Below are 144,179 nucleotides of genomic sequence, written 5' to 3'. Positions count from 1 at the left end.
TTTGAGGCATACAGACACATGGGAGCTGTTGCTAATTTTTGGTCTAGAGCAAGCATGTCAAACTCAAAGGCTAACACGGGCCAAATAAGCAAGGTTTAAGTTTCTGTGGGCTGCAAAAAAACAAAAGCTTCAATTTTCATAGAAATGTAGGTTTATTTCAATAGAGACATGCTGAATACAAAGGCTGAAATAAATGAGTAATTGTTAACATAATAGAACATTTTTTAATATTTTATTGATTTTTTTACAGAGAGGAAGGGAGAGGGATAGAGAGTTAGAAACATCCATGAGAGAGAAACATCGATCAGCTGCCTTCTGCACACTCCCTACTAGGGATGTGCCCGCAACCAAGGTACATGTCCTTGACCGGAATTGAACCTGGGACCCTTCAGTCCACAGGCCGACACTCTATCCACTGAGCCAAACCGGTTAGGACAATAAAAACATTTTAATAAAAATGAATATTTTTTCTTGAACATTAACTAACCAGACACTGAATAACTCTGCATAAATTAATAAGTGTAATGCAAATAAACCTATTTTTCTTGTTCTCAGAAAGTGAAATATTTCCTGTTGCGCACACCAAATAAGTCAGTACAAGACTAATGATATGACAATCGGCTGCTAAAATATTTGCTGCTAGTATTAGTGGAGAGAAATGGTGCACCTGCACATAAAGTAGGTAAGGGAAATAGATGCAACACGATTAAGTAATCAGTCATTAGCGAACGTTATAGTTCATTATTAATAATTATATATAACAGGATATTGTAAAAATTAAGTTATGAAATTTTTATGAAAATGTTTCTTACATACCGTTATATTGGCTGGACCACAAAAATATTTGTTGTGAGCCGCATGTGGCCCGTGGGCTACAAGTTTGACATGCTTGGTCTAGAGTAGCAGTTCTCATCCTGTGGGTCGTGACCCCTTTGGGGGTCGAATGACCCTTTCACAAGGGTCGCCTAAGACCATTGGAAAACACATATATAATTACATATTGTTTTTGTGATTAATCACTATGCTTTAATTATGTTCAATTTGTAACAATGAAATTGGGGGTCACCACAACATGAGGAACTGTATTAAAGGGTCGCGGCATTAGGAAGGTTGAGAACCGCTGGTCTAGAGCATTCTGAGGGAGGAAGTTCTGGTGAAGTACTCTGCACCAGTAAGTCTTGAACCATGGGTGCTGCCTAGGAAGAAGTGGAGTACAGCCCCTCCCCAACCAACTTCTCTATGCTTCATAAGAGAAGGAAAAAGTGTCCTTGCTATTCCCATGCTCCACTTGAAGGAGTATGGAACCTAGAGGAAGGGTAGGGGCTGGGGGGCTTTCTAAGAGGCCACCGAGCCAAATGATGGGGTGCTCCATCCCGAGAAAGTGTCAGAACTGTGGGCTGCTGCAGAGGCTAAAGGGAGGTTAGACTATTGTTCTGAGGGGCCTTCACTGATCAAGAGGCCCGAAAGGGCGTAAACCACCCATGTGGCATCTACACCATTAGTCTAAGCCAGTGATTTTCAACCTTTCAGCTCATGGAACACATAAACTATAATCATGGACTGATTCCACATACCAAAATATATCTTTTGCCGATCTGACAAAAAAATAGGTATAATTTTGATTCATTCACACCACAGCTATTGTGTAGGCTGCTGTGATTTTTGCCACTTGAAAGTCTAAGGAAAAAGTGGTCGATATCCCTGACTAATAGTTGGGCATTGCATGTTTTAAACATTCTGTGCCACACCAGTTGAAAATCGCTGGTCTAGGTGACCAGTTTTAGACCAAACAAAGGCTGATCAGAGAGCTGTCATTCTGAGTTCTGTACCACATGCCAAAGTCATCTGGCCACTTGCACTTGAAGATCCAGCTATTTATAGCGTTATTGCAAAGTCTTCAAACATCAGCTCCTGAAAAAACATTTCATTATCATAACTGCTGCTTATCAAGTGCTGTGAGCACAGTGCTGCAATGGTACTTCCCTATCCTCCCTCCACCAGCCCACTGACAGCAGCCAGACCCAGGAGTGGGGCCAGCAGCCCTTCCACCCCCCAGCCACATCCAACGTGCTATGGTGGGAGAAAGAATGAACAAGAAAACCAGCCCCCAGTCCCCAGCCTCCAAGCCTTTGGCCCCAAAACCTAGCCTGAAATGGGGAGAGAAGGAGCTTTAAATTTATCCAACTATGTTCTTATAACTAAAGTAACCAGAAATTATGGTTTCTGCCTCAGATATCATTAGGAGAAGGGGAAAAATCATGTGACACAACACCTCTGAAAGTTGTGGTTGAGGGGAAAATAATATCTTTATATCCTCAAATAATTGACATTCTTGGTAAATAATTTACATATATAATTCATTTTAGAAAGATTGCCATCCAAGGTGGTGTATTTCTTTCTAAGTTTGAGATTTTAAAGAAGCAAGGTTATTCTATCTAGAAAATTAATTTATGAGATATCAACATTTTTTCAGACATATGAAGTATTGCCATACTTTCTTTTTAAAAAATATATATTTTACTGAATCCAGAGATGAAGGGAGAGAGAGAAAGAGAGAGAGAGAGAGAAATGTCAATGATGGGCTGCACACCCTCCACTGGGGATCAAGCCTGCAACCTGGGCATATGCCCTGACCAGGAATTGAACTGTGACTTCCTCGTTCACAGGTCGACACTCAACCACTGAGCCACACTGGTCAGGCCATACTTTCTATTTAATCTCTTGTCTTCAAAAATAGAAGGAAATTAGTGGAATTTGGGATGGATATTGTCATACGTAAAAGAAATGTCTTACATAGAAGACATCTTGTCTCTTTAAGCATGAAGAAAGTGCCACTTCTATTCACCTATGTTCAGCGCCTTGGAATAGCATGCTGTTCCAACTGCTGACCTCATGGATAAAATGCATTCATGTATCTTACAAATTCATCTGCAGAACCTGTCCCCAATATGGCATGAGAAGAGGAAGTAGAACTAATGGAAAATTACAGAACAAGAAGTGGATAGCCCAATTCTTTTTTCTTGCATGAATTCCTTTGTTTTAGTAAAGAAATTCAATCATCTTAAGTCACCACCACCAAGACCAACATCCAATGATATTAGCATATTAGTTACAAGTCTGAGTCTATTTTTGATGGTCATTTGATGACATTTTCACCTTGGTTTTGTAACTTTTTTTTCATAAATTGCATTTTTAAAAATTTGTCTTTATTGTTGAAAATAGTACAGATGTCCCTCCTTTATCCCCCCATTGAGCCCCCTCCTCCCCCTCCCCATTTCTGTCCTCTCCCCAAGCCTTCACTCCACCATTGTCTGTGTCCATGGGTTATGCATATATGCACACAAGTTCTTTGGTTGATCTCTCCCCCTTACCCTCTCTTCCCTCAGTCTGTCTCTGAATTTATTTTGTCAGTTTATTTTGTTCATTAGATTCCACATATAGGTAAGATCATGTAATCCTTGCCTTTCTCTGATTGACTTATTTCACTTAGCATAATACCCTCCATGCTGTCTCAAAGGGTAAGAAATACTTCTTTATTAAAGCTGCATATCTTTGGTATTTGGGGATTTAAAATTAAAAACTGTCTTTCCTTATATTGAACCTTTTAAAGTAAGCAATGGACATCATCTTTATGTGGCTTTAGGGACAAATGAATACAATTCTATTTTTTGTATAAATAAGTACAATTTATTTTATTTTAAAATGAGTTCACAAACTAAAATTGTATTTATTGTCACTGCTCTGCTTCGGACTTTGCCGTGTGTGCAGAGCCTTTTGAGATGTGTTTCAGGCTACACCATGAAGGATAGATGGTGAGAAAGGACAGATATAGTGAGCTGGGCAAAAAAAGTAGAAATTGTGACAAATGAACACATAATGGGTTCCTCAGATTAATCTCCGACTTGCTGATCGAGAATGAACTTGAGAAGGACTGTAATAAATCAGGGACTGCTCACACTTACTGATGACTGAGCACAAGCCCCCAGAGTGAATCAGCTCTCTAGGGTGTAGGCTGGTTTTGAGTCCAGAGATGGAGAGTGTGTGTGTGTGGACTGCTGAGACCCAGGAGAATGTGCAAGAGGCCAGACATGACTTTTATGGCAAGGAAGGTTAAAAGCAAGGTTAAAACCAAGAAAACAATTTTAAATTGCCTTACCTTCAGACAGCACTTTGCAATCTTCACTTACCTCATAGTCATTCTCATGCCAGCTGTGGAGTCTATCTTACTATTTTAAAGGAGGCAAGTGACTGACTCAAGGTCATCTAACTGGAACCACCAGCCAAACCCAGGCCTTCTGGCTCCAACTCCAGCATTCTTTCCTTGATGGGCTACTAGGATGAGGTTAACCCAACATGGCCAGGGCATCTCCCACAGGAATGTGCATGCAGGAAAGTTCTTTCAACCAAGGATTAGCAGATGAATTGTATGTTTTGTTCTTGAGAACAATATAAATTTTGCATTTCTCCTGTTTTTCTTTGATTGCTGAAAAACCCAGGGCCCAATTCCTGGCTTAGTCTCCAATTTGGGAAATTGCATAAGATCTTCTGGTCATATCATCTCATTCCACCTATATTATCACTCACCTTGACTTTCAATTCACATTTTTCTTATTTTAACGTGGCATGCATGTTACAAGCCTCTTAAAATTATTTGTGGAACAAGGTAGAATATCCTATCTAATAAAAGAGAAACATGGTAATTGGCATACGGCCGCTACCCTTCCCATTGGCTAATCAGGGCGATATGCAAATTAACTGTCAGCCAAGATGGCGGCCGGCAGCCAGGCAGCTTGAAACTAACATGAGGCTTGCTTGCTTCAGTGACGAAGGGCTCCAACGTTCCCCGCCTGCCGCTCCGGGCCTCTGAGCCTGCAGTTTCAAACATTGTAACAAATATAGAAGCTAAACAAAACCCCAGAAACCAGCTTTCAGCCGGCTGGGATCTCAGAGCTGGAGTCAGAGCTGGAGTTATACATTGTTTCGAACCGAAACAAACCAGATACCTACTTTCAGCAGCGGAGGCCTAAGAGCTGGAGCCTCAGAGCTAAAGCTGGCCCAGAATTAAAAAAGAAAAAAGAAAAAAAGGAGCGGTTGGGAGCTTCTGTCACCCGCCAGGCTGAAAATAGCCCTCAGCCCCTCACCCAGACTGGCCAGGAACCCCAGTGGGGACCCCCACCCTGAAGGGTGTATGACCAGCTGCAAACAGCTCTCAGCCCCTCACCCAGGCTGGCCAGGCACCCCAGTGGGGACCCCCACCCTGAATGGTGTGTGACCAGCTGCAAACAGCCATCATCCCCTCACCCAAGCTGGCCAAGCACCCCAGTGGGGACCCCCACCCTGAAGGGTGTATGACCAGCTGCAAACAGCCATCAATCATCCCCTCACCCAGGCTGGCCAGGCACCCCAGTAGGGACCCCCACCCTGATCCAGGACACCCTTCAGGGCAAAGCAGCCAGCCCCACCCATGCACCAGGCCTCTACCCTATATAGTAAAAGGGTAATATGCCTCCCAGCACCAGGATCAGCGGAGCCGAGAGGCCTCCCGGCACTGGGATCAGCGTGATAGGGGGCAGAGCCCAAACCCCCTGATCGCCCTGCAGCTCTTTGTGTGGCAGGGGGCGGGGCCACAACCTCCCTATCCGCCCTGCTCTGTTTGTGACAGGGGAAGGCGCCCCAACCTCCTGATCAGCCCTGCTCTGTGCCTGATACGGGGAGCTCCCCAACCTCTGATCACCCTGTGGCTCTGTATGTGACACAGTGGGGCGCCCCAAACCCTGATGGGCCTGCTCTGTGTGTGACAGGGTGCGGTGCCCCAACCCCCCCCCCCCCCACGGGCCCTGCTCTGTGTGTGACAGGGTAGAGCCATAACCTCCCCATCTGCCCTGCCCTGAGTGTGACAGTGGCAGCGTCCCAACCCCCTGATCCGCCCTGCTCTGTGTGTGACAGGGGGCGGCGCCCCAACTCCCCTATTGGCCCTACTCTCTGAGTGACAGGGGGAGCTCCTCAACCCCCCGATGGGCCCTGCTCTGTGCGTGACAGGGGGGAGCTCCCCAACCCCCTGATGGGCCCTGCTCCGTGCGTGACAGGGTAAGGAGCCCCAACCCCCCTGATTGGCCCTGCTCTGTGTGTGATAGGGGGTGGCACCGCAACCTCCCCATCGACCCTGCCTTGAGTGTGACAGGGGACGGTGCCTCAACCCCCCAATCGGCCCTACCCTGAGCGTGACTGAGGGTGGCATCGCAACCTCCCGATCTGCCCTGCTCTGTGCATGACAGGGGGCGGCTCCTCAACTCCCCAATCGGCCCTGCTCTGAGCCCGACCAGGGGCTGCACTTAGGGATTGGGCCTGCCCTCTGCCACCCGGGAGCAGGCCTAAGCCAGCAGGGCGTTATCTCCCGAGGCGTCCTAGACTGCTAGAGGGCACAGGCCAGGCTGAGGTACCCCCCCTCCCCCCCGAGTGCACAATTTTTTGTGCATCAGGCCTCTAGTAAATATATAAACAGAAAAGGGAAATATGTGACATTTGACAGCTTTAGGTTTCTGGAGACAGAGGTATGATTCTGAGTCCTACAAACAACATCTAACTATCCATCTTCTACCTGCACTTGGATGGATAACCAGCTATAACTAGTGCTATTGTGAGCCATTCAAGCGTCGGTGTCTGACAAACATTTCATTATAACAACTGCTTTTTGTCGAGTGCTGTGAGCACAGTGCTCCAACTCCAGCATTCTTTCCTTGATGGGCTGCAAGGATGAGGTTAACCCAACATGGCCAGGGCATTTCGACAACTGCTTTTTGTCGAGTGCTGTGAGCACAGTGCTGCTGCAGCTGAAGATGGGCTCATGTTCTTTGGGTTCAGACCGAGGAAATCCCCACTGGGAAGAGGTATAAGTCTGGACTTTCCAAATAATCACCCCATGGGAGAACGGGGCACTCATTGAACAGAGTCATTTCATCTGTAGATTCTTATGCCCCTCTCCCCCATACTTCTGCCCCCAGTTCCTGCCCAGCTCAGAGCTCAGAGCTCCGTTCATTCCTTCTTGAATCCTGAGATTTCTTCTTTTCCCGTCCTCCTCTCAGTCCTGAAGCACTTGGACCCCATGCTTCATAATCTCATTAGACCATCCAATCTCACCATAACATATAAAGCACAGCACATGATATATGTTAAATGTGTTGAACAACATAAAGTTTAACTGTGAAATAACGTGGCAGGATTTTTAACACATACCAGAACTTACGCCCACAATTGAGTTTGGATATGTTCATTCTGTCATTTAAAAAAACAACCAAATAATCCAGTCACTGCGTCCCACCTAGGCTGTTGTAGAGGTGGCCCTTGGTATATTGTTGCCATCGTTAACTATGACCACGAAAAGTAATCATTGAATGAATATGGATTTGGTCTAAGTTCTTTGCTTAGGGTGTCAAATCTTCAAGACCCTGGCTGCAGAACTCATGGTTAAGGGCATCTTCCTGAGACAAAAGACTCAGCTAAAGCTGTACCCTGAGCATGTCCTATATAATAAAAGCCCAGCGACCAAAACGGTGGAATGACCAGAATGACCAGAGACCAGAACAACTGTGGCCCCTCACCCTGGCTGGCCCCGCCCCCCAGCAAGGACCCCCAACCCAATCCTGGGCCCCCATCAGGGCAGGCCAGCCAGCCCCCACCCATGCACTGGGCCTCTATCCTATATAATAAAAGGGTAATATGCAAATTGACCCTAACGGTGGAAAAACTAGAATGACCCCTCAACCATTCACTATGAGGTGCACTGACCACCTCTCAGTGCCTTTCCCTGGCCGGCAGGCTCCAATCACCCGATGGCAAACGGGGACCTGAGGGTGGGTGGCGGGGGATGCAGGTGGTGCAGGCCAAGGCCCCTGCCCCACTGGTTGCCCCACCAGCGGGTGGGGGCAGGACCGGTGAGAGGGAACCGGGGATGGGTGGCAGTGGGGGACGGGCTGGCTGTGGGCAGCTGGGGAAGATGGTCCTGATCACAGGCCAGGCCTAGGGACTGTACCCGCGCATGAATTTCGTGCACCAGGCCTCTAGTAATTACATAGTAATCACACATTAATTATGCATATGATTACATGTTAGCCCACCTGTATCATCAGTCTACAAATCTGGGGTCCCATGAGTGAATGGAGAGTCATTTTGATACAGATATAGGTAAAATTTTCTCTCTTTTTCAACTTAAATGTCCTGTGCTAAAATGGACAATTTAGTATAATAAAGCTACCACATGCTTCTGAATCTCTGTACTTGCTTTTGAATTGTTGCATTTAGATCATAACTCTTTACTTTCATTCTTTGTCCCAGACATCTCAGAGATTCTGCTGACTTGGCATATAATTTAGTGCACAGAATAAGAAAAAATAGTTGATTATACCTTTCTTTGGCTCAAATGCCCTCAGTGTGGTGGGAACTGCCATTGGAATATGACCTATTTCTGAATTTAGTGTTTTCCTGGTTCTAGTGACAATCCTTCCAGGGCATGAAGGAAGCTAACATGGATATTCCATAGGTTATTAATGAAGGAACTTTAATTCAGAAATTCTCAAAAAGGCATGTTTTCCTAATTTGTAAGTCAAGATGGTAGCTAACTTCTCAGGAGTGACTGGTATCTGCTGCGTGTCTTGCTACACAAATGAAGGGAAAGAAAGAGTCCAGCTAGATTAGGTGGGCAATTTCTGATTACCCTGCCATACCCAGGGGCACATCACAGGCAAACAACCAGATCCTGTAGGGCACATTCTTTCTTAAATGCAGTAAACTCAACACATCCAATCCCTGTCTCCTCTCTGTCATGTGCTTTAAACACAGCCTCCATGGCCCTCGTTTTAAATATGTCTGTGTCTGAATTTTACAGTGGTTCCTGTAAAATTGTGACAAGAACTTTATGTAAGTGCTGGCATCAACACTTATCCTCCAGGAATAGCCACAATAGTGAGTATACCCAACCTGCCAGGAAGAGCTTTCCCCTTCTTGAGCTTCCTTCTACTAACAAGATGTGCAACTGACAAAAAAAAAAAAAAAAAGTTGGTGCCAGGATTGCAGCCCTTCCGCCCTGCCCTCAGTTTCCCCGGGTGCCTGGAGCAGCCGCCACCACCCTGCCCCAACGATGGCCTGTTCTTCCTCTGGGACATGTGTGGGAACTGCTGCTCTTTCATGGGAAATGTCACCATTCCTTTAAAAAAAATTATTGATTTCAGAGAGGAAGGGAGAGAGAGAAACACCAATGATGAGAGAGAATCATTGATCGGCTGCTTCCTGCACACCCCCTAATGGGGATCATGCCCACAACCCAGGCATGTACCCTTGACTGGAATCGAACCCTGGACCCTTCAGTCTGCAGGCTGACGCCTTATCCACTCAGCCAAACCAGCTAGGGCACCATTCTTCTTAATTTCTCTGTTGTCACTTTGAGACTTGGAGACCTCGAATCAAATCAATTTGAACATGGTAGAAATGAGCATGTATCAAATCAGACCCAAGAATAATTACTGCCTGTGTGAATCCATTAAAAACAGTCACACTGGTCACGTTATTATGTCCTGCCATTGGTCAGGAATTTGTAAGCCTCTACTAATGTTACCTTAAAATGTCTAAATGGAAATACTATCCCCAACCCACCCTGAACTTGAGCCTGTAGCTGCAGCAAGGCCTCCCAGTCTCCCAGAACAAGCAGACAGTTATTAATGGAGATGCCCCACCAGCTCTTGTATGCACTAACATCTGTTAGAATAGCATCTGTACAGGATTGCATGCCTGATTGATACAGGAACATATCACTTTGGCCATATACAAGCGTTTAAGATTTCACGATGATGTTTCCCAGAGTTCTAGGTTATGACTATCTGACTTTCAATGTTACAACTTGAAGCAATCTGCTTCCATCCCAGGGGACTGTGCAGGAGAGGTTTTCATTTGGAACAATCTGCTATTTAAAGAGAATGGGGTCTTCACCAGTGGAGGGAGCCAGAATCTGTGGCTGGTACTCCTTCAGAGTCTCTGAAAGCAGTGGTGTAGCCTGATACTCTGAAGGTCTTCAGAAAGAAGGTGTTATGCTCAGAATAGAGAAATTTTCTTTCCAAGTTTATGGTTTGTAGCTCTACTTCCTGGGGAGGGGGAGTGTAGGGAAGCAGTGTATAAAGCCAATAATGACTGTTTTTGCTTGCATATTCCGCCGACGAGCATTCTTAATGCTCTTGAACTTGCACTCACTGCTTTCAAACTTTCATGTATTTGGACTTACATTCTAGTATAAACTAGCAAGCTCACAGGCAATGTGCAGAGGCTCTTCGCTTAACAAATTCCTTTATTCTCTAATTTCTTGGAAAAATATTTTTGGAAGTGAAGGAACAGGAAAATTCTCTATGGTTTTATGTATTATTAGAACGGGACCATTATTTTGTCAACCTTTTTGTTCCTAACTAAAGTCATCTATCTACTCCTGTGGATATGATTATTGTGTCTGTGGGATTTGGCATAAATCACCACTAGGGGGCGCGAGGCACCTCAGAATAGTTCACCGCTGAGCAGAGCGAGGCAGGCTGCCAGCTCTGGTGTTGGGAGGCCTCTAACTGGGGGAGGCTCTGGAACTGTTCCTGGAAGGCCTTCATCTGTCTATTAATTGGTTTGACAGAGAAGAGCCCTTCCAGCCCCCAGATGGGAGGGTGAGAAGGGGGATCAAGGAAGAGGTAAGGGACTGAGTAAACTGGTGAAAGGAGGGAGGAAAGGAGAAGAGGAGGACTGGAGGAGGGGAAAAAAGATTAAAGGGAAGGAAAGGGAAGTTGCTTTTTGTAGAGGGGAGGGGGCTCCAGAAATATGGGGATATGGTATTTTTGTGGACCATATGGCCTGGCAGGGGGACATGGAAGGAGCCAGGTTTGCACTTAATTAGGAGACAAGGATGTCTCTTAGGTCTAGAAGGTCTTAGCCATCCTATGGGCCTGGTTCTTCCCAGAATCCTCCCAGGCACCCTTGTCAACCTCCAACCTCCATAATTTATCTCTTCCCTGAAGGGAAAGTGAGTGACTCTTCACCACATATTTTCTATGGGTTAGAATCAAGGCCCTACCATTAATTATTCTATGACCCTGGGCTTGGCAAGTTATCTAACTTTCCAGCCACAGGTTTCATCTCTAAAGGGGAGATAATAATAGTACCCTCAAAGGATTATAGAGATAATTAAGTGAATAATGTATGTTAATGCTTAGAACATTACCTGGAATGTAAGTATTCAAAATGTTAGTATATTGCCCAGCTGGTGTGGCTCAGTGGTTGAGCATTGACCCATGAACCAGGAGGTTACAGTTCGATTCCTGGTCAGGGCACATGCCCAGGTTGCAGTCTCGATCCCCAGTAGGGGTGTGTGCAGGAGGCAGCCGATCAATGTTTATCTCTCATCATTAATGTTTCTATCTCTCTCTCCCTCTCCATTCCCCTCTCTGAAATCAATAAAAACATATTTTTAAAAAATGTTAGTATTATTGCCATTTAAAATGATTCTTGGCATCCTTTATATTCACTATAAATCATATGCTCCCTTTGGCTTTAATATCTATAGTATGTTGGTATGTTTAATCTTTTTAAATAATTTTTTATTTTTCAATTATGGTTGACACACATTATTTTATTAGTTTCAGCTGTACACCTCAGTGATTAGACATTACATAACTTAGTAAGTGATCATCCTGATAAATCTCATACCCATCTGACACCCCACATAATTATTAGAATATTATTGACTATATTTTCTGCATTGTACTTTATATCCCCATAACTATTCTGTAACAACCAATTTGTACTTCTTTATCTCTTCACCTTTTTCACATATCCCCCCAACCCCCCTCCCTTCTGGAAACCATCAACATTTTATCTAACTATGAATCTATTTCTGTTCTGCTTGTTCATTTATTTTGTTTTTTAGGTTCAATTGTTGATAGATATGTGCTTATTGCCATTTTATTGTTCATATGTTTGACTTTTTCTTCTTCTTAAAGAAGAAAAAACATTTTCAAAAACTTAAACACTTCATATAATACTGGTTTGGTGATAATGAACTCCTTTAATCTTTTCTTATCTGGGAAGCTCTTTATATTTCTTTTGATTCTAAATTGTAGCTTTGCTGGGTAGAGTAATCTTGGTTATTGGTCCTTGCTTTTCATCACTTAGAATATTTCTTGCCAATTCCTTCTGTCCTGCAAAGTTTCTGTTGAGAAATCAGCTGACAGTCTTTTGGGATCTCCCTTATAGGTAACTAACTGCTTTTCTCTTGCTAGTTTTAAGATTCTCTCTTTGTCTTTAACCTTTTGCATTCTAATTATGATGTGTCCTGGTGTTGGCTTCTTTGGGTTCCTCCTGTTTGGGACTCTCTGTACTTCCTGGACTTATATGTCGACTTTCTTCACCAGGTAGGGGAAGTTTTCTGTCATTGTTTCAAATAGGTTTTCAATTTTTTTGTGCTCTCTCTTCTCCTCTGGTACCCCCATAACGTCAATGTTGGTACACTTGAAGTTGTCCCAGAGGCTCCTTACACTATCTTCACTATCTTCATTCTTTTGGATTCTTTTGTTGTTGTTGTTCTGATTGGATGGTTTTTGCTTCCTTATATTGGAAATCACTGATTTGATTCTAGGCTTCATCTACTCTACTGTTGACCCCATGTAAATTATTCTTCATTTCAGTTAGTGTAGCCTTCATTTCTGACTGGGTCTTTTTTATGTTGTCAAAGTTCTCACTAAGTTAACTGAGCATCCTTAAAACCAGTGTTTTGAACTCTGCATCTAGTAGACTGCTTGTTTCCACTTGTTTAGTTCTTTTTCTGGAGTTTTGCTCAGTTATTTCATTTGGGACATGTTTCTGGCAGTCTCTCTGTGTTTGTTTCTATGTATTAGGTACAGCTGCTATACCTTCCTGTCTTGGTAGAGTGGCCTAATGTATTAGGTGTAGGGTTCAATGGTACAGCCACCCCAATCACCCAAGCTGGGCAATCAAGGTGAGCCCCCCATGTGGGCTGTGTAAACCCTCTTCTTGTAGTTGAGCCTTGATTGCTGCTGGCACATCAATGGGATTTACCCCCAAGGCCAATCAGCTTCAAGGACTGGCTGCGACCACTGATCACTGACCTCTGAGCACAGTGGAGGATCAGCTGTACAGGGACCCACCCCACCGAGCAGGCCTTACTTTGGCTGGCCTCTGATATCCGCTGAATCAAGGGACCTCCAGTGAGGCACCTTGAGTGTGTCACTTGTGAAGGTGGTTGGGTGGTGCACCAACATGGTCTGAAGCTGTCCACTGGGTGTGCTGGTTCTGAGGCCTGACAGGGGGTGCAGTCCAAGGTCAGCTGTCACCTGTGTTTTGCCTGGGGTTACCTGGCAAAGTGATCTGGAGATGGCTGCAACTTGTGCTAGCCTTAGAGGTGCCCAGATGAGGCCAACCTGCGAACCAAGGCTGGCTGCTGCTAGTGCCGGGTCTGAGGCCATTTAGTAAGATTTACAGGGCAGGCTGAAGCCAGATGCTGCTTGTTTGAGAGATTTTAGAAAAATCTGAAGCATAGGCCTAGATAGGCAATTCATATGGAAATGCCATAGCTTGGTGTAGGCCTGCAAGTTGAATGGGGCTAGGTCTCAGGGAATCACCAGTGGGGAGAGGGGATGGTGAACAGTGTGAGCCAGGTTGATCAAGATTCAGATATGGTGCCTGCCTTCTGGCTCTGTGTGGGGGAGGACATATCAAAGGAATAATAGCCTCTTCCAGCACTTCTGTTTGGGAGAAAGCTTCCCCCACAGCTCTCATTCTGATGCTGGACAATTCAGTTCCTTCCATATGTCTCTGTTGCTTTTTGAGCTGCTACCCTATCACTGGAGCTCAAAATGAGTGAGTCTGCATAAATCCATGTATAGGCCTCTTAAGAGGAACTGCCTGGGACTCCAGCAGCCCTTTGTCTCATTCAGCCTCAATCCCTGCTGGTTTTCACAGCCAGAATTTATGGGGACTTCTCTTCCTGGCATTGAAACCCTATGTTTGGGGGCCTGGTGATGGGCTGGGACCCCTCGTTCCTCAAGGACGACCTCTGCAGCCAAAGTATGCATCCCTATTTTTATGTCACAAAGGGGTGTGGGACCAACCTGTGCCATGTCTCTGCCTTTCCTACCAGTCTTGGTGTGGCTTCTCCTTAATTCCCTAGTCGTAGGACTTCCATTCAGCCAGATTTCAGATGGTTCCGAATCATGGTTGTTCTTGGTTTAGTTATAATTTTAATGTGATAGTGGCAGGAGGTGAGTACTGCATTTACCTATGCTGCCATCTTGACTGGAAGTCAGTATGTTTTATCTTAAATAACCAGGCAATTCTGGAAACAGAGATAACACCCTGCCTGATACAGTGTTCTATCCCAGAAGACCATGATGCCTGTTCTGAGTATTATCATTTGCATTTGTGTTTCCATACAAAGAGTTTCTGATACAGGGGTCAGTGGACTGACTAACTGGGGTTAGAACAGAGAACACATGGAATTTGTGGCCAGAGACAAATGGCTGGGGCTATGGTGCCAGCATAATATTTCCTCGCTCCTTAAAAAAACAAACAAACAAACAAACAAACAAACAAACAAAAAAAAGGCCAGATACCCGAGGTTCTCCATCAGTGGTCTTCTCACAGGGCCATGGGTCTCTGCAGATCAGTGACCACCCAGATGTCATCTTGGGGAGATGTGGGGTGAGAGACAATGTGAGGAAGAAATCTGCTACATCCAACATTGCCGGAAAGAAGCTGTGTCATTCCAAAAGAAATATCAAATGACAAGTGGCACATGCAACTTTTGTCCTTGCTGCCTTACTCTGGTTATCATGGTGCATGCTCTTAAGAAGTTTAAACCAGCTCCTGGGTCTGGTTTGTTCTTTCTTAGAACCGCCTTTTGTGTAACATTGTTTCTCTGTTTTCTCCAAGTGGTAACAAATATCCGGTTCTGGTTTGCAAAGAGAGACTAACATTCCATAACCCATCTAAGACTTCAGCGCACATCTGCTCACCACTACCAGTGAGAGCGTCTTTCTTCAGCTGTTGGCTGTCAGCAGCTCTATGCAGGCTGGTTTCAGTTGTACAGGAAGGACTGTAAGGGAGGGCCATGTGGTATCACCCATATGCTATGTAACCAAAATTGTATTTTCACGGCAGAGAGAACAGAAGCAGGGCTCCAAGTGGATTTCGGATCAGTTCCTGATTCTCAGGCCGATGTCCCATATCTGGTTTCCTCGTCCTCGTTTTACATTTCAACAAAAGGCAGCGCCTTACAATCTAAGAGTTTATTTGGCCACCGTCATCGGAGAATGCCACAGGGTGATTTGTGGTGGGAGAGACGTGTTAACTGGGCCTAAACTGCTATCCAATACCCCAAGTGAAAACTGCTTCCTGCAGGGTTGGGAAAGGAGCTGAGCCTTCGGAAAGTTTACCTTTCATTTTCTGAGGCCTTCCAATTTCTTGGTTGCAGCTGGACATGCTTTCAGAGAAGAGGAGATACCCTGGGAAAGCAAAGAGATGCCCCGTCGTCCAGCCCAGCCGGGGGCAGTGGGAGTGGGAGCCTCTTGGGTCAGTGTGGCTCTGCCTGGCTCCCAGTTCTGGGGGCAGCTCTCCAAGCCCAGAGATGGAAGAACGCTGCGTTGATTGGATTCTCCAGGGAGAACCTCCTCAAATAAAATTACCTTTCAGCTTCTCTGCATGTCCTCTTCCCAGCCAAGCACTCTTTCCCAAGTGTTTATTAAGCACCTCCCAGGCGGCAGGCACCGTGCTGGGTACTCAGGACCCATTTGCCATTATTTACTTGGAGGTTGTTTACCAGGCAAAATGAAATGTGGATGATGAGCAACCCTTGCTTTTCTGTTCAGTGCTCCTTGTTGAAAATGCCTGTGACTTTCCCACACGTGCCCAGGGCGTAAGTGTGATGGACAGAGTTCTTGCGATTTGTTCCACATAAAGTTGAGGGCTGAAGGGAGCTATGAGAAAAGTAGTTTCTACTTTTGAGGTTTCCCCTCAGTAATCGGAAGGAGTTCTGATTGGCAAGGAGGAGTCTCCCCAAATGGGAAAGAAGTTAATGGGGGTGGAGGAGGCCTAGGCTTACAGCAGGGAGACCGAGCAGCCAGGGCATGCCTGCAGATTTATCTCCCTGAACTACCAACTCCCATCTGTTCTAGCCCCTATTCACAAATGCGAAAAATAGCTAATTTGCAATGGCATCATTAAGAGGGAAAATATAAGTGATTTAAGAGCTGCTCTATGCTAAATGGTTCATGTTGTACACACTCACCCAGGCAGAGAAATTGCTCTCTCTCTGAGTTAAGAGAGTTCCCTCACATCAGCCAGTTTCTGATTTGGCGGGACTGCAGGACAATTCCCATGAGGATGCAAAGGAGGAGCGAGCCCCAGGACACTCCCCAGGCGACTCTGCCCAGGCGAAGGGGCAGCCTCAAGGCCAGTGGTTTCAGAATTATCCTAAACTCTTCTGGGATCTACATGTGTACACAGTACTGTGAGTCTAACTATAATTACTATAAATTATTTTTTCCAACTGTGCCAGTGATGAAATAAGGGAGAGGGTATCATGAATCATCTTGGTAAGAAGAGGTAGAAAGGTGTGTACGCACACAAAGCCATAGATTTGAATTCCTTTTTTTTTTTTTTTGGCTCCTCCTCCTTCCCCTGTCCCTTGCCCTCCTCTATCTTCTGTCTCTCTCCGTGGAAGACCTTCGGAATCACCTGGAGTGGCAGCAGCTTGGGATTGAGGAAAGAGCAAAAGGTTTGGAGTCAGGGGCTGCCTCTAGATTCCTGCCATGCTGGCACCCAGTAATGATGTGAAAATGGGGCAGGTGACAACCTCTCTGAGCCTCACTTCTCTTAGCTGTGGGTAGAGATGAGAGGTACCTGCTCTGTCTCCAAGGTCTTCGTACCCATCCCGTGGATCCCGATGGGACCGTGCTTAGGAAACCAGAAAGCGCTTGTGGGAGTGTGTGCTCTCTGACCCAGCCCTTCCATTCATAAGTGAGGCAGCAAGGCCCCTGCAGTGCTCAGATGAGAGCCTTCCCCTTCCCCTTGTCCCAGCACTCACCTGCTCACCCAGGATGAATTAGACACTTTCATAGCCCCTGACTGAGCTGGTTCTGGGGGAAGGGGTCGGTGGGAGGCACAAGGTCTGGTGGAGGACATAAAATAGAAGATACTTTCTTTGCTTTTGAGGAACTAGTGGGTCGGGTTTCACGCCTCCCTAAGGAGTGAAAAGACTACTTCCCTGAGAGTTCAGAGACCTGTACCCAGAATCAGCATTGCCAGGAACTTTGGGCATATCACTCACTCTGCTTCCCTGGGCCTCAATTGTTCCCTGCCGTAAAATTAAGAAGTTTACACAAGATGTCTCTAGGAAGTCTTTAACCTCTAAAACTGTACTATTATGATACTATTCAATCTAATTGGGCACCAATTTTTGTTTTATTAACTGTAGATTTGAAACACTCATTTGCTCTGGGATCGTTTGGTTGCTTTAAACATACTATAACTTGTTATTTCCATCTCTAATGATCTTATATGTGTAATAAGGACAACAATACATAAAGTTGGTTCTGAAAAAGTAAACACAAAATGCCAATGGATAATTCATACAGGTAGGCTCTACATAAGCTTTAAGTAGGAGCTTACTTGGAAGGTGCTAGGAAAACATTATTCTGACATTTGTTAAAATGGGAAGGAAGACTTCATTCAGGACCACTGCAATAGGGAAGAGAGATTGAGCGTAACTCCAACTACAGAAAAGGCATCTGGGAATTTGTAGCAGAGGAGCAGAATGCGGGGGTCACTGGTTGGAAAAATCACTGAGAGGAGACACATCCAAAGTAGGGGGATTCTTGCTAAACCCATTTAACAGGATTCTTGCTGGAAGGAGGCCAGAGTGAACAGGGACAGGGATCGGAATTTGATCTGATTTTGAGGGGATCAGATAGCTGGGAAGGGGTCTCAGTAAACTGACTTCCTACAACTGGACGAGGCCCAAGGATGAGTCCTGTTGAAAAGAAGACTGTCTAATGCTTGGTCAATGAAAGAATTCTTGTCAGTGAGGGGAACTCATCTATTTTCTAAGACGATGTAATAAATTTGTGGGTGAATTTTAAGTAATTATTGGATAATTAGTTCTTGATAATTGTTTTCCAAATGAACGATGGAGTTGGGGGGGGGGGGGAGGATGTAGAGCATCGGTTCTCAACCTGTGGGTAGCGACCCCTTTGGGGGTCGAACGACCCTTTCACAGGGGTCTCCTAAGACCATCGGGAAACATATATAATTACATATTGTTTTTGTGATTAATCACTATGCTTTAATTATGTTCAATTTGTGACAATGAAATTGGGGTCACCACAACATGAGGAACTGTATTAAAGGGTCGCGGCATTAGGAAGGTTGAGAACCACTGCAAAACCATCTCAGTTCCCATTCTTCCACTTGGTAAGCAAAGCACCAGGCTCCCAGGATTCGTGCCTTGTGTTTCTGTCACACTTCCTGGGCTGGGAGAAGTTTCTAGGTAATTAGCATGCAAATGTGCATTTCATTGCGGGGAGGGGGGCTCGTGCGCGCGCGCGCGCGCGCGCGCGCGAACACACACGCACGCACACACACACACACACACACACACAAACAGGCGAGCTCCACTCCCCTGCTGAGGCGTTGATTTTGTTAGAGGGCTCAGGAAGGTGTGTTTTTCCTGGAGACATGCTTGTGTGACTGCGCACAGAGGCTAAATTCCACCTAGGCAGTCATTGATAAGGAGCCTTTTGAGAAATGAGATCCATCCCCACAGCAAGGCAGCCAAACTGTGCCCCGTGCGATCGCCGGTAGATGCGAGCGGCTGGAGGAGTGTCCATTGTGAGCGATTCCGGCTTTTTACGTACTTAAAATGCTGTTGTAAAGGAATTGTTTAAAAAGCTTCAGTGATCATTCGCAGAATAACTAGCAGAGCACTGTATTAAGTCACACGATCTCAGTTCATTTATTATTTCTAAGTGTGACTCTGTTCAGTCTTTTCTCCCTCCCAGGAAGGAGGCTCGCTGGAATGGGGCCTGCGCAGGCTTTTCTCTGGTGATACTCAGAAGGCGCTTCCTTCTCGCTTGTAAACAGTGCTGCTTGGAGCACCTACTAGTAAAATGCGCATTTTTAAGACGGCGTTTCCTGGGATTTCAGTCTGTTGGTACTTCGTGGCTGGGATGACATATATAGTATTCCAGATGTCTCCCATTTCCCCCTGGGATGACACATCTCACAGCACCTGAATAAACTGAGCAGGGAGAATTGAGCATTTTGGGCACCAAGGCAGTTGGAAGCTTCTGGGGTCATTTTTGGCCAGACACCCATTGCCCGAAATGTGAGCTCTCTGCCTTTGGAGCTGAATTGGCCCCATGGTGAGGGGGGGAGAGAGGAGCGTTGTCCTTGAATGGGTGGTGATGGGGGTAGAGGATGAAAACGGGAAACTTCTTAGCATCCAGGATTATGGGCACCTTAGCTTTTAGTCTAGAAGGGGACAAAATGGCTACAGTGTTAGTTATCTCTGTCATGGGACTGTGTGTGACATCTGCTTCTTTACATATTTGTCCTCATGTTTAAAACCGTCTACAATGAGACTGTTACTTGTAGAATTCAATTAGTTCTAAAGCTCCCCATCCTGAAGGAGGTCAGGGGGTATCATGGAGCTGGGAACCACGGGAAGGCACTGAGGCGGAACACAGCCCCATTTGGGCTGAAACCCCACTCAAGGCTCCCCAAACCCTGACACTGGCAAGCAGCCTGCCTTCTGCTGGGGTGCTCCAGCTGCAATATGACCAGGGCGGGGTGTCTGCTCCCCAAGAAGGAAATCTCCCATTCTCTGCAAGGTGCTCAGAAGGCCACCTCTGCTCCCCATCCCCACCTCGGAGGACAGGACGTGGGGCCTGCGTTCCCTTAGCGCTGCCCTTGACTGTGGTACCAGCTTCTAGCACATTGATTTATGGAGCTATTTGGTGTCAAGTAATTGCCCATCAATATCCTATTTATCACCCAGCTTGTCAGGGATTGTGGCTGCTATTCCATAAAGCCAAGGCTTTTGAGAAAGAGCCAGTGACTCAAGACAGAAAAAGAACATAAGAAATGCAATGTGTCCAAGCTCTTGTCTGCTTCTTACCGCTGGGCCTTCCCATGAGCAGGGCCAGGCCTGTCCCAGGGGAGGAGCTTTAGCAGGACTCCTGGAAGACAGGAGGCACCTTCTCGCCCCAGCCCTTCTCCCCAGCATCCTTCCTAAATAAATGTGCTCTATGTTGGGAAAAACAACAAAAATCTGTATATGCAGTAGGTGATTATGTTTTTAAAAATTCCAAGTTAATAGACTGGAAAGAAATATATCAAAACATGAATACTCTGTGGCTGATAGAAAACTTCTTTCTTCTTTGCTATGTTTCCCATATTGTCTCTAATGAGCGCATATCTCTTAAAAGGAGAGAATGCGTTTTGCCTATGTTTACTGGCTCTTGATATTCCACTATTAAAGAGTCATTTATTCAGCTTCAAGTTTTTTTGTGCTTTTAAAATGCAGAATCTTTGCAAAGGTGTTTTTAGCCTCCAGCTGAGAAGAACATCGGGCTAGAAAAGAGGCTTTGGAATTGGCCCCCAGAGATCAGGCTCTGAGGATCCCCCGGTGAGTGGGGCAAGGGGAGGGGCGGGGCTGAAAGACAGGCCGAAGTGGGCTGGGACACCAGCTTTGCCCGCCGCAGGACTTGCCTGGGGTGCTCCTGGTGACCTGGCACACTGGGGTCTCAGTGCAGAAGTGAGGCTCCTCCCCACTTTGAGTGCTGAATTCCTGGAAAGCCACCAGGAGCCCTAGAGATGAGGAATCAGATGGTCGGTATTAAGAACTCTCCAGGCCCTTCCCCTGCCCTTCAGCTTCCAGGGCTCAGTCCAGAGGCCTGGCTCTGTGGGGGAGAAAAAGGAAGCCTGAGTAGCTGTGTGTTTCACAACGGAAAGTCCCAGCTGCTGAAGCTGAGTGATTCAAAGTGATTTTTCTTTTAAGAAAATAAAACCACAAAGCCTTTTGTCATACTCCTCGGGCCCTCAGAAACTATTTGGGTAGATTTTCCTGGTCTTGTTTTCACATGCAAAGGTGGGGGAACATACCTGTCCTCACCCTGATGAGAGAGAGAGAGAGAGAGAGAGAGAGAGAGAGAGAGAGAGAGAAAGATTTCTGGTTCTGTTCCTTCCAGCTCCACCCTCATTTGTGGAAGGGGCTGTGCATGGTATCTGTCCGAAGATTCCTCCTTCTGCTGATTTTGTCTAAAATCTGGGTCCCAGAGCACAGGTGTGGCATGAATGAGGTGAGGAGAGCTCACATTCATTGGGTGCTTTCTCTGTGCCAGGCAGTATTTTGACTACTTTCTCCATCCATTTAAATCTTACAATCCTAGGAGAAGGGAGCAGCTATTCTCATTGCCATTGTCTGGGCAAAGAAACGGAGGGCCAGAGAGTCACTCTCCTGAGACCACTCACTCAGTGAGGAGCAGAGCCAGGGAATGAGCATGCCTTCACCTGAAAACCATGACCCAAGTTATCTATTTGCAGGTGCTTATTTCAAATTTGCCTACATCTGTGCATAGAGGTTTTAAACAATAATTATAGTGAAATACCTTTCCAGGCATTATGCTAATTATAATGTGCTAACAATTCATATCTGTAATTAGGAGCCTGGGGACTGCCTAGGAGCCTGTGTTTCTGTTGCTTGAAAAGGGAGGGCACTAATATCTCTCCTTGTGGAAACACATACTCACGGTCCAAGAACAGAAATAGCATGCCAACAGGTACTGATGCCCAGTGGGAGCCCATCATCTAAATATTCTCAAGACCCAAAGACTGCAGTGATTAAATATCCCCATGGCATGAGTCTATAAAGACACGAAGGTGGGCCAAACAACTCAAGTCTGCCCCACTTCAGTGAAAGAGAGAAAGAAATATTTCTTACTATCCCTCCTACGTTCTCTGGCTGGGGCCCTGTAAATTGGACTGACAAAATTCAGATTAGCAAAAGAAACGCATACAGATTTATTTAATATAAGTTTTATGTGACTCAGAAGTCATCATAAGGAATACGCAGACCCCAAGAAAGGTGAAAGCTGAGGGTTTTTATCCTGGGCTCGATGATGTGTGGAAAGCTGTAGAAAATCACGATGGACAAAAGGCCATGAGCTCATGGTAGTGAGCTGGGGAGATCTAGCAAGGCCTGTTCATTCGAATTCCTCTCCTGGTGCCTCTGTCTTCAGAGATAAGGATGCTCCTTTTTTCTGGGTGTAGGGAGGGCACCTCTCATGTGAGAACCCCAGGATCTGCTTCAGGGGAGATGGAGGAGGTAAGGGAGACCTTTCTGCATATACCATTCCTCAAATTCCTTCAGCTAAACATAGTTAATGTGGCAAGTGGCCATATTTGAAGTAGCGTGTTCTAAACCCTGTCATTAGCAAACGACCAAACGTTTAAGCTATTCGCATCTTACAATCAAGCTATTCAGTACAACACAGGCCTCAAATTTCTGAGACAATATCTATATATATAAAAGCCTAAGTGACCATCCGACTGCAGACCATCCAACCGGTAGCTATCACGCACACTGACCACCACACTCAACTCAGGAGCTACCGAGCTGCAGTGACTTGGCAGCTGCATTTCTTGGGTGACGCACCAAGAACCAGAGAGGAGAGAGCTCGCAATCTGGGACCCCTCAGGGGATTTCGGAGAGCTAGTTTCTGCCCGATCCCTACAGGCCAGGCAGAGGGACCCCACTGGTGCACAGGCCTCTAGTATTTAATATAATTGTCTTTTATAGAAATGAATACACTCACTAAAAAATATTTGGTTCCAAATTTTTTTAAAACTTTAAAGAACAATAACTTGCAAGCCTCTATATGGATTAATGCCTTAATATGTGGCCTTAACCTTGGACATGGAAACCTGAGCTGAGGGAACACTTCGGATCCACTCTGGCCTTCTCTCTGGAAATTTCTAATTCATCGCTGTACTCTGTGGGGTTTTGCATTCTTTCTACATAGTATCTTTGACAGAGATGACAACTGTACATGAAAAATGGTAACAGAATGTGTCCTTGGGGGAGCCACTCTCAGGCGTCCCCTCCCAGACCTCTGACAGCAAGGGCTCTGAAGCTTGGCCAGGGGCGCCAGGCTGAACGCAGACCTGGCTCCTGTCCTGGAATGATTTACATTAAGGCTCTGGGCCAGGTTCCCAGCCTGATGCCACTCCCCTCCCCCTGCCTAGCCCAGGCCTTCTAAACCATGCCAATAACACGGTTTTAGGTAGCCCTAAAACTAAGGCTAAAAGGAATCAGACAGTCAGTATTAAGAGATTTACCAAGGCCTTCCTCATTTTTTCATTTCCTTTCTGTGGGATTTCACATTCATGGGCATAGTCTCTGATTGTGATGGTGTAGCCATCTTAGACATGGCCATCCTGATTCTCACGGCACTCATTTTATAAAGAGCATGTGCAAGAGAAAGCATTAGAGGTATCCTGTAAATGTTTTCAACTCACGAATAATGTTTATGCAGCTAGTGAACATGGCTCCGGGCATGGAGAGGGCTTTCCTGTTGCTAAATGTGGTGCTACTCCTAAAGCCAGCCCAGATGGGCTCCATATTATCACTTCTGAATGGGGCTCTAAAGTCCATTTCTGACCATTCTAAGCTGTCTTTTTAATTTATTATTGTCTTATTAGCAAAGGAAAATAACAACTGTATAAGGGAAATCTCATATCACTCAGTAATGAACTTTCCCCTTTCATCCTAATTCTCAAAGGAGTAAATAATTGCATAGAAAAGATGAAAGTCAAGCTTTCTATTCTGTAAGAGGTTAAGGAGTCAGCATATTTATTTCTCTTTCTCTCCCCCTCTCTTATTTGTATTAATAAAATTAGATCAAAATGTTTTCCCGGAAAGCTGAATAAATGAAATCACACGGCTAGAAAGCTGTGCATACAGGATAATGACTATCAGTGATTTCGCAAGATAAATGATTTGATAATACAGACATGAATGCATTCATCTTTTTTTCAGAGTTTTCCTAAAGACCATAGAATCAAGAGAAAATGTAGACACTAACTCAGATTTTTCAAAGAAAGGAACCTATAAATAAACTAATTGGACTATCACTTGATTTGTATGTCAGATATGTAAGTACTTAGAGAGAACACTGTTTGCTTCAGCTGTTCTCATCAGGATGATTGATGACTACTTAAAAGTGCTTGATTCCATTTGTATGCCAGCTGTTCTTGTGTAGAACGAATGGGGACTTTCTCAAGACAATCAGAGTTGGACTGTGGGCAGGATTTGGAGCTGATACCTAGGAGCTGGAAAAGGTTACCAATGGCTCTTAGCTCACTGCTCTGAGATCAGACCACACTCGTGATGAAATGCAGTTGACCTTGAACAACATGGATTTGAACTGTGTGGGTTCATTTTTACACAGATATTTTTAAATAAATACTGTAAATGTATTTTCTCTTCTTTATGACTTTCTTACCATTTTTCTATTCTCTAGCTAACGTTACTGTAAGAATACAGTATAGAATACATATAACATACAAAATATGTGTTTATACTATTGGCAAAGCTCCCAGTCAACAGTAGACTATCAGTATTAATTTTGGGGAGAGTCAGAAGTTGTATGCAGATTTCTAACTACACAAGAGGTCAGTGCCCCTGACCCCTGTGTTGTTCAAGGGTCAACTATATATCTAAAGTAGATGCTGATTACTGGGACTTGTGAACACAGGATCCTGCTTCTTTGCAGGTTTGGTTGGTGGAAAGATCTTAGCCAATGTTGAGCCTTTGTTAGCAAGTTAACAAGAACCTAAGTAGTCTTAACTACACGCACTAATAGTCCTTTTAAAGGTAAAATTGCAAGATGAGTCATTCAAGTCACAGACAAGTTGGGCCAAGCAGCAATACGAAAATCATCAAACTATGGAAGTGATGCTATGTCCTTTCATAGGGAAGCAGCTGCCACAGGTTACACCTCTGGGTAGCAAGGTGCTGGCGGTGGGAAAATGAACACACGCACATGGGGGATGGTTTCAAACATAAGCTCCAAGATAGTGGCAGGTCTGCATTTTCACTTCCTGTTGCACATGTTCCAAAGCAGCTGCCAATAGATGAGAGTGATTTTCTTTACCACAAAAGTATTTTCAAAGGTATCCAAATGCAAATAAACACTAAGAACAATCTCATTGTCGTTTTTAAGGTCAGTTAATTTCAGGCGTAAAGACAGTCAGCAAATGCTGCTCAAGCTACTCTGTGCTAGCGACTGAACCAGTAGGGTATACACCAGACCGGAAATAGCTCTCCGTCTTATTGGGGGATCAAAGCATAATTGCTAATGGTTGTCAACTGCTTACTATGGTTAGTTAGCACTGTGCTGAGCATGTTAGATGCACTATCTCTTTTATTCCTCAGACCAACCTTATGAAGCGGCTACTATTATTATCACCCCATTTTAGAGGCAAGAAAACCAAGACGTTTTCTCAACATCCCATAGGTAAGAATGGAGGGAGCAAGACTCAAACCCAAGTTTCTCTGATGCCAAAGAACACCATGCTCTTTACCCCACATGCTATATGTGTGCTTTAGGAAAATGGCAATGCCAGGCAGTCAGCTATGGGAAAATGCCAAACTGACTGACAAAAAGTGTCACAGAAGGTCATCAGAAGAGCAAAAGTCATCTGGAGAAGCTTAGGAAGAAGGTGAGGCTTAATCTGAATTTAGATTTGAACTTGTAGACAAAATATTACTAGGATAATACTGAGGGTAACTACCATATCTTCTCACAAATATTCCTTTGGTGCTATCAGAGAAAAAAAAATTGGCCTCATGAATCATTAAACTGATGTACTGTGACCTTTCTTGTATAATTATATGTATACATATAATTTTATATGCATGTAAAGTATATATAAAATTATAGAAGTACTGGTGAAGGCAAGTTCACATAGCCAGGTGTCAATCATCTCTTTTATAGATGAGAAATTGCATACAGTCTTGTGTACTGTATGAATTGCATAAGGTATTGGGAGGCAATTCTCCAGGTTTTCTTTTTTTTTTTTTTATAGAAAGCAGGAAAATAATTTATTCCAAAAGATGGCAGAAGTAAGAAATTCATCCTGAAAATAGACTTGGTATAATTCTGTCGGGACAGATCTCCCCTCGAATATGCTCTCCTATGGCTGCCGCGCTGGAGTCTTATTGTCTCCTGACAGCTTTTGAACACATCACTGGGCCCCTGTCATGAGCAGGCAGGAGCCACCTTCAGGTCCACAGTCCCGAGGAGAGTGCCGTGTTTCCCAGAGCACCTTCTGTCTCAGAGGAGCACATTACATTTGGTGGCGTCGGCAGCGTTTAGATTGAGGAGGCACGTAATTCATCAAAGTGCAAAAAGGCTAATGGGAGAAACACTGCACTGGAGAATCAGGTAGTCACCTGTGCCGGGCATGTGTAAGGCAGGATGGCCAGAGCAGGCGAGCCAAGGGAGGTGGCCCGTGTGGAGGTGACTGCACATCTAGAGGGATTCTCGTCATGACCTCGATGACTGGGCAGCGGGTCTTCCTCCTCAAGGCCAGTGATACTTGAAATCCAGGTGGTTTCATTTTTCAACTGTGGTCCAAAGAGAAGTCTGAGTTGGGCCAGAACTGCAATCAGCCAAAAGAGATAGCAGCAAACTGAACAGGTCACCAGCATGGTGATGATAACTCCCCGGTTGGGACCCTTAGAAATGAACCGGGGCAGCAGGAGGCCGATGATGTCCAGAACACGCTCATCACCATCAGAGGCACCGGGAGGCCGCTGTACACCCTGGTGGCCGCGGAGCTGCCAGCCCCTGCCCCACGCCGCCTCTGCATGTCTTATAAACATGGGCTTCCTGACAGCCCCTTGCTCAGGACTGCCTTTTCAAGGTTGTTAGCAAACAGCCTCAGAGGATATGTCTCCTCTGGTGAAAAGGGCAGGCATGCTTACTCTCCATTATAAAAGACTGCGTTCTCTTAGCTCCGGGTTCCTATCCTGTAACACAACCCGCTGCGCTTGTAGGCATCTGTCTGGGTCCATTCACATTGCCTCCAGGAGACTTGAGAGCCCGGAGAACTGACACATAAGCTGTCTCATGCCACTTGCTGTGCCATGAGTGATACCAGCCGTGGGCAAACTACGGCCCTCGGGCCGGATCCAGCCCGTTTGAAATGAATAAAACTAAAAAAAAAAAGACTGTACCCTTCTATGTAATGATGTTTACTTTGAATTTATATTAGTTCACACAAACACTCCATCCATGCTTTTGTTCCGGCCCTCCGGTCTAGTTTAAGAACCCATTGTGGCCCTCGAGTCAAAAAGCTTGCCCACCCCTGGATAAAGCTCTTTGTCTCTGACCCAGAAATCTTCTGGCTTCTGGCAGCAACCTTGAAACTGAGGCAGTTAACTCACGAGTAAGGTAAAGCCTCAGGACACTTCACAGTTTAGAAAACAGGAAAATTTATTTTCTTTTTTCGATAGGCCATGTCTGTCCTCATGAAAAATAAGGCACCTGCATTGGTATTCATTAGATGGATGTCAAGTAGATCCACCATGGGGCCTGGAGAAACCAGGGAAGATAAAATGCCCGTGGGAGAGTCTGCCCTGCATGCTTAGACAAGGCGCCCAGGGAGAAGTTTCAGGAAAGTACAGCCCTTCCGTGTTCACACCCTCAAAGTGCTCAACATCCCAAGAAGCGCTGACAAAGGGGCCCCCGAGCCAAATCGGGTTGACCTTTGTTTCAACACATAAAGTGTATTATCTAGGTATTATCTGTGGCTGCTTTTGTGCAACAATAGCAGAGTGGAGTGGTTACAGTAGAGACTGTATGGCTGGCAAAGCTTAAAATATTGACTATCTGGCCCTTTAAGGAAAATATTTGCTGACTTCAGATCTAAAAGAAGAGACAGATACATGAAGAATAAAATATTCCCTCAAAACATGCTAATAGCAGAGGCATGAACAGAACATTATATGAGCATCAAATGGAAAGCTGTAAACACACACACACACACACACACACACACACACACACGGATATATACACATGTACACCCACATGCACACTTGCATCTAGCATTGATTTGCATGGTCTTATTTTTTCCTCACAGTACTGTTTTTTTTATTTTTTTAAATATATATATATATTTTATTGACTTTTTTTACAGAGAGGAAGAGAGAGGGATAGAGAGTTAGAAACACCAACCAACTTCCTCCTGCACTCTCCCTACTGGGGATGTGCCCACAACCAAGGTACATGCCCTTGACTGGAATCGAACCTGGGGCCCTTCAGTCCGCAGGCCAATGCTCTATCCACTGAGCCAAACCGGTCAGGGCCTCACAGTACCTTTATTAAGCATATAGATTGGTTCAAATTTAAAGCTTTGCCACTACTAGCTGAGTGATTTTTGGTAAGTTACTTAATTTCTCTGTGCCTCACCTGCTAAACATGAGAAATGCTACTTATACATCATAGGGTCACCAGAAGGATTAAGCGAGGGCATCACTAGCCTCTGACACATAGTAAGCAATCTGTAAATAGTCCTTTTTATTTACCCCGCTTTCCAGAAGAGTAAACTGAATGTCAGAGAGGTTGAGTAATTTTGTCAAGATCACACAGGTAGAAAAAGATAGGTGCAGAAATTAATCTCAGCGCTAACTCCAAACCTGGGCTTTTTACCTCTGTGATGATACTGCGTCTCAATTCTAAAGGCTTAGTGACTTAAATCAAATCACCACAATACAATCTTTTTACCTTTTCCAACAATTATTTTTATTTTTAAATTATGATTTGGGGCAGATCCTACAGGTCTCTGGTACCGTGTGAGTTCTGGAAGAGCCTTATTTAAATTCACTGTATTAATACATTCACACCGAACACTCAGATGGGTATTGACCAGTTTTATATTAAAATTTTTATATTCATAATTTTAAAAGCAAAGCTTTTGTTAGTAACCTATATAACAATATTCAAGTAATTTTAAATACAGAATAGTACTTTTAAATACTAAGTTCTAGATAAGTGATTTGATACCACTGTCTTCCTCTAAGAAATACCAAAGTGATGTCTTCCATATAGTTTTCATAGAGTCTGTTTATCCTACTCGTAGTATTTAGCTGAGTTAAAACAAACAAGCACCATCCGTGTGTGGACTACAGCCTTCCTGTGCATGGCTCTAAGGGAAAAGGGGCCACCCCCTGACACACCCGCATCTTATCTCCCGATTACTGCCTTTGGCAGAGGACTGCTATTGACATATCTTGCTGGGGAGAAAAGAAAAAAAGGTTACTATTTAAAGAATTGTATGCCAATAAAGAAAAAAGGCCAGTATCCATGTGATTGTCTTTTGAGCTTCAACAAAAGTATTTTTCATGGATGACAATGCGGTTTCTTTGACCAGGGAATAATACTTTTGAAATCTGCTATGTACTCACTAAAAGTGCAGCGCAAAACTGGAATCCTCATTTATGATACCTGCTCAAAGGCTGAAAGCCTGTGAAAAGGATTCTATTTAAATGTTCATTTCTCCATTTAATTAATAGCTATTTTTTGAAAGTTAGATATTAACTTTAATGAGATAGTTTGATTTCCAGAAGAGAAACTGTAGCTTTTGAGTCTAACAAGAAGCTTTATATAAATTGTTTTGAAATCTCAAACTATAATAATTGCCACAGCTTCCACAGTTTTTAAGTGACAGGATTCTAACTCAGCTCTCTGTAGTTCTAGACATTGCCCCATATTTCCTAGATCCAGTGATGACTAAATTCACTTGTTATTCCAGCCCGAAGCTTGTAATTCCTGAAGGAGATCCCTAGCACTTCGTCATCCCACTGTAGTGACCAAGGTCAGGTGTTCCAGCTACAAATGGAGGGGCTGCTCTCAGCTGGGTCCTTGACTGACTGTGTGGAGCAGAACCTCCCCTATGGGCCTGTGTTTGACATGTGATGTGATAAATGACTTCTATGTTAAGCGACTGATATCCAAGGATTGTTTATTACCATTGAAATAGATGTTCTATTCAAATACAATTTTCTTTGCTTCTTCTCCAAGTGGATCATCTTCTCCGTTGGACCATCTCATTGGTTTATAGAAGCTCTTTGTTTGTTAAAGATATGAACATTTTATTTGTTCTGCAATTTTTCTCCCTATAATTTTGCTTACAATTTATTTGCTGAACAGAAATAATTTTGTTTATTCTGTATTTTTCTGAACAAGAATTTAACAGTTTTATGTAGCCAAACTTGTCAACTATGTTCTATGGCTTCTTTTTTTTTTTAAAAAATCTTATATAGAAAAGATCTTCACTTGCCCAGATCATAATTTTCTGATTGTCATTTCCCTGAGCAGAAAGCTATGTCTGGACTTAATATTTTCTATTTTTATGTCTGTTTTATACTAATTTATTTATTACTGTGTTTTAAATATATGTTCTGATATATTATGGGGCTAATTCCTCTATATTGTTGTATTTCAAAATATTATTGGCATTCATATGCACTCACTCTTCCAGATAAAATTTAGAATTTGTTAAGTTCTAGAAAAGAAAATGTCTTGGGATTCTATATGAAATTATAGTAGTTAAAAAAAAAAGAAATTATACTAACTGTATATGTTGCTGAATCTTCTATCAAGAAAATGGTGTGTATCTTCATTTAGTCAGTTCTCTTTAAAATTTTATGTTTTTTCTTATATATATTTTGTTAAATCTATTTTTAGGTATTTTATAATTTTTGTTGCTATTGTGAATGTTTTCTTTTTATAGTGGATTGTATTATTATTAATAATAAATTTTATGACTGTGTACTTAACTGGTAAAACAGAATAGATAAACTTTAAAGACTTGAGCATTTAAACTCATTCTTGTTCAATAATCACCTAGAACCTAGTTAAGACAGGCAGCATAATGTCTCAAAATGGAAATGAAATGTCTCTGGCCTGTGCCAGACTGAGAAATGTGGTGTCCACCTGGGCTGTGTCACAGGGGCTCTGCCTGGAGCCTCTCTCATCCCATTGTGATCTTAGGCCATTGCCCTGTGAAAACTGTTCCCACAACTTACTAGGAGGTTGTTTTTCAAAGATGCTATTTTCTGTATTACATTTGTTATCTGTATGAAGCTCCAAAGAGGAATTCCCTGGTCTTTGCTCCTCCTGAGAAACTACTTTGTGCTTTTATCTAGTGGCCCCGATTATAAATCATGTAACTTATAGCATTTCCTTCTGCATTGGCTGCTGGAGGGCATAGAATCAAATTTTCACTCAGCTCCAACAAATGCATAAGCTTTTCATGGATGCACTTGAATTCTAAGCTTATTCCTGGCCTTGTTGAGCTTTCTTTACTACTCTTACGCCTTTTTTTTCTTCTTTCATTTTTATTTTGTTACGTCTTTTATAACTTTGTAATCCATTTTAAATATTTTCTGGGTCCAAACAGACTTGAAAATGCTTAGACGAGTATGTATCCTTGGACCCATGCTCTAGTTCATGAAATTGCATGATAATATAATGACACCATTTGACATACAGAACTTTATTTTGAAATAAAGAATTATACATTCTTTGAATTTACAGATTGGTTCACATAGAATAATCTTGGCCTTAATTTCTAAAATACAATTCACTTTTAAAAACCTTGTAGTAAAATGATTACACAAGAAAACTTTAGTCTTAAAGCCTGACCAAGAAATAAGCACTTCCTGAGACTCATCATATTACTTATCTTTATCTCTCTTACCACTTAAAACATGTGTTTGCTTCATTTTGTGTTTAATACTGAAAACACAACTCAGCAAAGATTTATTATATTTCCATATTTCAAACTTTCACAGAAAAGAAGGTTTTTTTAACTGAAGGAATATTTCCAAGTCAACATAGATAGGACAAATACAATTTATGGAAATAGTTTTTAGAAACATTTATATTTCAGTGAAGTATATTAAACAGTGCTCTTAATAAGTTTCAAAAAATGTGAACAAAGTCATTTTAGAAAGTAATTTGTAATACTAGAATAGGTCTATAAATAGTCAAACTCTAAACAATCTTACTTTAAGCAAGTGAGAAAGGTGACTGAAGACATTAAAAATCATTGAATTTGCGTAACCAAGTGTTCCTGAGGCCTCCGGGCCTGAAGAATGCCAGGGATGAGGCCACAGAATTGCCTGGGGTCAGCAGCTGTTTTACACAAGAATCCCAAGGGGCAGGGATGCTCCTGGGGAACAGTGGGCTGGGATAATTTTGACAATAATAAGCTTTTCATGAGGGACTTTTCACAAGCATAAGATGATCTAAACAGACTACACTTTTGCCAAAAGCCTGAAGTCAGAAGCACAACCATGTCAATCCAAGTACCCCATTCTCAGACAGAGAGGAGCTTTCTAATACTTTTATTTAAATAAATAAAATTAACGGGGAAATTTCATAGAAAATGTGTAGATTAAATGTCTTGTTTGAGCCACTTCTGTATTTGCTACTCTAGAGAAATCTGTAACGATCTGCTTCTTTAGTTTTTAGCTTCATCAGTACTCCTGGATGGAACATGAGGTCAACGATGTATTCTTCAGGAGGAGGAAGACCCCCAATCACTCCCTTTTGAGATTCATTCATCAGCTTAACTTCATTCCAAGCTCTGCCGTACTCCCCTCGAACCAGAGAGCAGCCGATGCCAATTCTATCAGCCAGAGCCTGTGGGAGAAAACACAAGATCAACCAAGAGTGAGGAGGGAGACGAGGTGGAAAAAAATTCTCAGTTGTAAGACCCACCTTGGTTGAAGGTGAAATATACAACTCTTGCAAAGAAGTGCTTAGAAAGGAGGCTGAAAAATGTGGAATAATGTGATAGGAGCCAAGAAAATGTGATATGTTCCCTTGTTCCTCAAGATCCTGTAGATTTAAAATCTCTGTGTAGGTCCTGCTGGGAAGTGACATTTTTCAGGCAGTTACACCGCATTGTATCAGGACAAGATTGATAACGCCATTGGAGAAAAGCTATTCCACAGGCTTTCAGCACTAGTGCATCTATCAATCTTTCCAAGCTCCTAAGGCTGCTCTCTGGGTGTGAATCACAGTGGGACTGAAGGAGGGACCAAATGGGTGGGGACCGGTTTCTGGCCAATTTCTTCTGTGTGACGCACATAGACAGATGCTGTGGAGCAGGAGGAAATGTATGAGTGGTTGGTCCTTCTTGGGCTGCCTGCTGCCATCTCCTCAGGGTCTGTTTATGTTTTGGGGGAGTTGTTTCTTTAATTTGCCTTGACACTGAGGTTTTTTTTTAAAAAAGTACCCTTGAAATAATCTAGAAACTCCTTAGCCACAGTATAGGCTCAGATTTCTTGGGTTTGAATTTCAACTCGTCCACTTTCTAGTTGTCACCTCAAGCAAATGGCCTGGCCTCTGTGTACTTCCATTTCCTCATCTGTAAAATGAGGATAACAACAGTCTAAACCAGCGGTTCTCAACCTTCTGGCCTTTAAATACAGTTCTTCATGTTGTGACCCAACCATAAAATTATTTTCGTTGCTACTTCATAACTGTAATGTTGCTACTTTTATAAATTGTAATGTAAATATCTGATATGCAGGATGGTCTTAGGCGACCCCTGTGGAAGGGTCATTCGACCGCCAAAGGGGTTGCGACCCACAGGTTGAGAACCGCTGGTCTAAACGCTCTCCTCATCGGTGGTTACACAGATGAAGTGAGTCAATACATGTCAAGTGCTTAGAGCCCTGAATGCTGGCACACAGCGAGTACACAGGTGTTCCTAGTGCTAGAGGGCGGGAATTGTGTTGTTTCAATAATCTCTATATTCATTTATTAATGTGATTTATCTGGATGTATAGCACTCTGTGATACTGAGATTTCTAATAAGAAATATATTTTAGTCTTCATCAGGGTTTGTGGCACAGAGCTCCTAGAACCCTAGGAATTTCCTAAATGATGAGAAGCAAAACGGTGCCTTTTGTTATGATAAGGAGGTGACTTGGACGCACCTGAGGATGGGGGCTGGTTGCCTGGAGAATCAACCACTTAATTAGATGTTTGGAATTTTTGGTCCTACTCCCTCCCCCTACCTCTGAGGAGAGAAGAGGGGCTGGAAGTGGAATCAGTCAATGGCAATGATTTAATCGACCATGCCTATGTAATGAAGCCTCCACAAAAACCCGAAAAGACAGGGTTCAGAGAGCTTCTGGGTTGGGGAACAGGTAGAGAGTTGGGGTGAAAGCTCCACACCCTTCTCCCATACCTTAACCTATACTCTTCTCTCCATCTGGCTGTTCCTAAGCTACATCCTTTTATGATAAAACTAGAGGCCCAGTGCACAAAATTTGTGCATGAGAGGGGGGTCCTCTCAGCCCAGCCTGCACCCTCTCCAATCCGGGACCCCTCGGACATCCCTCTCACAATCCTGGACTGCAGGGTCCTAATCGCTCACCTGCCTGCCTGCCTGGTTGCCCCTAACTTCCCCCCCACTGCTGGTCAGGTCACCCCAAACTGCCCCCTCCCACCAGCCTAGTCGCCCCTCACTGCCCCCACCAGCCTAATTGCCCCCAACTGCCCCCCCTTCCAGTCTGGTTGCTCCCAACCGCCCCCCTGTTGGCCTGGTTACCCCCAACTGCCACCCTCCCGCCCCCCCGCTGGCCTGGTCGCCCCATGCAGCCTGCTTGTTTAGTCATTTGGTCATCCCTCACTAACCCCACTGCTGACCTGGTCATAGGCAGCCATCTTGTGAGGGCATGAGGGCATATTACCTATTTATTATATAGGATGGTAATCCAGTATGTAAAATGTTTCCCTGAGTTCTGTGAGCAGCACTTGCAAATTAATCAAACCCAAGGATGGGGTTGTTGGAGGCTTCATCTATAGCTGTTTGGTCAGAAGCACAGGTGATAACCTGGGCTTGTGCCTGGCATCAGAAGTGGGGGAAGAAGCAGTCTTGTAGGACTGAACCTTTATCCTGTGGGGTCTGACGCTGTCTCCAGGTAGAGAGTGTCAGAATTGATCTGAAGTATAGGACACCTATACTTCAAAAATAAACATATAATTATATTTCCCAAAATAACTTTTACTGAGCTCTTACTCCATGTCAAAGCACTTTAAATAATCAAAAACCAAAAAATCTGTGAAATACTTTGTATTTTCTGCTTTATAGACAATAAAACTGAGGTCATACTTAAACTGATGAACAAAAATAGATACAGATGAACAAAGAAACATTGAACAGACTGTCAAACTTCTGGGAAGAAGTGGGAAGGCAGGGGAGGGTTGGGGAGGAGGTAAGAGATCAACCAAAGGACTTGTATGCATGCATATAAGCATAACCAATGGACACTGACAGTAGGGGGGTGAGGCATGTGCCAGGGAATGAGGGAGGAGGGGGGAGATCAGTTGGGGAGGAGGAGACATATGTACTACTATTTTTAGTACCTTAAACAATAAAAACAAAAAACAACAACAAAAATACTGAAGTCAGATAATTTTCCCAAGGTCACAGCAGGTGGGCCTAATGTGAGAGCCAGGGAATCTGTCTCAAGGTCTGAGTTCTTACCCTCAGAATAATATTACTTCCAGCTTAGATGAATCTGAGTGTCCTTTGTGAAGTGAGAGACAAGGTCATCTGCTTACAGGAAGAAATGGAGATGCGAAGGTTTAGCAGGACTGAGGAATGTCAGGCCCGCAGGCCATATAAGGCCCAAGAAACCGTTTGGTCTGGCTCTGCTAAGGCATTAGGGGTGAGTTAATTGAATGTTTGACAAATACAGCAGGCTAATTTTTAAGCTGATAATTTTGTATGGCCCAGGAATGATGTTATAAATCTCCAAATGGCCCTTGGCATAAAAAAGGTTCCCCACCCGTGGCTTAGAGAGAAGGTCAGATGTGGTGCACAGTGGCTGAGGAAACTAGAAGCCTGGGATGAGGAGCTGGAAAAGGGTGGCCAGGCTACCCACATGTCACACACGGTGGACACCTGGATCAGCTGTGGCACTCCCCACTGTTATGTTCTGCAGCCTGAGTGTCACTAATGGAAAGGACAGGCAATCAGACTGGTGGTCTGGCCAGGCAGAGGGGTGGAACGATGGGTAGCAAAAAATGAGGGAAATTAGTGAGCAAATTATAAGTCTGTGGACAATTCATCTAGGCTTCCCAAGGGGCAAAAAAGACAAAACAAAAAAGAGCCAAACAACTGGAAGGAAATGGAAGAGACAAAAAATATACATAAGAGGAGTGAAAGATTTAGGAGGGGTGGAAGGATAAGAGATTTCATCAGCGAGTTAAATGAGTGTTCAGGATTTCAGCAGTGGCCAAGGCCTGGGTAATTAATTGCAAGACTCAGTTGAGGTGTGAGGATAAAGAATTTAGTTTGGCATAATGTTATAACTGAATCTCTCCCCCCACCCAAATTTATATATTGAAGCCATAACCCCCAGTGTGAAGGTATTTGGAGGTGGAGCCTTTAGGAGGTAATTAGGTTTCGATGAGGCCATGAGGGTGCAGTTCCCATGATGGGATGAGTGCCCTTATAAGAGGAGGAAGAGACCAGAGCTCTGGCACTCACTTTCTCTGCCAAATGATAATACGTGAAGAAAACAGTGGATGCAAACCAGGAAGTGGGCCCTCACCAGACACTGAATCTCCTGGCACCTTGATCGTGGAGTTCTGCCTACAGAACTATGAGAAATGAATGTTTGTTGTTTAAGGCAGCCAATCTATGGTGTTTTGTTACAGAAGCCCAGGCAGACTAATACAGTGCCTATGAGATACTTAAGCGTATCCAGCTCAAGGGTTTCAGACATACAGGGGTTTGAAATCAGGAGAGATTTGTGGGACAGAGGAAGGGGTCTGGAAACTTTAGGTGTATTTAAGGCCACATGAGGAGATGTCCTCACACTGTGAAGTACATAAAGGGAGAAAAGGAAAGAGTCTGATGAGGACCTTGCAGGACCCCAACATTTAAGAGGTCTCCAAAGGTGATTGAGACAAAGTAGTAAAAGAGGGCACATTACTAAAGAGACTGATGTCAAAGAAAAAGAATGATCGATGATAAATTTTTCAATATATCAAGTAAGATAGACAATAGATCATTCTAACCCTTATTGAGAGGGAGCAAAAGCCAGACTGCAATGAGTTGAGAAGAAAAATGAGAGATGTCCCATTGGAAGAACACGGAGTTGAGATGACTCAGAGTTTTGACCAGGAATGAGAATTGTATGGATAGAAGTATTCTGATAGGTTTTGATTCAGATAGGCATGGGCTCAAATTCCAGTTGTACCCCTGGTTGACCTTAGGCCAATTTCTCCTCTAAATATCTGTCTTCTTATCTCTAAAACAAGTAGTCATTTCACTTTGGCATTTTTTAGACTCTTCACAATTACATTTATCAAGTGCCTGGCACATAGCTCAAAATGGTGATGGTCTTGAGAATAGGAGCCACTATAGTGGTTGTGGATGTTATGAGAAAAGAAAAGATACTTACTCTTTAAATATTATAGATTTAATTTTAGACTTTAAAGGAGAAATAGCTAAGAGTGAAAGAGATTAAAGACAGGAGAGAAGAATTAAGAGAGCAAGACATCCAAGGAATTAGGAAAGACTAACATCTGGATTGTAAATATAATTAGCGTGGAGCTGGAGGCAAGATACCGTACACATAGATGCAATGAGGTTTATAAGTATTTGGGGGAGGGTAAGACTTTTATACATTCAGTCTATAGTTTAGAAACCATTTTCTTAGCTCCTATTATATTACAGACACTGGACACAATGGAGAAAAACAAAGATCATTCATTTTCTTAACCCTGATCCTTTTTTTAGTGTCCCTCACTTCAGCCAATAATGCCTTCATTAGCAGATGCCCTGCCTAGAACCTAGAAATCATTGTGCTCTTCTCCTATAATCTCTCACACCACATCTAGGCAGTCAGTCACCAACTCCTTTCAGATTTACCTCTTAAATCACCCTCTTTCACATCCTTGACTATGGCTTCAGTATAGGTCACCCATATAACCTTCCAATTGGTTTTCCTGTCTCCAGTCTTGCTCCTGCTCGAATCCATTCTGCATTCTGTTACCTGAATGGTCTTTGAAAATCATGTTACCCATTCAATTCCCCTTAATAATTTTCAGTGGCCAATCACATGGTGCTTTATGATCTGGTTTAACCTCATCCAACCCTTCCTCTTTCTTCATCCGGACAAACTAGTCTACATCTCCCAAATGGCCCATTGACTCATACCTGTTATTTTGTTTAAAATGTTTGCTTTGTTTAAAATACTCTTGTCTTCCTTCCTTACCTGCCAAAATCCTATGTCACCTCCACTATATCATTTTCTCTCCTGAAATTTTCCCTGACATCACCTTAGAATCCACAAGCCTGGCTTTGGTATACCTTGTATGTAGGAACTGTCACTTTAGAATCTCTATATTCCCAAACCCTAGAAGAAGCCTTGGCCCTCGGTTGATATATGATAAATGTTGAATGGATATGCTGTCAGTAGTCTGTGACTATATATGTACCAGTATATATGTATATACAAACACATGTATATCTCAAATACAAGTACATCTAAATGATAGGATTAATATTATCCAGTTAAATACTAGCAGCTGGCTCACTCCATTATGATAAAGAGAAAACATTTTTACCTCATGGCAAATGAGGCAAACGTTTTAAATACCTTGAAAAGCAAAGCTCGATGGTAGAAGATTCCTTTTTTGATCTGTCCAATTGGAACAACATTGGATTTAAGTTGAAATTTTAGTTCACTTATATGCAGTTCCCAGCTGAAATCCTGCAGTCTATCTTTTGGAATTTTACCGCCCATTTTTTCTGCCACATACCTGTGTTAATTACATTGAGATCAAATCAATCAAGTTTAATCTCACTTTAGACAATTTGAGTGTAACTATATGTAAAATTATATATATATTTTCCCTCTGATTTTATTGTTTACTTTAAAAAATGTACTTACTATAACTAGGTTAACATTCTGCTTACTAATCCAAAGTATCACTTATAAACAGATATTCTAACAAGTTCATTCAATACGTGGCAGTAAATGAATGCTAATTTTCCCAATACTTACAAGATACAAATCAGTATCACTTAATTTGTCTCAATGCAGTTTTAAAATTTTATCCTTCTCTTGAAAAATATTTGCAAATGATTCAATCTAAAATCCAAGGCATTGTAATAACATATAGTCCTTTTTTAAGAAATTTAAATTCAGAGATAAGATGAACACAGACATTTTCCCATTAGATCCCCAAATATTTTTAAGTTTTATAATTTTTTTCTTTTAATGTAATTATTTTTAAATTTAGAGAAGGACATGGTATTTATGTAACACTGACATTAGAGGAGAGAGGAAGAGGCAAAAAGGAAACGTAAGTAAAAAGGTGAGCAGGTGGGATGGACGTATACTTTGCCTGTGGGCCTCCCTCAATATTAGGCTCTCACTGAAGAAGTCAGTGAACACACTGCAAAAATTCTCTGCAGATTAAGGTTACTACATCTTGGAGTGAGGGTAGAATTGCATTAAAGAAAGAATTTCCCTTGTTGTATGTAGAACTGAGCAAACAACAGTGACAAACAAGAGAAAGTTGAGAGTTAATTAGCTGACCTGCAGTTGCCCCTGGCCAGGTGTGCTGTAATGAGGGGGTAGCAACCAAAAGCATGGGGACAAATCTCTGTGTCTCTATCTTCATGTGGGCTCAGGGTAACAAGGCAATTATTTGGGAAATGATGAGAAGTATTTCTGATAGGAACAAAGCATGAGGAAATTTGACAAATGTAGAGATGCGCTTTATCAGAGTTCTGCTTGAGTCATCACTTCTCAACATTAGGAAAACTTTAGCAGCCAAAAATGTTCTATTCCAGGGCTGGCTGAAACGCAGTCAATGATCTGGCGGCTGTGTTTCTTGCAGTTGTTGCATCCAGGTTTGATGACTGCAGCTCGCTTCTATTTGGAGTAGATACGAGCTCCCGTGGAGGCCACAGCTGTTGCCAATCCAGTAGCTCAGCTGCTGGTTGGTGTCAGTCAAGGAGGCTCTCTGCTTCTATCTAGTGATTCCTAATCCCTTACAGCTACCACGTTAAGTTCTCAGCTTCCCTTAGAGCTGTGGTTCTCAACCTTGGCTGCACATTAGAATCACCTGGGAATCTTTTTAAAATCCTGATTTCTGGGCCTCATCCTCCAGAACGTCTGTTTCTTTGTTGCTAATGTTGTGGCCCCATCCCATAACAAAGTAACAGAATTTCTGGAGGATGAGGCCCAGAAAGCAGGATTTTAAAAAGATTCCCAGGTGATTCTAATGTGCAGCCAAGGTTGAGAACCACTGTCTTAGCGGAACCAGATTAAATGCTCCAATTAAGAAGGTAACTTCACTGCTTATGCAGAGCGCTGAGCCTGCCCAAACATTTTAGATTACTTATGCTCGCACTTTAGAGCGATGTGAAACATATAACATAAAAATAAGGGTTGGTTATTTGTATTAGAAAATAACTTGTGGGTTTACAAATAATTCACAATAGAATTTCTTTAAATTGTGAGAACCCCATATATCCAGGGAATTGTTTCATTTTCAAACTTTTGATTTATTTTAACTTCTCCAAGGTCAAGATTGAAAAGATACTTTTCATGGTTTACCTGAAAAAAAAATGACAGGAATTTTTTGCATATATTTATTTATTTATTTTAGTAAAACATAGTTGGCATATACATAGGTATTTTTCTTTAGGCAATTTCCAGCTACTAGTTCTGATTCTTGGCAGAAATCTGATCTAAAATAGAAATTGAGCCAAAACTGGTTTGGCTCAGTGGATAGAGCGTCGGCCTGCGGACTGAAGGGTCCCGGGTTCGATTCCGGTCAAGGGCATGTACCTGGGTTGCGGGCACATCCCCAGTGGGGGATGTGCAGGAGGCAGCTGATTGATGTTTCTCTCTCATCGATATTTCTAACTCTCTATCTCTCTCTCTTCCTCGCTGTAAAAAAAATCAATAAAAATATATTTTAAAAAAATAAAATAGAAATTGAGAAATTCCCCCCCCCCCCCCAATTCATTGCATTTCTGTTTCAGAGTTAGAGGTAGGGAACTATAAAGTTCAATTTTATTATGGCATAGTTGTCTAAAAATTGGCTAAAAAATGCAAACCACTAAGTTAAACATATTTTCCACCAATTGTATATGTGTATATAGACAACTTACTTTGCAAGAGCCTCAATCTGTTCCCTTATATTGGTTATGGGAAGTATTGATTTGGTCACTTCATACACATAAGCACAGAAGTCAGGATCAGTGGGAGGGGACCATTCTTTATCTTGGTTTCCTTCTCCAGCCCATTTTAGTACCACTGTAACCTCTTCCTCCTCCTTCTGTTTTTCCTCTTCTTTTTTACCTTTGCTTTTTCTTTAAGAGTAAACAACAATCAAAATCATAACACGAATAAGCACAAACTGCTCTGAGTTCATCTGAAGAACATCCAGAAATACAGTGTTTAAACCTCAATGATGATACCATATTGTTGTCAAATTTTCAATGACAATGGTAGATTTTTATAGAGTTTCTATGCTTTGCAGGAGATATTAATTTCAAGAGAATACACACACACATATTATGAAAAGTATCTATTGGTCTTCTGAACAATTGGCCCATCATAAGTATGATATAAATATTTATTGAATTAAAAAAATAGGTTGCCTTCTCATGGAGTCTTTGCCAATTTCATATCATCTCTTGCTTCAGTTGACACCTTCTGAAGGAAGAATGCAGATCACAATTTTTAAGAAAAATTATTGAAAACATAGAAAAAAGCAAAACAAAACAAGGATGGTATAGAATTCTTGTCATGCAGGGACAAAGGCTCACCAAAAGTTTATCTGGGGAAATGTACTTAGGTATTTATTTAAATTAAATTTATTGGGGTGACATTGGTTAAGAAAACATACAGGGTTCAAGTGTACAACTCAATGAAACATCCTCTGCACACTGCATCATGCGCCCATTGCCCAAAGCCAAGTCTCTCTCTGTCCCCATTTATCCCTCCTTTGCTCACTTCCACCTCCCCCCACACCCCTTGCAATGTACTTAGTTCTGTACTTAGGAAAAATGGCAGATACCTAGTAAACAGTGAAGATGCTACTTAATTAAAAGATAATATTAATTAAAATGTCCAGATTCAGAGAAATTATGAGTTATCATAAAGGTTTTTGTTTACTAAAGATGCAAATTATTTTGTCCAGTGGAAAAGATACTCTCAAAGGTTACAGTTTATTGTTCTGGTGGTTAATATCCTACAGTATGGTTTGTTATGTAATTTGTCGGTCTTTTTCTAACATTTCTTAATTAAATAACTAGCTTCTCAAATGTCCTTTGAACCAATATTAACATCTTACTGATTCTCTCTAATTAATGAGTTGAACAAAAACAATGGCATGGGTTCTTTTTCCAGGTAACATGGGGTAAGCACACTTTACCCTGTCTCTCCCATGGAATATAGTCCTAAAACCTGCACAGGATGTATGCAATCACTATTTGAAGATTCTAAAAAGTAATTAGTAGCAGAAAGATCAGAGAAGACACTGAATCACTACTGAACTGTTGGTGAATCTAATTCTTTATTTTTGTCCACTGTTTTATAAGCTGAACTCGACGTAGGCCCAAATCTGGAAGTGGGCATCAGCACAGGGAAGAGACAGAGTGGAGTGGGGAAAAGCCCTGTTTTTTTCTTATTTTTCTCATTCTCTTGTGCTCCAGCCCCTAAGGAATCCCATCCTGTGACAGTGGTGACAGTGGTGTTGTCCAGGTCCCTAGGAGCCTAAGACTGCCATAGACTCAGTCCTCCTGCTGTTTGGCTGTATATATGGATGCAGTCATGGCAAAGCTGTATCAGGACCCAGTATATAACGGGAAGCCCTAATGAACCAGCAAAGACAAAGGAGATTATGTAGAGGAAGGAGCTCAGGAAAGCCACCATATACATTTGTTTGTGGATTCCTAGGCTTACTCCCAAGCTGTGTGTGCATGGTTCCGACCCAAAAACACCTACATAGGGTTTGAAGATGGAACTATGAGATAGACCACTGCCCAAGTCCCAAACTGGACACTGGTTGGCACACAAGCAGGGCAGATCCAAACAACACTGCAAAATCTTTGAACCTGAGACTGACTGTGGATGACAACTCACAGATCACTGGTTGGAATTTGAAGACTGAAAGCAACTGGGTCAATTACCTACTGAAACATACACACACAAAGGAATTTCCTCCTTAGGATGCATAAAAGACGCATAAATAAAAACTGCAGCACTCATAACAGGACATTACAATCTAATTACTCAGCATACAAAGAACCAGGAAAACCTCAACTCAGATGAGAAAAAACAATCAACAGACATCAATGCCAAGATGGCACAGATATAACTGCTGCAATTAGTAACAAATATTCTTGAAATGAATAGAGAGTTAGAAAGTTTTAGAAAGAAATAGGACATATACAAATAGAATTTTGGAGCTGAAAATATAATACAGAAACTTAGAAAAATACAACTTTCTGAATGTGTATAGAGATAACAGAAGAATGAATCTATAAACTTGAAGACAGATTAATAAAAAGTAACCAATCTAAGCAACACAAAAAAACAAAAGATTGAAAAAAACAACTGACAGAGTCTCAGGGACTTGTTGTAAGATTAGAAAAAGACCTAATATTGGTGTCATCAAATACCCAGAAGAGTAGGAGAAAGATGAAGTACAGAAAAAAAAATAATTAGGACTGAGATAACTTCCTCAATTTCGTTAAAGACATAAATCTACAGAGTCAAGAATTTTAGTAAATGTAAAGATAAACCCAAAGAATTTCACTCCCAGACACACCAAAATAAAACTATCAAAAACTAAAGACAAAGCAGATGGCATAATTGTCTATGTAGAAAACCCCAAGGAATCTACTAAAAAACCAAAACCCCAAGAAACTCCTAGAACTAACAAGCGAGTTCATCAAGGTTTCAAGATATATGCTCAACATCCAAAAATTGTGTTTCTATATAAAAGCAACAAACATGTAAAAAGTGAAAAAGTTTTGCAGCACTTAACAATTGCTCCAAGAAAGTTAAACCCTTAAGTATAAACTTGCCAAAATATGTAAAGAATCTAAGTGCTGAATATTAAAAATGCTATTGAAAGCAATCAAATAAGATCTAAATAAAGGATGAAACATACTGTGTTCATAGATTTAAAGATGCAACATATTAAAGATGTCAATTCTCCCCAAAATGATTTCTAGGTTTTGTGTAACTCCTATCAAAATCCAAGCAGAGTTTCTTTGTAGACATAAAAATATCTTATTCTAACATTTATACAAGAAGGCACAGAATAGCCAAATCAATCTTGACGAAGAAGAATAAAGTGGGAAGAAACTCTACTTGATATCAAAGCTCACTATACAGTTACAGTAATCCAGACAGAACAATATTGGTGGAGAGAAAGGCACACAGATTAATGCAACAGAACAGAGGACCCAAAAATAGACCCACCAATATGCTCAACTGATTTTTTTGACAAAGATACAAAGGTAATTCAATGAAAGAAGTACTAGTATGGCCTTTTCAGCAAATAGTGCTGAAGCAATTAAACATGTACGATCCTTGTGGTGACAGAAATGTCCATTCTCTTCATAGAGACATGAACTTACAGATGTACTAAAATTGTACAGAACTACACACACACACACACACACACACACACACACACACACACACGCGCGGTAAAACTGGGGATATCTGAATAAAAAATCATTGGATATATCAACCTAAGATACAATGTAATCTAAAATCTCTAAGCAAAATTTAATATTTCTCAGCTGTATCATCTTTACCCTTTCCTTGTATGTAAAAATAGATAAACTGAACATATTCACATACATAGTAAATCAGGAAACAAAACTAGGAACCAACACTAGGAAGGTCAATTAGAATGGTAGAGAGCATAGATAGGTTTCATTGCTTTCTAAAATTACAGGCTAACTTTGTAAGACTGAAGAGCTCCACCCTGTGATTACACAGAGCCACCTATAAAACAGAGAGGTGTACTTCTCACTCAGTGTGCTGCCTGAAATTAGAGTCAATTGGCATGTAGAAGATTTTATCCAGCACAGGGGCTAAGCACGTCAGGGAGGGCTGTCTCATTGAGTGATTACAAATAGATAATTTACTGGAACCCCGAACGCTACTTCCCTGTGGATATAAATAGAAGTATTTCATTTGGACTTCTTTCCCATGAAGGCTGCCAAGTTGTGTTACAAGGGATTCAATACCTACATGAATTTCATTTCTAAATAAATATGGAAAAAAGCACTTGGAAATTACAAAATTAATTCCTCTAAAATTAATCTCCAGAAAGAATATCAACTTATGAATAAAGGTAGCGAACTTTTACCTTTCTTGCAGAGACTTTACCAAAACAACCTCAGAAAGCAGAGACTTACTGTGTGGATCCAAAACAATTAGGATATTATCTATTTTCATAAGAGATGAGTAGGTAGGCAGTTAAGTAGGTAGAGAGAGATTTGTCTGGCCCCAAATTATATACTGATATTTTCAAAGTTTAATCACTTGCTCTTTTTTGATATCATCAACTAGATGAAAACATAAACTATAGGACAAGGCTATAGGAAGAAATAAGTCATGAATCCAATCCACTTGGGGTTTTAATTGAGGTAGGAAGATTTTTGGTAGGTGAAAAGTAATTGCAATACCAAGTAGCAATCAATGAATTCCATTTGAGTGAAAAAATAAGAAATTCAAGTAGTTCAATGTCCATTGGGTGTCCTATTTCCACCCAGTCTATTCCAACAGGATGAGAAGGGAGTATTGTACCAAGTGAAGATATGGTTTATTTAGATTAGGAGGGAATATATATATATATATATATACTAGAGAGGCCCGGTGCACAAAACTTTGTGCACTCGGGGGGGGGGGGGCCCTCAGCCCGGCCTGTGCCCTCTCGCAGTCTGGGACCCCTCGGGAGATAACAACCTGCTGGCTTAGGCCTGCTCCCGGGTGGCAGAGGGCAGGCCCAATCCCTAGGTGGAGCCCCTGGTTGGGCTCAGAGCAGGGCCGATCAGGGGGTTGGGGAGCTCCCCACCTGTCACGCACAGAGCAGGGCCCATCAGGGGGTTGAGGAGCTCCCCCCTGTCACTCACAGAGTAGGGCCGATAGGGGGGTTTGGGCACCGCCCCCTGTCACACACAGAGCAGGGCCGATCAGGGGATTGGGGCGCCGCCACTGTCACACTCAGGGCAGGGCCGATGGGGAGGTTATGGCTCTACCCCATCACACACAGAGCAGGGCCCGTGGCGGGGGGGGGGGGGTTGTGGCCCCACCCCCTGTCACACACAGAGCCACAGGGCAATCAGGGGGTTTGGGCGCTGCCCCCTGTCACGCTGATCCCGGTGCCGGGAGGCCTCGCGGCTCCGCTGATCCCGGTGCTGGGAGGCATATTACCCTTTTACTATATAGGATAGAGGCCTGGTGCACGGGTGGGGGCTGGCTGGTTTGCCCTGAAGGGTGTCCTGGATCAGGGTGGGGGTCCCCACTGGGGTGCCTGGCCAGCCTGGGTGAGGGGATGATGGCTGTTTGCAGCTGGTCACACACCCTTCAGGGTGGGGGTCCCCACTGGGGTGCCTGGCCAGTCTGGGTGAGGGGCTGAGGGCTGTTTTCAGGCTGGGACTGAAGCTCCCAACTGCTTCTTTTTTTCTTTTTCTTTTTTTTTTATTCTGGGCCAGCTTTAGCTCTGAGGCTCCAGCTCTTAGGCCTCCGCTCCTGAAAGCAAGTATCTGGTTTGTTTTGGTTCTCGAAACTCTGTATCAACTCCAGCTCTGAGATCCCAGCAGGCTGAAAGCTGGTTTCTGGGGTTTTGTTTAGCGTCTACATTTGTTACAATGTTTGAAACTGCCGGCTCAGAGGCCTGCAGCAGCAGGCGGGGAACGTTGATTTCCTCCGTCACTGAAGCAAGCAAGCCTCATGTTAGTTTCAAGCTGCCTGGCTGCCGGCCACCATCTTGGCTGACAGTTAATTTGCATATTGCCCTGATTAGCCAATGGGAAGGGTAGCGGTCGTATGCCAATTACCATGTTTCTCTTTTATTAGTGTATATATATATATATATATATATATAGATAGATAGATAGATAGAGAGATTAGAATATATAATATATAATATATAGCTATATATAGATATATATTAGAATATTATATATATATATATATATATATATATATATATATATATATATATATATATATATCTTAGAAGCCCGATGCATGAAGATTTGTGCAAGAATAGGCCTTCCTTCCCCTGAATGCCAGCATGCTGTGGGCTCGCTCCGGCAGCCTGTGCAGCGGCAGCGGAGGACTGGAGAGGTTGGGTGCACAGTGCGTTTCACTTTCCCATTGTGAAAGTGGGATGCAACTGGTCCTCTTCCTCATCCTCTTCCTCCTCTGCCCTCTGCCTCCTGCCCACCCGCCCTCCCTCCATGCCCATCACTCCTCCCCTCTTGATTTGGCAAGATAGGGAGGAGGGAGATTTGATAATTTGGGTTACTGTGTAGGTGGCCTCTTTCATCTATTCAAAACAAAGCTGAGCCTCCTGCCACTGCTGCCACAGCTGCCACCATTGCCTCTTGGCTAGCCTGGGGCTCCCAGGGCCGCTAACCGTGCACCGAGTGAGCTCCTGCACACGTCCGTGCCTCTGGGGCTGCTCCAATGCGACAGTTTTGTTTACCAGAGCAGTGGGGCAGGGGTGGGGTAGAGGGAGACGCCAGACACCAGGAGCTATGACCTCAGGCACCAGAGGGTTGCCTCTGAGGCCAGGGGCTGGGCCACAGGGAGGCTGCAAGGACGGTTGACAGGTGTGGGGTGGCAGGGAGGCCCTGAGGAGGCGTGCTGCCCAGAGGCCCTGTGCAGCTTGGGCGGGCCACCACCATCTTTGCATACTTGCTCCTGATTGGCTGTGGGTCATTGCAAAATGATGGTCAATTTACATATTTCTCTTTTATTTTATATATATATATATATATATACATATGGTTTGTTTTGTTTGTTTTGTCTGAATCCCCACTAGGATTTAAGTTCTATGAGGACAGAATTTTCACTGCTATTTTCCCCACACTGGAACAATTCCTGGAACCTAGTGTATGGTCAATTAATTTACTTTTTCCATTTTACTGATGAGGGAACTCAGGCAAGGACGCCAACTAAGCACTGTGCTAAAGAGTGGGGATGAAGAGAGAAATTATTCAATCAGAACATGTTCTTGTCCTCAAAGAGCTCTCAGTCCAGTAAAGGAGAAGCAGAGAGGCCCCATGAGGAGGAGAAGGGAGGTGAAGGGCAAAATTGTCAGGGCTGGAGCCATAGCGGCAGGTTAGAAGCAGAGATCAGAATACTGAGCAACAGAGACTGACAATACAAAACAAGATCAGAAATGGAAATGAATAGCTCTGAGATCTGGGGAACCTAAACCTTAGGGATCTTAGGGGACAGTCTCAGTTTAGAAAGTAGCTGGTTCAGATGAATGCCAAATACACTCCAGTTCCACAGTGGTTTTGAGGGCCTACGTCCTCAAAAGTAAAGGGCCATGGAGTGTGGCAGGAGGTCCAGGTGGATTTTGAAGAGTCCAGGAGAGTGCTCACGAGAGAAATAATGTATTTAAAAATATGTAAACAAGTAGGAAGCATGTTTAAAGTATGGCAGGCCTGCAAACACACAAGCACAGTCTACAATCAGTGGTTCTCAACCTGTGGGTCGCGACCCTTTCACAGGGGTCGCCCAAGACCATCGGAAAACACATATATAATTACATTTTGTTTTTGTGATTAATCACTATGCTTTAATTATGTTCAATTTATAACAATGAAATTGGGGGTCACCACAACATGAGGGACTGTATTAAAGGGTGGCGGCATTAGGAAGGTTGAGAACCACTGGTACATGTTTCAGCCAAAGAAGAAGTGGGTCTTGTTTGCCTTGTCTCCCTCTCGGAGCTCCCTGCGGGGTCAGAGACCTCAGTGAGCAGCTGGGTGGGTGGGATGCACGCAGCAGGGAGGGCGGGATGCCCCAGCCTGTGTGCTGCCACCTGCAAAGGCAGCCCCTGGAAGAGGACAGAAATGTTCCTTTTCAGTTGATTACTATCCTGGGTTGGACTTTTAAATGACTGACTAGAGACTGCTTCCATCGTCATTTTCAAATTAAAGTGACTGTAGGACTTAATAATGATCAAAGTGACCTGAGTTCTCACCCGGAGGCAGGAGAAGAAATCCTTCTGGGTAAATTTGAGAGATGGCGAGAGACAAAAATATGGTTAATTTTAATTGTATAACATGAGTCCTGCTTAGTTCAACATACTGATGCCACAAGAAGAGCTCCCCATTTAAAAGCCACCCCTCCCTTTCACCAACTTTTTTTGGGTAATGAAAACTTGACCTGATTACAATTAGGAGAAGAATAAGTACCGCATTTCTTACCTGGATCCTTTCTCTTTAGCGGCACTTCTGCTAACAGCAGTATTTCGTCCAGAAGCAGGTTCCGATTTCTCTTCTGTGGGAGATCCAAATCCAGCACTAAAATAATAACTAGCTTTTCTTGTCATATGTAAAAAACCACAACCACTTTCAATCATATGGAAAATACATTGCATTTAAAGGCAATTAATAATTTATAAGGCATTTTCACTTCTTTTATATGCTTTGATTCTTTTCACAATTACAAAGCAGGGCACCAGGCATTAGTTCATTTACAGATGAAGAAACTAAGCTTGCTCTCAGACTCTTAACTCATGTGCTCAACGTCTCACTGTGGGTTCACAGCAGAGAAAATGTCAAGCCAGGTTTCCTGCCTCCTTTCCCATAGCTATTTAAAAAACAACTATGAAGTTATATTACTCTAAGAAGAATCAAAGACTGGTTGCCAAAACCTAATTTTTGTACTTCCAAATTAAGAGGAGAATTATTTGAGTATAGATAAAAGATCATTTTCTTACCTGGCCTTTTCTTTACTAGCTCTTCTTAAAGAAGAGGAAGAAGAAATACTTCGCCCATAACCAACCTCTGAGGATTTATCTTCCGTAGATGGAGGTGGAGAACTGCAATTTTACATATTTGAAAGTATGGATGAATTAAAATAATTTACTCATCAATATTGGCTTTGTCCTACAAAACAGATTTCTTCCCTGAAAATCATATTTGGAGTTGACTCTTAACAGTGACATTAATTTAAAAGCATAAAGGAGAGGTTAAAATAAGACAATAAATAGTATAAAGCTTTCCATGAACTAGAATAAGACATATTTTTATAAAATGTGTCCCATAAAATGTATTATAGAGATATATGTGACCATTTAAAGAAGGATGTTGATGCTTCAATTTTTAGCTCTCCTATTTGCCTCTTAATATATATATATACACACACACACACACATTGTGCAGTAGTTGGACACCTGCATACAGTTCTAGAGAGTTGTAAACATCACTCTTCTTAGTTTGCTCCTATCTAGTTATACATTCTTCAATTACTTCATGTCACCAGAAAAGTAAGAAGCCCTGGCTGCTGAAATACACATGGGGTTGACTGGTAACACGGAGTCAGAGGGAAAGCCATGGTGACATTCCTGACTTTACTATGTCAGGCTATGAATTTATGCATCAGTGTTTATTTTCATGGTGCTTGATATGCAGGGGAAAGGAAAGATAGCATACTGGGGATCTTTACAAAGTTACATGATCATGGACGAGCAAAAGTGTATGTGCTTCCCTACATCCCTCTTTCCCCCAGAGACTCACACATCAGATTTACTGTTAACCAAGAGTATAGTACGTAGGTCATTTGGTTCTTGTAAGCAGAGATCCTTCAAAGGCCAAAGTTTGGTACCAGGATTTATCTGTGGATAATTTAAAGATTGTAAAGTAATATTGGCATGGGTTATATTTTTTAATATGATTGCTGTTACAATATGTTCTCAACAGTTTGAGGTGTCTGATTTTACACACACACACACACACACACACACACACACTTAGAAATAGGACATGTGGACATCTTGCCTTTGAGCAGGATATATCTCTCCAGTTCCCTACAATCTCTGTTGCTTTATTCTCAGCTATTTCACACCATAATTATCAATTTGACCCCTGAAAGTATCTGAGTTTAAAAATCCACCTATATACATAAGGGAGGACTTATTGTCTGAAAGAGAAACTAGTTACTAAACAGATTACAAAAAAAATTGTGAGGCTATCTGAAAAGAGGCTAGACAAAGCTCTACACTAGCTATTTTATGAGCCTGGTGAAGATTAGATCAGATCACCTTCTGAGGTCATTTCCAACTATATCATAGTTAGATTCCTCTCTCACCCAAGATGCTGTTCATGGTCCTTTTAAAATAAGACAGATCATTTCATTCTTCTGCCAAGGTTTCCCAGTTCATTCAGAGTAAAGGCCAAAATCCTTCTGATGGTCTACAAGACTGACATGACCTGGCCTCTCTTCATCTCTCTGACCTACTCTCCACTCTTCTGCCCCTTGGTTCCCTCAGCTCCAGCTGCACTGACTTCGCTATTTCTTAAGTACGCCAAGTGTGTTCACACCCGATGGCTTCTGCACCAGTTACCTCTGCCTAGAAAGCTCTTCCCCCAGATATCCTCATGGCTAAGACCTGCACCTTCTTCACCTTTTTGCTCAGGTATTACCTCTTGGTGAGGCCCCCCCTGACCACAATTTTGAAAATTACAACCATCAACCCCAGTCCTCCCCAGCACTACAGAGCCCCCTTATCCTGCCTCTGCTCTACCTACCTCTCCCTCGTAGCTCTTATTTTAATTATGTGATGTAATTTATTTAGTTGTGATGTTTATTGTTTATTGTCCGCCTCTTCCCACTGGTGCCATGGGAGTAGAGAACCTTGACTCTTTTGTTCACTGACATATTCAAAGCCTACAATACTAGAAATGTAATATTTCCTGAATGAATGAATCAGAGAATTCTTCTTTATAAAGGATATTGTTTCCTTAACATTTTAAAAAACTCATGAATAAGATAACATTTTATCACCATTTTCTGATCCATGGCAATGTTTTTCTAATATGTTCTTTGTTGATTTTTCTGCTCTTCTCCCTCAAAGCATCTTTATACTACTGTTGTGCCAATTTTTAAAAAATGAATCATCAATGAGGTGAGCTTTCTCAGAGCAGTGACTTCTCAGTGGTTTGTACGTGCATTGTAGGGGTTTGTGCCATGTTATGGTGGTGATGGTGGCCAGGGGAAGCAGAAGCAAGAGCTAGAGTAAAATTTTAGGCTAGCTATTTTTCGTTATTCAAAATACCTCTAATTCTGTTATCATGATACAGTGTTTCCTGCAAATGTGACTTAGCTACGGGGTTCTTGTTATGGCCCTGTCTCCTCTGCTTCTTTGGACCAATTCGGCCCAAAAGGGCTTCTGCTGCCAGCCTTTCCCACCCCAGCTCCTGGTCCTGCACCCACCTGGAACAGAGTTTTCCATTTGTACTTCTGTGTTCTCCCATCACCTCAGGACGTAGATTTAAATATATATATATTGATTTCAGAGAGGAAGGGAGAGGAAGAGAGAGAAACATCAATGATGAGAGAGAATCATCTGCACACCCCACACTGGGAATTGAGCCCATAACCCAGGCATGTGCCCTGACCAAGAATCAAACCATGACCTCCTGGTTCCTAGGTTGACACTCAACCACTGAGCCACAGAGCTGGGCAGGAAGTAGATATTTTTGATAGTATTTTCTGAGATCTGCTACCACTAGCACTCTTGTGCTTCCTTTTTCCCTTTCATGCTTCCTTTTGAACAGCTTCTGCCTGATTTCAGGGATTTTTAGTAACTTTTAAATTTGTTTGAAGTCTGAGGATCATATACGTTCCCTACTTTTGCCTAAAATGGAATCTGTGGATTTTAAAATGTTCTCAATTTTTCTTGTTGCTTTTGTTTTTGGTTTCCAGAAGAAGCAGAAAACACTGGCTTAAGCAGCAATGACAAAAAGTCCTCAAGATTCTAATTTTTAGCTTCCCATTTCTCTCAACATTAACACTGAATTGCACTGTAAGTTGTTTTAAAAATCATAATCGGAAATGCAGTTAAGTAAAACGTTATTCTTCTACATCACATTTTAAAATCCAGTACTACAATTTGATTAATTTCAATTATATGATGCTAAAATTAAAAACTTATACTTATGTCCTTATCACTAACATTGAGCCCTAGAAATAACAGAACCCTAAACTGAAAATATGGTTCTTTCATATCTTCTCTGAAACCTGAACTAGTATAGCAAGCTGATTTAAGTAAAAGTAATCATGTTCTAGTTAAAAGTATATACAAATGCAAAATCTTATAGCCAGACAAAGTCAAGGATGAAGTTCTGATTCCCAAGTGTCAGTCTGTAAAAATAAAACATGTTAGGTGGTTTCGAAATTGCAATGTAATGGCATCATGATTAAGGAAGAGACCCTTATCATACATACATACTAAAATACAAGTCAGCGCTCCCACTTACCCGGCCATAATCATAGAAGCCGTCACTGATGATGTTACTTGATGACAAGTAGCCAGTCTGGCTGTATTTCAGAGACAGGTGGTTGTTGAGCAATTTGTTATAAGCTACCTCACTGAATTTATTTTTTCGAGTTACTGATAGGTTGATTTCTTCAAGGATCTCTAAAGCCCTGTCAATAAAAGCAAAAGGCATTATTTGCTTTATATAAGCCACCCAACATTAAGTTCTCACTTATCTACCTAGCCAAGATCTTGAATGCAATGGAAAGAGTATAGCCATCCAACCCTTTTAGATAAAGTAATACTGTCAGTTATGAAGACAAATCAGTCTTTCTGAGAACATATATACCTTGTAGTTACTCATGTTCAAAGAGTTGAAAAGGACACTTTTTTTGGGGGGGGGAAAGGTCCTTCATTTAAAGAAAAATTAATATTCAACTCCAACTTTTGCAACTAAGCAGACAATATATACAGGGAATAAAAATGTTCAGAAATAGGGTAATCCGGTCTGTGAAACCTAACAACCCTATTTGCTGATGTGCTAAAAACCCCATCTGTCGTTGGTAAGGGAACGGATCTGGGGAGGCTGGCTAAATGTTGGGTTCTGATGAAACGATTCGGGTCGGAGAAGGAGCAAAATGGAGTGGTCATCAGGGCTCACCCATTTTATTTTAGAAAGTCGAGGGACAGACAGGGTTGTATTACACTAGTTGAGGAAAATGAAGGAAGCATTTCTCAAGAGGAAAACATGGAAAAGGAAATGTTGGACATGATTTTATAAAGGTGGGGAGGAGGGAAGGACCTTCCTCCCACCAGGCAGTCCCTCCAGAGGTGAGGCCCCTACTGCGCCCTGCAGCACCCTGCAGCTCTGTAGACCTGAGAGGGGGAGTGTAGACTCTGCCTGACCTTCCTTTGGCCTGAAAAGTGTGCTCTTCATCTTCTGCTCTTCATCTGAGCCGGAAACTTGAGACAGCTCCACTCACCCAAGCCTGCTCAATTCAGCGGCCATCAGCTCATCGCCGGCACAGACCATCACGGCCCAGCTGGCGTGCCTTCTGACTTCGTCATTCTTGGAGCGCAGGAGCTCTATGAGTGGCTCCAATCCACCTGAATTTCTTAACTAGAAGTAGACACCAACACTGTATGCATTAGGCATCCAGAATATAAGCATTATGATTTAAAAAAAAACAACACAACTCATTATTCGATTGTTTAAAGGCTGTAACTATGTAAAAGCATTTAAAGATGTGTCCATATTAAATTTATTAAATTCAGGGGGCAAAATCAATCACAAACCCTTACAAACAAAATCCCAATTTTCTGTTCAAAGTCAAGAAGAGGCCACAGTAAAGTAATCGAGGGAGGTCACGGTGATTTTGCACAGCGTGGAGGCTGGGGAAAGAGCGGTCTTCTCACTGCCCACAAGTGGGATGCCCTGTGGGCTCCTCAATACTGAATGCTCATTTGGCCCTGAGGTAGACCTAGAAGTCCTTGTTTCTGGAAGGGGTCTTGCAAATATGATTAAGTTAACAACGATGTCCTGTATTATTAGATAGGCCCAATCCTATATAATAAAAGCCCAGGTGGCGTCGCACAATGTCGTCACAAGATGGCTGCCCCCACGTCTTTACAAGATGGTCGTCACAAGATGGCCACAAGATTTAATAGGGTCAACCTCCAGGACTAAACACACTATTATGTGATGTACTTGTAGGAAATGCAATTCTATGTTTTAAAAATTTGCAATATGAGAAACTAGAGCGTATGTATAACTCACATGTGTAATTCCAAGAATCACAGTGAAAGGCATACCTGTTCATCTACCACCAGCTTAAGAAATGGCACATTTCAATATCCTTGAACCCCTGGGTGCTCCTCTGAATCACATCCACACCCTTAGTCCCCCAAGAGGAAACCGCTTTTTTGAACTTGGGGTTAATCATTCTGTCGCTTTTCTTTATAGTTCTAGCTGGTATGTATGTATGTGTGTATGTGTGTGTGTGTATGTGTGTATGCCTAAACAACTTCTTAGCTTCATTAGCACACTTTTTAGCACATTTCCGAATGGTATAAAAATAGAATCATAAGATACATTCTTCACAACTAGCTTTTGCTTAGCATGAAGCTTGTTGAGATTCATCTCTGCTGTTGTCTGTAGCAACAGTTCATTCATTTTTACGGATGTGAGATCCCATTTTATGAATATGCCATAATTGATTTACCCACTCTCTTAACAGCTGGACAGCTGGTTTGTTCCTAGTTATTTAGATAGTAGACACAATGCTTCCTGGAGCATAGAGGCAAGAGACTGTCTTAGGAATATATACTTAGAAACAGAACGGCGGGTCTACAAGGTCTGCTCACATTCTTTGCTAGAGAATGCCCATTTGTTTTCCAAAACGTTGCACCAATTTTGAAAGACTTAAATGATGGATCAGTTCAAACATTTGAAAATGTTTCACATTAATCCACCCATAAGTAATGACCAGAAAAATGAGAGCACATGTTATGAAAATACTCACCTCTGCCCGGGCCTCGGCGTCACAGGCAGTCGCAGCGATGGTGAGAGCGGCTTTGCTCTGCACGACCATGTTCGCGGAATGCAGCGGGCCGATGAGGGCGTGCATGATGTCGCGGCTCTGGATGCTCACACGCAGAGCCTCCTGCGTGGCCATGTTCGTCAGCACAGTGGCGGCGTTGGCCACGGCTCCGTCTCGTTTACTGGACAGGATGCTGACTAATGGATCAATACCATCAGCTTCGGCAGCAGCACTGGGTAAACGAAGGCGAAATGAGTGTCCTTCGTCCAAGTTCAAGAAATTGTTTTTGGAGTGTACAACTGAGCTTATGAAACAAATGAGTACATAAATGCAGTTTTGGAAAGAAATTAATTTACAGTGCGATGAGCCCAGAATTGAGGCTCTCGTCGTTTAAATGAAGTCTGGGGAAATGTCAGAAATGAATGAATTTAAATGATTCTTTTCCTGTATCTACAGCATTGGTTATAGAAAAATGTATGACTACTTCTTAGAAAATCTACTGCTGTTCATTTTTTAAATCAGTGATACATATAAGATCAGGCAATTCTATTCAAATAAAGTCTCTTGAAATATTCCTAACCAACAGGAAAATAAAGCGTTAAACAGGATGAATCAGTGAGCATGGGAACTCTGGTTCAGTTCAAATACTTTAGTCCATCTTTCCCCTTTTCAGATTAGGTTGCTAATTATAAGCAGAAGTTAACACATTTGAAGGCAGCAACCATTTTGCTTTTATAAGTTAAACAGCAAAAATCAAAGTCATGACATTGACATAAATAAATATATAATTTCAATTATATAGGCATATTCAATTGCTAAATTTCTGATTTCTAGTATAAAAAGACTACATTATCCATTAACATATTAACATTTTCTCACAGTTAGAAAGACTAAATCTCCTTTGAAGAACACCATGTTTTCTATAATCCTTGCTTCATAAATAGTTAGAAAGCTCATAAAATAGTAAAAATAAAAAAGAGATCATTTTAATGAGTGGAAAATGATTTAATTATGTTGTTATAATGTTTAAAATGGCTTCAAATAAGAGATGTTCCAAGCAATAAGATATATAGAGCATCCTGGTTTTAAAGGAATTCCCAAAATTGTGAGCTAAAATCCAAGTAAGTCATCATGGGAATAGAGGTAATCAGGGCAATAAAAGCATACTTGAGACTTTAATAATATCAACATCTCTTTTAAGTTTATATTTGACACATTTCATTTAAGATCATGTTAATAATCAACATTGAAAGAAATGTGAAGCTATATGATTTAGCCCATCACCTGAATGCTGATTAACTGATTTTAAGTTGGCACTGTCACTTAAATTTGCTGATTGTCAAGAAGAACTGACAACTTCAAGAATAGAAGTTATCACAATTGTCCAGAAAACAAATTCTCGCTAAGGAGACTGGTAGTTCTCGGGGAAAGAAGCTATGATGGTGGCCCAAGCCAGCTCTGCAGGAGCCTGAACAGCAGAGACTGGAGACAGAAGTGACAGGAGGTGGCAGCTCTGGAGAGTAAGTCTTGGATGATGTTAACCTTGAAGGCACCTCCCACCCTGGTTTTTATAAATCCACCCAGAAAACACACCATACTGATACCAAGGCTAAGCCAGCACCTAGTTTCATTTCTCTCACATTTAATGTATATTTAACTCTTCTTGTGACATCGCAGACAAGGCATCCCTGAAAACTAAAGTTTGGTTAGATGACTTTTAACCCCAATTTATTGATATAAAGACATTGGGAGTAAGGCCCAGCGTCTCACTATGATGACCTGAGGGCTAGCATTTAATTTCCTTTCTTAGGGGATAAAATAAACACACTTAAGATAATTTCACTTTTAATTATCTCTCCTAGTATTAATTGACTTGGCAGTCTTTTGATTTTATATATAAGGGAAAATTTGGGAGCTCTAATATATTTATTTATCAGAAACTTATATTCAACTTATAGTTGAAACACTGAAAAAAACTTCCAGCAAGAATTCCAAATGATTAATGTTTTCTGATTAATTAACATATACTTAAACCTTTCCAAAAAATCATTTTTCCTTTGACTTATTTTTCAGGTACTTAATGCAATCAATTCCTTAGACCAAATACTTTCTCAGGTTTTATTAATTATTTATTATTGAGTGAAGTTGTAAGCAATCAACTAGAAATCTTCAACTATGGAATTTTAATATCAATGAACTAATCATCTGCTCCCTTACATCCCTAACAAAATCACTTGGAGAACACTTACATTAGAATAGGCACATTTTCCAAAAAGATTTTTATTTTTTGTGTTCTTCTCTCTCTCTCTCTCTCTCTCTCTCTCTCTCTCTCTCTCTCTCTCTCTCTATATATATATATATATATATATATATATATATATATATATATATAAATTCTTTATTGTTAAAAGTATTATATATGTGTCTTTCTTTACTCTCCAAGATGGTTTATAAACAAGAGAAATTAAAATGATGCAGCGTAACCCTGTGAACGCCTTCCTTTCCCCCCATTGACCTCTACTCGGTCGCTCTCCCCCCGCCCCCAGCACGTGCCCTCACCCCCTACTGTCTGTGTCCATTGGTTATACTTATCAACAGCATGGATGGACCTGGAGAGCATTATGCTAAGAGAAATAAGCCAGTCAGATAAAGGTAAATATCACATGATCTCACCCATTTGTGGAATATAATTACGAACAAAAGTAGATCCAGAGGCATAATGGTAGAAGCATCGAACAGACTGGGGGGAAGGGGTGAGAAAACAACCAAAGGACCGAATATTTTTTAGTTGTTAATCTTTATAAACATACTTTGGCTAAAATGCACGAGACCTTTGTCACGTAATAGTTTTTCCTTTGACAATGTTCACTTTTTAAACCATCTTGGGGAATAAAAAAAGAGTACACATGCATCCACAACAGAAGTGTGCCAGGTAAACGCATACCAATGAGTTCTCAAAGGCTGTCTCTTGTGTGGATCAGGGAGCTTTTGGAAAATTTAAGGGAGTGCATAGGGTCATGCTGCATTGTTTTAATTTCTCTTACTTATAAATAAACAGCGTCATGGAGATCAGGGGTTTTTCATCGGGTGTGCCTGTGCTCATAGCCTTTCTGCTTGGGTTTTGTCTCTGCCTTTCTCCTTCACAAAGCCGTGTTTGGCTTTGCTTCGTTTATACTCTACCTTCGGCTCTTTGCTCTTTATGGAGGCAGTAAAGGGAAGTACATAAAACCTAGCTGTTTAAAAAAACCAACGCTTCTAGTAACACAGTGGAATATAACTTTTACTAAATCGAACATAACTGCCAGCACAGAGAGACAAATCACAGCGCACAGCTGGGAGAACCACTTGCGTGGTCCGTACATATCTGCCCATAATTCATGTGCAGTTCTGTTTACGTGTAAAAACCATCACTGAAATTAAATTATTATGGTAAAAATTCAAGCTCTTATTCTTACCTAAAAAAACTAATTTTAGTTATAAAAGACATTGTTTTATTTTTCCCTGTCTTATATGCACACAAGCTGAAGTCTGTCATATTCTAAAACACATTTCTGTTTCCCAGATAGCACAGCGTTATCCAAATGAATGGGACAGAAGTCAAACTGCTTTGTTACAAAATTTAGAATTACAGGGCCATATGTCATCACAATAATCTGAAAATGTTTTCTGATATTTACTGTTATTAGTCTCCATCCAGTTGGAGTTTAATCAAGTCAGAGTTTAAAATGTAAACTGGAAGAAGAACCAAGCTAAAATAAAAAAGGGAATGCACAAAAACATCTGTTTGTACCATTTGATATATGTAAAAAGAAGTCAAGTTTGACATGTCATGTGTATCCAATCTATTACCAAGTCCTGACTGTTTCCCACCTCCATATTTCTCAAACCTCTCCCCTGTCTCCGTTTCCATCTCTCCCACTGAATCCAATCCGCTATGCTCTCTGGTGAATTAGTATAATTACTGTCCTGACAGGTCTCTCTTATTCGTCTGCAATTCTTTCTCCATCTTACAGCGAAAGTGATCTTTTAAAATTATAAACATAATCATATTGCTTCCCTGCTTAGAACTTTCTTGGCTTCCCATTGCTCAGATGAAGCTCCAGGTTTCTCACAAGGCCTCCAGGTCCCGCCTGAGCCAAGCCCGCCTGCCCCATCTGCCCACGATCCCCACACGCCTCCAGGTTGCCCTGTGCTCGGGGCCTCGCCAACGGGCCAGGCTCTGTCTCACCTGAGGGTATTCCCATATGCTGTCTCCACCTCCTGACACTCTTGCCGCTGGATATTCCCATTCATCTTTCAAGGTTTGCACACACGACTCAGGAAGAATGTCCTGATCTCAAAACTCAGTTAGGTATCTTTTCTTTTAACATGAACTCAGAGTATTTATTTGCTAAACATATATACAATTATTTTTGTTTTAAAAAAATGATGTTTGGCCCAGCCACTGTGGCCCAGTGGTTGAGCATCGACCTATGAACCAAGAGGTCACACAGTTCAATTCCCGGTCAGGGCACATGCCTGGGTTGCAGGCTCAATCCCCAGTGTGGGGCATGCAGGAGGCAGCTGATCAAAGATTCTCTCTCTCATCATTTATGTCTCTATTTCTCTCTCCTCCCTTCCTCTTTGACATAAATATATATATATATATATATTTTAAATGATGTTTGGCACTAATGTTCATAACCAGAGAATAGCAGCAACCTTGAAATATTATTTTACAGCACTTGTTATAGAAAGGAATTCAGCACAAAGTTCTTATATAAGTGCCCTTACACTCTGGGCACTAAGAACATCATTAAGGAAAAACTCAATTACAAAAATAGTGTCCATTTATGGCTCACTGAAAATACTGTGTGATTTCATGTCTGTGAGCCTTTGCATTCATGTTCCCTTTGCCCCAAACACCCTTCCCTACTCCTCCCTCACTTCTGCCTGCGGAAGCCTAGTTCACCCTTCAAAATCTGCTCAACCACCCTTTCTGCTAAGAAGCCATCTGTGGCATCACCGCCTCTCCTTGTTAATCACTCCCTCCTCTGTGCTCTGTCTGCACCTCTTACTTACTTCTTAGAGGCAGAGTTTGAGTCTTATTTATATCCCAAGTGCTGACAAGTCAATATATTTTAATTGACTTGGATCAACTCAAAGAAAGTGACGAAGAAAACCTCTGTGGGTGTTGAGAAGGGGTCAGGAAAAAGTACTCAGCTCAAATCTAAGTTTGCAAGAAGGGAGAGGACCCAACAAAATTGCGATCCCAACTTTTACCCTTTACAACTGCTGTTGAAATCAGACTATTTCCTCTCCACTCCCAATGCTCTGCAGTTATATCATGAAGTAACTTTTATATGAAGTTTAATAAATGGAAATTTTCACTTTGGACAACTTTTTAGGAATCCGCCTATTTCATATATCAAGGGATGTCTATATTTTGTCTTTGCCGACATTGTTGACTCCATTTATTTTGGTTGTGTGATCAGATGACACCATTTGGTACCTCCCAGAATTTGACCCTTGCTGCAGTTTTGAGGTTCCCATTTACCACATCTGCAAAGACTGGTTACACGAATCAAGGGTGACCTTGGGCAGTGTCGAAATCTGTTTAACAGAGCCTACATACAGGGTAATACGTGGAACCTGGTGGAACAGATGGTAATATTGGCAATCAGAACCTTGTTTGCTAACAGTGATTGCAACCATTCCCACCAGCATGGATTTTCATATGTCTCCGTGAGTTTTGTCACACCAAGGAAGACACATTGGCAGCAGACACACTGCAAGTGGTCAGGAGAGGTGCATGTGCAGCTGCCACTGGGGGTTGGTGTGTTTAAGCCTGCGCACTCCCAGTGCGTCTATACAGGTGTGCGGGGGTGGGGCACAGTCGTCATGAGAAACAGGTCGCCTGCTTATCACAGCCAGATTTGGAATGCTGTAAACAGGATTCCTGACTCTCCTCCCAGCCAGTTTTTCAACAAAGGTAATGATCCAAGATGTCTAGTGTGTTCCTTAAATTGATCAATTTCAGAGTCCAAAACAGCTCTGACCCCACTGCAGCCCCACAGCTGCAGAGACTGGGATATGTGCCCCTGAACTCTGGCTGAACTCCAGGACTGACAAAAGTAGCCAGGAAACTTTCTCCTTTTTAAGAAATATTATTTAAAGAAGCTTATCGGTAATAAGGGGGAGAATCACAATTAGTTGCAGGCAAATGCTTGAAGAGTGTCTAAGTAACATAATTAATAAAGCAAAGCCTAACAAAAGAAAGAAATGCATGAAGTTTTCCATCCCACAGCAAAATAAGAAAAATGTAAAATCATTTAAAAGTCTGTGAAACCATACTGTTTCTGTCACATTGATTCTCCGTAGTGGCAGGATTTTGAGACTTTCAGAATGTGCTTTCCTGCCGTAGTTGGTGTGACATCGTGGCTTTTCAACAGAGGAATACTAGTTGCAAAGAGGCTAGAACATGCTCACCTCCACACACAGCATCCAGTTTTTATCTAGAGAAATCAAATGTAATTTTCTTACAAGTGACATGAAACCCTTATTGACCTGTCTGTTCAATCACAATACTTTACATCTATACACACCACCTTCTGTCTCTAGAGCTGGAAATCCTGCCAATAATTAACCAGCTGCCATCAAAAAAGAACAACTGTCTTCATTTTACATGGCTGACTTGTCTCCTGATAGAATAGATATAACGGTTAAGGTGTGATAGTCATAATAAATGGCTTGTGCAGTAACCGAACGTTTCTGTTCAGCCTGGAAATCAGTCTATTTACATATCTGGATGATAAGGGACACAATCCCAAAGTAATTAGAGATATCCTGTTGCTGATATTCTTAACTAAATAATAAGGACACGGAATGCTTTAGTGAGGCAGCAAATAAACCCCCTGGGCCCTTGCCAGGCCTGGCTTAGCCTCATCAGCTGTAATGCCACTTCTTCAGAAAGGCCTTTCTTGATGAGCTCCATGCCATTCTCTACGACTCCTTTCATAGCTTCAGTCTCATGCATGCCCTCCCTACGACACTGTGCTGCTTTATTTAATCTACTAGAGGCCCGATGCATGAAAATTCATGCAAGAGTAGGCCTTTCTTCCCCCGGCTGCCAGCACCGGCTTCCCTCTAGCACCCGGGACCTGGGCTTCCCTCCTCTGGCCGCCTGCAGGCACCCGGGACCAGGCCTGGCTTTCCTCGGGCTGCCCACAGGCACCCAGGACCCGGGACCTGGGCTCGCTTCCATCCGGTGCTGGCTTTGTCAGGAAGGACATCTGGAATGACATCCAGAAGACGTCCAGTCTAATTAGCATATTACCCTTTTATTATTATAGATAATGTTATCACTTCTGAAATTACCTTTCTAAAATTTCTCAAGTATTGATTCTCTCCCTGACTAAAAAAGTAAGTTTCATGAAAACAGTTTCATGGAACCTTTGTCGTGTCCCCTACTATAACCCTACAGCCTAGAATGGTGCCTAGCACATTAAGAACACCCAAGTAATGGTGAAAAGGATTAAGAAAGAAGCCTATGTTCAGAGATAATAGGTTTCTTGGCTTTAGGAATAAAATGATGACAGTGGTAAAGTTCCTGGTAGTTGTGCTCTAGACTCCTTGTGATACTGGGTAGAGGGCAATCACTAAGAGGCACAGAATATAATAGATAATCTAGATTCACATTTTATTGTTTGTTTTATAGTTAAGAAAGGTAAAATTGAGAGAGGCTAAAAACTTATTCACCAAGAAATGCAATCAACAGACACAGGATCAAAACTATGGTGTTCTATTAGCACATTACCTTTTTTATGATAATCAATCTCTCAAGCTTTAAAAAGTAGAGTATTTTCTAGAAGAAACAAAAAGGTCAGAATCTACTTGGTTCACTTCATCATTCCTTGGGGAATGAGAAACGAGGCAGACCATTTTAATTTACAGTATAATGGGAAATTTTTACTAGTCACTGGATATATTTTTTGCCTTGTCTTTCTCTCTGTAAGAGGGGGAAGAGGAAATAGAGGGAGAGAGGGGGGAAAACAGGGAGAGGAACGTGAAGCAGAGTGGAAGGAGGGTAGGAAGGAGAGGAGAAGAAAACTCACTCCTCCAAAGGTGCTTATTGGAGTTCAAGGAGCCAGGACCTTCCACTCTGGAGAAATTCAAAGAGATTAGGAAACCAAAGGGAAACATTTTGGTGGGAAGGATTTGGAGAAGTTCAGAGTCAAGGAGGCAGCAAGCAGAAGGCAGAGAGGGAAGTTGCAAAGGTGAAACTAAGAGCTTCACCTCTGCAGCTCCCTAGGGATGTGCAGGGCTGACTGCCTGGGTGTGAGAGTCCGCCCCACCTCTGTGGCCTGGAGCAAAGACCATGCCTCTGTTTCCGTCTCTGCAAAATGGAGGTGACAATAATATTCCATACCCCATAGGACTGTTTGAGGATTTAATGATACATTCCATTTCAATTACTTAGCTCAGTGCCTGGCACACACATGCCAGCCATGATCATCATCATCATCTGCTCATACTCTGTGAGCCGCAGGGCAGAGATTTCCCTATATCCTGTCACAATTTCTTGGATCATGGGAAAATATGATCATAATTCAAAATTTGCATGTGTGTGTATGTGCAATTTTCATTTTCAGACAACTCAGCTAGACAGCCAAATCTCCAACATCTGCAGGGCTAGAGCTGGGGCATTTCCTCAGGAATTCCACCCAAGTTTTTCCATTTAGGTGCAATCATTGGGCAACAAAGGCCATTTCCGGAGGGAAAACAAATCTTGGGAAAAGGCAAATATAAAAGGTCAAAGATGAGTAAAAATGGGATTTATGCAGGTTTTTAAAGTACTGCTTCAGATTGAGAGAGTGAGAGAAAATTCACAAAATGTAAAGATAGGCAAAAAGATCATTTCCTCTAAAAATCAGTAACAATGGAAATTAAATCTAAAAGAGGTACCAGCAATTTAAAAATAGTATTATGCAAATGTCAGCCTCTGAGCTCTAATAAGAGCACATGGATAATTTTCTAATTGAACATTTCAAGGGATTCACCTAGCCCCACAAAACGGGTAGCTAATAAAGTTCAAATTGAGAAGGTCAAGTTGGCATCAACTGACACAAAATGGGGATGTGGAGCCAACTTGCTTTTATTGCAAAATCCAGCTTTTCATTTTATATATTTCTTTAAATCCAGAATAATTTTCTTAATCCAGAATATTTATGTTATGACAACATTCCATCAGGCAGAAAAGGAATAGTAACCATTCAGTAAACTTGGCTAGAAATAATGCAGAAATAATTCTTAAATTTACCATGATGACTGTGCCCATCCATTTAATCTGTTCATTTCAGAAGCCTTTTAAAGTAATGAATAACACTTTGTATAGTTCTTTGAGGAATCATCCTTAATACAAAAGTTTGAAACATCCTTAATGTGAACCTGTACTTCCTGAGATATTTTGGAACTAGCTCAAATTATCTTGTAGGGCACTTATATTGTGAGCATTCTAATTCAAAGAACAAAGCATCTTTCAACAAAGCAATATACATAGAAATTTTAAAACAAAATAATCTTTTCTATACAAAGTCAAGAGCAAAAAAATCAACCCTAGAATAACTACAGTAACAATGAGATTAATCCACAACAGATATTCAGCCACCAGAACAATGAATGTGTCAACACATTTTGAAGTGGTTGCGCCTTAAAAAAAGGACAAAGACAAACCCAAACATCTATTAATACACATTTAGCAGTAGGATATTATCTCTTTAAAGGCATCACAATTAAATGATTTCCAGATCATTATCTTTTAATAATGTTTAAAAATATTATTTTAGGCACATCGGAGAGTGCTTCCAATTAAATTATTGTGCGGTTCACTAAAATGCAGAGCAAGCAATCTTCCATTACCTTTTTTGCCCCTCCCCCAACTTCCTCCCAAACTGCCACTAGGGGTCAGTATAAAGACATAGTTCCCCTCACTGTTCGGAGAAGGATACGGAAAAACATTCCCCTGTGAAAAATCCTAGGCAACAAAGACAATACACAACTGTAGCATTACTAAGTCCAATTGATACATCACGTCTATAACATGAGTTTACACTTACCATAAGACTGCATTTTAATTTTGTAAATCACCTTGGATTATTTCTATGGTCAATGTTTCTTTAATAATAATTTAGAGAGTATTCTAAATGACAAGATTACTTAGCTAAGTGAATCTTTGCCTATTGGCCAAGGCCTATGATCTGGAACAGACATTAAAATTTATTTTCAAAGGATGATAGTACACCTCTCTAGCCATCTCAAAGGTAGATATCGCATCTCTTCCTCAAGGAATGAAGAGTAGGGGAGTAAAATTGTGGTGTTTTGCCAACTTTAAGAGAGGTAGGGCTTTTTTCCTTCAAAAGGACGATCAGTTCACTGAACTACATACAGTCTTAAGTGCACAATAAAATGTAGGCAACTCTAAGGAATAACATTAGTCTATACTTAAATCTACAGAATGAAAGAAATGAAAAGAAACAGTAAAAATAAATATATATTATCTCTTCCCAATTCTATTTAATGGGGTGGGGATGAAAAACAAACAAACACAAAAGCCTTGAAAAGCGCCTTCTGTACACATTAGAGAGATTTAACATTTCAAGAAGTTCATTAAGGTCAGGCCCTTCGCTGAGGATACTGAAATGTCCTAAAGAGTTTGGGTTGCTGTGAATAAAGTACTGCCCTTTCTTAAAGTGCTTACTGTGTGAAGTGCTGTATGCGGCATACCTTGTGAATATTTTTTTTCTACAAATTCCATGACTTTCCTAGGCATGGTACTCCTTGAATAATTCTAGTAGGTATTAAAATTTAGTTAATGCTTTATTTTTATAATGAGGATATTCAAAAGTTCCAAAAGCCCTCAAATACACATCCACGTATTTGGGGGGCATTCTGCCTCTTTCTGGGGTCCTTTTGGGATATACTCCTTTCTGACTCTTCACTTGCTTTGTTGTGGTACTGACCTTATATCACAGCAGCGGGACAGTCCCCAGAGAGAAGCTCTTTGTCTTTGCTATTGTGGAGGCCAGCATTGGCCCAGCAATCAATCAATTTTTTCCCAGTAACCAATATATATGCTGCCCTCAGAACTATATTGAGTCAATACTGTTATGGGAAGTCAAGAAGGGGTATAAAAAATAAACAATAAAGAAACAAGGACATTGAGATAAAAGGAGTCAAGATTTCGGGAAATCATCCAGTTTTTCATGGAGATAATGTAGAATAAGGATGAAGAATCTGAGCTAGTATGATCTATGTGTAAATACTAGACTTGATTACTAGTATTTTCTATAGCAAAACTGCAGTTTTGATTTATCTATAGGCATTAAAATAATTATAGGTATTACTTTTTATATTTTTTATTTTATTCATTGTGTTTTATTTCCTAAAATATTCGTCTCTCTTGAAAAACATCTAGTTAATAATCATAATATTTTGTAATTTTTTCATAGTTTACCAATAGCCAAAATTTAGTTAGTGTTGACAAAGGGAAATGAAAGACACTGACCACTTTTCATTCTTGGGATAACTTAGAAACTCTAATTCTGATCAAATCCAACAGATGGCGGTGATGTTATAAATTAATAGTTTAAAATTTTCTTATAATATGTAGGATCTGCCCCTTAGATGAATGTCAATCAAGAATAATCCTCTTATTGCATAAATAGTGTAAAACTTTGATATGATGAATTGGATAGAAGAGTATAGATAAATATAATATGAAATTTAGCTGACAATAGCATTTTCTCTTTTAAAAAGCATTATCTTTTTCCTTTCCAAAAAGCATTACAAATTGAGAATTGTCAAAAAGGTTAGCAGTGAGTCAAGAAAGGATAAAGGATAAAGGATAGATAAAGTAACAAAATGGATTATATTTTTACATAAAATTCATTATTGCTCTTCGATTCTATTTTTTTTATATGTATATATTTTATTGATTTTTTCACAGAGAGGAAGGGAGAGGGATAGAGAGTTAGAAACATCGATGAGAGAGGAACATCAATCAGCTGCCTCCTGCACACCTCCTACTGGGGATGTGCCCGCAACCAAGGTACATGCCCTTGGTCAGAATCAAACCTGGGACCTTTCAGTCCGTAGGCCGATGCTCTATCCACTGAGCCAAACCAGTTAGGGCTGGATTCTATTTTTATTTTCATCTATTTTTTTTATAGAGAGTTGTTTTAGCCTCCTCACTTTTTATTTACTAACTTAAAAATAATTTTACTTTTCTCTCTCTTTCTATCATTTTAAATAAGTGAATCTGGTTGTTTTTACCCTGTTTTCCTATTTCCTATTTCCTTTTCACACTTTTATCCATTTTAAGTGATAATAAAGAATTCTGCAGACAATAAAGAATGAAAAGTATGAATAGAAGACTCCCAAGACCTTCAGACTTGGAGTGAATTACCCCACTATCTTTCCTGGGTCTCCAGATTACAGAGATCAGATCGTGGAACTTCTCAGCCTCCATAATCAAATGAGCCAATTCCAATATATAAAATTATCTATCTATCTATCTAATTACCTTCCTCTTGGTTCTGTTTCTCTAGAGAACCCTAATACACATATCAATTAAGATTTAGGGAGGATAAAGAATTATTACTAGTTTATTTATAAAAGTTTCCTTTAAGAAATTCTTCCTGTTTTATAAGGAAACTAGAGGCCCAGTGCACGAAATCTGTACGGGGGGGGGGGGGGAGGGGGGGTCCCCTCAATCCAGCCTGCACTCTCTCCAATCCAGGACCCCTTGAGGGATGTCCAACTAGGCAATGGGATTTGTGTAATAGGAGCTCCATTATCATCTTTTGAGACCGCCATTATATATGTATGTGGTTGGTCATTGACTGAAAAGTCCTTATTGGCACATGACTGTGTCTTTGCAAAACAGGCTTATCTGATGACTTATTTTCACATGGGTTTTGAAGGTTTCCTAAGAGTTTATCCCAAGGTAGATCATCTGAAAGAATGTAAACTTCCTTGAAAGCCAAAATATTAAAATGTGCACTTCTTGCACTGTTAGATTTCCCATACAAGGCCGTGTTGAGGCCTAGTACTTACTTTGCATTAGTGGGATTGCAAGTGGTCAGATTAGCCAGGGCCAGGGCTGCAGCTTCCCTTACCTCTTCATTGTCACTTTTCAGCAACTGAACTAACTGTGGGATCCCTACAGAAAAAAGAAAGGTAAAATGTAACTTTGCCGACAAAGTTACCTAGAATATGGTAAACTAAAAATGAACAAAATGGTTTTTTCTAGTTTGCTTACCCTGATGATTGAAAAATTCTTTGCTGGCTGAATTCTCACACATTACCGAAATAGCTTGGGAAGCAGCAATTTTAGTTCCATCGCTTTCAGAGCCCAAAAGGGTTACAAGGCATTTTTCAACCTCTTGCTCATGAAAAAATTTTCTGTTTTCAGCTTTCATAAAAAAATAAATAAATAAATCAGAATTTTGCTGCAAAAAAAATTGTCCAAAATATAATAGGAATTCAAATTATTTGCTAGCTTTAGTCACAGAGAATCTAAACTACACAAAAAAATATACCTATTTAACCTTTAGAGCATAGTGGTTACACAAAATGAGTCGGGAACATTGATTGCTCTTTTTTCTATCTCCTTATATGATATCACTTTGGGAAAGAAGATTCTATAATAAGAGAGAGGCGAGTTTTAGATTTAGCAAGAACTTACTTAACACCAATTATGTGCCTGGAATGGTGCTGTGTTCACATACACTATCGTCTCACTAAGAACAAATACCTGTTTATTTGATGTCTATTTTAAATAAAATCCCAATATTTGAAGAATAGCTAAGATGTACAAACTGGTGAGCTAGAGAAAGTAAAAATGAATAATAAACTATGATTTCAAGTCTTAGGAATTTATAAGCTTATATTAAAAATTGTAATCATCTTTTACTTAAGTTACAATACATAGTGACATCGCAAAAATTAAAATAATTAAATTGCTAAATTACTATACACATAATCTAAACATATATCAGCATAGTTTTCTTTATCTGAAAACAAGTAAAGTTACAAATCTAAGTACATACCATGATAATTCACCCCATTATAAAATAGTAAATTAAAAACCAAAGTATTTTTAATGTTCTTTTCATTCTTTAGTGTTTTTTCTTTTTTTCCATTTTATTTTTTAAAATAAATTACAACCTCATTACTATACTAAAGAAAATATTTTATTCAACTAAATTAGAACATTAAAACCTAATTTTTTGCTTTGTGTTTATAGTTCATTCTAAATAAGTTGCTATCTATTAAAAAGTGTGTACTATAAAATACATATTAAACTAAATTCAGTTTTAATGCCACAAGAAGTACCAGAGACTACTCTGAAAAGAAACAACTTACAAATAATTTTTGCTAATTTATTTAGCTCCTTCGTTAAACTTTGTTGTAGGTTTGATTCTCTAGTTAACCTTTATAAAGTCAATTTACATGATTAAAATGGAGGAATGTGAATATATGTTATTAGGATGCTGATAAATAAGAGAATATTCTGTTTTAATAAAAATCTCTGCAAAAAAATGCTGATGCCGATATTAATTGAAATAACAGCTACTAGTACATGTGGAATTAATTCATTACTTATACATATTTTAATTGTGTTTTTCAGAAATACTTTCAGAAATGACTGCAACTAGGTTTTCATTTAAAAGTTAATAAATGATTTGTCTTTTTTCAACCATAACTTTTAAATCGCCCCTTTCACAGAAACGGTGTCACATTTAGATGCCACCATATTTGCAAATACTTTGGCCTTTCATCTGAGTATCTGGCCATAATAAATGGCACAAGCTAAATTTCTAACACTTCTGTTCATTCCTCTTAAACCATTCATGAACCATATCCTGTAATCCTATCATTTGCATCCCTTGTTCCTGTCATTTAAAATTAGAATTCAGGCAGTCCACAATGGTTTCAGTAAAAAGCTGCAATTAATAGTTACATCGAAAGTACGTGGCTTATACAATGTTTAAAAATATATATGATCCTTATTTGTTTTTCTGAATAATCAAGATCTGAAAATTTTCCAGTCTCTGACCTAAAATGCTTAGAGTTATAATTAAGACTTCTCTGACGGCTCTAAGTCAACTTTACTAAACACAACAGGAAAATCTGCCAAAAGAATTAATTTGAAAAGACTAAGTTTGAAGTATGTGATTGTTGCATTAAAAGAAAAACAGTATATATGCAATTATTGGAGAGATTTTAAAAAATAATTTAAATAATTTAAATGGGCAATTAGTTTCTCAACCCTGCTGATAGTGTTCTCAAAATCCAGCTGTGTTCACCAAACCTCAAAAGTGCTGACTGCAGCGTGGCTATAATAAATTTAAAAGATGAATTAACATAGTAACCACGCACCTTTATTGAATTGCTACACGGAGAAGTGAAGTATTTATGTTTTAATTATGCAGATAATAAAGATGGCAAGGTAAATATGCTATTAAAGAGGAACGTCCTTTAAAAATTACATTTGTTCAATATCACTAAAATAAAAAGCATGAGGTTTTGTAACTGAAAATAAATCTGTATGTAATGATGCTTTTCTTCACCTCTTCTCCTAAGTCGCTATGGTGCCACCTCTGTTCCTGCTGAGATGTTAATGCCAGTTCATAAACCTCCTGGCAACGTGGTAATTAACACCTTCCTCCTCCTGATGCCAAGTCACAGGCATACAGATTTGGGCTTTCCATGGTTAAAATGCATGTTAAAACTTTATTCAACAAGCAAAACTTAAAGAATGTGCGCTATGTGTTTTGTATTATTGAGCCTACAAATTTTTTGATGATGATGAAAAGTAAAAAAAAAATAATGTTATAAATAAGCACTGATGGGTACACTGTTCTTAACAAAAGTATAAGGAATAATATTTGTTAAAACTTAGTTAAGAATGGAATTTTCTATAGGTGGAAAATTATTTTAAAACTCATGATTATCTACTTTCAATACAGAAATATTAGAAGATAACTTTGTTAATCCTTATAAGCTTTTAGAGTTTATCTTTGTTACTAATATCAAATAAGGCATGTCTAAAATAAAGCAAGGCATGCCAACCTGGCTGGGTCTGCAGGAGCGGGCAAGGCAGGCAATGGCTGATATCAAAGGGGATAGACAAGAAACACAGGAAGGACCTGGAAACAAGGTACGGTCTAGCATGGAGGCAGAAAGGAAGAGGTGGGGATCGTGGAGCTGGCCAGGTAAAGAGCATTACAAGGTAAGTAAATCAACAAAAATAGAAGGAAGTAGGTAAATGAGGAAGACGCCAGTCTGTCCTCCTGCACGGGCCCTAGGGGAGAGGATTGGTTTTGAGCACAGTGGGCAGCTCCACCCACAAATGCTACGGCTAAGGCAGTTCAGAGTCCTGAGGGGAATTCTGCTTCTGCGGAAGTTTGGAATAGAGAGATGTTCTCAGAGCCCTGTCCTGCCAGTCAGGAGAGGCCTCACTCTTTGGGATGTGTACAGAAAGGAAGCTTGAATCTTTGTGGAATCATCTCTTTCTAGAGGCTCCAAGAATCAAGTTGCCAAACCCGACTATAAGAAAATTAAGCCACCTGTGCATCCATTAGATTTGCAGATTCATTTGACTCACTTTTCCAGTGTTTTCACAATCACCAAAGGTGGAAACAATTTAGGAAGGAAGGAGACCATGCCAGAAATTATAGAAAAGGTTTCCAACTGTAAGCTTTTCGGTAACAGATGAAACCTGTAAGACAAAGTTGAAGGATCTCTACTACAATACACATGGGCAGTGGGTCAAGTGATGTCAGGGTAGCTGTAAATCTTGTTCCATCTGGAAGGTGGGGGTTCTACTAAGCAATGGAAGTTAACTTTTGTCTTGTGCTTGGTTGATATTCCAAAGTATCAGGTCAAACTACCTGAATATAGCACAATGGAGAGTATCTGAGCAAGAAAAAACTGATAACCAGTGGCCATATCATAGTACAAGATGGAAAAATCTCTGATTCCAAGCTAGGGCATCTGGACTTGATCCTATTTATTCTAGTTCAAGAGTTACTAACATGGAGTCCTGAATCCAGAAGGCATAGATGAGCTTCTGGCAGCCTATGAACTCCCTGAAGTTATAGGCAAAATGTTGAGTACTTGTACATTTGGGATTGAGTCTCTTTCATTCGATTTTTCAAAGGAATTAATGACCCCTCAAAAATTGAATTTGGGTAATGTAGTTGAATGTGCTTGGAAGTCATCAGAAATATAAGCTGGAATTCAGAAGACAGGTCATAATTAGACACAGATTCGGGATTAATAAGCAAATAAGGAGTCAGCTGAAACATGAGTTACAAGTATGATTACTCGAGGAGATTTGAAAGACAAGACAGAAGTTGGGAAGGCAAGTTTAATATTGAAATGATAGGCAGATGAGAGAAAGCTGATAAAGGCGAAGGGTTGGTCTGATGATTAGAATCACACCAGGGAAGAGGAGTGCTATGGAAGTCAAAGGATATAAAAGGTTTAGGTGGAGGGGGCAATCAACAGTGTGGGATGCCACAAAGAGATCAATAAAGAAAAAACTGAAAATGTATCTGTAGGATTTAGGAGTTGGGACGTTAATGGAAAATTCTACAAGGTCCGTTTTTGCAGGATGGTGGAAGCAGGAGGTTAAGGGATGGAGATAAGATGAAGAGGTGAAATTATTTAAATTGACTAGTCTTTTTTTTTTTTTTAATCCTCACCCAAGGATATTTTTCCATTGATTTTTAGAAAGAGTGGAAGAGAGAGGGAAAGACAGAAAGAAATACTGATATAAGAGAAACACATCAATTGGTTGCCTTCTGCACAAGCCCTGACCAAGGCCTGGGCCAGGGAGGAGCCTGCAACCCAGGTACGTGCCCTTGACTGGAATCAAACCCGGGACCCTTGGATCTGTAGGCCGATGCTCTCTATCCACTGAGCCAAATCGGCTAGGACTAAATTGACTAGTCTTTTGGTTGAGAGGTTGATTGAGAAGAAAAGAGGGCCCTGAAGCAGGGGCAAGAGAGGAAGAAACAAATTTCCATAAATACCCCTGGTCAATGAACAATTATGGGCCCCACAGAATGTTCCAAATTTACATCAGCTTCCTCCTATATAACCAATGGGGCCAGGAGGAAAAGAGCACATTAGTGTTGCAATGCCACATTAGAGAGGAGCTTCATCATTATCCAAATCTGGGCAAAAGTATTCTATTATCATCTCAACTGATGAGGGAAAGACAAAGGACACCCCTGTCTGTTTATTAAAATCAGGTGTAGGCAGAGCACTCCTCATTTTGGAGTGTGGAATAGGTATAGAAGAAAGAGGACAGAGGTGTTCTAAAGTTAATAAATATTCCAGGGGAAATTATTAAATAAAACAAAAACAATAATTGAAAGTATAATAGAAAAACAAACAAAACATGATTCTGGAGATCAAAAAGCTTTACTATGTAATAGGCAAAGAGACAGAATCTCAAACATATTTTGGCAAAAAATTTTGACTCATAGGATAAAGGATTGTACTCAAATACAAAAAGAAAGCATCCTATATAGCAAACAGGCTGGCCTCAGACTCAGACTCTACAAAAACAAGGTTCATAGAACTTTGAGGAGAAAATGTTATGGCAGAAGAATTCCAAACTCAGCTACACTGTCATAAACAAGGTCGGGCAAAAGTAGGTTTACAGTTGTGAGTAGAAGTAACAGGGTTTATTCTTGTATTATTATTTATTAACTAGAGGCCTGTTGCAGGAAGAGATTCGTGCAATAGGCCTTCCCTTCCCCTGGCTGCCGGCACCAGTTTTCCTCCGGCACCTGGGACACAGGCCTTTGCTCCTCCAGCCAGAGCTTTCCATCTTCACTGCTCCGGCCAGAGCCTTCAGGGACAGTCGATTTACATGTTTGTCTATTATTAGGTAAGATTATTGTATTCTTTTCCATATGAACAGCTGTAAACCTACTTTTGCCCCACCCTGTATGTATAAAGGCAATAGACATTCACAGGTAAGGACTAAAAAAATATGCCACTATTGACTATTCCTGAAAAAAAAAAAAATACTGAACTGAAAAAAAATATACTCTGGTTAATTGAGAAACAAATGAAAAATAAAATCTTGAAATCTAGCCCTGCCTGGTGTGTTTGGTAGTTAGAGCATTGGACCTCTCACTTGAGGGTTATGGGTTCAATTCCTGGTCAAGGGCATGTACCTGGGTTGCAGGTTCAATTCCCAGCCCAAGGGGATTGCGTGCAGAAGGCAACCAATCAATGTCTCTCTCACATAGATGTTTCTCTCTATCTTTTTCTCTCTCCTTCTCTTCCTTTCTCCCTCCCTCCCACTCTCTGTAAAATAAAATTAAAATAAAATAAAAATCAATGGAAAAAATATCCTCAGGTAAGGATTAACAATAAATAAACAAAATCTTGAGAAATTCACAATGTATACTGAAAGAGATCTAATATGTACAAAACTCTAAAATTGTAAATGTGAATAAAATTGAATGTAATGGCAAAGTGATTCTTAAAAGAAGAAAGGTTTATATAGATTTTATTTCATTTTTTAAATATATTTCTCTTGATTTCAGAGAGGAAGGGAGAGGGAGAGAGGGATAGAAGCATCAATTATAAGAGAGAATCATTGATTGGTTGCCTCCTGCACAGTGGGGTTCGAGCCCACAACCCGGGCATATGCCTCGACCAGGAATTGAACCATGACCTCTTGGTTCATAAGTCAATGCTCAACCACTGAGCCATGCTGGCCAGACTATATAGATTTTAGAGAGGAGAAGCTATAACCCCTATGAAATGTACAAATATCAGGAAGAAAAAAAGTTTTCAAAGCAAAAATGCTAAATATATTAAGGTAGAAAATTTATCTTTAAAATAGGCATGATTTTAAAAGTCTGTGTAACAAAAAGAATTAAAAGGAAATTAAGGAGAGAGCATTGAAAAATAAAAAGCAAAAAATCATAAAATGTGATGTCAGAAATAAGGCCAAATACAATAGTTGTAAAAATAAGTCTAACAATGTTTTATCCCTTGCCTTTGGATCTGGTGGTGAGGCTATCTCAATATTGCTAATTTCTGGGGACCTTACCATCTCTTGTTTATTCCCTTGACTACTTGTAAAATAGTCTCTTTATTTTCTCTTTATTTAAACCATCTGGAGTTTGCATAGCTGTGTTCTGCCAAGACCATTTTTGATAATAAAATGGCAATCTTTTTTTTTTAAGTGATTCTTTTTAATTTTTATTGCTTTCAGAGAGGGAGGGAGAGGGAGAGATAGAAACATCAATGATGAGAGAGAACCATTGATTGGCTGCCTCCTGCACACCCCCTACTGGGGATCAAGCCCACAACCCTGCCAAATGCCCTTGACCGGAATCGAACCCAGGTTGATGCTCTCTCTATCCACTGTGCCAAACCGGCTAGGGCCATGGCATTCTTAATATATATTATAATTTAAAGCTAAAAGCAGTAAGTGAGGTTTTAAAAAAATGAGTAGTGGATATAAAATAATATTAAATTAAGCAAAGTTAAAGTTATAAGGAAGAAAATCAACAGAAACAACATAATGGGAAGCCTCTAACATACCACTTTTCATCAGTGATAGATCAAAGAAAATAAAATATAAAGACAAAAAGGGCTGTACAATATAATTTATTAAATGGAGCTGAAAGATAAATAGCAAGCTCTATAAGAGTGATCTTTCTTTGAAAAGTGAAAATCTGCAATGTTCCCTCCTCTTTCTAGGTCAATTCAAGGCTCTTTGTTGCTATCAATATAAAGTTCAAAGTCCTTAACTTGACTTATAACATCCCTTAGCATTTGGTTTCTCATTACTCAACAACCTTAACAGTCAGTTTTCTGCTGCATTCTATTCACTAGCCATTCTGAAAACATTCAGTTCTGGAACTTACCAGCCTCTGTCCCCCTCTGGCTTTTACACACACTGTTCCATCAGCTTCAAGTGCTACTTATCCAACCCCCTTCCACCAGCAGCTCCTTTGCCCAGCCAATTTCTATTATTTACTCTAGGTTCTAGCCTGAATAGGTCCTTTCTATTTCAGGAAGACTTATCTGATCCAAGTCTGCCTTAGGTGGCCCTCCTGGGGTGACCTCATTCTTCCATCATCAAACCCATTTACATTGTGATTGCCTATTTACTTGCCTGTTCTGCCTTATGGACACCAAGGGGCTAAGCTCAGTAAATCATTAATAGATGAATTAATAAATAAATTTTTTATTAACATTTAATATTCCCAATAAATATGAACCAGAGTAAATAAAACATTAATGTATCCTGGTGAAATCACAGAACAGCCATGACCAAAAGGCCTTACAAGTAACCAGAAAGAAAATATTGCTTTCAAAAGAGTGACAATTACCAGACATCTGACATCTCTAAATGATTTCTGTAGGCCATGCTCAGGGAGGGGAAAAACATTATCAATCAAGAATTCAATTTCTGGCAGAAAAATGTTTACAGAATGTAGGCAAAATATAGAACACATTCAAAATACAATGGGGAGGAGGAGGTTTCTCTGTGTGATATTGAAATGGTTCTCTTTCCTTTTATTTTATTTTATTTTTTCAGGAGATTCCCAAGTCCATAGCTGAGACAGAAAGATCTGAATCTCATAGTTGGTGTGGCAGATCCTTACCCATAGTGAGGGCCCTGAAGATGCTGGATGGCCCAGAAAGGGAAGCAGCCACAGAGGGCCCCAGTGGCACACAAGGCTCCCCCACCAGAGGAGGAGAATCCCAGGGCCTGTTCTCCCCCGGTTGAAATGCAAGATCTGTGGGAGCTTTGGGCACAAGGAAAGCAGCCTCAGGTGTCCCATGAAGCGTTGAGATAGGGCTGAGTCCCCCCAGCCCCGAGGATCCAATAAGATGAAGAATAATCAGAAACCATTGGCTCCCCAGGATCCTCAGAACCCATGTCGTCCTTACATGAGTGCTAGGGATATTGAACAGAAATCAAGGCTCAGTGAAGAACAGAGACTGGCTCAGAGCAAGAGAGACAAAAAGAGGCCCCAGGAAACCTGGGAGGACGAGACAGAACTCTGTGGCTTTGTGAGACATCCAACCCGGCCGATGCCCATCCCCACAAGCAAGAGAAAGTATGTGCAAGACCCAGATGTCACCACTGAGTGACCTGTCAGAAAACCTGACGTGACATCCTCAGCACCTCCAATCAAAACACTGAGGGAAGCACCTGCTCACCTCCTTGACTAATAATGGGCAGGGAAGGCCTGTAGCAGGCACTCTTCACCCAGCAGGCACGCTTTGTCCAGAATCCCACCCACAGTGTCCACCAGAGGAAGAACAGGCCCTACTTTGCCTCCGGCATCCCATGCTGCCACATGCTCATCCCTCAGGAACAAGCCAAGTTCCCTGAGGTCCAGAGAAGCTGTCGTTCACTCATAGTCACACATCGAGGTCAGTGCAGTGCCAGCAGTGGAACTAGTAGTAGAACGGAAGCACCAGGAACTCTCCATGTGGTGTTCTTTCCCCTACTGTGTCACATGAAGGTGATAAACTCATGAAACTCACTACCCCAAAAGAGGCTGACACAATCTTTGAACAGCCCAGCCATACTAATCCAAAGAGAAGTTGAGATATCCACAAATTTTAAGTGTGACATTGTTCCTGTCTTCCTACTACCCTCTCTTTGGGTCTCAAACAGCTAAGGTCGGCAATAGATAGAAAAAAGAACTGACCAGATATGATAAGGTCTAGTTCCATCAGACAGAATGCAGAATCAACCAACTTTTGCCAATATTAAAAACCTTGTTTTTTATAGCCTGTCTTTAGATATGGCACATATACTAGTAACGTAACTCAAAAGCCACTCTATATCGACTATGTACTGGACAAAGAAATTTGGCTTACTATATTAAAACCTCGCCTGAAGAAATCCAGTATGGGTTGAAAAGGAAGTGTTTCCCATAATATACACAGAGACATATATACAGATATGAGTATATTTGTTTAGAATATAACTCACTTAAACTAGTCAAAGTTGTTGTCATTCATATGAGGAATGATGTGGAAGAGGAAAAATAAAGTCACATCTTTTCCTAAATCATATACTCCAAATATACATAAATTAAAACTATAATTTCATCTTTGGTGCTTGTGATATAATTAATCTCTCATATTTTACAGATTTATGTCAACATAGCTTGCCACTGAAATGAAATTGTGTTATGTATAGTATGAGCATATTATTTTTCACAGCTCTATAACATGGCACTGACTCAGCTGAAATCTGAAATTACTATATAGATATCACTCTAAATGTGGATTTATTGAAATAATGTTTTCAGGATCACAAGCAATGTGCATATTCTGCATAACTCCAAAATCAAGAGAAATAAAGACTTAAAACTTAATTTAGGACTTATTCATTTAAAATAGATAGGGTTATAATTAAATCATGTTCAGTTTAGTATATCCTTGACAAAGCAATATCTATTTTAACTCACTGGCATTGAGATGAATTTTGGTCTTAAATAGTAAGTATAGCACTATTCTCAAATGGTCATTTAAAAGCAGACAAATACTCTAGTGTTTGCTAGTGCTAATCAAAATCAAGAATACAGATGGAATATGTGTGCTTAGATTACATAAATTGAGACATACGTTCATAAGCTGCTTTAGTAATTGCTTTTGCTGCATTCTTCTGAATATCAGGAATTGTAGAGTTTTCTGCAAATACTAGGAGCTTCTTAAGACCCCCTGTCTGTTGAATCTGCACCATGGTATCCATATCTTCAAGGCAATTGGCTATCACTGAAAGTGCTTCTATATGAAGGTCATTTAGTTCCTAATAATAAAAGCAAACACAATTTTAGAAAGTTGTACTAAAATAAATTTATACTTTCCAAATTCTACACAAGAGGAACTACAGTCAGTCAGAACATAATGTAATTAATTTTGTTGGGACAGAGGCCCAAGGAAACAGTTCTGCTTATTAACATAACATCACTTACCCTAACCCAGTGGTCGGCAAACTGCAGCTCACGAGCCACATGTGGCTCTTTGGCCCCTTGAGTGTGGCCACGAAGTTTTAATCACACTGTACGTGCGTGCCCGCAAGTGGTATTTTGTGGAAGAGCCACACTCAAGGGGCCGCAGTTTGCCAACCACTGCCCGAACCATTTGCCCCATCTTTTCTCATCTCCCCTACTCCAAAGGGTTTTATAGATAAAAATAATTACTGGAAACTTCTGGTAATGGTATTCAAGTGAAGGTGCTCTTACGTTTCACCAAAAATAGTGTTCAAATCTGGAGAAAAATTGTTTTAAAAAAGCAGACAGAAGCTGAAGGAAAGTATATTCCTTAAAATCTCCAACTGGTAGAGAGAAGCATGTGAGTGCGTGGCTTTCTTGCCTGAGGGATCTCCCAAATCCCCACAGCAGTGGAAAACGGCAGCCTTACCTGAGCTAGAAATTTAAGATGGAAATCCTTAAAGTGAAAGAAACACAGAAAGATGCGTCACCGTCATGGTATTCCACACAGCATTGCTTCTGGTCAAGGAGCTTACTTCACAGCAAAAGAAGTGTGGCGTTGAGCCCATACTCCTGGAATTCAAGGGCCTCACCCTGGTCCTCATCATCCTAGAGCAGCTGGCTTGATAGAATGGCCTATTCGAGGTTCAGTTACAGGGCAGCCAGGTGGCAATAACTTGTAGGTCTCGGGTGAGGTCCTCCAGGAGGCTGTATAAGTTCTGAATTGGTATCTAGTACTAGTATATGGTGCTGTTTCTCCCATAGTCAGGGTTCATGGGCCCAGGAATCAGGAAATGGGAGGGATACCACTCATTATTATCTCTAGTGACCCACATGCAAAAATTTTGGCTGTCTATGTGACCTTATGTTCTGCTGATCAAGAGGTCTTAGCTCCAAAGAGAGAAATGCTTCTATCAGAAAACACGTAAAGAAAAGATTGCTGCCTGGCCAGTTTGGGCTCCTTATGCCTCTAAATCACCAGGCAAAGAAAGGAGTTACTGTGCTGGCTGGGGTGATTGGTCCTTACCACCAAGAAGAAATTGGATTGCTCCTCCACAATAGAGGTAAGAAAGAGTATACCTGGAATACAGGAGATCCCTTGGGGCGTCTCCTATTATTATTATGCCTGGTGATTAAAGTAGATGGAAAGCTACAATAACCCAATCCCGGCAGACTACTAACTGGCCCAGACACTTTAGGAAGAATGTTCAGGTCACTCCACCAGGAAAAGAACTACAATGAGCCAAGGCCCTTGCTGAGGGCAAAGGGAATATGGGATGGGTATTGAAAAAGGTAGTTATAAATACCAACTATGACCGCACGGCCAGTTATAGAAAAGAGGCTATCATTGTTATGAATATTTCTTTCTTATTTTGTTACGACTATGTGTGTATATGCAGCATCTTTAATTTCTTCCCTCTTTTATTCCCTTACATAAGATATCTGACTTTAGAACTACTAGTAGTATTTAAGTTTTGTTCATTTTACTTCACAGTATTTAAGTTATGGGATATCAAGGAGAAGAGTAAACATCATCCAAGGACTATGCATCCTTTTCTGGGAAAAGTGTCAATGCATCTTCAGTGGTACACAGGATATCGGTACCATGTAGGCAGACGTAGGACAATGTTATTGTCTTTATTTGGAAATTAAGTGTGATTTAAGATGTGTATGGGTGCCAAATTGGCAAGAGTGAATTTGTGATGGTTAATTTTTATGTTTTAACTTGGCTAGGCCTCAGTATCTAGATATTTGATCAAACATTATTCTCAATCTAAAAATATTAATTATTTAGATATAATTAATATTCAAATCAGTAGACTGAGTAAAGCAAAGTACCCTCCATAATGTGGGGGTAAATTACTCATCTTGCTTTACCCTAGAGAAAGTTATGGCAGACAAAGGTTAAAAAACGAATTCTAGCCATTTCAGGAAATCATGAAGATCATAAATAGTACTTTAAAACCTTAAATTTTCTGAACCAGAAGATTTTAAATTAAGGTATAATTGACATATAGCATTATATTAATTTAAGGTATACAGCAGAATGATTCAATATATTACAAATATCACCACAAGTTTAGTTAACATTTGTCACTTTACATAGTTACAAAATTTTTTTTCTTGTGATGATAACTTTTAAGATCTATTCTCTTAGCCACTTTCAAATGTGCAATATGGTATTATTAACTATAATCACAATGCTGTACATTACATTTTATAGAAACATTTAGGAGAGATACATTTCCTCATAGACAGTTGAATAAATGTTTTAAATACCTTAGCTTCCAGGATCTTAATAAGGTGATCCATCCCTTGATTGTCTCTTAGCATTGCTCGTGACGCCTTGTCATTTGTAATAACACCTAAGGTTTTGAGAGCCAACAACTGAATAATTGGATATTCTGACTTAAAAAGCTCTAATATAGGAGGGATTGCATTTAGTTCTGGAAGTGTAGCTCGACACTTAAAATCCTGCCATGAAATACAAACGATCAAATAAGTAAATTTTAAAGCAAAATATAGCCTCAATAATCTAGAATTTCTATTTTCTAACAAAGAATATTCTAATTTATAGCTTTGAAATCTTTCATTCCAGATTCCCTTCTAAAATAATTCATAAACCAAAGTAAGCAAACCCTCAATTGACAACACCAAAATATTCCTTGTAACTACGCAGGCATTGTCAATAACAGGAAATAGACATATCTATGACTTATGCAGTAGCTATTGTTTCTTTATTTTATAGCAAGTTCTTATTACCATGAATAGTATTACAATGAAAGCTATGCATAATGAAATTCTTTTCACATTCTCTGTCCTGTGTCAAATAGTATTTGATAAAATGAAATTATGGCATCAGTTCTTTATTATCTTTATTCAAAAGGATCGTTTCTGAAATGCAGTGCTATTGCAGGCTCTGGGCATGCAAATTCACATCAGATTTAGTTCAGACACATGACCTTTATTTAAGACATTTATAATATCAAGAGGTCATTAGAGTTTAGGCAAATTGCTCTGCATTGTCTGTAATTTCATGTGTGTGAGTTGGGTAGGAAGGGGTTGGTTAGAGTGAACAGTGGAGAAAACAAGACAAAATGCCATGAAAAGCTCCCAAACTCTGACATTTTAAATCAAATGTGTAAATGTAAAAAAGTATTGAAAGTGGAAAAGGCCTCACTTACAGCTTAGCTTTCCTCTATCCATCCTTCAACTGTTAATATTCAGCTTCCTTCAGACATAAAAATTGGAGGTTTCTGTGGGTTTTTTTGTTTTGTTTTGTTTTTGGTTGAATTGTATCCCCCCAAAATATAAGTTGAAGTCCTAACCCTCAGTTCCTAAAAAATGTGACCTTATTTGAACAAGGTCATTGCAGATATAACTAAGGTAAGGCCATAGTGGCTTAGGGTAGGTACTTAATGGTGTCCTTATAAAATTGGTGTCTTTATAAAAAGAGAGGAAATGGCAGAGGGAGAGGTTGCAGTGCTACAGCTGCAACCCAAGAGACATCAAGGATTGATGCCATCATCAGAGGCAGAAAGAGTCAAGGAAGGGTTCTACCCAGAATCACAGAGGGAGCACGGCCCCGCTGACACCTTGATTTCAGAATTCCAGCGTCCAGCACTGTTAGAGAATAAATCTCCATTGTTTGAAGCCACCCAGTGTGGTACTTTGTTACAACAGTCCTAAGAAATTAATAACACGATTATTAACTAGTGCTTCTGTTATGAATAGTGGAGGTCTTTTCATTTCTGTTTGATTTAAAAAAATATATGGGGAACCCAGCCAGTGTGGCTCAGCTGATTGAGCATGGTCCCCTGCACAAGAGCTCACCCGTTGGTTCCTGGTTGGGGCACATGCTGGGTTTTGGGCTCGATCCCCAGTAGGAGGCGTGCAGGAGACAGCCAATTGATGTTTCTCTCTCATCAATGGTTCTCTCTCTTTATCTCTCTCCCTCCTCTCTCTCGAATATCAGTAAAAACATATTTTTAAAAAAATAAAGACAAAAAGAGCTGGAAAGAGACTTGGGATGTAAAACACACACACTCTTGGAGGATTATTTTGGCCTTTTGAATAAGGTAAAGTCTTAGGTAACCAGAGAAGGGAAACAAAGCTGAGCTGTTTTTCCAGGATGCCCTTTTAGGGAGAAGCAGTGGTAAAACCAGTCACTTCCCAGCCAAGTGCAAGGACTGCTAAGGCCACAAATGAATGCTTTTGCTGCCTTTGGCATAAGCCTCTGGGTCTCTCTTTTTCTGTATGATTCGTAGAGACAGTTTACCCAGAACCCTCCCTCATCTCTGTTTTGCCATCTCTTCCTTTCACACTCTACGGATGGCTACTTAGAGTGGTATTTTTGTATTTTCAGTTGATCTAAGCTGATCAAATGTGCGTGGGAATTGTTCAGAAACCTGAGTGAGGAAAGAAGCAGCGAAGGATGTCCATAGAGTCAGGGAGCTGACCTGCTGTGGGTGTAAGAGTGCGAACGTTGCGTTGGGAGGTGGGGCAGAGGTGGGGGACAGAGGACAAGCCAGATTGGGGAGGAGAAGGTAGTCAGTTTCCGTTACAAGAGAGAGCAGCACAGTGAGGTCACATCTTGCAACTGTGACTGATGAGTTCTGTTCAGTGTCCTCAGATCACTAGGCTTTCACCAATACACCTGTCCCCAAATCCTGGGACACTCAGGAGGGCGTATATCATACCTATTGTGCTTAGATCACCAAAGTTAGGTCAATAGTAACTGCCCAGGTCAAACCTAGTTAAACAGGAATATTAGATTTCCTGTTTCAGAAGAGATACATCTTATCTAGTATAATCCCACCTTAATTTGTAAACCATGCTATTCTTTTAAAATTTAAATACATTTATAAAATGCCCTTTCATGGGAGACAAATACTTGTAAAATGCAAAAACTGAAAGGAATCTACACTCAATGTCCTTTATATCTGAATGATCACTATTAAATAGTACTAAGAAGTATTAATTAAAACTGGCGAGTTTCAGGCTTTTTCTTTTTAATAGGAAAGCAAATCCTACAATCAACTTTTGGTCAAAATACATTTTAGGAACGAAACTTACCTGCACCAGGTTGTAAATGCACTCGATGGAATTCTTCTTCACATCGGGGTCTGGGCTGCTCAGCAGTCTGATGAGAGGCTCTAGGCCACCGTGTTCAAATATTTGCACTTTGCTGGTGTACTCCGCAGACATGTTTGCTAGGCAAAGACTAGCAAACTCGTGGATAACTACCTCTTCTGCATACGAAAAATAAATGACGTGAGTATGCTAAATACTTAGTCAGCCATTACTTTCAAGCATGTTCTGAAAACCAAAGCTCCACAAATCTTACCTTGGCTGGAGCCCATCTTCGTTTGAGAGAGATTAATGACAATTCACAATTGATATTTCATAGGCAGTTTTAATAAGTAGTGTATTCAAGTGTGAAAAGTACACCAGCCCCATTTTTAAAAACACATATAGGATGCCAATTTACCTTCCGGAGCAAGCTGCGCAATAACAGAGTTCATGACATCTAACTCTCTTAACAGTTTTTTAACATCATCTACAACAGAAGCAAAATATTAATGTTTATTATTAATAATGATAATGGCCATGCCTGTTGAATAGCGTTAATGAGGTAGGCTCCATTATTATTTTTTACAGAGAAGGAAAACCAGGCTCAAAACCACACTGTAAATCAGTGGTGGGGCCAGGTCTCACACCCAGGTCTGCCTGACCCCGGTCACACTCTCGCCTGTGCTCCTTGATCACTGAGCTATTATGCTACCTTCCAAAGCACTAGAACAAATAACCATAAAGCTGAAAAATTTGATTAGAACATATGCCCACAATTTGAGTTATGGTGCCCTACACTTGTTTAGTATATAATAGTAATTCTTTTTTTGTATTGTCAGAACAGTGTTTTTAAATCTTGATTTTAGTAAAATTTATACAGAATTCACATAAGAATTATCTTCAGCCTTTTTTGGATTAACACATCTTGTTTACATTTCATTTCATTTCATTATCAAAATTCCAAAAATGCTTAATGATAAGTACACTGATTTTTTTTTAGAGTTCACTTTTGTACTATTTATTCTAGAGGCCCGGTGCATCAAAATTCATGCACTGGAAGTGGGGACCATCAGCCCAGCCTGCCCCCTCTCACAGTCTGGGAGCCCTCAGGGTGGGAGGCGACCCGGCAATCAAGGGAAGGCGACACCCCATCACACCTCTGCTGCTGCCACTGCCGGCAGCGCAAGCCTCGGCCGGCCCTGGTTACCTGAGCCTCAGGCAGCCCTGGGAGGCTGGGCAGCTGCCATCAGAGGCTTGCCTGCATCATGGGCCTGCCCTGGGCAGCTGGGCAGCTGACAGCTGAGGCTTGCCTGTGCCTTGGGCCAGCCCTGGGCGGCTGGGGGGCTAAGGGGACTGGGGGACTCTGGAGGCAGGCATGCCAAGCAGCCGGGCCTGCCTAGGGGTGGGCCCGGCCTTGCCACGCGCCTGCTGCCCCAGCGGGGCTGAGGGAACTGGGCACCACCATCTTGTGGCTGTGGGCACCGCCATCTTTGAGGGCGGGGCAGTCAATTAGCATATTCCCTCCTTATTGGCTGTGGATGCCTCTATCTTTGAGGGTGGGGCAGTCAATTAGCATATTCCCTCCTTATTGGCGGTGGGCGCCGCCATCTTTGTGTGGTGTGAAGGTCAATTAGCATATTCCCTCTTTATTAGATAAGACTGGAGGCCCAGTGCACAAAAATTTGTGCACTCGGGGGTGAGGGGGGTCCCTCAGCCCAGCCTGTGCCCTCTCGCAGTCTGGGACCCCTCGGGAGATAACGACCTGCTGGCTTAGGCCTGCTCCCAGGTGGCAGAGGGCAGGCCCAATCCCTAGGTGCAGCCCCTGGTCGGGCTCAGAGCAGGGCCAATTGGGGAGTTGGGGCGCCACCCCCTGTCATGCACAGAGCAGGGCGGATTGGGAGGTTGCAATGCCACCCTCAGTCACGCTCAGGGTAGGGCCGATTGGGGTGTTGGGGCACTGCCCCCTGTCACACTCAAGGCAGGGTCGATGGGGAGGTTGCGGCGCCACCCCCTGTCACCCACAGAGCAGGGCCAATCCGGGGGGTTGGGGCTCCTTACCCTGTCACACACAGAGCAGGTTCGATCAGGGGGTTGGGGAGTTCTCCCCTGTCACGCACAGAGCAGGGCCCATCAGGGGGGTTGGGGAGCTCCCCCCTGTCACGCACAGAGCAGAGCCCATCAGGGGGTTGAGGAGCTCCCCCCTGTCACTCACAGAGTAGGGCTGATAGGGGAGTTGGGGCACCGCCCCCTGTCACACACAGAGCAGGGCGGATCAGGGGGTTGGGGCGCCACCCTCTATCACCCACAGAGCAGGGCTGATCAGGGGGTTGGGGCGCCGCCACTGTCACACTCAGGGCAGGGCCGATGGGGAGGTTATGGCTCTACCCCATCACACACAGAGCAGGGCCCGTGGGAGGGGGGTTGGGGCGCCCTCCCTATCACCCACAGAGCAGGGCAGATCAGGGGGTTGGGGCGCCGCCACTGTCACACTCAGGGCAGGGCCGATGGGGAGGTTATGGCCCTACCCCATCACACACAGAGCAGGGCCTGTGGGGGGAGGGGGGGTTGGGGCGCCGAACCTTGTCACACACAGAGCCGCAGGGTGATCAGGGGGTTTAGGCGCTGCCCCCTGTCATGCTGATCCCGGTGCTGGGAGGCCTCGTGGCTCTGCTGATCCCGGTGCTGGGAGGCATATTACCCTTTTACTATATAGGGTAGAGGCCTGGTGCACGGGTGGGTGCCAGCTGGTTTGCCCTGAAGGGTGTCCTGGATCAGGGTGGGGGTCCCCACTGGGGTGCTTGGCCAGCCTGGGTGAGGGGATGATGGCTGTTTGCAGCTGGTCACACACCCTTCAGGGTGGGGGTCCCCACTGGGGTGCCTTGCCAGTCTGGGTGAGGGGCTGAGGGCTGTTTTCAGGCTGGGGGTGACTGAAGCTCCCAACCGCTCCTTTTTTTCTTTTTTTTTATTTTATTCTGTGCCAGCTTTAGCTTTGAGGCTTGGCTCCAGCTCTTAGGCCTCCGCTGCTGAAAGTAGGTTTCTGGCCTTTGCTTACAATGTTGCAATCCGGCTGGCTGAAGCCTGGTGGACTAAAGCAGGTTTCTGGGGTTTTGTTTAGCTTCTATATTTGTTACATAGTTGCTTAGAGTTGCAGGTCAGAGGCCTGCAGCGGCAGGCGGGGAACGTTGGAGTCCTCTGTCACTGAAGCAAGCAAGCCTCATGTTAGTTTCAAGCTGCCTGGCTGCTGGCCGCCATCTTGGCTGGCAGTTAATTTGCATATCGCCCTGATTAGCCAATGGGAAGGGTAGCGGTCGTTCGCCAATTACCATGTTTCTCTTTTATTAGATAGGATGAGCCTAAGTAAAGCTAAACAGGTATGGCCATGCTTCTTTTTTGCCATCCATAACCCCCCTTTTGTGAGAAATAGAGCATGGCTGCTACTTTAGTTTTGCAATTTTTCTTCTTGGTCAGTTATCTTTGTCTGTAAGCAAAAATTGGCATTACCAAAATTTTGGAAAAGTTCACTTTGCAGCAACCAAAACAGATGGTTACTGGATGAATTCTTCCACATTAATTGCTGGATGTTTTTGCCGTGTTTTTTTTTGTTTTGTTTTGTTTTTGTTTTTTACGCCTTTTCCTGTGAAATTCAGGGATGTGGCTATTCTTCAACTTATCTGTTTCTGTTCAAAATGGCTAAATGAGGGCCAGCAAAATGATAGCCAGCTACATGTATGTTAATATGCCTGAAGTACAAAAAAAATAATTGAGCTTCTGAGAAGTGTTGTGTCCCAAAGTGGAAGAAATTATTTTATAGTTGAAACTCATTTAAAAAATACATTATCTCCATAGGCTAAGAAATAATAGATCATTCTAAGTGTTCCAGTGAACTGTGGAGATGTGCACCCTCTGGAAGAATCTATTGGTATTCTCTTCTCTTACGAGTCTGGTGTGTATTGCTAGGAATGGTTTTGGGGAAGGCTATAACAAAGTCTCCTCTTTTACTGGGCTTCTAGATCTCCAGGTACATTCCCCATTTGGTAGACAAAATAGCCTTCCACCAAGTAAGCTTCAAAGTTTCTGCTGCAACATTGACCATGAGGTCCAGAAGATTCATGCTCTGTGTACTCTCTGCACCTCTGACTTCTCTGCAGGAAGGATCTGCTCCCCAACCCAGGGCGAGGCCACCTTGCTGCATCTGTATGTGACACCAGGTCTTGTCCTGTCAGAGGATTCTCTGTGCCATAAAATCCCTTTCCACCTTGAATGTAGCCCAAGTCTGTTCAACAACAGATCTCTTAAGTTCATCCACTAAACAGTTCCTTATGGTTCAATGGACAATTCAAATTCACCGGCAGCTTTTGTAAATTGGTGGCATCATTGATCAACTTATTATTCTGCCTTTTTGCAGCAGCTTATTCAAAGAATCTTTTCTTGAGGTCAAATCTGCAAAAAAATAATAGATAAGCTTCTACTGCCATCACTTTAAACACAGTATTGATCTCTGTCCCCTTCTTTCTAAACAGGGGAAACTCTCAGATATGGCAACTGAATAGAATTTCCAACTTGTGGTTTGGCTCATGAACATGTTCTAGCTAAACAGTGTGAGACCTTCAAATTTAGTTGTTTCAGAACTGCCAGCACCTTATTTCCTGAAGCACATTCATGCAATCTGTTTTACTTGCATTTTTATTTACATTTTTTCCTTTTTATTTAATTCACTGGGTGACAATAGTTAACAAAATTATACAGGTTTCTGCCCTAACTGATTTGGCTCAGTGGATAGAGCATCAGCCTGCAGACTGAAGGGTCCCAGGTTCGATTCCAGTCAAGGACATGTACCTTGGTTGCGGGCACATCTCCATTAGGGGTGTGCAGGAGGCAGCTGATCAATGTTTCTCTCTCATTGATGTTCCTAACTGTCTCTCTCCCTTCCTCTCTGTAAAAAATCAATAAAATATATTTAAAAAATTATACAGGTTTCAGGTGCACAATTCTACAACACATCACCTGAACATCTCCTCCCATGCCATTTATCTCCGCTATAGCCTCCTCCATCTCTCCCCCACCCTCCTTCCCCCTGGCAACCACATTGTTGTCCGTGTCCATTAGTTTTTCTTTCTTTTTTTCCCTCAATGCCTCCCCTCCCCACCCAGGCTCCCAATACCCTCCATTTCCCGACAGCTGTCAGCCTGCTCTCTATCTATGAGTCTGTCTCTATTTTTCTTGTTAGTTCATTTTGTTCATTAGATTTCACATGAGTGGAATCTTATGGTACTCATCTTTCTCTGACTGGCTTTACTTGGCATAATAGTCTCACAGTCCATCCATGTTGTCCCAAAGGGTAAGATTTCCTTCTTTTTTACAGCCGAGTAGTATTCCATTGTATACATATACCACAGCATTTTTGTCCACTCATTTACTGATGGACACTTGGGCTGCTTCCAAATCTTGGCTATTGTAAATAATGCTGCAATGAACCTAGAGATGGCATACATACTTTCAAATTAGTGCTTTGGATTTCTTTGGATAAATTCTCAGAAGCAGAATCGCTGGGTCATGAGGCAGTTCCATTTTTAATTTTTTGAGATAACTCCATACTGCTTTTCCGCAGTGGCTGCACCAATCTGTATTCCCACCAACAGTGCCTGAGGGTTCCCTTTTCTCCACATCCTCGCCAACACTTGTTAATTTATTGATGGTAGCCATTGATGACAGGTGTGAGGTGATATCTCATTATGGTTTTAATTTGCATTTCTCTAATGATCAGTGACACTGAGCATCTTTGCATATGTCTATTGGCCATCTGTATGTCCTCTTTGGAGAAGTATCTATTTGGGTCCTTTGCCCATTTTTTAATTGTATTGTTTGGTTTTTTGGTGTTGAGTTTTATAAGTTCTTTATATCAGCAAATATGTTCTCCCATTCAGTGAATAGTCTTTTCATTTTGTTGATTGTTTCCTTTGCTGTGCAAAAAACATTTGTCTGATGCAGTACCATTTGTGTATTTTTTGTTTTGTTTCCCTTGCCTTAGGCTTAGGAGATATATTAGAAAAAATACTGCTATGGGAAATGTCAGAGATTTTACTGCCTATGTTTTCTTTTAGGATTTTTATGTTTTAGAGTCTAACATTTAAGTCTTTAATCCATTTTAAGTTTATTCTGGTGTATGGTGTAAAAGGTGGTCTAGTTTAACTTTTTGCATGTGTCTGTTCAATTTTCCATAACCATTTTCTGAATAGATTATCATTACCCCATTTTCTGTTTTTGCCTCCTTTGTCAAAGATTAATTGACTGTAGAGGTGTGGGTTTATTACTGGGCTCTCTCATTCTGTTCCATTGATTTATATATCTATTTGTATGCCAGTACCATGCTGTTTTGATTACTATAGCCTTGTAGTATAGTTTGATGTCAAGTAGTGTGATTCCCAAACTTTATTCTTTCTCAAGATTGCTGTGGCTGTTCAGGGTCTTTTGTGGTTCATATAAATTTTTGGAATATTTTTTTCTAATTCTGTGACATATGCCATCAGTATCTTGGTAGAAATTGTGTTGCATCTATATGTTTTGGGTATTGTGGGCATTTTAATCCATGAACATGGTATGTGCTCCCACTTATTTGTATCTTCTTCAATTTCTTTCTTCAGTGTCTTAAAATTTTCTGAGTACAGGTCTTTTACATCATTGATTAAATGTATTCCTAGGTATTTTATTCCTTTTGAAGAAATTGTGAATGGGATCGTTTTCTTAGTTTCCCTTTCTGATAGTTCATTATTGGTATATAAAAATGCAACTGATTTCTGGATATTTATTTTGTATCTTACTACTTTACCAAATTTATTTATCAGTTATAGTGGTTTTTTGGTAGAATCTTTAGGGTTCTCTGTATATAGTATTATGTCATCTGCAAATAATGACAGTTTCACTTCTTCCTTTCCAATTTGGATGGCTTTCATTTCTTCTTGTTGTCTGAGTGCTGTGGCTAGGACTTCCATCACTATACTAATAAAAGGGCAATATGCTAATTAGACTGACATCTTCCAGACAATCTTCTGGACATCCTTCCTGACAAAGCTGGGCCCGGGAGAAGCCACCCATGGCCCCGGGAGCCTGGGGTTGGACTGGTAGTCAGACATCCCCTGAGAGGTCCCGGATTGGAGAGGGTGCAGGATGGGCTGAGGGACACCACCCCCCATGCACAAATTTCATGCACCAGGCCTCGGATGTTTAATAAGATTGTTGAATGCAGACATCTCTGTCTTGTTCCGATCTTTAGGGAAACATTTCTAGTTTTTGCCCATTGAGTACAGTAAACCCTCAAATTTGCAGGCCTCAATGTACTGGATTTTGAGTTTAATGGATTAAATTTCCAGTCCATATGTCATATGTGAAAAATAACACCCTGTTATGTTAATCTTAAAATGCTTTTAACCAACATTTGCTTATAATTAACAGGTTATTTTTTTGTTATTAATTCACTCTTCTTTTTAACAAATTATAGCGAATAGGCCATGTGTTGGAAAAAAACACTAGCAATTTTGCCAACATAAATAAATATTACTAGTACATATCTACAACTACAGGCTACATATTTAAATACAAGAGTCACCACTCATAACCAATATTTAGGGAATGATCAGCACGTGGTCACACAGCATCACACATGGTAATTGGGTTCTGATGTTGTGTGGCATGATCTTCTGCAGCAATTTTAATGCCTGCTGGCCGGTGTTCCTACGTATGCTGAGATGTGCCCCAACCATGTGCATCTGTTTACTCCAGTGACTGATAAATACACACATTTACTAGACTTACTCAGTATTAATTTAAAAGTATTATAATACATATAGAAAACTTTTCTGTGAAATTGAGCTTTTCATACATACCTAATTTTAATTACAAAAATGTGTGTACATAAGTAAAAACAGATAAACTAATTTGTCAAATTTTTAACATGCGCATTCGGAAAAACCTACTTTATTATATAATGGACTTTGGGCTTTAACGGGCACCCTCTTGCCCAAATTAGTCTGTTATATTGAGGTTTTATTGTATGATGTTGGCTGTGGGTTTGTGATATATGTATGGCCCTTGTTACATTGAGGTATGTTTCCTCTATTCCCTGCTGAGAGTTTTTATCATAAATGGGTGCTGGATGTTATCAGATGCTTTTCTGATCTATTGATATGATCATGTACTTTTTATTCTTCATTTCACTTCTGTAGTATCATGTTTATTGACTTGTGGAAATTATACAATAAATCCCACTTTGTCATGGTATATGATCTTTTTAATATATTGCTGGATTTGGTTTGCTAATATTTTGTTAAGGATTTTTTTAAATTGATTTTGGAGAGAGAGGAAGGGAGAAGGATAGAGAGATAGAAACATTGATGAGAGAGAAACATCGATCATTGATCGGCTGCCTCCTGCATGCTCCTCTCTGGGGATCGATCCGGCGACCTGGGCATGTGTGTGGGCTTGGGTACAGCAGCGCAGCGCCAGCCCGAATGCAGCTGGGCACAGAGCCTAAGCTAGCAGAATCGGGACAGGGACTGAGTGGGACTAAGCTTTGGCATGGACTGAACTGAGGCACAGAGTTTCTGGACCCTGGCCCTTCTCCCACTGCGGGATGGGTGGAGATGAGATACCAGGAACCTGGGGACAGTCTTTTATTTCTACTCCAATAAAAGACCGCAGTACATCTCATTCTCAGGCACAGGCCACCGAAATGCTTTTCTCATGACCCTGCGGAAGAGATCTACTGGCACCAGCAGCACTACCAGGCCCAGTGTGGCTTCTTCTGTAAATTCTTGGTTATCAGGCTAGGCTTCAGTTGGTTATTCAGGGTGACTGTCATATAATTCAGTTGTAATTCCATTTTGTCCTGGGAGGGGGTGAGTATAGCTTCCATCTACTCTGCTGCCATCTTGGATTTCCCTACAATTTGTTGGTTGCATAATATTGGCCATCTGATTTATCCTTGACCTTGTATACTCTTACATCAACCTTTTCCTAAGATGGCAAGCTCTTCAGATTGCCTTAAGTGATACAAAGTCTAGCCTTCGAAAGCTACTTCTCACAGGGATCCTGATGAAATCTCCCTTTAACTGACTTCATTAAATGAGTCTCTGTTATAAGACCTCATCAAACTAAATACAAACTTTCAATTAAAAGAAGACAAAAGCTCCGTTTTGATAAAAAAAAAAATGTTTAACAGAGTAATTTAAGTGCCTGTCTCAAATGACTTGGGCTTAGTATAGGCACATAGCTCAACCACTCTAAGGAAGAAAAAAAGAAAAAAGAAAAAAGAATTTGTTCCAACTGCCAAAGGGAAAGATGGCTCTCACAGCAATCCTTTAAGCACCTGGAATTCTGTTGGAACTTCTGTTGGTTCATCCACTGTGAACATAGTTATATTATTGAGTGCATGAAAAACATATGAAGAGACAAATTTCTGAAGAAGCAGCCATTTTTTAAGACTTCCCAAGGATGATAAATTAACTGTGTATTTATAGATTATTCTGGAAACATGACTTTCATTGAGATCAAATGACCGCTTATTTTTTGTTCTAAGTTTTCCATGGGCATGTGTGAAAAATGAAACAATCGCTGTTAATGGTTTTGCTCTCTTAACAAAAAAGGAAATTCACACACATCTGAGGATGCCATGTGTTTTATCCATGTCCACAGATAGATCAAACAGAAAATCAGTTCTGTTAACCCCCCAAATGGTTTGTGTGTCTTATTTTTTCATCCAATTCATAGAATCCAGGGAAAGCTCTTAGAGGTTCATTCAGCATATTTGAGACTCCAGCACTCAATGGAGACCTTGAAGGCAGTCAAGTTCTCTCCAATGTTAAGCTTGGCGGTTGCCGACTGCACTGGCCCTAGCACTGGTCCCTGTCCCGCAACAAGCTTAGTGCAGAATATGGCTTGGCAGGTCTAAGAGGGTTAATTCATTTAGTACCCAAATGTAACAATAATCCTTAATATTTTCAGGTCACAGATTCCTTTAGAAACTCATGAAATTCCTCTTATAAATCTGCTCAGAAAAAGTTTGCAACCAATTTGGAGGGCTTCCCAGATTATAAACTTCTCATATATTGGAACATGAGGATACAAAATAAAGTGAATAGAAATTAAGAACTAAGTAAGCAGGAAAAAGTCATAGAGAACTAGACTTTAAACTAGAAAATATAAGTATAAATAAGAAATTATAATTCTCCTTTCCAAATGAGATGCATTCTCCCCCAATATCATTTAGAAGGAGAACCTGACTTAGCATTCACACTAATGTTAAGGGTCATAAAAGATTTGGTGAATAGAACGTCTGCTAAACTATGAGTCAGAGGGTAAAGTTCCAATTCTAGAACTAATCTTAGTTCTGTTAATAGCCACCTGCATGACTTTGGGCCAGGAACCTAATCCTTTAGGGATAATTCTTATTTTTAAAATGAGGAGTTGTACAAGAGGTGTTACAAAGCACCTTTCTGTTCTCAAATTCTGTGGTGTGTAAACAGAATAAAAACATAAGAAAAATTTTAGTTTTCCTTTTTTTTTTGGCTATAAATACATTCAACACAGCACATTCAATATAGCAACCCTTGAGATAAATGTATGAAGTCCCCGCAATATAAATGATTACTACTTTATTTAACGTCTCTGTGCCTCAGCTGCCTCATCTGTAAAGGAAAAAATAATAGCACCAACCTCGTTAGTGATTTAATAACATAAACAGCACATACAATAATGCCTGTAAGTACTACATTAAGTGTTGGTTAATGTTATCATAATCCAAGTTGGTGAAACACCTACTCCCTCACGACTGTCCTCATCCTGCTGTCATCCCCAGAAATACTCCCAGAGCCCCAGCACAGCCACCATTTGGAACTCCTGCAGGTGCTGCCAGAACCCCCTCCACTAAAACTCCCAATGGAATCCGGGTTCTCCCCACACAGGTGCTGCTGGTGTAGTCTCTGCAGCTGGGGTGGTAAAGGCACGGATGCCAAAGCTTTCTTCCCCAGTCGCTCCCCAGCCTCCACTCATAACTGTCTCTGAAGACACTAAGGCCACGGTCCTGCTGGACACCACAGAATAAAGAGACCCCACTGCCTCCCACAGGGTCCAGGGAAAGTGAGGGAGAGGCGGGCAGGACGTTGGGGGAAAGTATGATACAGTGAGAAAGTCTGATAGTTTTAGCCAAGTACTATGATAGAGACATGTTCATTCCTAGCAGCCTGAGGTTCATGTTAGAATTCAGTCTCCACCAAGAATATAACTTTTTATTACAAATTACAACGCTTTTGTTGGCTAACTCAGAAACCTACCATTATAGCATGAAAATGACTTACAAATGAGAACCTATCCTGTTCATTAGTCAGGGACTGCCTTTATTTGCATGATTTGGGTCAAACTGATATTCTAATAAACATAACAGCATATTTTAACTAATATTATCGCTCCATCCTATTACATATATAAAAATATTCAAACAAATAATAGATCTGATGTAAATGCATGTCTGAATTTATTTTTTGGCAAAATATAGTTTGTGGCTTTCAAGAATAAATGTATCAAAACTCTTTACCCTGAGTTTCCTTCACTATGAAATACATATGAAGAGTAACTTACATATAGGCAAACAAATTACATTATACGAACTCAAGAAAAAAAACTAAATTTAAAAATTTTAAAAGACAATGATTTAAATTGTCAATTTTAAAAGACAATGATTTTTCTCCTAACTAGTAAGCCTGGAACATCACCAACTTGGAGAGCATTTGCACATATTTTTATATTTTAAAAATGTCCCTTAAAATATGAAATCATACATTTGATATATCATACTTAACTTTTTTTGTTAACATTAAAGTTAGGTTAAAGAAAATTAAAATAAATCCCTTAACATTAAATTTACAAGGCATTTATGAGATTACTTATTTTAAAAAGTCTCTACTTACTATTAGAAGCCATGATTCCAAATATCATAGTGGCATTTCTTCTTACAATTTTGTCTTCATGGGTGAGCAGTTTAGTTAAAGGTTCCACTGCTCCCAGTTCAAGGAGGGTTGTTTTATTTTCCTCACCTGACATTACAGGTAAAATAAAATAATGCATGGCTGCCATCAATTTCACCAAAACTTCTTTGTGTTATTCCAATTCCTTATTTGCCATCTGCCTTCCCCGTTCCTCTGCCTCCAGGTGTCTTTCTGCCGACTCAGCTTTAGAGCACAGGTATCCTGGGCGTCTGCTGCTCTCCCTTCCCCCATGTTTACGAAGCTGGCTTCCTCTTGCCATTCCGTTCTCAGCTCACCCTGCGCCTCCTGAGAGGTCTCCTTCCACTATCTGTCTGATGTTACCACCTCCAAGTCTTCCTTCTCTCTCTCTCTCCTGCTTTATTCTTTTCATACCACTTACTGGCCTCTCTGCATTGTTTGCCTACTCCACTATAACTTAACTTTCCACGAGGACAGATACCCTTTCTGTTCTATTCCTCATATCCTCACGCAGTGCCTAGCACAGTGCCAGTCATGTGATGACATAATTAATTGAATAATTGCTTAGTTAGTTATAAAATTAATTAACATTCACAGGAGTACGTTATTTATTTTCTATTGCATGATGGTCTCGAGTTCTTTGTGCTATTGATTTTTAATTTAATTCTATTGTGGCATGGCATATTTTTTATCATTAGAATTCTTTTTAATCGATTAAGGCTTGTTTATGGCCCAGAATATGGTCTATTTGAAAAATGTTCTCTATGCACTTGAGAAGAATGTATATCCTGCTATTTTTGGAGTGCTCTATAACTATCAATTAGGTTAAATTAATTAATGTTGCTGGTTCAATCTTTTAATCTTTTACTATTTACTCGTTTGTTTGTTTTTCATTAAGTGGGGGGTGGGCATCAAAATCCCAGCTACAATTGTGACTATTTCTCCTTAAATTTCTAGTTTCATGTATTTTAAAGATGTGACATTAAGTAATGACTGTTTAGGATTTTTCATAGCCTCTTGATTAATTGATTCCTTTATCATTATAAAATGACTTTCTTTACCTCTATACTATCCTTTCTGTCTACTTTTTAAAAAATATATATTTTTTATTGATTTTTTACAGAGAGGAAGGGAAAGGAATAGTTAGAAACATCGATAAGAGAAACATTGATCAGCTGTCTCCTGCTCACTCCCTACTGGGATGTTCCCACAACCAAGGTACATAACCTTGACCGGAATCGAACCTGGGACCTTTTAGTCTGCAGATCGATGCTCTATCCACTGAGTCAAACCAGCTAGGGCCTTTCTGTCTACTTTTATGATATTAATAAAGCTACTCCATCTTCCTTTTGTTTGGTGTTATCATAGGATTTTTTTCATCCTTTTACTTTCAAATAATTTGTGTTATTATATTCTAAGTGCAGTACTTGATGGTAGCATGTAGTTTGGTCCTGCTTTTTATCCAAGATAACACTCTCTCCCTATTCACTGAAGTACTTAGACCATTTTACATTTAATTTCATTTCTGATAGAGTTAGGTTTAAATCGGCCATCTTGTCATTTGTTTTTATATGCCCCATTATTCTTTGTTTTCTTTTTCCCTTCTTTGTATAAACTGAATATTTCTTATGATTCCATTTCATTTCCTTCATTAGCTTATTTGATTTATTTTGTTCTGTTATTTTACTGTTTGTATTAGCATTTGTAGTATACATCCTATGACAGTCTACTTTCAAGTGATAATCCAAGGACCTTATCATAGTATACTTCCGTTTTCCCATTTCTACCTTGGTGCTGTTGTTGTCATATATCTTATTCATGTTTCAGACCACAATATATGACTATTATTTTCGTTTAAAATAACCAAGTTGCTTTTTAAGTGATTTCAATAATAAGAAAAATATCTTAAATGTTACTATTTCTAGTACTCTACTTTTATTCTTTGTGTAGATCCATATTTTTATGTGGCATCATTTTGCTTTTGTCTAAACTACCTACCTACTGAACCATAGTTAGCAGTGTGGGTCTGCCCTCAATGAACTGCTTTTACGATTTTTCTCTTTATCACTGATTTCAAGCAATTTGATTATAATGTAAGCTGGTGTCGTTTTCTTCATAGTCATTGTGATTGGTTTTTTATTTCTAATCACAGTTGACATATCTTATTATATTATTTTCAAGTGTATACCCCAGTGATTGAGTTTTGGTGAGCTTCTTGGATCAGTGGGTTTGGAGTTTTCATCAAATTGGGGGTATTTCTGACTATCATTTCTTCAATTTTTTTTTCTGTCCTTTTCCTCTTTTAGAGATTCTAGTCACACATATATTGGTTTACTTTCAATTCACGTATTGATTTATATCCTCATTATGAGTTATATTTTCCTGCTTCTTTTTCATGCCTGGTAATTTTTTATTGGATGCCAGACATTGTGTATTTTACCTACTTGGGTAATGGATATTTTTGTATTCTAGCAATTTGTTTTGGGACACGGTTATCTGGAAACAATTTGAACCCTTTAGATCTTTCAGAACAGTGCTCAATCTAGGGTTAATTATTTCTAACTACCAAGACTCTGTATTCTGCACAATGGTCCGTGCATCCTGAGGTTTTTGTTCTGGCCGTGAGGACAAGCACTATTTCTGGCCCTGTGTGAGCACCAGGCACTGTTGCCACTAATCCTGAGGGATTCTTTGTCTGACTTCAAGTAGTTCTCTCACATGTACATGCTGATCAGTACTCAGCTCAGCACCTGACTGGGCTGCTTTAAAGATCTCCAGAGTTCTCTCTCGGTTAACTCTATCCTGAAAACTCTTGCTGCCTTTGTCCCCTGGACTCTCAGGTCTGTCTTCTCAATTCAGAGGTCCAATAGGCTCTGCACAGGCTACCCCTTCTTGTGCTATACTTTGGAAACTCTGAAATCAGTAAGCTCTGGCAGTCATAGAACTTCTTTCCTTTGTTTTCTGTCTCTCAGTGGTCACTGTCCTTTGTTGCCTAATAGTCAATGTTTTGCCAACTGCTACTTTATATATTTTGTCGACTTTATTGGTTGTTTTGGTTAGAGGGTAAATCTGGCCCCTTCCTCCATCTTGGTCAGAAGGCAAAGTCCCATCATTTATCTTAAAAACTATTTCAGAAAATACTGCTAGTATAAAACACCAGAGTTTCAATAACTTCTATATTGATTAAACATAAAATACATGCCTACCTATTTACTTATCTCATGTCATATAAAAGATGATATATAATTAGGTACATAGGACAGCCAGGTGACTTATGATGGCTGAAATGGGACTTATGCTACCATAGATGCATAATCCAATGTCTCCATGAAATGGACCCAGTATTCTATATAATCTGTTCATAAACTATACCTTCCAGAACCACTCTGGATTTTGTCTGGATTCCCAATGATGACAAGAGTGACATAACGAGACGAGTATTTTACCATTTGCTAAATGAATATTTTTTTGTTCTATCATACAAGTCCTCAACCAATGTTTAATCATTTCTTTAAAATCAGATTGCTCCTTAGTTTAACAGATCTTGTTAGATATACACTAAACTCTTCAAATAGTCACAATTAAAATGTTATACAGTATATTAAAAGTCTAATTTCATCACCATTGGAATGAGTTAAAGTATAATCATCTTTTATTTTATAAATCCTCAATGAATAAATATCTCAATAGAATTATATTTGAAATATTTACAATGTTTTAATAAACTTTATTTTTTACAACAGTTTTACTTTCACAGAAAAATTGCAAAGATAATACAGGGAGTTCCCACATATCCCACACCAAGTTTCCTCTATTATTAATATTTTACACTAATTTTGGTACATTTGATACAATTTGAGCCATTATTGATGTTATTATTATTAACTAAAAGCAATAGTTTGTTCAGATTTCCTTAGTTTTAGCCTAATATTCTTTCTCTGTTCCAGGATCTTATCTAGGATTCCCCCATGAGATTCCTTATCACATACCCTTGGCTATGAGAGTTACCCAGGATTTCTGGCTACATATTTGTAGAATGTCCCTGAGTGGGAATTTTATTCTTTTTAAATAATAATTAGACTGGGCTTATAGGTTTTGGAGGAAAATAACACAGAAGTAAAGTGTCATTTTCATTACATTCTGTCAAGGGCACCTGACTTATTGACAAGATTATCAACATGACTTATCACTGTTGATGTTGATTTTGATCACCTGGCTGAAGTAGTTTTATCAGGTTTCTAACTATAAACTTATTATTTGCTCCCCATTTCCTTACTGTACTCTTTGGAAAGAAGTCACCAGGCACAGCCCACACCTAAAGAAGTTGTATTTTGCCTCCTTGAGGGCATAGTATCTACATAAGTTATTCAGAATTCTTCCACTTGGGAGGTTTATCTTTTCTCTTCCATTTATAAACTAACTCAATCATTATGTATTGCAATATGCTCATGGATATTTATGTTCTACTTTGGGTTATAATCCAATACTACTTTATTTTGTTGCTCAAATTGTTTGGCTTTGACCACTGGGAGCTCTTTCAGCTCCTGTGTCATTTACAATTTTTTAAACAATAAAGTCTTCAAAATGACTCTTCTACCCAGTGAAAAACATGACTCCTTAAGATTAAGTTAGGCACTTAGGGATATACACTATTTTCAGGTAATGCGATAAATGATATCTGGTTGTCTGAAAGAATTCATCTGACAGGAAGTAAGTTAAAGACTGGGGAGAAAAGTGCCCCTTATGTAGTAAATATTTTAAGCAACTAATGACATAGAAAGACAAAGTAAAAAAAAAAATTCAAACCTTTTAAAGCAAATTTATAAATGGCTTCACATGCTTTGGCCAAAATTTCTTCTTCTGGAGAATTAAGCATTAGCACCACAGTTGCTACTTTTTTGCTTTCAATTGTTAATGGATCAAACTGAAATGCAGAGAAAGAAATATCAGGTTCACATTTGAGCTTTGAAGAGCACATAAAAAATGAATGGTGTCTTGAGACTTAAATAGAACACAATCTTACAAAAAGGATGTGGTCACTGCTCAGGAAATGCATTGTAACATTTTTACTTAAAAAGCATCACTAATATAGAGACAGCTACCCACACTGACAGCTTTGGAATACCTGGTGTATGGTGGAAAAATCAAAGCATTTTGGAATCTGGAAGACTTAGTCTCTCAATTTAGCTATGTGGAATCAAAAAAGTTCTTAAGCCACTAAAATTTCAGTTTCCCTTTCTATGTAAAGGGCAAAATAATTAAGGAGAGAATTAGATCATCTATATACTGCACTGAGCACATTAGCACATAATAGATGCTCATTAAATAGCATATGATAGTATAATTCTTAATCAATACACAAGAATCCTTGAGTACCTGTATATATTAGATGCCCTGACAGTCTCAATAATCTGTACCTGCTTTCCATACTGCACTCTTTCTGGGAAAGCAGCTATTATAATGGAAAACGAGTAGAAAACAAGGTATAAAAAATATAAACTTGGAAAAAGTCTGGGACAGAGGAAATGGTAATATAGAATAAAGAAAATCATAGGACTGTAAGAAGACCTATATCCTGCTGTGATCTTGAGAGTCATGAGAATTCATGTGCAGCTGAAATGAACAATAACAAACTCATGACACCTATGGACTTCCTTTGTCAAGGAGAAAATAAATTATTACACAATTTCTACTCATTTCCAGAGACTGGTGGAGGAGGGAGTTCTGCTTATGTTTAAAAAAAAAAAAAAAAAAAAAAAAAGCCCTAGTTGGTTTGGCTCAGTGGATAGAGTGTCCGCCTGCGGACTGAAAAGTTCCAGGTTTGATTCCAGTCAAGGGCACAAGCCCAGGTTGTGGGCTTGATCCCCAGTAGGGGTCATGCAGGAGGCAGCCAATCAATGATTCTCTTATCATTGATGTTTCTATCTCTCTCTCCCTCTTCTTTCCTCTCTGAAATCAATAAAAATATATTTTGAAAAATATGAATTTCAAAGCTTTAGCTGGTTCTTACTGGATAGCTTATTGTGTTTTAGGATAACAAAAACCAATGTTCAGTTATAGGTAGAGGATGGAGAGATAGATTAGTCTGAATAAGGAAACAATTGTGTGAGGTTGGAAGAATGAAGAAGACAGAGAAGATAGCAGTGAGCGGAGACCTGAAAGGACATTGCTGGGATAAGAATTCTCCTTGGAGGCGGAATAGCCTCCTTGGAGAGCTATTGGATTTTAGGGAAGCATTATCTAACATCCAAATTAAGCTTTCGTTTGTGTATGTCTGACATTATACTAGAACAGGGGTGTGCAACCCCTGGCACGCGTGCCAAACATGGCATGCCAGTAACTTTTGCTGGCACGTGAAACCCTCTCTTATAATCTTCCATTTACAATTTTTGTGAACATTTGAATGACTTAAATGTTAAACTACAAGGAACTGGCAAGACACTTGATGTTATGTTTGGTTACATAAACGCTTTTGAAAAGAAACTGGAAGTCTTTAAGAGGGATGTGGATGGTGAGAGATTTAGATATTTCCCAAACCTCAAGAGGCACATCAAAGACCTCCCAAAAGATGACAGAACAGACTGTCAAAGCCTTCAAAAGCTATTTTTAAACATCATCGAGTCAACTATTGAGCAGTTCTTCTCAAGATTTGTGAAATTCAGAGAACTGGAAGAGACAGCAAAATTCATGAGGTTTCCATACAGCATGAAACTGGAGGAACTAAACTTACAAATGTTTTCATGGATAGACATGGCTGACTTTGAAATACAGTTGATTGAATTTCAGAGTAGCTCAATTTGGAATCAGAAATTTATTGACCTTAGAGTTGACTTGGAAAACATTGAAAAAAAGCGATTAGGGACAGTACCAGAGAGAAGTGTCGAAAACGAACTATTGAGGACTTGGAATGCCATCCCAGAAAATTTTTCTGTTTAAAAAAACTTTGCAACAGCGTTACTCTCCATGTTTTCATCCACATACACTTGTGAATCTTTGTTCTCAGTGATGAATTTTGTTATGTCTCGTAATAGGAGTAGCCTGACGGATGAAAGTAGTAGCTCGTGCATATCTCTGAAGGTCACGAAATATAAACCTGATGTAAAATCTCTGTCATCAGCGATGCAGCAGCAAAGGTCCCACTGATAATATCAAACAGAGTCATAAAGTTTTCTGTCGGACTATCAGTGTACATGTATACATTAAAAAAATGTATTTTTCATCATCATATACTGTGTTTTTGTCGCTCGGTGAATTTTATTATTTCTTCAAGGTTCTTCACATACATACACCTTAAGAGATATCAAATAGGCCTAACATGTTCTCAAAAAATTAGGGTTAGCACGCAGAAGAATTTTGAGTCAGAGATTTTGCTGGTTTTGGTACGTACTCACAAAAAGGTTGCCCACCTCTGTACTAGAAGCTGTAAGAGTTATAAAAGTCATGTTGTTCATTCTCAAGCCCTTTAGACTCTTTTTGGAGAGACAAATCTTCAGTAAAAGTTGGCCATATACTCCAGGCTTGTAACACTTGCAGGTGTCCAGTGGCATGACCAGTGAGGATAAAATGGCCTCTAGCAGAGCCTACAGCAATGGCTTGGCCGCAGGCTGCAGCCCTGATCAGGAGATCATGAGGACCTGCAAACCCGCAAGGTTTTTTAAGGGAGGATGTCTGCAAGTATTTGGGGATTGAAGCTTGAGAACTATTTTATTTAGGTATTAAAGGGTAGCCCCAGAATGCCAGGAGGTTTGGGGTCTCTGGGTTACAAATGTGGTTTAGTGACCGCCTCTTTTTTAATCTGAAAAATGAGGGAATTGGATTATATCTCTTAGATCTCATCCAGATATAAAATCCTAGGATTCTAGGAAGTACAAAAACATGTGGCAGAAATAATAAATGTTGTGATGAGGAAGGGGAAATTATTATGAATTGGGGTAAATGGAGAAAGACCCATGGAGGTGGTAGAATTTAGATATAATTTGAAGAATGGATAAAATGGAGTAGGATGAGATACGGAGGAAGGATATTTAAAAGGGGACAACAATACTAGGAAGGTTTAAAATAGGAATGAATGTTGTATTTGTAGTGATAGAACAGGAGTTTGAGTAAATAGAAAATATATAATAGAAAGCAGAAATAACACTGAATAATAAAGATGATGTATCAGCAAATGAGCTAGCTAGACCCTCCCTTCAACCAACTTTATATTGAGAATAAGCAACAATGTTCAGAAGGAAAAAGATTATAACACTAGAAATTTATACCTGGCTAAGTGATCATTCATCCATGAAAAAGACATGTTCAGGCATTCACAGACTCAACAAGTATATCAAAAACTCCAGCCAGAATTGGGGAGGACAAAATATAAAAATAATAGTGCTGAACTGAGACAATAAAATAAGTAGTTTAACTCAATGATACTGATGCTGTGAATCATAATGTAATTTTAAAGAAAGGGTTCCTGAAGTAATAATGACACATTATAAGAAAGGGGAAAAAAGCTAGATTCTAGGTTTTTTTCAACAAAACTCAGGTAAAGGAAATTTTTGGTAAAGGGAACAGGACTGTTGTCTATTATTGCTCATTCTTTACATTGGAAAAATACAGGTTTAGATATGTGTCAGGTTTAGATATGTGTATTTTTAAAAAATATAGTTTTATTGATTTCAGAGAGAAAAGGACAGGGAGAGAGAGGAACATCAATGATGAGAGAGAATCATTGATAGGCTGCCTCCTGCACATTCCCTAATGGGAATCAAGCCAGCAACCTAGGCATGTGCCATGACTGGGAATCAAACTGTGACCTTCTGATTTATAGGTCAAGGCTCAACCACTGAGCCACACCGGCCAGGCTAGACATATGTATTTAAATGCTACAGATGAGTAGTAGGAGTTCCACAAAAAGAAAGGTTAACAAAGGAAAGTTGCTCAATTCAGAAAAAGAAGATACAAAAAAAAATACAGCATAAAAACATAGCAAAGAAATATCACAAATGTAATGTAAAATGATAGAAATAAAATAAATCAATAATCTAAATAATCATCTCTATGGCAAATAAACCTTATAAAATAGTAAGATTGGGTTAAAAAGCAAACTCGACTCTGTTTTTTGTGTACTGACAGATATTTCTTTCACTTGATCTTTCAGAATACAATACCTCTCTGACCAAGTTACAAAACATTCCTATCATCCTGAATATTTCCTCAAACTCCTTCCCCAAAACCCTCCCAGAAAGATAACCATTGTTCCTACTTTCAAAGTCATAACTTAGTTTTTCCTGTTCTTGAACTTCATATAAATGGCATTCTTTCACATCTACCTTCTTTAGCTCAGCACAAAGTCCCTCAGATGCATTCACATTTCATATAATTGAGTCATATTTTTATGGCTATTTGGTATTCCATTGTATGGATATACCAGTTTGGCTTCTTTTATTTCAGATTGAAGCTATCATAAGTAAAGCTGCAATGAATATTCTTGTTCATGTATTTTTGTGCATATATGCCTTCATTTCCCTGGGTATATCCTGAGGAATAAAATTGATGAGTCACAAGGTAGATATATATTTACCTTTCACAGGTACTATTGAACAGATTTCTAAAGTGGTTTTATCAGTTTACATTCCCAACATTTATTAATAAGAGTTCCATATCCTTACCAACACTTGGTATTATCAGTCTTGTTAATTTGCCTGTCCACACACACCTCTTCTGATATTTTTAAATCCATCTGCTTTTTATTTAATTAAAAAAATTATTAATGCTGACATTATTGCAGGAGTCTCCCTCCCCACCTTTGCCTTCCTCTCCCCTCCCCACTTTCCCCATCCTTGGCCTTTACCAAATTATTGTCCATGTCCATGGGGTATACACATATGTTCTTTAGCTATTTCCTTCCCCATCTTTATCCAGCCACCCACCACCCCTCTCCCCTTGGGCACCAGACAGTCTGTTCCATGTATTCATGCTTCTGGTTCCATTTTGTTCATGAGTTTTTTTTGTTCATTAGATTCCACATATTAGTGAAGTAATATGATATTTATCTTTCTCTGACTGGCTGACTGGCTTATTTTGCTTAGCATAATACTCTCCATACTGTCTCAAACAGTAAGGCTTCCTTCTTTTTTACTGCCGCATAGTATTGCATGGTATAGATGTACCACAGCTTTTTTACCCACTCATCTACTGACGGGCACTTGGGCTGTTTCCAGATCTTAGCTATTGTAAATAACACTGCTATGAACATAGAGGTGTGTATATTCTTTCTGATTGGTGTTTCAGGATCTTAGGATATATTCCTAGAAGTGGGATCAATGGGTCAAAAGGCAGTTGTATTTTTAATTTTTTGAGGAAACTCCATACTGTTTTCCACAGTAGCTGTACCAGTCTGCATTCCCAGCAGCAGTGTACTTGGGTTCTCTTTTCTACACATTCTCACCAGCACTTGTTGTTTGTTGATTTATTGATCATAGCCATTCTAGCAGGTGTGAGGTGATAGCTCATTGTAGTTTTCATTTGCATCTCTCTGTTAGTGAGTTTAAGCATTTTTTTTCATGTCTTTTGGCCTTCTGTATGTCCTCTTCGGAGAAGCATCTATTCAGGTCCTTTGCCCATTTTTTAATTGGATTGTTTGTTTTCCTGGTGTTGAGATGTGTACATTCTTTATATATTTTAGAAATTAACACCTTATTGGATATATCATTGACAAATATGTCCTCCCATACAGTGGGCTCTCTTCATTTGTTGATGGATTCTTTTGTTGTGCAGAAGCTTTAGAGCTTGAGTTGCTATAGTGGAGGAAGTGCCCCACCACTACTACATCCTATCCAGAAGCAGAAGTATTCTCGTTACTTTTGAAAATTCTCTTCTATGTCCTCTACTTAATTCCGACTCAATAGCATTCGTCTATCATTCAACTTTGTTTTCTGCTATTATGATATCCCACCAATTTCTCTTTACCTACTCACTTTGCTTTCTTAGTACCCACCATATTCAGACTTTAAGGATTTCTTGGTAGAGATACAGCTTCATTATTTGGCTACTCCTACTACAGCTATCCTTCAGTTTCATTAGGATATCCCCCCCCCCATTTCTCCCTCTACTTTCACTTCATCCAGTTTCTCATTTCTTCAATTCTTATGCTGCTTAGATTTTATGATCTATTATTTTAATAACACTCCTAATCAAACCTCAAATCTCCTTGTCCCTCTATCTTTTCATCAAATTAATTTTCAAAAACTCAAACCATGAATGAACACTAGTTTTTGCTTTCTTTGCATTTGCATCCAGTCATCCCTTCCACTGTCAAAAATCTTATGAACTATTTACTTTTATTCATTTTCTCACTCCTACCTCCAGGTAAACAGTTCCTATCTGACTTTCACCCTCACTGACTCACCAAATGGTTCTCACTAAAGCCATCATCTGTAAGGTGATGTCACCTACCACTTTTTGATAGTTTTATTTCATTTCTAAAAAATTAAAGTAATAAAATAATACTTGAAACTATAGAAGTTTGTGGCTCATTTAATAGTAAGGTCTCCATCTTTCTGGATACATTTTCTATTGTGTTTTATTCATAGTCATTTGGGTGTTAAAAACCCTGGGGCTTTCTTTTCTTTCCCACAGTTATATTCCTATGAATTTCTATATAATAGCACTTAGCACACTGCACTGTTTCTTTGTTTTACATGTATACTTTAGTATATTTTACCATAATTTACTCAGTTGCTTAGTCCAAGAACCTTGAAATATCTCAGCTCCTCTCTTTCTCACACCCCACCTACAATCCATCAGCAAATTCTGTCAAATCTACCATCAGCATATGTCCTCATTCTGGTCACTTCTCACCTTCTCCACAGTTACAGCCTAATCCTGAGGGTACTAATGAACACTACCCTCAACTATGTCATTAATAACAACAGCATTTATTAAGCTCTTAACTAGTGCCAGGCACTGTTCTAAACATCTTACATTGATCTATCCTTGCCTCTATGAGTAGACAGTAGCTGTCCTACTGTCATAGCCTCCAAATTGGTCTTCCTGTTTTCACTCTTCTTTCACATTGTAGCTAGAATGGTCTTATTTTTTTTGTTTTAAATGTAACTTAGTTATTGCTACTCCTCTACTTGTAACCTCCTAATGAATCCCCTATTTTGCACAGTAGAGGGAAAAAATCCAACCTCCTTAACATAGTCTAAAAGGCCCTGTCACTACCACCCCACCACCTTTGTGACTCACCTCCTAATACCTTGCTTAGCAATCTCCAAGCACACCAACTTTTTTAGCATTCCTCAAACATACTAAGTCAAGCCTTAGTTATTGTTGATTGGCTGGAGTACTCTAACCCACCCACATATTTGCATAGCAGATTCCTTCATTCCATTTAAGTCTTTCTCAAATGTGACCCACTGGGAAGGCTTTCCCTAATGTAGATCCTATTTAAAGTGGTGCAGATACTATCACTCTCCACCCTGTATCCTACTTTTTCTTTCTGGAGCTTATCACTACCTGAATTATATTATTATTTGTTAACTGAATATTTCCCCCACTAGAATGGATGCTGCCTTGAGGCCTTAACTTTATTTTGTTCTCAGGCATATGCCCAGGGTGTAGAACAATATTTGTCCAATAAATGAATTAATTTCTTCGGGCAAAGGACTATGTTATTTCTCTATCTCCATTACCTAGAATAAGTCTGGGGTATGGAAACTCAATACATGTCTGTAAGGTGCCTCTGGAAACTTCTTTTTTATGATTCTGGCCTAAAGTACCTTAACTGTGTATTGCTTGTTGATGTGAGGAGAGAAGTTTCTAAATCAGAGATTCATGGAACCATCCATGGGCTGCTTTAGGGATACATTTGCCCACTGAAACTGCATGCAAAAATTCTGGTGTGCATTTTTGTGGGGATAGAGTCCACCATTACCATCCTACCCACATAAGCTCCCCCGCCCCTTTACACCCCCTCCAAACCCTTGAGAATCACAGCCTTGGATCAGCTTTACCACTTAAGACAGTTTCCCTAGCATTCTAGCAGGTTACCTTCTCCATCAACCCCCCATTCAGAACAAATTTCCCTTCCATTTTAAAACTCTCACTTCAGAGTCCACTGACATTTAATATTTTTAAAGCTGATTTTATAAGGTTGTGCATAAGTATACTAAGTTGGAACATGGATATATCATATCTTCACAGAATGCCTACAATGCTTAAAAGACTAGAGTACATGAAAATACATTTAAAAAACAACTATAGTAAGTATCTTTCATCCTTCTTCAAGTGTTTAGAAAACACTTCAGTATTTTGCCACATCTTCTGGTCATCATTAAGGAAAAGGTGATATGGCGTCTTGAGAAGCTTAAAAGGAGACTGTGACTGTGAGAGACACAGACTGCAGAGCTGCCAAAGGAGGGGAAATGTCAATGTTTGGCAGACAGTGGAGAAACTTGGCATGACATTTGTATCTCCTACAGAGCCTACAGCATTATAGTAATTTTTTATTAAAAACGGTGCTGAGAATAAAATGATAGCTCTGACAGAATGCCACACAACTAAATAAATAATACTGTGCCGTAATTACACATCCCATCTGCTTTCCTGTGAGAAACTCACAATCAGTCACCAACAAGCTGGCTGTGAAATTATAATTTCATGCTCTGCACAAAATAAATGATGAACCCAATTATTTACAAAAAGAATGAAAGAAAGGGGAACCATTTTGGTTAAGCTTTGAATTTTAAGCTCAGTCCATGAGAGAAGCCATCGATTTATAAGGATACTTTTATATGTCTGTGAAGAAAATAAGACTATCTAGGGTGGTGTTGACCAACAGAACTTGGACGATGGCATTGCTGATCTGTATCTCTAATACGGTAGTCACAGCCTCATGTGACACTTGAGCACTTGAAGTGTAACTAATGTGACTGAGGAACTGAATTTTTAATTATTGTTCATTTTAATTAGCATAATTTTATTACTATAAGTTTAAATGTAAATAATTACATGTGGCTAGTGATTACTGGATAGCACCAGTCTAAAAGAATACAAAATTACAAAGCTGAACTCAGTGAAAAGTAGATAAATCATGACAAGCGAATGATTTTTATGGTGCTGGTTAAGTGCAAATAAAAGGCCCTTTTTTTTTTTTTGAAGGTGTTAACCACATCAGTGGTCTCGGATCACATGGAATCAATTACACAGGAAAAGAGAAACAGATACAGAAGGAAGTATGAACTTTCAGTAAGACTACATAGATTTTAAATTGCTAAAAATCATAAAGGTTAAAATGAAAATAGCTAATTTGTTTGGCTTCTAGTTTGCTTTACAACATGATTTAAGGTAACAAACATTTAGAGCAAGGGGAGCAAGCTGATAATTATCATATATGTGCATATTTGTGAATTTATACTATATTTCTTATTCATGATGGCTTGTTTGTCTGTGATGAGGGAGAAAAACAGGAAAATAAGTCCCTATGATGCTTCATTTCTAGGAAAAAGTCTGGGCAGTACTGGCAGTCTCTGACAGAGTGTTAAAGGTTGAGTTCTAAGGTTGATGAAGAAGGTTGGGGAAAAATAAGCCCCAGGAGACATCGCAGTCTTCCAAAGAACTGAGTTTGGTCGCCCAGTTGAGGGAGCGGGTTCTACTATTGTATGTTGCTTCGATTCAATACTCACCAAGCATACTAAAACCATTTCTCCTAAGAACAGGAACAAGACAGGGATGCCCACTTTCACCACTCCTGTTCAACATAGTACTGGAAGTGTTAGCCATTTCGATTAGACAAGAAGAAGAAATAAAAAGCATCTAAATTGGAAAAGAAGAAGTAAAACTGTCCTTATTTGCAGATGACATGATATTGTACATAAAAAAAACCCTAAAGACTCCATCAAAAAACTATTAGACTTAATAAATGAATTCGGCAATGTAGCAGGATACAAAATTAATGCCAAGAAATCTATGGCATTTCTATACACCAATAGTGAACTTACAGAAAGAGAGACTAAAAAAGCAATCCCATTTATCAACACACCAAAAAAATTAAGCTACCTAGGAATAAACCTAACTAAAGAGGTAAAAGACCTCTACTAAGAAAACTACATGACGTTGGAAAAAGAGATAGAGGAAGACATAAAGAGATGGAAGAACATACCATGTTCTTGGATTGGTAGAATCAACATCATTAAAATGCCCATACTACCTAAAGCAATCTATAAATTCAACGCACTTCCCATTAAAATACCAATGGCATATTTCACAGACCTAGAACAAACTCTCCAAAAGTTCGTCTGGAATAAAAAAAAAAGACCCCGAATAGCTGCAGCAATCCTGAGAAAGAACAAAGTAGGTGGGATCTCAATACCAGATATCAAGCTGTATTACAAAGCCACTGTTCTCAAAACTGCCTGGTACTAGCACAAGAATAAACATATAGATCAATGGAATAGAATAGAGAGCCCAGAAATCGGCCCGAACCAATATGCCCAACTAATATTTGACAAAGGAGGCAAGAACATACAATGGAGTCAAGATAGTCTCTTCAATAAATGGTGTTGGGAAAATTGAACAGATACATGCAAAAAAGTGAAACTAGACCACCAACTTACACCATACACAAAAATAAACTCAAAATGCATATAGGACTTAAATGTAAGACAGGAAACCATAAAAATACTAGAGGAATCCAAAGGCAACAAAATCTCAGACATATGCCGAAGCAATTTCTTCACCGATACAGCTTTTAGGGCATTGGAAACAAAGAGAAAATAAACAAATGGGACTACATCAAAATAAAAAGCTTCTGCACACCAAAAGAAACCATCAACAAAATAACAAGAAAGCCAACAGCATGGGAGAACATATTTGCTAATGTTATCACCGATAAGGGTTTAATCTCCAACATTTACAGGGAACTCATACAACTTAACAAAAGGAAGATAAACAACTCAATCTAAAAATGGGCAATGGACCTAAACAGATACTTTTCAAAAGAGGACATTCAGAAAGCCAAGAGACATATGAAAACATGCTCAAAGTCACTAATCATCCAAGAGTTGCAAATCAAAACAACAATGGGATACCATCTCACACCTGTCAGAATGGCTATCATCAACAAATCAACAAACGACAAGTGCTGGAGAGGATTCGGAGAAAAGGGAACACTCGTGCACTGCTGGTGGGAATGCAGACTGGTGCAGCCACTATGGAAGACAGTATGGAGTTTCCTCAAAAAAGTTAAAAATGGAGCTCCCATTTGACCCAGTGATTCCACTTCTAGGAATATATCCCAAGAAACCAAATAGAAAGGATATATGCATCCCTATGTTCATAGCAGCACCCATTTACCATAGCTAAGATTTGGAAACAGCCTAAGTGCCCATCAGCAGACGAGTGGATTAGAAAACTGTGGTACATCTACACAATGGAATACTATGCTGCTGTAAAAAAGAAGGAATTCTTACCATTTGCAACAGCATGGATGGAACTGGAGAGCATTATGCTAAGTGAAATAAGCCAGTCAATGAAAGAAAAATACCACATGATCTCACTCATTTATGGATAATAAAGACCATTATCAACTGATGAACAAAAATAGATACAGAGGCAGAGCAGCATCGAATAGACTGTCAAATGACAACGGGAAGCCCGGGGAGGGTTGGGGAGGGCGGGTAAGAGATCAACCGAAAGACTTGAATGCATGCATATAAGCATAACCAATGGACACATGACACTGGGGGGTAGGGGAGGCCGGGGGAATGTCAAGGGGGAAAAAAAAAGGAGACATATATAATACTTTTTGTAATACTTTAAGCAATAAAACAAAATTTTTAAAAAAATTTTACACTAGGAAAAAAAAATACTCACCAAGCTTAGCTTCCCCATAAACAATTAACTATGGAGAGAAGGTGCTGACACATTAACATAAATGTTCAGTTGATACTTAATCATTGATACTCTAGAACAGGGGTGGGCAAACTTTTTGACTCGAGGGCCACAATGGGTTCTTAAACTGGACCGGAGGGCCAGAACAAAAGCATGGATGGAGTGTTTGTGTGAACTAATATAAATTCAAAGTAAACATCATTACATAAAAGGGTACGGTCTTTTTTTTCAATAGTTTTATTCATTTCAAACGGGCCGGATCCGGCCCGCGGGCCGTAGTTTGCCCATGGCTGCGCTAGAACCAGGTCATGTTCTCTTTTGAGTTTAGATACTGTGATTTGTCCACTGGAGCTCAATTGCCTCTGAAATATTAAGAGAATAAAATTTCCATGCTCATAAACTCAAAGACCTGGCCATGAATCATGATGGCCATGCACCAGGCCCCTGGAACTTTAGAGGCCAGCTGGTCTTCCACAGCTGATCACCTGCCTCCTTTGACAGTTCAAACTTCTACAGTGCTATAGAATAATGAACAGTACCCTCAACTATGTTATTAATAACAACAGCATTTATTAAGCTCTTAACTAGTGCCAGGCACTGGTCTAAGCATCTTACATTGATCTAACCTTGCCTCTATGAGTAGATATTAAGTGGATGTCCTGTGAAGTGGATATCACTATATCCTCACCGAGGTATACAGAGGTTGGGAAATTTGCCCCAGATCATGGATGGTGGGTGATGGAGTGATGGTTCAGGTAGTTTAACTCCAGAACCTTACTCTTAGCTGCTGAATATCTTGCCTTATAATAAATAATTCCCACTAAGGTAATTTCTATTCGTAATTATTTTATGCAATCATTCCACGGTAAGTTTGCCTTTTATTATAGCATCACTGACAGCCTTTCAACCAAACATGGAAATAATTTGGGGGAGCAGAATATACTAGTAGTTGTATTGTTTGTTCAAGCCACATCTTCCAACTTCTAGGCATCTTCTTAGCTAGTGTTCCCTTTTATGAGGAGGGATGGAGGTCAATAAACCATGTATGCACATATGAATGTATGTTTTGTCAAGAAGAATATTAAGAAAAGCAAAAGGAGCTTTTTGTTTTAACCATATCACTAAGCACTCCTCTTCTCTCTGTCCCTATTGCCCATTTTAACTAGTAGTTGAAAGACTAATGAAAATAAAATGTATTGACATGCATTAGAATGTTCATGCGTACACAATTTATAACACCCCAAATGGGAAACCACTAAAAATGCCTATCAGTGCTAGAATAGATAGGTAAATTGACGTATAGTCATACAATGAGATGTCATATAGCAATAAGAAAAAAAATCACAATTATATGCAATAGTATAGATAAATCTCAAAAATGCACTATTAAACAGAAGTCAGACAAAAGAGAATATACTTTATGGCTCCATTTATATATTTCAAATACAGGTCACACTATTCGATGATGTTAGAGTCCTTGGCAGGCATGGGGGATTTCTGGGTGACTGGTCATGTTTTGTTTTGTTTTTTATCTGGGTGCTGGTTACATGGGTGTGTTCATTGTGTAAAAATTAATTGAATTGTATCAATTGTATCTTTCTGTGCACTTTTCTCTATGTATATTATGCTTCAATAAAAACCTTAACAATTGGGGAAAAAATAATATCTTTGGAAACAATGGTTTTAGGAAACACATAAAAAGCAAAACTACCATTAGTTGACACAGAAAAGTTTATTTTCTCAGGCAGTTATGTATCCCTCTTTTAAAACTGGTTTTCATGTATAACTTGTACATCAAACCTTGCCTAGCCTTTGAAGAAGAATGCCTTGCAACAAATTCCAAGTTCAGATGCCTTAAATCGTAGTATACTGCTTTAAAGTATTAGAATTTACAAGCCAGAAAAGTAGTTAGATATTTTAATATTAATCTATCAACTTTTTAGCATAAAGTCAGAGAAGGGGAAAGATGGAAGGACCTAGGGCAATCAGTGGTCAGGGACCACTGGTAATTGTGGCACATGCCTCTGGCTGCCCCCAAGGCTGTTGTGAACTTAGAAAGCAAGAGCTAGACTTCTGTTAAAGCTAGGGTTGGCTTGGTTTCTCACGTCTTGACACCCAAGGATTGGGATACAGAGAACAATACTAGAAGTACATGACAAAATTACAGAATGAGTCAAACTAATAGTTCCATCAATAGTCCCTTAATTCTCATTTTAATCCAAAGTGTTTGTCATCAAGTACTATGTTCATGAGTTCACTTTCTAGTAATAAAATATCAATAATGCTCTTTTTCAGCAAAAGGAGAGGTAATGAAAACCTAGAACGTAATGAAAACTAAGAGAATTTGTTATGTTTTAAAGGTATGTCCAACAGAGAGCAGCCAGATTGATGAAAATACATCAGGAGACCACAATGCAAAGCTTTCTTAAACCTGGGCAGATAGGTGCTTCCATAGCCTCTGTTCCCAACTGTATTGGAGTGTGTGTGTGTGTGTGTGTGTGTGTGTGTCAGAGTCTAAAGGAACCCACGATTCAAATTTAATTAGTATTAACTATGTGCCAGGTAATGAGAACTTTATACATTTTATTTCATTTTCATTCATACAACTGAAATGAGTCAGTCATTACAATTCCCATTGAAGAGATGAAAAACTGAAATAACTTGTTCAAATTTGGCAACTTCATAAAACACACACACACACCCTGTTTGTAAGAGGCAGAATAGGGACCAAGCTTGCATTTGTAATCTTGACGCTCCAGTGCACTAAATTCCATTTCTTTCAAACTATAAAATCCTGTGAGTTGATTATACCTGCTTATTTTTTTCCATTCATGTTTTATTTGAAGAAAATCATACCAACTAGCTTTCAAAATAAATTTCTAAACTAAAAATTGTCCAGGGTCATTTTCTCTTTTAAACACCATTTTTCAGTAATTCAAAAAATGTGAAGATAGAAGATAAAAACATGCTTTTAAAAACAGAAACAGAGCTTTGTGTTATAAGGAATGTATTAGTTAAGCATTTGGAATAGAAATTGATGATGAATCCAGACTTCTCTCTCCACAGAATTGGAAAATACAATTTTCCAATTGTATTTTGACGTCCAAAAGGTCATCCTCTGACAACCTTATATGCATATATAATAGCTGTAGCGTAATTCCCAGTTAATTGTGAAAATTCACTTGGATAATTAACATTAATGAGAGACTGGCAAGGTAAAGTATTTAAAAGAACAAACCAAAACTATTTATTCATTAACTTGGCTTATAAAGATGCCATCCACATACTAAAAGCTAATAATTACTCTCTAATTGTGCTAATTAGGTAATGACAATGTTGTAAATGTTTGTTTATATAATATTAGATTTCTCTGACTAATGTTATCATTAGTCAGAATTTGGACTTCTGCCACCATGTACGCATGTATATACTGGTACATGCCAAACAGTTTGAACAATTTCTTTTTAAAACTGGTTGTTGACGTGCTACTAGTATTCAAATCAGAAACTTACCACATCCTTCGGAGGAGGTTCTGCTTCCTTCTTTATCTTTTTACCCATTCTGGGAAAAGATGCAATAAATGGTTTAAATGTTGTTTACATATTATATACGTACAAATTTCTCAGTTATCTATACCTTTATGAGGTCTATTTCCTTTATATTTTACCTAAAAAGTGACAATGCGATACATGTAGAAATGACTGCAGACATACAAATATGTTACCTACATCCCTATTAAAACCGTGATTTTAAAGGAATTGATTGAAAAGATTGTTGGGAATTAGTCCTGGCTTCTAATTTGGAAAGGAAGAGAATATATTAGTGACAATATTCACTTTTTAGTTTACCATGTAGGGCTTGGGAGATAAAGTCCAAGTTACTTTTGAGAGCTGCAAGAACGTTTTGCCACAAAAAGAGGGATTTTCATCTGCTTTCTTGCATGGATCTATCCCAAGCACCTAGGACAGTGTCTGGCACATAGCAGACATTCAGCATTTATAAAAATAATTAACTCTGTTTTCCCGGGAGTAATGGTTTTGTGAATTATATCCAAGATCTATCAATCCCAGATGAACATTTGTGTCATTTTCCCAAATAACAAAATTGTATCTGGTGTAATCCAAATCTCAATAAAAACTAATTGAGAATCTAAAGAAATGTATTCTTGGAAAAATAAGGATTACTCCTTGCAAAACCCTTTTCTACCTGCCCTCATGTATCCATGCCTGTGTGGAAAAAAGTAAAAGGAATCGTAGATATAGTTGATATACCACAGAGGATTAACTCCACCTGGGTACAGAAAACTTCAAGATGTTGGTGACTATTAGAATAACTCTAGAAATCTTCCAAATTTTCTCCAGTGAGAGTTCGTGGGATTACGTTTAGCATTAGGCAATCTCCCTCAGAGAGTATCTTCTAGTTTTAAGAGAATTACTACAGTCTCAAAAGAAATCCTGAGACGTGGAAAGTCCTGGAGGGAATCTGTGATGTCAGCATTAGTTCAGGTAGCTCGTCGGGGGAGAAAAGCAGCTCCTAGCATGAGAGACAGCGGCCAGAATTTATCACATATGTGATAAACCACACATTCCTAGAAACTCATAGGGACTTTTGAAAGACATCTACTCCAAGTCCCTAACTTCAGTTCACATAGATTTCAAGGCCTTTGATGGCCTGGACAAGCTTACTCTGTGAGGCACTTCCTCACACGATAGCCGATATATTAAAATGTTAAAATACACCTCCACATCCCCCATTATATATAATTTTCATCATAAACTGTTTTAAAATTTTGCAGTTGAAATCACTCAGCAATCAGGTTGTGCACTTGCAAATTCTTGCAAAATTAATTATTTTAAAATGTAATCAACACTTAATATTAATGCAAAACATTTAATTTAAAATTAATTTTCCCTTGTCTTCATATTTTAGGGCCATTTTCCCCAAATCTCAAACACCTTTCATAGATACTTAAAAAGCACACAGCCCCTAGACTTTGTGCCTAAAATGTTTCATGACACTATTCTGGATAAATAAAAATCTATGCAATGATTAACCTCTAGAAAAATGAGATTTCATAGCTCTTTATAATCAACTAGAGGCCCGGTGCACAAAAATTTGTGCACTGGGAGGGGGAGGGGGGTCCCTCAGCCTGGCCTGTGCCCTCTCGCAGTCTGGGACCCCTCAGGAGATAAAGACCTGCTGGCTTAGGCCTGCTCCCAGGTGGCAGAGGGCAGGCCCAATCCCTAGGTGCAGCCCCTGGTCGGGCTCAGAGCAGGGCCGATTGGGGAGTTGGGGAGCCGCCCCCTGTCATGCACAAAGCAGGGCAGATCTGGAGGTTGCGATGCCACCCTCAGTCATGCTCAGGGTAGGGCCGATTGGGGGGTTGGGGCACCGCCCCCTGTCACACTCAAGGCAGGGTCGATAGGGAAGTTGCAGCGCCACCCCGTCATGCACAGAGCAGGGCCCATCAGGGGGGTTGGGGCTCCATACCCTGTCACACACAGAGCAGGGTTGATCAGGGGGTTGGGTAGCTCCCCCTGTCGTGCACAGAGCAGGGCCGATCAGGGGGTTGAGGAGCTCCCCACTGTCACTCACAGAGCAGGGCCCATCAGGGGGGTTGGGCACCGCCCCCCATCACACACAGAGCAGGGCGGATCAGGGGGTTGGGGCACCGCCACTGTCACACTCAGGGCAGGGCCAATGGGGAGGTTATGGCTCTACCCCGTCACACACAGAGCAGGGCCGATCAGGGGGTTAGGGTTCCGCTGATCCCGGTGCCGGGAGGCATATTACCCTTTTACTATATAGAATAGAGGCCTGGTGCATGGGTGGGGGCTGGCTTGTTTGCCCTGAAGGGTGTCCTGGATAAGGGTGGGAGTCCCCACTGGGGTGCCTGGCCAGTCTGGCTGAGGGGCTGAGGGCCGTTTTCAGGCTGACGGGTGACTGAAGCTCCCAACCGCTCCTTTTTTTTTTTTTTTTTTTATTCTGGGCCAGCTTTAGCTCTGAGGCCTCGGCTGCTGAAAACAGGTTTCTGGCCTTTGTTTACCTTCTGTATTTGATACAATGTTGCAGTCCGGCTGGCTGAAGCCCGGCTGAGTAAAGCAGGTTTCTGGGGTTTTGTTTAGCTTCTATATTTGCAACATAGTTGCTTAGAGTTGCAACTGAGAGGCCGTCAAGTCAGGCGGGGAAAGTTGGAGTCCTCCATCACTGAAGCAAGCAAGCCTCCCTGTTTGCATCAGTTGCCTGGCTGCCGGCCGCCATCTTGGCTGGCAATTAATTTGCATATCTCCCTGATTAGGCAATCGGAAGGGTAGCGGTCGTATGCTAATTACCATGTTTCTCTTTTATTAGATAGGATTCTGAAATATAGCAGTCTTATATTTAACAAAATTATGCAAAATTATGAATATTTGAGAAGCAACTAAATTACACCAGCATAAAGTTGCTTTAAGTCATCTGATTTTCACTGAGGAACTTATTTTCCCTATTTCAGGTTTTGAGTAACTGCATATTGAAGAGTATAGAGGCAGGGAGAGCCTAAACATACAGAATTGCAGATGAAGCTGGTCTAGGCACTATTGTGAAGTAGGAAGTGTTTAGTTTGTGTTTGTTTTATGATATTGTGTGTAATGGTTAATGGGGGAGAATGTATAAAGCTGACATAGGCCACAGACTAGGAGCCTCAGAGATGATCCTAAATTTAAAAAAAACAAAAAACTTTGTAAACTTATTTCACTTAACATCAATATGATACAATTAAATTACCTTATATTATTTTATTCTTTGAAGATTTGTTTTCCTTTAAAGCTACAGAGATGTCGAATTATGAAAATAAATCCCTTTGACTTTTTGAAGCAAACTAACCCTGTTTCCCTTAACTATTTAGCACCTGCCCATAGATTTCTTTTATTGTACTGAAACACATAAAATTTACCATTTTAACCATTTTTGAGTATGCCAGTTATAAAGGTAATACATTTCACTATAGAGAATCTGTAAAACCAAGAAGGCCACATGGAATAAAATAAAAATCACTCATAAATCAGCTCTTTGAGGTAACACTATTTTAATATAGTTCTTTTTGTGTGTGTGTTTTCTACAGTGATTTTACCATCCTACTTGGATTTCTATCCCTTATTCTCAACTTCCTTTCCTGGGACCATTTCCCACTAAATTCTTAAATTAATGAGCAGGTTTTGAAATCTCTGCCTCAATTTATTGCTCCAATCATAACCAATTAATCAACATGTGTCATTTAAAATAATACTTAAAAAGCCACTATGTATCTAGCTAGTCTCCTACTATTGAGCATTTGTTTACAATTTTATGGAACTATGGGCTAGGCAACAATGAACTTTAGACATAAATGAATGAATCCATTGATATAAAATTTTCATCCACATTTACAACTGTTTCTTTAGAATAAATCCCTAGCTGCAGAAGAACTAGATGAAAAGGTATGAACCTCATACTCAACGCATTGGGTATGAAAACAAGTCGCCTTTAATTTTGCAGCTTTTTTATTTTTTTTTATTTTTATTATTATTATTATTATTTTAGTTTATTGATCATTCACATTTCTCCTTCGTGAACTTTCAAGTCTAGGCGACCTTAATTATTTTCCAGTGGGGAGATTTATTTTGAGAAGACTTGAAGGGGAGGAGGAGGGCTAGAGCAAGTCGAGACCCACTCCCTGAGTCAAGTAAGGGAATCTGAAACCCTCAGATCTTTTCTCGGGGTCTCAGTTTTGTTGTCTGTTAAAGGGGAGGTGACCACGCTGCTTATGAAACCCACTCCTAGCCCAGCCTAACACTGCGGGTGTAGGCTAGGGACCGACCACCCCTCACAGAGGGTTCCCCTTAGTTGTCCCTGATGTCCCCCCACACACACACACACCCCTACCCCCTTCCCGCGCGGCAGCTGCTCCCGTCCCCAAGTTTTGCTGGGACTTCTGCCCTGGGCCTCTCCAAACCGCGTGGTAGCCATGCAGCCGCCCGCTCCGGTTACCTGCCAGGAGATCCCCGCGAGCAGCTGCTCCCCAGACCCAGCGAACTGCACACGCAAAGGCTACTCCTAGTCCAAGGTTGTCCCGGGTTGCTAGGCGACGCCGGGTCGCGCCTGCGCACGGGAACCCACGTCCTGTCCTGGAAGCGCGCTGGGCGGTCCTGCGCCCCCTTCGTCCCGCGGGAATAGCGGTCGCTACCCGAGGGGCCACGTTCGTTCTCAGTTCCCAGAGTCCCTGGTTCGGGGACAGGATAGAGATAGACCCTGGAATCTCCTCGTCGGAGCTGTTGAGTGCCCGTCCAGGTGAAAACTGTACATCGGGACGCGGTGCAGCCGCAAATGCTGCCCGGCGGACTGGCTCTGTCTGGGTTCACCGCGCCCAAATGCTCCCAAGGACTGGCCTTGTCAGAATCCGTGCGGACAGCCTACAAATCGCCACCTCCTGCCAGGACTTCGCTGGGCTGCAGACGCGTACTGCCAGCTCCCCATGCACAGAGCATCCAGTTCCCCGCAGAACTTACCCGTCCCTTCGAAACCCTCATTTCTTTCCTCTTTCTGCATTCCTCCCAAAGGTCTACAGCGGTTCTCAACCTGTGGGTCGCGACCCCTTTGGGGGTCAACCGACTCATAGGATCGCCTAAGACCATTGGAAAACATATATACAGTGGGGCCTTGACTTGCGAGTTTAATTCGTTCTGTGAGGGAGCTCCTAACTCAAATTACTCGTATATCAAATCAAAAAGTGAACGAGTGAGACACGTGATGCTGGGCTGATGTTGTGGCGTTCACTGTCACGTTTGCTGCGCCAACTAGTGGTGGGGTATCTGAAGCTGGCTCCTAACCCGAATTTTAGCTAGCAACTCAAAGCAAAAAATCGGCAGAGAGATGGCTCGTATCTCGAAAAACTTGTTAATCGGGACGCTCGTAAGTCAAGGCCCCACTGTAATTATATATTGTTTTTGTGATTAATCACTATGCTTTAATTATGTTCAATTTGTAACAATGAAAATACATCCTGCATATCAGATATTTACATTACAATTCATAACAGTAACAAAATTACAGTTATGAAGAAGAAATGAAAATAATTTTATGGTTGGGGGTCACCAAAACATGAACTGTATTAAAGGGTCGCAGCATTAGGAAGGTTGAGAACCACTGGTCTAGAACCTCCTGCTCCCCTCATCCTCTCCTGCTGCCAGCTCCAATCAGCAGCTGAGCCAATTAGCCATCTCTATTTGGGCCCCTGTTTTGCCCCCTCGCTACATACTGTCACCCAACCCAGGGCCTCCTTACTGATGCCTGTGCTTTCTCTCTCCTTCCAGTTCTTTCTACATACCGCAGACAGATCAACTTCCAGAAATCATTGCTCTAGTTGTGTCACTCCCCTACGCAAAGCTCACTGGCTTCCCAAAATAAAGTCTACACTCATCAACCTGGTGTTCAGAGCTGACGGCCTCATCCCAATCTTTCCGGACAGCCTATTTCCCGCCACTCCCCCATCATACAAGCCCCAGCCAAACTTACGGTCCCCCCAAATTTTTCCCTATTTCTCCTCTAGATTTTTGCTCACTCTGTTGCTTCATCATCTATTCAACAAATATTTGTGGAGCAATTACTATTTGCCAGATTATATGCAACTTTTGGAATATTCTTTCTTTCCTATTTAAGCGCTGTTCAAGGGATAGCTTCATAAAATACTCTTCGATTGACTTTGGCAAAAAATCTGCCCCTCCCTGGAGTCCCCCTTGCGCACTCCATCTTCTACCTGCGCCTGTTGGTCCCCCAACCCTGAGTGCTTTTTGCAGTTGCAACTTTCACATCCCTTTTTGTCTCCTCTCACCTTTTAAATTACCTGATAAATAGCTTCCTACATACTTAGCTATTCTTTTTTAAAAATGTGCCTTTATTATTACAGATGTCCCATATCCCCCCCCCCCATAGACCTTTTTCCTGCCCACTTCCTTCCTCTCCCCAGGCCTTCACCCCACTATTGTCTGTGTCCATGGGTTATTCATATAAGCATATAAGGTTTTGGTTGATCTCTTCCCTCACACCCTGCCCCCATTCCCTCTGAGGATCCTCAACCTGTTACATGCTTCTTTACATTAAATTTTCTGTGGTCAAATAACACTTAATTTCTGTCTTCTGATTGGACCTTAAATATTACACCCCTAGAACTTCAGCTTCTCCTTTGCTTCCAGGCCTTTGCCCTTCAGTATATGTGAAGTCTCTCCTATGCCTTATGCAAAATAATAATAATGATAGTAATAAATAAAATAAACCTCTTTGGTCCTGTATCTCTTTCTAGCTATCATCATATTTTTCTCTTTCTCTTCTTGACCATGACTTTCCAAAAAAGTAGCCTGCATTTGATACTTCCATACTTTTAACATCTCATTCACTTTTCAAACTATAGTCACCTGGTCTGGTCCCACCACAGAATCTATCAAAATCTATTGGCTGTTTCTTAGTCTTCATCTTCATTGTCTTCACTGCTGCATATAACCGTCTTGATGATACCTCATTTTTGAAACACCATCTTTGGTTTCCTTGATACTATTTGCTCTTGACCTCTTATTTTCATGACTACTATTTAAGGCCTTTTTTTTTAATAGGGTCTAAAATGTTGATATTTCCCAGGGATCTGTTCCTGACTCTCTTCTCATACTATATGCATTTCCAGGGTGATCTTTTACATATTTGTGAATTTACTGCCAGATATATAGCTCCAAATCAGACTCCGATACTGAGATTTAGGCTTATCCAGTCCTCTTACTGGATGCCTCCATCTGCATGTTCACAGGTACCTCCAATATCAACATTAATCCACCTAAACTCATAATTTTCTCAATATAAACAGGTTTTTTTTCTATTTATCAAGGGGTAATACCATCTACCTAAATACCCAACAAGAAGTCTAACACTTATCCTAGAATCATTATTCTTCATTAACAGTCAGTTATTGGATTTCCCAAAAGTCCCTTGAATTTATTCTGACTTTTCCATTTCCATAGCCCAACTACAAAATGTCACCATCCCTTACTGGATTCATCTAACAAGCTTTCTGACAAGTCTTCCATCTTCTAGCTTCATCCGAACTTCAATCCATCTTCTCAGGATTATCAGTTATCTTTATATTATAACTAGGGCCTGGTGCATGAAATTTGTGCACAGGAGGAAGGATGTCCCTCAGCCCAGCCTGCACCGTCTCTAATAAAGACACCCCTTGGGGGATGTCTGACTGCCAGTTTAGGCCTGATCCTACAGGGATCAGGCCTAAACCGGCAGTCGGACATTCCTCTTGCAATCCAGGACCTCTGGCTCCTAACTGCTCACCTGCCTGCCAGCCTGATCCCCCTAACTGCTCTCCCCCACCTGACCTGATCCCCCTAACTGCTTTCCCCCACTGACCTGATCCCCCTAACTGCTCCCCTGCTGGCCTGATCCCCCTAACTGCCTCTGCCTTGGCCCCACCACCATGGCTTTGTCCAAAAGGACGTCCAGTCTAATTAGCATATTACCCTTTTATTAGTATAGATAGAGGCCTGGTACATGGGTGGGGACTGGCTGGTCTGCCCTGAAGGGAGTCCTGGATCAGGGTGGGGGGTCCCCTTGGAGGGTGTGGCCGGCCTGGGTGAGGAGCTGAGGGCCATTTGCAGGCTGGCCATGCCCCCATCAGGGTGAGGGTCCCTGCTGGGGGTGTGTGGCCTGCTTAGGTGAGGGGCTGAGGGCTGTTTAGAGGTAGTTTTCAGGCCAGCCAAGCCCCCAGCTTTGTCCAGAAGGACGTCCAGAAGGTCTCCGGAAGGTCTCCCGGTCTAATTAGCATATTACTCTTTTATCAGTATAGATATGTCTCTCTCTTTTCTGGCTCCCAATTGCTCTACCACATATATGATGAAATGCAACAAGATTTTTTTTTTAAATATATTTTATTGATTTTTTACAGAGAGGAAGGGAGAGAGATAGAGAGTTAGAAACATCGATGAGAGAGAAACATCAATCAGCTGCCTCCTGCACATCTCCCACTGGGGATGTGCCCGCAACCCTGGTACATGCCCTTGACCGGAATCGAACCCGGGACCTTTCAGTCCGCAGGCCAATGCTCTATCCACTGAGCCAAACCGGTTTCGGCAACAAGATTCTTTTTTTTAAAATCTTTATTGCTGAAAGTATTACAGATGTCCCCATTTCTCCCCATCCTTTCTAGCCTGCACCCGCACTCCAACTCCAGGCCTTCACCACACTATTGTCTGTGTCCATGGGTTATGCATATATGCAGGTAAGTTCTTTGGTTAATCTCTTCCCATCCGCCCACCTATCCCTGGAGCCTTCCCTCTGAGATTCATTAGTCTGTTCCATGCTTCTTTGTCTCTGAATCTATTTTGTTCATCAGTTTATTTTGTTCTTTATTTTCCACATATGAGTGAGATCATGTGATACTTGCCTTTCTCTGACTGGCTTATTTCACTTAGCATAATACTCTCCAGGGCCCTCTGCTGTCTCAAAGGCTAAGAGATCCCTTTTTTTTACTGCTGCATAGTATTCCATGGTGTAACAAGATTCTTAACTTGGCATTCAAGACCTTGTTCTGGCTGACTGCACACTATTGCAATAGCTTCTCTAATCATACACACACACACACACAAGCAAATTGCTTGTAATTCTCCAAGTATACCATGGCATTTTATGCCCTTCATTCTCCTAATTGGCCTGAAAACCATCTATTGATCTTTCAAATTTTCAGTCATGATTTTCTCCAGAAAGTCTTCATTGACTTCTCTAGACATAACAAAACATTTCTCATTTTATGCCATCACTCTATTTTACCCTTGCTCTATTTCTGCTGATTTCACATGATACTATAATTTATTTGCTTCTATATGTCTCCCTAATTAAGCTGTTTCTAAATGTTCTTCAAATAACTAATATTTATTGAATTCTCATTATGAGGCAATTATAAAGTGGTTAAAGTGCATCATTAAATTCCCACAATAACCTAATGAGGGATGAATGAAATAATTGGTGCAAGTTCTCTCTCCTGGCAACTGGCAGAGGCAAGACTTGAACCAAGGTCAGCTTGACCCTTATAGCCAAGTTCTGAACCAACACAATGTTATAACAAATTGTAAAAAGCTTTCATGAAATCATTAACACTGCTGTTTTAATTTTTTCCCAAAGATTTAGTCTTTACTACAAATGTCTATTTTTTTTGGTCCTATTTATTTTACTATACACAGTTGGATGACTTTTGACAAACGTTTATGGTTGTGTAACCACTACCACAGTGAAGGTACAGAACATTTCCATCATCCCAAATTTCCTTCCTGCCCCTTTGAAGTCAAACCTCTCCCTTCACCCCTACTACCCTGGGAACAACTGATCTGGGTCGTCCCCCCCCCTCCCCGACACACACACACTATAATTTTGCCTTTTCTAGAATGTCTTATACATGGAACCACACAATATGCTGCCTTTGTGTCTGCTTCTTTAATTCAGCATAATGCTTGTGAGATTTGTCCATGGTGTTGCTTGTCTCCTGATTGCGAGTAGGAATACCCTACATGGATGCACAACATCCATTCACTGGTTGATGGACATTTGGGTTTTTTCCAATTTTGGACTGTTATAGATAAATCTGCTCTAAACATTTATATCCCGGCTTTTGTGTAAACATATGCTTCTCCCTTCTCAGGAAAATACCCAAGAGTGGAAATTCTGGGTCTTATGCCATGTGTATGAGAACTTGCCAAACTGTTTTCCAAAGGATTTATATTATACTAGTATTTGCACACCCACCAGCAATAAGTGAGAGATCCAATTGCTTCATTTGCTCTACAGCACTTGATATTGTCAGTCCTTTTAATTTTAGCCAACCTAGTGGGTGTGTGGTGGTATCTCCATCTGGTTTTAATTTGCATTTTCTTTGTGACTAGTGATAAACTCATTCTCTGTACTCATTCTCTGTACTGTTAACCATTTCTATATCTTTTTTTTGTACGAAGTCCCTATTCAAGTATCTTTTGTACTTTTTAAAAAATATATATTTTATTGATTTTTTATAGAGAAGAAGGGAGAGGGACAGAAAGTCAGAAACATCGGTGAGAAAGATCCATCAGCTGCTTCCTGCATGCCCCCCAGTAGGGACGTGCCTGCAACCAAGGTACATGCCCTTGACCGGAATCGAACCCGGGACCCTTGAGTTCGCAGGCCGACGCTCTATCCACTGAGCCAAACCGGTTCGACTTTTGTACTTTTAATTGAGTTATTTAACTTACTACTGTTGAATTGTAAGAGTTCTCTAAATATTCTGGGTATAGGTCATTTATCATATTAATGTAATTTGGAAATATTTTCTGAAGTATATGCCTTATTTTATTTCTTAAAATTGTCTTCATAGACCAGAAGCTTTCCATTTTGATAAAATTCAATTTATTCATTTTTTTTAAGGTTAGGACTTTTTGTTTTGTTTTTGCCCTAAGAAATTTTTGCCTAACCACCACCAAAAATATAAAATAAAAAAGCTTTCCTTATGGTTTGTTTCAGAAAACAAAATGTAAGAGTCTTATTATTTTGACTCTTATATTTAGATCTGTGATCTATTTCAAGTTAAATTTTGTAAGTGGCACAAGATGGAGGCTGAGGGTAACAATTTTACATATGGATGTCCAAATGTTTCAGTTCCATTTTTAAAAAAAAAACACTTCTCTTTCTATTTTGAATTACTTTGGCATCTTTGTCAAAAATAAATTTATCCTTTATATCCATGTCTATGTCTGGACTCTATTCTGTTCCCTTGATTAATATATATATCCTTATACTAATACCACAATCCAGGGATTAAGCCTACAACCTGGGCATGTGCCCTGCCCAGAATCAAACTGTGGCCTCCTGGTTCATAGGGTGACACTCAGCCAGGGAGCCACACCAGTTGGACAGATACCTTCGCACTTTTGAAATAGATATCCATGTAATCTGTAAATACATTTTTACTTCATTCTTTCCAGTCTGAAAGTCTTTCCTTTTTTCTTGCCCCACTGCACTAGGTAAAATCTCCAGCACAATATTGAATAGAAGTGGTATAAGCAGACATTTTTGCCTTATGCCAAATCTTAGGGAAAAAGCATTTAGTCTTTACCATGAACTGTAAGTATTTTTGTAAATGCCCTTTGTTATGTTGAGAAAGCTTCCTTTTACTCCTAGTTTGCTGAAGGGTTTCTCTCATAAATAAAGTTTAATTCTTTCATGTTTTTCTCTAATTATTTAGATGGTCATATGGTTCTTTTTTTGTCTCTCAATATGAAGGCATTACATGAAATTCTTTCCAAATTTTGAACTAACCTTGAATTCCTAATATACACTCTATTTGGTCATTATGTATTATCATTGTACATAAAACTGAATTGATTTGATAACATTCCTTTAAGGATTTTGCATCTATGTTTGTGAGGAATATTAGTCTGTAGTTTTTTTTATTGTAATATCTTTGTCTGGACTTGGCATCTGAATGATACTGGCCTCATAAAATGAATTGGGGAGTGTTCCTTCTTTTTCAATTTTCTGGACGTGTTTATGTAGAATTGGTAAGATTACTCCCTTAGAATTTATCAATGAAGCAATCTAAGCCAGGAATATTTTCTGTGGAAAGGTTTTAAATTATGAACTCTTTTTTAAAATAGATGCACAACTATTTAGGTTATCTATTACTTTTGAGTGGCCTTTGGTAGTATTTGTAATTAAAGGGATTTGTCCACTATAGTTTACCATATTTATTAATATAAATTTTCATAATATTTCTTATTGTTTTTATGTTTATAGTATCTATACTGATGTTCTCTCTTTCATTATTGATGTTACTACTTTGAAATTGATTTTAAATGATATATTCATACAAAAACCTGCACATGAAAGTTGATAGCAGTTTTATTTGTAATCTTGGAAGCAACCAAGAAGTCTTTCAATAGATGATTGAATAAAAAGTATATCAAATATTCTTACAATGGGCCCTTGCTGGGTAGGTCAGTTGGTTGGAGCATCATCCCATACACCAAAAGGTTGTAAGTTCAATTCCCGGTCAGGGCACATACCTAGGTTGCAGGTTCAATCCCCAGTCAGGGTACGTATGAGAGGCAGTTGATTGATGTTACTCTCTCATATTTCTCTCTCTCTCTCTCTCTCTCTCTCTCTCTCTCTCTCTCTCTCTCTCTCTCTCTCTCTCTCTTTCTCTCTAAATCAATAAAAACATATTCTCAGGTGAGAATTGAAAAATATTTTACAATGAAATTTTATTCAGGGATAAAAGGAATGAACTATTAATTCGCATAACAAAATTGATGAATCTTAAATTTATCTTGCTCAGTAAAAGAAGATGACCCAAAAAGGCTAGAAAGTCCCATTCATTATATATTCTGGAAAAGGCAAACCTATGGGGATAAAAACAGATTAGTGGTTGCCAGGGCTTTTTGGAGAGGAGAGTATTTGACTAGGGAAAGCATAGGGAATTTTTAGAGTGATGGAACTAATATGGTACTGTAGTGATAGATACATGATACCATGTATTTGTCAAGGCCCATAAAACTTTATAGCACAAAGAGGGAACTTTAATGGATTGTATGCAAGTTAAGCAAAATTAATCAGGAGGTTGAAAGGTACTAGTATTTAATGCAGACTATGATAAAATAATTTAACTGTATTAAAAATGTATGGCATAACCTGAATGAAAGGGGTGAGGGAAAATAGAGCTGACCTAAATAACTTTGGAAAATTGTGTTTAGACTGAAAACAAAAGAACTATATATAAATAGTGTATTCTACTTGGTAAGGTTGTTTCTCACAGGGATTTACAAAGTTTAACAATTCTGAAATAGCAGTACATTTATTTTGGGGTTAAGCAAATAAACATGAAAGGCAGCCATGCTACTAATAAGTAAAATTTTTAAAGATAAATTATCTGATAAAAGTCAAGAAAGCAGGTTTCATTCACTTAAAAAAAAGTGATAATCTGCTATTTGCCACCTCTACTATGTAAATATAATTCTGACCAAGGTGACTATGAAGAATATGAAAGGTTTTGACAGGGAATTACACGTAACAATTTTGAGCTGTAAATCAGATGTGTGTGTGTGTGTGTGTGTGTGTGTGTGTGTGTGTGTGTGTAAAATATTCACAGAAGCAAACTCAACGTTTTCATTTAAAAATGTAAGACTATTTGAAAAAAAAAATGTAAGACTATTTGGAAACAGCCCAAGTGCCCATCAGCAGATGAGTGGATAAAAAAGCTGTGGTACATCTACACCATGGAATACTATGTACCTGTAATAAAAAGAAGGATCTCTTACCATTTGTAACAGCATGGATGGACCTGGAGAGTAATATGCTACGCAAAATAAGCCAGTCAGAGAAAAAGTATCACATGATCTCACTCATATGTGGAATCTAATAAACAAAATAAGCCAATCAACAAAATAAACCCAGAGAGATAGAAGCATGGAACAGATTGATGAAATTCAGAGGGAATACAGGGCATGGGAGGGAGAGAAATTAACTGGAGAACTTACATGCATCTATGCATAGCCCATAGACACACACAATAGTGTGGTGAAGGTCTCAGAGGGGCAGTTGCGGGGTGAAGGGGGTCTCTGGGGGGAATAAAAACAAAGGGACATCTGTAATACTCTCAACAATAAAGATAATTTTTAAAATAAAAATTAAAAAAATAGAAATGTAAGACTAATTTATTTATAAATTTTTACAAACTCAATATTTAATAGCTCTACTAATTTTCCTTTATCATATGTACTATAAAGAAAATGTAATAATTTTTTCACCTAGACCCATTCTGACTCCCACAAATCTTCATTTTATCTCAGTGTGATTTATAAATGTTATCATTTTCTGAATTTGCCATGTGTGAAAATGTTTGAAAACCACTCATCTGAAGTCTTGTTGACCACTAGAAGTTCTGTTCTGGGTCTATAGGATTTTGTCTCCAACAGTCCCATCCAGTAACTTGACATTATCCATACACGGAGAGATCATCAAACACTTATTAAACAATTTATGAGAGCTATTCCCTCTTCCCCTAAATCAGTGTACTTTCTTTCCTGGTATTGCTATCTGAATATTGTCGGTGAATATGAACTAGGAGAATGAGAAATCTGATGGATGTTTCTACCCCACCACAGACATCTGGATTATTACTGACCTTCAGACTCAGCATTTCTCCCCTGGACTCTGCTCCAACCTACGTAGTTATTTCTGCGGCTAAGAGATCTTCTGTCTCCTCATATTAAGCATGTTTTAAAATCGGTGTCCTTAGGTACTGTCACCTCATGCACCACCCACAGCGGTAAAAAAAAAAAAAAAAAAAAAAACAACAACAAAAAACCGCTGTGGTTTTAAAAGCTAATTAAACCTCATAATACTATCATGTCTCCCATGCTAACAACTTGAGAGTCTTTAGCATAACAAACTTCATTTGATTCAGCAGATGTATTCCAGAAAATATGATTTTGAAAATAATTTTCAAAATCTTATTATGCTTAAAGAACATTTAGAGAAATCTGTAGATGCATCACTTTATATAGAGAAAGAAGAGTCCTTCAGTAAAAGAAAGCAATTATCTATTATCTATTTTATAAATCTAACGTTGCTTAAAGTGAGGGGGTACATATGTGTAATATTAGGTAATTTATCATAACACATTCTTTTTATTCCATTTGAATTAGTCATGTAGTTGAGTGTCATAAATCAATTGAAACTGGTTGAAGGTAAATAATAAAATTGTAAAACTTTTGTTTATAACATTGATTAGAGTCTTAGCAATGTAAGAAAACCCATAAACAGCATGGTAAACTTTCACCTTTTCTAGAGCTTAAGCATATATACTTTGCCAACATGTGCTGTAAATGCTTGCTCTTTTTCTCAACAGTGGATTGCCACAGGCAGTTTCTTCTACCACACTGTGTTATTTAAAAGTTATCTGCTTTTTTGGCTGTTGTTCAAGGGAGTTCTTTGCCTGTAAATCCTCTTTATCTGATGCTCTAGTCGAAGCAAAATCTTGGCACAATTTCAGTGCATTTGTCTTGTACCGAGGAGAAAAAAATGAAGGGCCCCAGAGATGGACACTGTTCTGCAAATGGCCATGAAACAGTGGGGAGCCCTGTAGACTATTCAGAAGGGTAATACTGCTAAGCACCCACTGTGAAAAATAGGATCCCCTCACATAAAGGCAGCCACACTACAGAAAAGATCATTACTAGCCTGAAGGATAGAGTTTCAAAGTAAACAATGTTCATTGTGTATTTGACTCGTGGGCCTTTAAAATCAGCTTAACTTAGTGGACTGGGTCCATAAGTAGCTGTCATTTAGTTGTTAGTTTAGTTTTCACATCTTCGACTCTGAACTCAGCTTCTGTAATTGCACTATTGAGATATTCACCAGTTTGCTAGAGGTCGTGAGGTTTAAGAGAAATCAGTGTGCATTCCACTTGAAGAAAAAGAGTGATCACAGATGTGTTGAAACAACATATGCCTTCTCTCAAATGAGAGGGGGTCTCCTTCAGACTGGTGGAAGATGAGATGTCTGTGGGTCTTAGACAACGAAGACCCAAGCTCTGCTCCCTGTCAGTGCCACGGGAAGCTGCTAGAACCAGAGAGGAATGGCTGAATTGTTTATTTAGGAGAAAAAACTAGAGGCTCCGCCTTTCCGATCTTGTTGCTGTCAAAACAGAATTAGATGTGCAAGAGATTTACTGGGGAAACACTTGGGAGCGATAAAGCAGAGAGGAAACAGGAGTAGGTGGACCACCAGGCAGGACTGAACCTGTGAAAGAAGAGGCGGGTGGAAACAATTGTGTAGGGAGAGCCTGAGAATGCAGTGCAGCTCTGAGAAAGTCCCCAGCAGACTGACAGGGATCCCCAAAGCAAACACTGTCCTGGCTCACTATCTCCACTGTGTCCCCATCAAAGGCCAGGAGGGGCCCAGGACAGCATGAAAGCAGCACTTACTTACCTTTTCACTGCAGCTTCTCTTGAAAGGAAATCTGAGTAATACATCTCCGCAGTCACGGCCATGATTCTAAAATTTTAATGATGGCAAAATAAAAAAGAAAGAATAGCCAGGAGAATCTCAAAGAGAATAGTGAAATTGGATTAACTTTATGAGATTTTTTTTTACTTAATTATTGAAGTACAAATTACACACAGTAAAATACAGCAACATGTAATTTGATGAATTTTAACAAACATATGCCTATGTAAAAACCACCCACATCAAGCCAGAACATTTTTAGCACTGCAGAAGGCTCCCTAGTACCCCTCCCAGTCAATACATTCCAAAGGAAACCCTTATTTTGATCTGTAACATCATGAACAATATTGACTATTTTTGAATTTCATGTAAACAGCATCACATGACATCTACTGTTTTGTTTGTTTTTCGTTTTTTAAATTTTTTAGGTGTGACAATGCTTTATCTTATGTTGTTGGTTTTTCTTTATTGATTAAGGTATTACATATTTGTCCTTATCCCCCATTGCCCCCCCACCCTACTCCCATTCATGCCTTCATCCCTCTGGTGTCTGTGTCCATTGGTTATGCTTATATGCGTGCATACAAGTTCTTTGGTTGATCTCTCCCCCTTATCCCCACCCTCCCCTACCTTCCCTCTGAGGTTTGAGCATCTGATCGATGCTTCTCTGTGTCTGGATCTGTTTGACATCTACCGTTTTATGTATAGCTTTTTTTTCACTGAGCGTTATGTCTGTGAGATTAATCCACGTTGTTGCTTATAGCAGTAGTTCAATCTGTTTCATTGATATAATTATTCCATTTTATGTATTCTTCCTATTGTTGATAAATATTTTGGTAGTTTCTAGGATGAGACCATTACAAATAAATATTTGTAATATATGCATTAAGAGCACACTGCTTGCCCTGCCCAGTGTGGCTCTGTTGGTTGGGCATCATCCCTTGTATCAAAATGTTGCCGGTTGGATTCCCAGTCAGGGCACATGACTAGATTGCAGACTCAATCCCCGATAGGTGGCGTGCAGGAGGCAGCCAATCAATGTCTCACTCTTTCATTGATGTTTCTCTCTCTCTCTTCCTCTTCCTCCTCTCTCTCTAATCTTAAAAAAACACACACAAAAAAAAAAAACACTGCTTTAACTGTATCCTAAAACTTTTGACACATCATTCAATTAAAAGTATTTTCCAATATTTTCTGTGTTTTCTTCTTTAAACTATGGTTTACTTAAAGGCATCATGCTTAATTTCCAAACATTTCAAACATTTTTAGGTATTTTTTGTTGATTTCTAGTTTATTTTCACCTTGATCAAAATACACACTATAATTATTGTCTTTGGAAATTTGATAAGACTTGCTTTGTTATGAACTAGGTTATGCTCTGTTTTGATAAATGTCCATGTATACTTAAAATGAATGTGTATTCTGTAGTTGTTTGTTAATTGCACTTTTCACATCTTTTATCCTTACTGATGTTTTGCCTACTTTCCCTGCTAGTGACTGAGAAAGGTTTGTAAATCTCTAACTATAATGGTGATTTGTTAGTTTTTTCTATTGTATTTTCAAATTTTGTCTTATATATTTTCAAACTATGATATTAGCAGCATAAAAAATTAGGATTTTTATGTTTTCTTATCAAATTAATCCTTTTATCATTATGAAATATCCCTCCTCAAATTTACCTTTTTTATTAATATCTAATTTAGCCTTTTTTGATGATTGCATGGTATATCTTACCGCAACTATTTATTTATTCATTTATTCATTTATTTATTTATTTATCTACTAGAGGCCCAATGCACGAAATTCGTGCAAGGGGCTCAGCCCTCGCAGCCCCAGCTTCCTCTGGAAGGTCGTCCAGATGGTTGTTCTGCTGTTCCGTCTAATTAACATATTAGCTCTTTATTACATAGAATTTATTTATTTTTACTTTCAGTTTTTTAGTGGCCTTCTCCCCTATGTCTCTGTGTTTCTGTCTTCACATAGCATTCTCTTCCTTGTGTATTTGTGTCCAAATTTCCTACTTTTTATAAAGACATCAGCCATTGGATTAGATCCCATTCTCATTCAGCATGACATCATCTTAATTTAATTACCTCTTCAAAGACTCTATTTCCAAATAAAACCACCTTCACAGTTAGGATTGTTACATATATTTGGGGGGGACACAATTTAAATCCACAGCAAACTGTACTGTCCTTATTTGCCTCTATGTAAATTTCTCTTAGCAGACTATTAGCTTCTTGAGAGCAGGAACTTTATCATTACACTCTTAGAGTTTAGCATAACATCTGACTTATATTCAGGTAATTAATAAATGTATATAGAAGGTAACTCAACTGAATTAGAAAAAAATGTTTGCTCTGCTAAAAATGAACTTGGGAAAATGCAGGAGGAAATATAGAATACTATGTAAATATTTCAGTTTTTGGCTGTGAATACAACTCTGAATGTAGTGCTTCACATAGGATACAAATTTTGGGAGCTGGCAGCAGAAAAACCCAACTCATACTATCTTAAAATAAAAAGGAAATTTATTGGTTCATGCATCTAAAAGTCCAGCAGTATAGATCATTTTTCATGTGACTCATAGGCTTAATGATATAACCAACAGAAAATGGAGAATATCTCTTTTTTCAGCATGATATAACAACTGATATTGAACTAGCCATAAAGAACTAAAAGTTGAACAAAAATGTCTGAAACAAGAGTTTTTATATGTTGTAAATAGTCAGGACTGTAATACTTTAGAAAAATGAAACAAATAATGTGAAACTAATAATCAATCACCTCTGGCTTCTGCCTAGACGCATTTCCCAGATCGCAACACAGAGAGGGAGAGCCAAGCAGACCACAGTGGTTTAGCTGAGTTAAGAGACAAGAATATGAATTTGGGAATGCTAAGGTGAAGGAAATTTGCAAGGCATAAGACTGAGGAAAAGAAAACTGGGCAGAGCTAGAGCTCCAGAGATCTGTAAATCTGCACAACAGACTGTTGAATGTTTGGCTGAATGCTGAGTTGCACGTGTGCAGTGCAGGAGAACTTCCGGAGGCCCTGCGAAGGAGGTGTAAAATGAAAAATCCCAGAGCTCACAGGAGATTGAAAGGTGTTTGACTTTCTAACTAGCTATAATGGAAAGGTAATACTGAAAAAGGGGAGCATTATGTAGAGAGGACAGATGTAATAGTGCTAAAGTAGCGTAGGGTAAAGGCTACTGTACACTCTCCTTAACCAAGCTTATAAGTAAGCATCAAGCTGATCCACAAATAACTTCCCTACTAGTCATAACAATATTCAAGACTCTTTAGAGCAGTAGTTCTCAACCTCCCTAATGCCGCGACCGTTTAATACAGTTCTCATGTGGTGGTGACTCCCTTTGGGGGTCGAATGACCCTTTCACAGGGGTTGTCTAAGACCATCAGAAAACACATATATAATTACATATTGTTTTTGTGATTAATCACTATGCTTTAATTATGTTCAATTTGTAACAATGAAATTGGGGATCACCACAACATAAGGAACTGTATTAAAGGGTCGCGGCATTAGGAAGGTTGAGAACCACTGAGCTATACTAATAAAAGGGTAATATGCTAATTAGACCAGACGTCTTCCTGATGTCCTTCCTGACAAAGCCAGCCCAGGCGAAGCCACCCGCAGTCCCGGGCGCCTGCGGGGATCGGGCCTAAACTGGTAGTCAGACATCCCCGGAGGGGTCCTGGATTAAAGAGGGTGGAGGCAGGTATTGAGGGACTCCCCCACTCCATGCATGAATTTTGTGCACCGGGCCTCTAGTTAATTCAGGAAAGATCTTTTATTTCAGTTCTTACATTTCCAACTATGGTTTTTAAATTTTGAACCTGTCTGCTGTCCACAGTTGACATGTTCCTCATAGTTTTGCTCTTCAACTTCTCCCCTTGTTTTCTAGAGCAGTTCATTTTATTCATTTTCTCTTTTTTTAGGGCTTGAGAGGTATAAGGCTTCTGTGTGAGTTCAATCTGCCATTGTGACCCCAATTCCTTTAGTTTTTTTTAAAAAATAAAATACCTGGAACAATTTTTTAAAAGACTAAGAAAAATATTATCATTATAGCTAAGCCTCATTAGTTTGATGAGTATAAATTTGTAAAAAGTTCAAATATAGAAATTATAAAGGAACAAATGTTGAGGGCAAAACTCTCTGCATCTCAAAATTCCTGATAGGTAAGTTGATATTATATTAGAAGTAAAAAAAAAAAAAAAACCTTTCACACATTCTAAAAAGGAGACATGAAAAAATTTCTACCTATTTAGGGAAAAGAGGTAGGTAAATATTCTGCTTAAATGACAAATAGGTGTGGTGGGTTTTTATTTTGTTTTGTTTTTTCTGCTTTACCTTAATTTTTATGTTACACTAACTTAAGTTTGATTTTAGAGAAAAAACTACCCTCTATCAAATTTTGAATTTTTGTGAGTTACTCAGTTTTCTTGGATCTCTCCTATGTATATATGATATGAAACTATTTTTATCCTGCTAAATGCAGTAAATTTTTTTGAACTTCCAAATTAACAAAACATCTTGAACTATATTAAGAAAGGAAAGCCACATCACAGAGTTCCTAGATGAAGCTAAATTAGTATATTGATTGTCATGTAATGATGCTTCTGCCCTGCTAGAAAAATGAATTCTAGTACAACTTAATTCTCCAATGAAAATGTTGAATAATCTTTTTGCTATGTTGTCACTCAATCTCTGAATTATTTATTTATGCTCTTTTTTACTGTGACTAACAATCCAAGGGATAAGGTATATGAAGCACTTTGTAAACTACAAATCACCAGAGAAAGGTAAAGTAAAATTGTTGGAACCTTTGGTTGAACTAACCACTACTACAGTGGTCATTATTTAGGTCCTCTCTCACTTCTCTGTCTGGTAATACTAAATCTTCCCTTCTACCATGAAGTTGACGGAACTGAAGACAAAGTAAAGTGTGTTGATAGCATTTGAAGACTCAAATCTCCCTAAGCCCCAATTTGTGTGTGTATGTGTGTGTGTGTGTGTGTATGTGTGTGTGCGTGTGTGTATGTGTGTGTGCGTGTGTGTATGTGTGTGTGTGTATGTGTGTGCGCGTGTATTTCTTGGTTGGGAGTCTATACATATACTTAGGGAAATGTATGCAGTCTGTCTGTCCGGGACACCAACCAGCCAGTTCTAAGATGCTGTGTAGTGATGGTTCACTTTACTCAAAGTGAAGTCTGGCCTTTGTCCCTGCTCCTAGGAGTTAACATTTATACCCTTGGTATGCCCCCAAGTAATAGGAATGTGTTGCTAGTCATGGTTTATGTTAATGAGATGACTTATGATGGACACCTGATAGGTTATGCTAAGAGATGGCTCATTGTGGGGGTCTTGCCTGCACCAAATGTCTTAAAGTGAGTACTGGCCACACCAGAAAGACCAATCATATGATTCGAGAGTTGGGACTTTGAGCCACACGATACCAGTCTGATCTTTAAGGATGGGAGAAAGCTGAAGACTGAATGTGGACCATGATTCAATCAAGCATGCACACTTAATGAAGCCTCAAAAAAATCTCTGGTTAACAATGCTCCAATAAGCTTCTTAGGGTGGCAACACTCCATGTGTAAACTGCCACATGTAGACACCAGGAGAACAAGGCATCACTGAGTACATGGAAGCTTTGAGTTTGGAGCCCTCTTGGCCCCAGGCTCTTCCCTCTGCATCTCTTCCTTTGGCTGGTTCTGATTTGTGACCTTTGCTATAATAAAGTTGTAATCATATACATAATAATAATTTCCTGAGCTATGTGAGTCATTCTCCCAAATTATAAAACCAGAGAGAGTACCTGAGACTCCTGAATTTTTAGCCAACTAGTCTGAAGTAAGGATGGCTCTGGGAACCCCCATACTTGCAGATGATGTCAGAAGTCTTAGGAAGACTTGGTAGTCTGAACAACTGTGCCCTTCACCTTCAGCTGAAGTGGATGGATTTGATATGCAGGAGCTGGAATCAACAGGATTTGGTGATTGACTGGAAATTAGAGTAATGATGTGGGAGGTGTCATAGTTGAATTTTAGGTGACAGACTTGGCCAACCAGGGGCATGGTGGTGCCGTCCATCCACTGAAACAGAGAACAGTGGAAGAAGATAGGTTTGTCATGGGAACATCCCAAACTCAGTTGGACTTGCTGAGTTTGACTACAGGTTACAACCACGTGTTCTGAGATGTCTTCTATGAAGCTCTATTTATAGGTCTGAAGATCTAGGAATTGTTGATACAAATGGTATCTGAATTCATGAGAGTGATAAGCTTTCCTGGAGAGAATGTACACAAAGAAAAGCGCTGGTACAACTGTAGCTGTGATCTCTGCTCCAACGCATTTGTTGTTTAGATCTTTATCAGGAAGTAAAGGCTGGTTGGGGCACAAGGCAGGTGGAGGAGGCAGAGCCATGGTTTTTAAATATGTGATCACCATCTTTCTCTCTTTTTCCTCCTTCCTCCTCACGCCGTAAATTAGGGAGGGTTGTAATGGGTTTGGGTGGGTTATAGGCCTTGTCTGGGGTTATGCAGAGATCAAATTCCTGCTGCTGTTGAAAAATGCCTTCACAGAGCTGGACCTTCAATCCTATTACTAAGTAAAAGCAATAGCTCTGTAGCTATGTAGCTAGCACTGACTTTTCTGCTAAGTGATGGATGTTAATTAAGTAGATGGGGAATTGGGTGGGGGAATCCTTTCACCGGTAGACATATATCAAATCACCAGGAAGTTCACTTTAAATACCTTCAATGTTATATGTCAATTATATTTCACTAAAATTGAATTTTAAAAAAAGTAAATTCAGAACTCTCATTGTTTTATTTTCTTTATGAGGGGACATGGGGGTCTGCTTTGCACATAAAAATTAATATTATATTAACTTCTTTTATTCTTGAATATTTTAATGTCATTATTCACCTGGGCAGAGAGTTTCAGAGAGGTACTCAGTCAGGCAAAAATATTTCCAAAAGCATTGTAGAGAATTAGAAAAGTTTAATTCCCTAGCCTGCCTATTGTTGCCAGCTTATTTTCTAACCAAGCCCTGTAATGCCCTGGTGTGATATTTCACCACATTTAGATACATCAAAGATTAAGTCATATTCTTTTAAATAGAACAAATAATACATCATGGAATCCTCAGCCTCATTCTCTCACCACAAATATTATAAAACTAGAGGCCCAGTGCACAAAAATTCGTGCACTGGGGGGAGGGAAGGTCCCTCATCCTGGCCTGCCCCTTCCCACAGTCCAGGAGCCTTCAGGGGATGTCTTACTGATGGCGTAGGCCTGCTTCCCATAGCCAATCAGGGAAGGCAGCTCCCCTATCACCCTCGCTGCTGCTGCCTCTGGCCTCCCTCTGCAGGAGGCGACTCAGCAATCAGGGGTAGGCAATGCCCCCGATCATGCCTCTGCTGCTGCCACTGCCAGCCATGCAGCTACCTGAGTCTAGGCCTGGGCCTTGTTGCCTGAGCCTTAGGCAGCTGCAGCCGCCATCAATGGCTTGCCTGAGTCTCATACTGGCCCTGGGCAGCGTCAGCTGCCATCCGTGGCTGGCCTGAGCCTCAGGCAGCTGCTGCAGCTTTGTCCAGAAGGATGTAGTGTCAAGTTCCCACTCACGTGCGCCTCGCCAAGCACACAACCCCCCATCCTCACCTGCATGCGCCTGCTTTGCACGCAGCCTCCTGCTGATCGGTCGTTACGGCGTGATTGCATGATGACCATTAGCATATTAGCTCTTTATTATTATAAAATGATTTCACTCTTTTCAGAATAGGTTATGTTAAAATAGTCACTAAGCTATGGAAAGACTGGGTTGTAGCCAGTATCATTTTCTATCTTTAACCACGTAAATGGCTATGTGGCTGACCAGTTCTCATTATAACCTTCATTTGTCATGTGCTTGAAAATAGCCTAGACACTTTTTCCCCCCAGAGAAAGGCACCCTACTGGGAAGGATGAGCCAGAAGGAAAGAGAGAGACATCGGGCTCACAGCAAGAACAAGGGGCTCTGTTTCCAGGGAGAGCTGCTTTGGTTTGTGCTGCTGATGAGACTGATCTCTGCTTGGGAAGGGCCTTTAAGGGTGCAGCTCTCCTGTGCCAGGCAGGGCTCCTAAAGGAGAGGGTAGGAATATGGATTTCAATATGTAGCTTGGTCATGTTTTTTTTTTAATCTTTATTGTTCAGATTATTACAGTTGTTCCTCTTTTTTCCCACCATAGCTCCCCTCCACTCGGTTCCAACTCCACCTTCTACCCTTACCCACCCACTACTGTCCTCATCCAGAGGTGTATGATTTTTGTCCAGTCTCTTCCCATACCCCCACACTGCTTTCCCCCTGAGAATTGTGAGTCCACTCCCTTTCTATGCCCTTGATTCTATTATATTCACCAGTTTATTCTGTTCATCAGATTATTTATTCACTTGATTTTTAGATTCACCTCTTGATAGATATGTATTTGTTGTTCATAATTTTTACCTTTACCTTTTTCTTCTTCTTCCTCTTCTTAAAGAATACCTTTCAGCATTTCATATAATCCTGGTTTGGTGGTGATGAATTCCTTTAGCTTTTTCTTATCTGTGAAGCTCTTTATCTGACCTTCAATTCTGAATGATAGCTTTGCTGGGTAAAGTAATCTTGGTTGTAGGTTCTTGCTATTCATCACTTTGAATATCTCTTGCCACTCCCTTCTGGCCTGCATAGTTTCTGTTGAGAAATCAGTTGACAATCGTATGGGTACTCCCTTGTAGGTAACTAGCTGTTTTTCTCTTGCTGCTTTTGAAATTCTCTTTTTGTCTTTTGCTCTTGGAATTTTAATTATGATGTGTCTTGGTGTGGTCCTCTTTGGATTTCTTTTGTTTGGGGTTCTCTGCGCTTCCTGGACTTGTAAGTCTATTTCTTTCACCAGGTAGGGGAAGTTTTCTGTCATTATTTCTTCAAATAGGTTTTCAATATCTTGCTCTCTCTCTTCTTCTGGCACCCCCATAATTCGGATGTTGGTATGCTTGAAGTTGTCCCAGAGGCTCCTTACACTATCTTCATATTTTTGGATTCTTTTTTCTTTTTGCTTATCCAGTTGGGTGTTTTCTACTTCTTCGTACTTCCAATCTTTGACTTGATTCTTGTGATCCTCTAGTCTGCTGTTGGATCTCTATATATTATTCTTTATTTCAGTCAGTGTATGCTTAATTTCTAGTTGGTCCTTTTTCATATCCTCAAGGGTCTCACTAGACTTATTGAGGGTCTTACTAAATTATCGGCGGTTTCTAGAAAATTCTTGAAAAACGTTATAATCGTGGTTTTGATCTCTATATCCAGTAGTTTGCTTTCCTCCATTTCTGTCATTTGTGGCTTGTTTCTTTGTCTCCGCATTTTGGCTGCTTTCCTGTGTTGATAGAGTGGCTTTCTGTGCTAGGTGTCTTATAGGGCCCAGTGGCTCAGCCTCCCCAATTACCTGAGGTGGACACTCTTGGTGCACCCCTTTGTGGGCTTTGTGCACAGTCTTGTTGTAGTTAAGCCGTGATTGTAGTTGGTATGACTGGGAGGAATTGACCTCCAGGTCAATTGGCTGTGAGAATCAGCTGTGTCTGCAGTGGGAGAACTTCTGTACTGTAGACACCCTTCTGGGGCAAGACTTGCTTCAGTGGGGCTTTGGTGCTCACTGAGTCTGCCCCCTGAGTGTGTCCCTTATGGATCTGAGGAGTTGTAATCTGGATGGTCCCACTCTGATCACTGGGTACATTGGCACTTGGATCTCTAAGGAGGTGCTAATTTAGCCTCTGCCTGAGGCTACCCAGCAGGAGCTACGGAGAGATCTGCAGATTCCTCATCTTTGTTTGGGGTTTGGAGGTTCCCAGATGAGGCCCAGCTGTGAAGCAGTGCAAGCTACT

The 144,179-nt window shown here is 40.3% G+C and overlaps 1 protein-coding gene and 1 pseudogene across 2 annotated transcripts; both read right to left on the bottom strand.

The window, feature by feature from the left end:
- Positions 1–26,570: 26,570 nt before the first annotated feature.
- On the bottom strand, positions 26,571–26,964 carry LOC132235170 (V-type proton ATPase subunit e 1-like; annotated as a pseudogene).
- A 5,366-nt stretch (positions 26,965–32,330) lies between these two features.
- On the bottom strand, positions 32,331–107,239 carry ARMC3 (armadillo repeat containing 3). 2 transcript variants are annotated; one of them, XM_059681291.1, is made up of 19 exons: positions 107,211–107,239; positions 104,987–105,008; positions 102,147–102,264; positions 97,305–97,430; positions 85,766–85,834; positions 85,351–85,526; positions 82,555–82,749; positions 79,907–80,090; positions 69,528–69,680; positions 69,323–69,428; positions 56,213–56,462; positions 54,674–54,810; positions 53,692–53,860; positions 50,950–51,047; positions 50,151–50,252; positions 49,636–49,752; positions 41,326–41,526; positions 38,795–38,957; positions 32,331–32,807 (listed from the first exon to the last, which is right to left on the bottom strand). In XM_059681291.1, exons 1-19 carry the CDS (start codon positions 107,237–107,239, stop codon positions 32,598–32,600), a joined length of 2,625 nt encoding a protein of 874 aa, XP_059537274.1. In that variant the 3' UTR covers positions 32,331–32,597. The 2 variants fall into 2 exon arrangements, with proteins under 2 accessions (XP_059537274.1, XP_059537284.1); XM_059681301.1 differs by having other exon boundaries at positions 49,636–49,731.
- Between the last annotated feature and the right edge of the window lie 36,940 nt (positions 107,240–144,179).

Source organism: Myotis daubentonii, chromosome 1 (genome assembly GCF_963259705.1).
Source record: "Myotis daubentonii chromosome 1, mMyoDau2.1, whole genome shotgun sequence".
In the NCBI taxonomy this organism is placed as follows: domain Eukaryota; kingdom Metazoa; phylum Chordata; class Mammalia; order Chiroptera; family Vespertilionidae; genus Myotis; species Myotis daubentonii.
This window is presented reverse-complemented; position numbering and strand designations above follow the sequence as displayed.

What these genes read in the sequence shown, in the direction of transcription:
- ARMC3 (XM_059681291.1), bottom strand. Translation starts at nt 107,239, where the DNA reads ATGGGGAAGGAAATAGCTAAAGAACATAT. An exon ending in TTAAGATCCTGGAAGCTAAG is followed by an intron (nt 80,091 to 82,554) that starts GTATTTAAAACA and finishes TTTTATTATTAG; the next exon opens with GAACTAAATGACCTTCATAT. An exon ending in GCTAGTAAAGAAAAGGCCAG is followed by an intron (nt 49,753 to 50,150) that starts GTAAGAAAATGA and finishes ACATATGACAAG; the next exon opens with AAAAGCTAGTTATTATTTTA.